This window comes from Cinclus cinclus, chromosome 2 (genome assembly GCF_963662255.1).
Source record: "Cinclus cinclus chromosome 2, bCinCin1.1, whole genome shotgun sequence".
Taxonomy (NCBI): domain Eukaryota; kingdom Metazoa; phylum Chordata; class Aves; order Passeriformes; family Cinclidae; genus Cinclus; species Cinclus cinclus.
The window spans coordinates 77891504-78035682 of NC_085047.1; the positions used below are offsets into that span (position 1 = coordinate 77891504).

Consider the following 144179-nt stretch of genomic DNA (forward strand, 5'->3'; position numbering starts at 1 on the left):
AGACTGCCCTTTCCAGGTCTTTGTCCGGGCAGCAAAACAAAACCTGTACATGAAAACAAGGAAAACAAGGTTAATAATATGTGATGCAATTATTTGATCTTTATACGTTTTTAATGAGAGAACACACAGCTAGCAGAATAATTTAATGAGCAGGCTGGCTTTTAGAGCAATGATTTCACTGTGCTAAGGCACATCAACTTTCTTCCAGAGGAGGAGCCTCAGGAAGGAATGGAGAACACTTATGTTAAATGCTCTAGAGAGAAGGAAGAGATATTTAGGCAGAAGTCTGTACAATTCTGGAAGAATATTGTAGTTTTTAGTTGTTATTATTATTTATTAGATAGGAAGCAAACTTTAGCATCATGTTTCAGGAATGCTCTGGGAACATTTCCCATCCTATGATATGCTGAAACCTCTTCAACTTTCTCAGACTGCCATATGCACTGATGGTGCTCAGTACCTCTCAGGATGTCACCCAGTTAGTGATCTAAATTAACATATTGACTTCTGTTGTATTACAGCAGCATCATTTATATGTACAGTATGTAATATAGTTGGGTTTTAAATGTTTTCCCCCTAAGATTACCCACTGGTGAGGCAAAAAGAAAACGTTGTCTTCGTATTTATCCTGTAATAGCCATGTACATTGCATCTAGATACTTATATTCAGCTACGATGTTGATAGAAAAAATAAGTACGTGTACTGAGGAAGACCAAAGATCAGTTTCTTAAAGAGAAATCACACAGGAGGACCTTTTGCTGCCTAAAAAAGAAACTTTCAGTGATGTAATTTTAGTGGGAAAGTTTCAAGATTTCCTTTATTCTAGGAATGAGTTACGTGAGTTTTAACAGTATTGTGGCAAATAGGCCCCTCTAGACCAACTGTCCATAGACCAACTGTCCATTGCCCCTCCCAGTTTTCAAGGAGAAGTACAGGACGTACACTCAGAACTCCTGATGTCACCTCCCAACTCCTCACAGCTGACTCTGCTCAGAGAACGTTGATACGACTTCCCTGCTCCGTGGCCAAGTATTTTCTGGGGACCTGTGGCTGGGTTGTTGACACGCAATTCATGAACCAGTTATTTTTGAATGCTATGGTCTTCTAAGTAAAAACAACCTTGTGTCTTCTGAGAATTTCAAGATCTGCTAACACTTGAGACACATGTCAGGATGTAGAACATTATTATTACAAATCCATAGGGTATGGATATGTATGTTTGACTCTCTAGTGCTGTTGATGCTTAAATGTGTTGTTTGTGTGCAGATTGTGTTAAGCATGTGAAGCAGAGACTGATAATTAGAAGCAAGTAAAATAATCTTATTCAAGCTATAAAATATGAGACAAATATTTAGGTTTTGCAAGTAAAACTGTTTCCATGCACAGCTTTCAGAGAAAACTTTTCAGTTTTCTGTTTTGAGGCAATCTCTTACTTTCAGATAATTTCCGTGTCTGGTTTCCACACCCTGTAGATCACAAAATCTAGAGTTGTCTTGTTATGCCTGACTACCAGAGTGAAAATTTGCATTCGTCACTTAGTCAAACAGTTTGTGTCAAACTACTGACAGACAATCAAATGACAAAAGGATTAAAAAATATATTCCCTGGTCAAGGTGCATGCATACTGCTACTTTATATGGTTAGGTAAATGAACGTTTGGCTTAGAGAGTAGAAATGGTACTAAATATTCTGTATTTGCATTTATTTGGTATATAAAAGTATTTCAGACAGATTCTGGTGCCTCCTTTAATTTAGTAATATCTTTTCTGCTTAATTGCTCTGTGTATTTCATCAGAGCCTTTAGTGTGGTCACCTACTGATGTGCAGTGTGTCTGTTTTCAAGGAATAATTACTTTGTTTAGAATTACTCTATTTTCCTAAGATAGTATTTTCTAATGAGTTAGAGGTCCTGAAGGATAGTGCTTGACATTAGAGTGTTTATAAAGGCAAATCAACTTCTTAATTTGTAAGTGTACATTTTACAGAGGTGTGAGATAATTATGTTCTACCATTTTTCTTTCTTTATTTTTTTTTCTGAGCAAGAAAAATGGCTCTTAATGTTGCGTGCAATTTCTGGCACTTCGGTATCACCTCAGCTGTAAATGAATCTTCTTCTCTGTTGCTCAGAAATATGTCAGAAATAATCTGTACTGTGTTTATTTGTAAAAACTCTGTAAATTGTTCCATTTTTATAATACTGAGAGACAAAAAAGTAGTGTTTAATTTGAATTACGTATTAATTATTTTGCATACAATTTTAACACATTGCTAATAGTTAAATTTCACGTGATAGCTATTACTGATATCATGCTTCCTAATGTTACTAGAAATTTCTGTCTTTGAGGATTGTTTTTTCTCTTCCAGGGAAGAAACACTTTTTTAAAAGTCAAATTATTTTTCCCTTTTTTTACAAATATAGCTGTTGCAAAATTTTAGCAAAAGAGAACTAAATCACTTGTTTTAAAATTTGTTAGTATGTATTTTCTTTTTAAAATGTTTGATTGTGAAGCTAATTTGATATTTTTAATACAATGTTTTATGGTTAACTAATGTGCACCATGGCTATGTAACTGGTCTGTAAACAGGCTGAAATTACAGCCTGAGGAAAATAAAACTCATTTCAAGAGAGTGTCAGTGCTGAAAACTAGTTCAAATAATAGCAGTATTAATGATTTGACTAATTAAACTAATCTCCTTATAAATTACTAGCAAATGCAGTGACAGTTGTTGGTTATTGATATACAGAGTCTTCTTTTTAAGAAATCTTTTAAAACCAAACTTTTTGGCTGTATTTGGAGTAGAGGGTGCATGAGAAGAAAGAAGTTATGCAGCCCCTTTCTAGAATCTGCCAACTTCTTAATCGCCACAATTTTTTATTATTCTTCTGTAACTGGGCCATTAAAACACGGAGCTCTCTCTCCGATAATGCTAGCGATGTCAAGTTCTTAGTTCAGTATTTCAGGCATGCTAAAAAAGGAAAAGTCTGGGGCTGTGAAGATTGAAGAGCACGCCTAACAGGGGATTATATGAAAAATCCTTATAATAACACAAAGAAATACTAATTATGTAGGGGACTCTTTGTGCTACTGATGATTACTAAAGCTGTTGAGAGCTGCCAGTGTGCAGTTTTGATGCTTCTGAGGAAGACTTGTAGAATTCCTGGAGTTTGTAAGTCTGGCAAAAGACCTGGTGGGCTTGTGATACCTGAAACTTTGCCAGTTAGAAGAGCTCAGCTGTAAACAAATTGATAAGCACAGAGGTTCATGTTCTGTCTGTGATTAATTTTTTTCCTTTTTTTTCTCCCCCTCCCTTTTCATACCTAGATGCATGTCCACAAATACATGCACACATAATATACACACACCCATAAAAATTAAATTTTTCATCTTTGTGATTTTTGTACTAAAAAAACAATAGCTAATAAAGACAGTGGGAGGGATTAAGTGATACAGTCATTGCATAAAGAAGTGGATCAAGAAGTAGGAACAGATGGTTCATATCAGAGTCTATTAATTTTTTCTGGTATAGATCAATGTGTTTTTTTCATTGGTTTCTGAGTGGATGATAAACATTTTGGGAAGCTTTTTGGGAAGAACTGGGCACCTGTTTATGAGTTCAGATTGCTGAACTCATAAATAGAGACAAGGTCTGTCTGGAGGTTCATGAGCTGTTAAATCTGTCCTGCAGGGAATACAGCACCTCTGACAGTAGGCAGAATTAGAGAGTACAAGTAAGGCAAAATGCAGAAATGTTTTCCTGTGGTAGTTTTATGGAAGAAGAGAAGAAAGCTAGGATGTGGTTAGAAAAGCCTTTTGTCTTTTTTTCTTCTCCTTTTTTTTTTTAAATGGGAATTCTGAAGGCAACTTTTCAGTATTTTTTTGTGTGTATGAAGTGTATGATCGTTTTTAAAAGGTCTGGCAAATATTTTTTTTTTTGACCCTCTAGTGTTCACTCCTATCCAGACTGCATACATTTTAACTTGAGCTTCTGAGGAATTTTATGTTGTTGATTTTTTCCCCTGCTGCTCTGTTATATATGCTCAAGGTATGTTGAATGACTCAGTCCCCCAGCCCCTAGTTTTCTGAATCTTTCATGATTTATGTACTTTATAGGTGTCATGGGCAGTGTTTTGAACATAGTCAAAAACTAACCTACAATTTCCAAGTGGCAACTTTTCCATTATTTTCCATTGTTTGGAAGGATGAAGTTTCAATGCTGGGTTTTCGCATGTCAGGCTTGTGCCTTCGCAGTTTCTTTTGGCAGCTCTCTATGGGAGGTGGGTAAAGTGGCTGCCTCGTAGGACAGCAAACCCTGTTTTAGTCCATTAAAATATTTTTCGGGTGTTTCCTTCCAGTTTTCAGACTATCTGCAGTGCTGTTATCAGTAGCTATATGCATATTTCAAGCCTAGAGCTGCCTTAGCTTGTCAGCAAACCCCTCTGGCTGTGCCCCTGGCAGGACAGGCAGGCTCACTGCTGGCAGGAGCATACTTCTGAACCCAGTTAATGATTCAGGACTTCAGCGCTGCCTCACTTATTTACTTAAAAGGCTGTGATAACACGTATGGCGTTTCTCTGATGGCTGTGTTCACCTGTGGCACAGCATCCCCTGCTACAGCCTCTCTCTGCTGTGACAAGACCAATGTCAGCTTCCCCACCTTCATCTCCTCACCCTGTAGCCAAAAAGTGGTGTGGGCTGGGGCAGCTCCTCCAGCTGGCATAAGGCTTTTGCAGAGGAGGACGCCGGTGCGTGGGCTGCTGGTGCTGGGGATTGCGGTGCTGCAGTCCTTATTGGCATGCTGAACATGCTCTGGCAGCACGGCGCGCTGCTGTCCTGGAGTCTAGTGCTTGTCTTTAAAAACTTTTTTTTGCTTCGTGTGTATTTTTTTTTTTTTTTTTTTACAATTCCCTTGTGTATTTTAGTTCCCCTTTACTAATGCTGGGAAACACTTTGAGGGTGGATTACTTTATTGCCATAATTTTAAAGGAGTTGAGGTAGTGGCTAAAAACCTCTAAGATTTTCTGTCACATTGGAGATGGCATGAAAGGCTTTGAAAGTGGCCCCACTGATGTGTTTATAAAGCCAGTGCACTTTCCACTTCCCCCCCACCCCCCCTCCTTTTTTTAAAGACCTCATTTAATGCTCAGGACTGTGCAGAGGCTGCTTTCAAAAGCTTTAGTATCCACAGTAGCAGCTCTTTGAAGTGGAAACGCCAGCGGGGAACAGGCCTTCAGCTTAATCCTTGGTGTAAAAGGTCCTAAGTGGTAAAAAGCCGCATCATCCCTCTCCATGGGAGGAGCTGGAGAGCGATACCTGCAACTGAATCTGTATCCTGGACCTGGACATCATCCATGGAGCCAGAACTGGTTGGACACTTCTGTAGGGCAGGAGGGATGCCATCCCTCTCATCTCTCTGGTTTTTCTCTCTGGTTCTGTCCCAGGTTCTTTCCCCAGTTTCTTGAGGAGGAAGACACAACTGAAAGGCGAGAGAGTAAGGACTGAGAGCAAACGTTTTAGTGCTTGGGTTTGTTTGCTCTCTCAAGTTGGTAAATCTTTCTTCTGAAGAGCAGAGCCAGTGGCACAATCAGTCTAATAGTCCTTTGTGGGCATGTCTGTCCAGTTACGTTGGTGGCTTCATAGTGGCCCCGGGTGCTTGTCTTCCCTTTGGCACAAGGGGGGGTGTAGGAGATAGTGCTTTTTGGTCACCAATGACTCATTTAAGTGTTCAGAGCCAGGTGGGATAAATCTGTCCTCTCTGAAATAGATTTGTTTGAAATAGGAGATGAAAGTGTTGAGTTTCTTGTGGTGGGGCTTGCGTGTGTCCCTATGGATTTGTAGCCAGTCTTGGCTGCAGAGCTGCGCTGCTTGTAAGGAGCTGCCTTCCAGAAATGAAGAAGGCAGAGGACAGCAATGCCTTGACTGGCACATGGCTTGAGCTACCTGGGGTGAGAAGACTTTTGGGGAGGGCTTTGCTTCTAAGACACAGCAGCCATTGTCAATTCTGATGACTATTTAAATAATCTGATTTTTAATTGAAAAGTTATTTTTTAACTTGTTGGTATTTTTGACCTTCAACACATCGCCTTCCATTTAATTTCACCCTTGTGCTGTTTGCTGTGTGCAAAACCAGCTGTCTTTACTATGGCTTCCCCACTGGTAAATGACTGAACACTCCCTGCCTCCTAGTCAAAATCTGGCAGTCCTCATCATCAGTCTATGTGAATTTCATATTCTTTCTGTTGTCAAAAACCTTGCTGTTGCCTCTTTGTACATGTAAGCCTTTCCACAGTGCTGATGGTGCTGTTACTGTTCTCTCACTCTTTTATCATTCCAGAGTTACATGCTCCATGACTATACACACTAGTGTAATTCTTTTTTGTTTTCGTTTGATAGTGCCAAATGTTCTGCTTATTTTGTACTCCATCAGCTGCTGAATATTTTGCAGGAGTCCTCATCGAATTGCTCTAATGTCTACACGATCTTTCCTCTGTAACAGTGTCTTGTTGGAAACCTAGTGCTGTGTGTTTGCTATTCATTATTTGTCTGTTTTTCCCTCATCTACCTTATTGCACCTATCTTTATGTTAAAACCAATGTAATTTGTCACCCAGTGAACTCATTATGATGAGATCCTTTTGTAACTCTTCACAATTGGCTTCAGGTACGACTTCGCAAAAATTTTATGTTAACTGCAAACTGTCTTATTGGTTATGGCTATTGTTGCAAAACAGAGAAGGAAACTCTCTTGGAAAACCTAATTATGAATATTGCAGTATATTATTAGAAGTAAAACAATATTTAATCGTGTGAGTTTGTTGTGAACTTCTGCTCTGACTTGAGTCTTCATACTGTCTGCAAATGCTTGGCACTTTTAGATGCTCTTTTAAATTAAATTAATTTAACTTCCATAAGGCCTATGTCATCACAATTACTGGGATCCACAAAAATCATCAGGTTACAAAGATGAGATTGTTAATTTGCTTTCATTTTGCTGAATTTTGAGCTTTTAGGGTTTGTATTTCCTAGCCCTTCCCTACCGTTGTCAGAATTGCACTCCTTAATGAAAACTGCCAGTTGCTTGTAAACATACTTGTAGGTGATAAGGTTTTATGAAATGCATTTGGTGTTTTCAGATTTCCAGTGAAATGGGCAAGAGATAGCTGTGCTACAGTAGGGTTCTCTTCTTAAACTTGAAGATTCTTGTAATAGGAATCAATATGAAGTGGCAGTGATTTAGGTTTTTTTGTTTGTTTGTTTGTTTTGTTTTTTTTGTGTTAAAGAGAAATGAAATTAAAACAGACTTAGTCGCAATATTCTGCTTTGGTGAAAATAACCACCTGTATCTCACCCGTCTGTGCCTCCAATCACTAAAACATCAGCATACTTTTCACTTAGGGGAAAGGTACATGTGATGATTATAATCTTTGAAGTGCTTCACTGGAAGGTAAAAATTATTTTCCTGAAATAGGACTTTAAAATTTGTGGACAGGTTTCTACTTTTCTGATTTCAAAATTATTTTTTTTAATTTGGGTCGGTATTTTGACTTCTGTTTTGCAGTTAGGAAGTTTAGGGTACACAATGTGCAGGATTATTCATTAATTGTTTTCCTGATGGACTTTGTTCATCTGGTAAAAAGTTATGGGACCTTAAATTGTGGGTTTCCATTCAGCTTTACAGAACCATAATAATTAAATTGACTACTCCCCCAGTATGTAAACTGAGTAAACTTTTTTTCTAAGAAGGCATAGAGCTAGAATACCACTGCATCTTTATTGTCTCTCTCTTTTCTCTCTTTTCAGAGTATAATTTTTGGGATGTTGGGGGTTTTTTGGTGGGTTCGTGGGGGGATTTGTTTTGATATGGGTGTTTTGGGAGGTTTCTTTGTTTTTGTTTCTTTGTTTTGTTGGGGATTTTTGTTTATGGGTTTTGTCTTGTGGTTTGCTTTTTTAGGGGTGGGGGTTTTTGGGTTTTTTGTTTGGTTAATTGTTTTGGGATTTTTGTTGTTGGGATTTTTTTTTTTTTTTTGTGCTGTTGTTTTGTAGTGGACAGTCCTGTCCAGTTACTATAAAGTGGTACCATGGTTTCTGTTCTTTCAGCTGATGGGCACAAGGATAAATGTGGAGAAGAGCCATTGAAGTAGGTTTTCAGGATTTCTAGAACCTATGCATTGTTATAAAGTGGTTATCTCTGTGAAAGCCAAATACTGTAGTGCAAACTTTGCAGCCAATAGTCACAGAGGATTACAAGAGGGCATAACTTTGACAGAGAGGGAGGTGGTTTATTTATTTGTTTGTTTTAGTTTGGTTTGGGGTTTATTTTCTGATCTGGTTGGATTTTATGTCTCACCTGTTTTATACTGAAAATGTTGTGTGAAATGGAAGGAGTTCCAGTTCCTACCAGGTGTCAAGAGACCAGAGCATATATAGGCTGAAGGTTAGAAGTTATAAAATCTCTTATTTAAAAGCTAAGCAAATATTGCACTAAAATGAGGTACATTCAAAACATGTGTTTAAGTCATTTTTGAAAACTTGTTTTTGGAATATCTCTGAGTGGTGTTGATGATGTTACTTACTTGACCAAATCAAATTGATTTTTTTCTTTTTTGCTATTTATTCACTTTGTAAAACAGAAATTTTGACATTGTCTTTCAAAACTAGTGCTGTGTATTGAGTTGATATTTATGCATAGTTAAAGGGAGCTCTTAAATTATGGTTTAACACAGAAGTTATGTAAGGCAATATATATTGTAAAGTGCAAAACAAAGTGTGTCTTTAAATATCCTTCTGCCACTAAGCTTGAACTACAACAAATTAATTAAGCTTCTGAAAAGGAGAAAAATGTTGAGACTTACTTTAACCAGTCCAAATTTTCCACTGCAATGTGAGCAGAAAGCTGTCACTTGCCAAAAGCCAGTTGCTTGTGCTCAGTTGTCAGAAGCATCTCCATTGCTTTGGAAGTGCTGGCAAATGCCAGGCTGTGCTTACCTGTTGTGCCATCCCCAGCAGGGTGGAGAAATCTCTGCAGTTACATGTAAGCAGAGATAGTAGAAAAAGGTCTGGAAGAGGGCTCTGTCAAACCATTTATAGGAAATGTGTTCAGTTTTCACTGCAAAACATTGCAATTCATTGTGCCAAAGCATGAAGGCACTTGATTTTTCAACGTTTTAAAGACATTTTTTTTTTCTACTGCTTTCTTTACAATAAATAGATGAGTTAAAGTAGAGGCTGTAATTTTAATATTGAGAAAATTTTTGATTTAAGGTGGGGACATGCCTGACTCTGAAACATAGACTTAACACTGCCTAACCTGTCAGCATGACTGCCTAAATCTATTCCCTTTTCAACTTCTAAGCTAAGAGAAATTAAAACAAAGACTCCATATATTGAAGTTGCTTTTCAAGTATACTGGCTGGAGTTTTTTGTTGCGGTTTAGGGATTTTTTCCCTTACAGAAACATGAATGTAGTTTATGTCCTCTTACTGTTACAGACAAATGAACTATATGTATGTTAGAAAAATGAGTATGAACTCATCCAGTGTCCTTACTGTAGGCCAATAAACTTTCTGAGCTTATTTCTGTGTAGCCTTTCTGTGTTTAACTACTTTATCTCCTGTTAGTTGTAAATTAAAAAAAAATAAATAAAAAGGTTATTCTCTAAAATGAAACTGAGTTGAAAAGTAACTTTCTACAAGTGGCAACGGGTGGTGAGCTTTTTGGACTGAGGGAGACATGTTACACTAATCAAAACAACAGATCAATATGACCCATTTTTATTGGGTCAGTGCTTCTTAATTGGTGCTCAAGCAAAAAGAAAGGTCAGTAGTAATACTGCACACCAAACCCAAAATTCGTCATCCTGGAGCTCAGGAAAAAAAGAATGTTTACTTGGTAGGCAATGTCTGCAGATGGTTATTGTGCACTCCTTACAGTTGTAACTCCATTATTTGCCTCAGGATTAAATAAAAGTATTCAAGATTTCCAGGAAAACAGACATTCAGCAGTAGTTGCAAGTCATATGAGAAAAGCTCTTATTTTCTTTTCTGCTACCAGTTGGAAAAACAGTTTAAGGGGAAAAGCATTCTCTTTCTGAACTAGTGATAGCTATTTGACAACCAAATAATGGTTCACTAAATGCAAATTTATTTTATTCCAGAAAGAATGAGCTTGCATTATGTATTGTCAGATACAACACAGGTAGCCTTTGAAGTTTTTAATGTTGGTTTTGTTTAGGGTTTTTGTTGTTTGTTTTTTCTTGTGGACAAGTGCATGAATTTTGAAAATAAAGTTTCTTACTGTCATCTTGATATGGAACATGATTAAATATCGTCTTTATTTACTTTGGAGGACCAAAGATAGGCAGGAAGCCATCTCTGTTTATAGCACAAAAAGGCAACCTACCTTCAGAAGAGACTAATAGAGGCCAACCTGTTAAATATACCTTTTTTTCTTCAAAGCCATGCTGAACCCCACATTTCTGTTTTTTTCTTAACTGGGAAGGGTCTTTGAAAAAATGGCTTTTAGTGGGTCGGAACTACTGTCCGAGTGTTAGTATAAAAACACTATTTAAAAAATATAAAAAGAAATCATCTTTGAAGGTACGTGTTGACCAAGTTAGGTCAACAGTAAAGTTAAAGTTAGGTTGCTGCTGCATCTTTTTAACTGCTGTAAGATATGAAGTATTCTGGCATAGGCACCTAATCAGGCTTTGCAGTATGTCCTGTGAGATATTGAAGCAGTAAAGCACTTGCATATGTTCTGCTTCATGAAGGTTTCTTTAGTTTTGGAAGTTAATAAAGCTGGTGTTGTGTGTTATGCACATGCTGCTAATGGAGTGAAAGGGGAATTGAATCCTTGTGATAAAATGGACTCTGGTGAAGGCTTGCTTGGGCAACAAAAACATGTTTGAGATGCTTGTGAAGTGCTTTGGGTCTGGTAGAACACAAGAGTGCCTTGCTTAGGCTCCTTTAGGCAGGCTCTCAGGTATTCTTCCTTCTCCCTTGGGTTGCTAAGAAAGATCCCTGCTTCTGGGAGTGTTCGTAGGTGATGCAGCTTGGGGTGCAGAGGACGGAGTCTTGGTGTGTCTTCCTCTTGTGGTAGGTTTAAAAAGTCTTTTTTTCCAGGCTCCACTTTTGCTGGAGCTTTTAGTTGAAGACATTCAGGAGTAGTGGTAAAACAACACAGATTCTCTTGGAGGTTTTTATAATCAATCATCTTACTCCCCAGCTCCAAATGTGGTTTTCAAGTATTTGTGAATCTCCAAAGAAGTCTTGAAGTGTTTCCTTACATATCCATATTCCTCTCCTGAGACTCTATGCTTTTGTCAACAGCTGTGAGAGCCAGTCAGGCTTCCTCTTGGTATCCTACTTTTCATGCACATCATAAAGGACATTTCTGACAGAGCAGCATTTGAAAAAGGGATTGAGGAAATCCATGGAAGAAAAATGCAGCGAGACCTATTAGATACAAAGACATCAGTTACAGGTTGTTGGGAGGAAATTCATGGAAATTAGCACACTCTACCTGCCCTGGTTCTTCACTCTCCTGAAGACATTTAGTATGAGCCATATTTTCAGGCTGCTTTTTGGGTGAGATAGACTCTTTTTCTCATCTGCTAAGGTCATCCTTGTGTGTGTTTTTATCCTGTACTCAGGTACAGGTGGGGAAAATGGCACAGGAATGCAGGTATTTTATCTCAGGACAGTGATGCTGCTTGAATTTAGTATAGGGAATCTGTTCAGCAGAATGGGTTTAGCACTTGAGAGGCAGTCGAAGGTAATAGCATTAGGTAGTGCTCTTGCTGCTCTTGCCTCAGGAGCTTGGTTTGGATGTGCCATGCAACTTCCTAGAGCTGGGTAGTTTGCTGGAGTATATTAATAATAATGCTGTTGGCAGTCTTAAAACATGTGCAGCTTGTGAATTCAATGTGTCATTAGTTTACATACAGTCCTTGCTTTATTCAGACTTATCCTTGTCTTTCAGTGCAAAGGGGTGCTGTTTGTCACATAAACAAATACGTCTGCAAGAGTTCTGCCTTCTTGGCTTAGAGCAAAACTGGACTAGAGAAAATAGAAAATTGACAACAGCCTGAGCTCTTTTAGATTGTGCTTCTGGGTAACAGCATGTTATCGGTCTTTTGGCAGGTGAGAACAGTCATTTGATCACACGTTCCCTCCATGCCAGTCTATAAAAATTTCACACTACATAAGCACACTTTTCTATAAATATTTTACTGTCCTAAAAAAACATAAATACAATGCATGTCTGCAGCTGGGTGTGAGTGGAAGCTCCTAATGCACTGGGGTACCCTTTCCTGGGGAATTGGGTTTGATTAATAGCTATTACGTGCTGCACTCTGCCAAAAGCAAAACATTTGTGCCCACAAGAGGCCAAGTGGTAACGTCATTGCTGCCGGGGATGATTAACTCTGCTTGCCGAGGCACAGAAACAGAAATTGCTTTTGCCCTCTTGTCAAGGTGGGAACAGAGTTTGTGTATGAAATTCATACACCTAGAGGATAAAATCAGGTTAGTTTGGACTTAGAAAGTGTTTAAGTCAAAAACTGTGAGAAGGTACAAACCAAGAGAGGAGGAGTAGAATAAAAACAAAAGTAGTTTGCTAGAAGAAGAAAACTCTCTTCTGCAATTGCACTTTAACTGAAGCATAATAAGCATTGGTTTTTCCAGCATGACTTTGAAGCACTTTGGTATTAGAAAATACTCTTGTGGGCTGTAGTCATCCACTGGCCTAAAGTTCAGCAGAAATATTTCACGGTCCATTAGCAAAGTAGTACAGTGGGTTGCTGAAAAGGTCCCAGGCTGTGTCAGTGGTTTCACAGCCGGTGGTACACCTTCCTGCTCACCTAGTTCCCTGGGGACAAAGGACATTAGTGTTATTATATTGTAAAGCCAGCTTCAAAGGGAAGCGGCAGGTTTTTACAAGAAGCTCATTGCCATACTGTAAATAGGGGGGGACATACTAAAAAGCCTGAACCTGGCACATTAGTGATCGTGACAAGGAAACCATGGCTCATTTAGCAAAACTGATTTGAAGGTCATGCTCAGTTTAAATAAAGCAGACTGGTGTTTTCTAGTCTGTCCCTGGACTTCAGTCAGCTTAACTAAAATAGTAGGATCGTCTCTGTAAAGTGTTCATCTGAATTACAGTACACAAGTGTTCATCGCTGGCTGCATAACAGGCAAAAAGGTGTGGCAATAGTTGATCTCCAAGTCAAGCAAATAAAATAAAGAATGCTTTTTTTATAAGTCCTGACACTTCAGACTTCAGCTGATTCATGTTGAATTAATACAAGAACCAGGATTAGAATTTTAGTGTTTTTGGCTACCAGCCACCTGATCAAACAAGTAGGCTACTTCCCTGATATGACAGTTCTGACTTCTTCCTCATTTGTGCAATACTGGTTTCCTCAATGTCACATGGGAGCTGCTTAACATCTTAAAGTGGAAAAAAATCCCCTGAAAAATATTAAAGAAATATTCATAAGTTTTGTTTGAAATTTATAGGAAAAAAATGCATTCATCATGCTCTACTGTAATTGAATGGCTCTTCTTAAAATTGTTATGGGGACAGAAAGATTTCCCATTCATATTTGCCATCAAAGAGTGGATGATGTTTCATGGAAACCTGTCTTATTTTCTTTTGTTTCTTGAATTTAGGGATTATTATTTTTTGTGACTCTACAATAGTGCAGAGGAGAAACAAAAGCTTGATTCTGGTTTTAATGCTGTCATTTTACGTAACTGTGCAGACACACTCTACTGTGCATTGTCCAGTCTTACTAGATATCTAGTGTAAGGGTGAATATAAAAAAGATGAATATTAGAAATTGGTTTAAAGAGAAGAGCACAAAGCTGACATAGTACTCACTGATGGATGATACCTCTGAACTGTTATATCTCTTCTGGTCCTGTTTTCCCTAGTTTGGAAAGCTGTTGGGATGAGAAAAACCTATCCACCACAGGAGAATCTCCTGCATGTTCTTTCTTTAAGATGCAGTTTATTCAAATGTGATTAAGAGGCATGCTGTCACATTATTTGTCTGTAAAATTGCTTTATTTTTTCTTTAATTCCTGTTGGCATCTTTTGATGTAGGATCCCCTTGTATGGGCTAGTGGGGGATGTTGCACAATGAGGCTTAAATTAGTGTGTGGTGCCTGAGAGCCAGTCTTGCTTTCCAGGGACAGGGAGCATGTCCTGTGGGACACAGCACTGTAGCTAGAGGAGCCAGACCTGCTGCAGGTGGGGTGCCCTGTCCTGCCTGCTCTTCTCCCTGCTCCATCAGGAGTGGGACGTGAGCAGGTGGCCATGTCTCTGTTCAGTTGGCTGGCACGTCTGAGGCAGGGTGCATTATGCTGCTGTGTTATTCTGCACCTGATGAGGCAGATCAGAACGGATCCAGCTGTAGCCTGGGATTAAGCTGCAGTCTTGCTTTCCTCAGCAGGGAGTTTGGGGGAGCTCAAGAGAGACCTTCACAGGGGAGTTAAGGAAATGGCAAGTAGCTGGAATTGAAAGCAGCAGCAGTGAGCTTGTAGGGTTGTGGCTGTCCTCTAGTGGGCATCTTCTCTTCTGTTTGGAATCCTTGAATGCTATTTAAAGCAAAAACAATGAGGGGAAAAGGACATTTAAGAGTGCAAGAATGAGGTCTAGTTGAAAAATGGAAGCAAAGTTCCACCGTCTTCTTGAGTAAAACACCTGCCAGTGTCTCCTAAACATATGTCTGTGTCCTGAATGATTTGAAAGTGGAGTCCACTATGCATCTGCAAACAAGAGGTGACATGGTGGGATTTGAATGCCTTTTCCTGGAATAAGGATAAGGGTTCAGTAGCTGTCAGTCTTTGAATATCTGCATTTCCATTGTGAATGTTCAGGATACGTAACTTGATCTGGTTACAGAAGCGTTCCTATAAGTGTTAAACTTACACAGGGAATCTTTCCACTGGGTTTTGTCTATAAACATAGTGAAATGCAAAGCAAGTTTCCTTTGCAAATAGGTCAACTGCTGAAGAAGCAGCAGCTTTTTGAAGGAACACAATTCTTCTTGTCACTAGTCTGAAGATGCATCTGTGGAGTGAGGCACATTGGTTAATGTGTTTTCAGATGTCCTGAGGCTTCTGGAGATGGTTGTGTTTCGTCCCACATCATCTGACCCAGGTGAAATCACTGATTCAAAACTAGTAAATCCAGATTGAAAGAAGTGGCTAAACTATTTATTTCTTAGAGATCAGTTTACTTCCTGAAAAAAATGAACATCTTGAGAATCTGAGTTAAAGTAGTATATGGTCAAGACATTGCTGGTTCATGAACTTGTGCTGTGGAGTGTGAAGCTAAGTGATGCTTATGGTTAACCCTGTCTAAGGGTAGACAGCCTGTTCTCTGCTGTTTGTGGCTTCCAGCCAGACCTTAAAATTTTAACATGAAGTTCTTTGGGCCTGGTGTCTCCTGCAGGGTCATTGTTATTGTGTCTTTGTTTAAAAGTTTCTGAAATTTAAGACTATGAACATGATTTTCTGGGTGAAAGCAACATGAGTTTTTGTTTATGTGTAAATGGATAAAAGTTGTAACAGCAACCTGCTTTGGGCCAAGGACGTAAAATTGTACAGTATTGTTTCCCTGGGGTTAGAGTTGACCTTGGTCTTCCTGAAAAAGATCTCACATTTGGCTAAGAAAACAATTTGTCTCCGAAGAATGACAGTAAATGCATTCTGGGTTTGAAAACTAAGTTCTCAGTACATTGTCTTGGCATTGGAGTATCCAGAAGGTCAGTTCTGGTGGCTGTAGATAGGTCCTGAAGGTGAGTTTTTTTCTGACCTGAGTTCATGTGTTTAATTGAATTTGGGCAGCAGTCTGTAAGTCAACTTGTTTCTCCCTGCTAGTGACCTAGAGAAGGCTCACCTTGCTTTCAAAGCATAGTGAGTCTTGGGCTTTGTGGGTGTTTTGGTTTTTTGTTTCCTTGTTTTTGAAACGGAGCATTGTTTACAAATCATAAAATTTGTAAGACTAATTATATATTTAGTACATCTCTTCTATCTGGGGAAGAAGAGATTATATACTTAAAACTGCACAGTCCCTTTTAAGTACAACTGAGGGTTATCTAACTTTTAAATTTGTGAGCTTCTTGTATATTTATAGGAGCAATATGTGGATCATGTTGATAAATTTTGACAGGAGGAGCAACAAATTGACCCCCAGTGTTGACATCTCTTACTCAAGATTTTAATGTAATGAATAATACAGAGTGTTTAAACCTCAAAAAGTGTAAAACTGTTTTAACACCTTTTGAGTGGACTTAGTGGTTCCTCTATAGAGATCTGTGGTGAGACGGTGTTGAAGACTGTGCTCCTTTACTGAAGATGAGGTCTTTGCTCATTACTACATGTTATCTATTGAAGCGTGAATACATCATGTCCAGGAAGTCTCAGCTTCACCTTTAGACAGATACTGCATAATCCATTGCCACATAATCTGGCTGATAAGTAAAACTACTGTACCAAAGTACCTCATATTTTGTAGATAGCAGGAGCTCCTATTTTCCAGCTGAAAGATCCAACTCGTTTGTAATAGGGCAGGGCTTTGTATTCACTTGCAATTCCCAAAGATGAGGCCGTCTGCCCCATATTTGTCTGAGAACTTTTTCTGTGGGCTTCTAGTGTCTGTGTGCTTTGTCATGTTTAATAGTTAAAAGGATTTTTTTTCATTAACCATGGCAAAGGCCTTCTACTTCTATGCCTCGCTAGCTTTCTGCAAAAGGGAAGTGATGCTTATCCTAAAAAGGATCAAAAGCTAAATACCTTTTACAAATACATGTCCATGAATTTCATTTCACTTAACCTACAGAAAACTGCATTTGTAAGTGTGCATTCTTGATCAATTCCATCGATTCAACTGTGTGAGACACTGAAAATAAATAATAATAGTTGTAAAAGGACAAAAAGAATTTGTTCTTATGTTGAGTACCTCCTTCATCTTCAGTAAAATGTTTTTCAGCTCAGTTGTTTGTAAGTTTTGATAGTTTGTTTAGCTCCAGTGGTGAGTGTTGTCTTGAGTTGGGATCTTTAATGATAGTAACAACAAAACAACTAAACAAAACCATCAAGCAAACAAAACCTTCTGCCAGGATAAGGGACACTTGGTGCTGAGAGCTGTGTGCAGGTGAGGTACCATTGGTTTCGGCAGGACTTCTAACTTTGGTTGATACATTGGGACACAATTAGAAATAGTGGGAAGAAGAGCAGAGTTTGCATTTTCGGCAGCCACTGGTTTTCTCCAGAGTAGTGGATTTTGCAACACACAAGGTCAGGGTAAGCTATGATGTTAATAATGGTGTGTGACCTGGCAGGCATTTTATTGAGGATTATTATAGTTGTTGTTATATTTTCTTATGTAAATTCTATTATTTTCCCTAATTTATTTCCCTGTTTACTCAAACTGCTGGATTTTTCCCTGTATCTACAGTATCTTCTGCTTTCCTTCTAAAATTTCCTCTTGTCCCTCTCTCTTCCAGCGTTCACAACCTTTCTCCATCTTTCTTCCATTTCCTGTGAAGTCTCTCCCTTCCTTTGCTTCACAATAAGCCATTTCTTTTTCCTACCTTCCTCTCCCATTTTTTCTTTCTCTTGTGAACTTTCCTCATATGTTGAATTCTACTTTTCTTGACTTCTCCCATAATTTTATTCCCTGCTTTGTCTTTTCTCTCTCTTCTCCTTGTTTTGCATCCCCCATGTTCAGGTTTTCAAGGTGACATCTCTTCCTTCATCCTCCTGGTGCAGGCGATGGGCAGAGGAAGTATGACAGCTGACTAGCATGTGGTTGTGAACACATAGGTCATGTAAGTGGTAGGGATGAAGCACTCCAAGTTACTCTATCCTCACCATGTTTGCACTTGCCTTCCCTGAAGGCATCACCTCCTTCAGAAAGGACTCAATTCTGTCTCCTGAGTCTTCACCAGTAGAAACTCCTGAGGCACACCTGACTTGAGAAATCAGGAGGCATTATGTTTGACCAGATGTGGATTTTTGAGACGAACTTTACATGCTTCCCTTTCTTTAGAACATCTTCATGTAACATGAGGGTAAGGAATAGGATGATACTCTGTTTCACTCCTCTATCCTTCAATCTCAGATGCTTTTTGGTATGAATTCTTGCTGTAGTCTCACAAATCTTGTATGTGATTCTGCTGTGCACTTCTGTTTTTAAAAACCATGGCTACTACCATTTCTATACTCTGTGCTGTTTGCTTTGCTGCTATGTGTTGTGTCTGGTTTTTTTCAGTCTTAACACCTACTACTTGAGAACCAGCTTTGTCAATTTTATGGTGTGGAGCCCTGCAGAGTATTACTACTTGTGACTTTCAGCAGTGTGCAGTATAACATTTACCCTTTTCCCAAAATTTCTGTCTGTCTCCTACATCTATTACTGGAAACCGTTACTGACATTTCTGAGTTGGAATCTGTGGCCCTAGGGAGAGTATTTCCTTTTCTACATTTAGCCAGCTAAATCATCAGCCCAACAAGCTATCAACTCAACAAGCCCTTGTGGAGAGGCTCTTCTTGTCTTTGCTGCTCTCTTTCCTTTTCATCAGTTATGAGTATTTTCTCACCTCTTTGTATGCTTTCAGCTTAATCTCATTCTTCATTGATGCTGTCAGACAACATTGATGGAATATTTAATTTGAGGAGCTTGTAATTTATGTACTGTACTATAATTGCATGGAATTACTTCAAAATGTATACTGATTCTCTTGCGCCTTGTTGTTCTTTATGACAACTAAAGCTAAGTGTCATCCAGACCCATCTTATTGCACATTGGACTTGAAACTGAATTTCTGAGCAATTAGCATTGCATTGCCTTTATTCATGCTAGCAGTAGGAACTTTCGGTGTAAGTATTACTCACTTAGTAAATCCCCTTCCAGTAGCATTGCTAAGTAGTAGAAAAGCCTTTTGATGTGAAGACCTAGAAGTCAGAACTGAGATCTGATCCTGCAAATGGGTGTGAGTAATTCTTACCTCATTAACTAGCAATACTGACTTCAGTTAAGACCAGAGAATCCAAGTGCAGAATGGTAATTGCTCTGACATGGAAAAGCTGACAGTGTTTTTAGAACTATTTTTATTGATGTATTTTAAAAATCTCACTTATTCCGGTTCTTCCCCTTTTGTTTTTCTTGCATGAAAATAATCAATCAACTGTTTCTGGCTGGTATTTGCAAAGTAGAAGTTGTGTTCCTCTGAAGCTGAATAGAAGGAAACATCATGTTCATGGTTTCACTGTCTATGTATAAAATATAGTTAGTGGTTACAATTTTTTGTAGTATCTAACCCTTTGATTTTCAGATCTGTTTTTCTGCAAAATATCCTAGGTATTTTATAGTCCCCAAGAAGTTTAAGTGCCATATTGGAATCTGAGGTTTTGATGCTGAAGGATGTATTTTCTGATGTACACAAAGGCTAAATAAATCAAAAGAATATTTAGATAAAGACTGCTTCATATTAGAAAGCACTCATTGGAGCATGTTGACTTGGTGGTTGAGCTCTTTCATAAAGCCTTTATAGAACGACTCTAGGTTAACGGGAAACTAACTGTTGCCTGCATGTGGAAGGTTTTATTTCCTATAATTTTGGAATGACATTTTTTGCTGTTTTTTTCCTTGAGAAATAGAGACACAAAAAATCTGAGCAGAATACTGCTGTCCTCATTTCTAAGGAAGAACAAATAATGAGTAACAACTTCTAATGCAGTAACACAATCTTAAGGGCCAAATGATAAATTAATGGAAACAGGTTCTTGTATATGGTTTTGGAGACCAAGCACATTTGATTGAATTGTTTCACAACTAGCATGCCTAATTATTGTGTCTGCCACATTCATTTATTTAAATCATTCCCAACTTTTGGATTGCTGCCTGGAATATTACTGCAGTACATGTTTCAACTGGTTATTCCCTTGTCACGTGTAGCTTCACAAAGGAGGATGTTTGTTTTTTGTTTGTTTTTTTTTTAAAGTGTGAACTTTGGCTGTATGTTTATAATATATGATAAAAAGGGGCTATAGGTTTCATAATGTTGATTTGAATGAGTTGCACGTGAACTGATGCTGTATTTATTTTGTCAGGTCAGTGACTAAAAAAGTGCCTTTGCCAAGTCACTTTTACGAGCGAGGACTGCTACGCCTGTGTTCTCAAAATCCCATCTTTGCCAGCCAGACATTGCCTTCACCTTACACCTGGCAGAAGATACCTCAGCTGTCTCCATTTGCCAATTAGTTGATGGGAAACTGAAAGCAGAAAAAGGATTATTGTTATTATTCCTGGGACATGAACAAATGACTACATTGCTTTTCTCATGTAATCAGTATCGGCAAGCAACCGTCAGAGGACTGCTATTCTGTCAAGGAGTGCCATTGCATTGATGGACCTTGGCTTAAAACCAGTGCATCCGTGATTACAATCAACAAACCCACGTGTTTTACAGACAGAAATGCGACTGAGCATGTGTTTTCCCAGCCAAAAGTCTACAAGTGGGACTTAATGATTGATGAGTGACTGCTTGCTGATAAACTTTCTCTGCTTGTTCTGCTTTGTGTGTGTTGGACGCTGTTAATCGTCCCCCACTGTTTGTTTTTTTTAACTTTCTTTTCAATTAGAATTGAAGTTGTTTTTGTTTTTGGTTTTTTTTCCTGATCCCCCCCCCCACCTCCTTTGTGATTAGTTTTGGAAATTTTTTCAGCATAATTCACCTGACAGCAACTTACAAGTTCAAAATCAGCTTCTCATCATGGCTTTGAATGTTGCTCCCGTAAGAGACACAAAATGGCTGACATTAGAAGTGTGCAGGCAGTTTCAGAGGGGAACTTGTTCACGCTCTGATGAAGAATGCAAATTTGCACACCCCCCTAAAAGTTGCCAGGTTGAAAATGGAAGAGTTATTGCCTGCTTTGATTCCTTAAAGGTAAGAAAAAGAAACTGCATGTATAGTGAAAATGCTGCTACATCGTAGTGAAAGTAAAATAGGAATTGATGAGTGATTTGTTCTTGGTAACATGCATATTGAAACAAATGTTGTTTATCATAATGTTTGTTTACTGAAGCTTTTAAGATTTCTTTCTAAGTTTTTTTTTTTTTTTCAAATGTCACTATGTTGTTTACAAAAATTGCGTGTGACTGTGGGATACAGAATTGGTTGCAGCTGGTAGGACAATTGTATTTTCCCAAGTACATTTTATGAATTATAATTGTTTCATGGTAAATGAAAATACACAGTGGCATAATACTATGCCGTTCCCAGAGTCCTAAAGAAATAAATCATAGGGAAAGAGTGCAGATTTTTTCATTTAGATCAACAGAAGTGAGAAAAGGCTATCCACTACTTCAGATTTGACACAAAAAGTTGTTTAGTCTTGGTATTGGAGACTCAGGTAAAATAATAGCATTGGAAATTACATGTATGAATACTGCAGATATGAGCATAAGTTTACGAAGAGCAAAGGGATTCTCTTATTTGGAGAATATTTTGCAATTATGTTGTTCAGGCATCAGCTTCTTCTGACTTACTAATGACATCAGACATCCTGTAGAAAACTATTTTAAAAAGTTCAGTGAAAATAGTTTATGTATTGCATAAAAGAAGATTAATGACCCCCTGGGATTTGAGAAGTACACTGTGTTTTCCATGATGATATATTTGTGTTGTTGTATCAACAGAAGGAGAAAGTTTATTTCATATAAATAATTAAAGGATAGAATTGAGAATTTCAGATTTTATTTTGAAAGTTTTACCTACAGCTTTATCTTCTGGGCATGGGAGAATATCTTGGCTTGCTATTTTAGCTTTGAGGATCAAAATTTCAGTTACCAGCAACTCTTTTACTGTGAAAACATCAATCTGAAAGAAAAGAAAACTCAGGGTGGTTTATTTACATTGTAACTTATATATATATATATATATATATATATATATATATATATATTGCAAGACATTGTGCTAGGCAACTACCTTCTGGTTTTTTTCTAATTTCTTCTTTTGTTTTGAAGATTTAGAAGACAGTATCTCAGGGGAAATGTTTATGAGAGGGTTATGTTCTGTATATCCTATAAGCCAGAAGAGCACCTTTGGAGTCATGGCAGTATGTCATCGAGGGCTACTAATGACCTTAATCCATGGATTACTGCACAATAAACTCTAACAGCTTCTTTGTAGATGTTCTTATGTTTTGGTTGTCTGCCAATGGGATAATTTTTTTTTTAAACAAGCAGACTAGTGTCTGCAGCAAGTGGGCAATACTCTGATTTTACAGAAAATAGACAGGTCAGTAGAAGGGGGTTTTTATGTACTATTTTTATGTGTTATAAAGTCTCGGGTCTGTGTCTGGGTGTCTGCAGATAAGCAGCAGGACTCAGTCACCCCTGGGCTGGCAGGACAGTGGCTCTGCAGTGAAAGAGGTGCTGCTGCTGCATCATCCTGGCCAAAACAGTGATGCACATGTCCTCGATGCCTGAGGACAGCATCCCTCTCCCTGCTAGTACTGGGCACTCATAGTGAAATTGCCAGCTAATCAAGCTGGAGACTTCTGCTCAGGAAGGGTTATTGTCTGCAAATAAAAACTGGAGTCACAGACTAAGCTAATAATACCATGAAGAGAAATCCTGAGGGATCACAGTGGATAACTTACTGACAACCAGCATCATTGCTCAGTGGAGAGAAGTCCAAAACCCTGTAAAAAGAAATGTAGTTAAAGCAAGCAGCCGTGTTTTGACCTAGTGTGGGAGGACATGTCCTGAAGGGCCAGCCTACTCGAGTGCAGCTCTGGTGGCTGAAGTGGTACTGCTCTGTCCCACTGCCTATCATCACCTTCTCTCATGTAGAGGAGAGCATGACCCATGCCTTCCATCTTGCATCTTCTTGTTGATTCTAATGGGTTAAATTGCTGGGAAAGATGGGATTATAGCAAGAATTCAGATTGTGCCCTGAAGCAGCAGAGGTGGAGGCACAGGTTTCTTTACACCAACTCTGCTGCAGATTGAGGGAAATCCAATAGTGGGATGACAGTGCCTACAACTGCAGCAACGTGGCTGTGAACATGAGTTGGAGTTGTGCATTCCATGTGTTACCTGATTCTGCTGTGCACAGAAAACTGTTTGGGATCACTGTGAGTGCACAGCTCTGGGCTGGGCTGACTGGTGTCCTCACAGTCATTATCTCAGTTATTCAGAAGAGTGTTTGTAAATTGACATCCACAGCAAGAATGTGTGTGCCTAGTTAGCTCAGTTTGCTGATATTGCTGGCTGAGGGACTTTAGGTTAGTCACATAAAGTTATTTGATATGTAGCTTTTGGAAATACTGCTGTTAATCATACAGTTTCAGAATAAGGCTTTGGCATTCAACATGTGGGATGATGTTTCATGTAAATGAACAATCAGAACAGTCTAGAATTATAGATAAAATCAGAATTTAATTAAAAAAAAAACGAGAGCTATTTTCCTTGCTGAACACTGAACCACAATTTAATGCAGGCAATTATTTAGCATTTATTTACATAGCATCTAAAGTTCTGGAGACTTAGCCTTTTAACTATCTTGGTTTGGTGTACCTGCTGTAAAAACAAATTATGCTGAGTCTCTGCATAAACATCTTTCTACCCAGAAAAGACAGAATTTTTTTTAGTCTATGATGGAGTTATGTTATATTTAGGTGATGCCTGGTAGTTACAGCTGCTCCCTTAGAAGTCAGTCAAACACAAGGACTCTGAGACAAGCTCTCCTTTACACACTGATTGATCAAAAGAGCCCCTGTTCTGCATATGCTCCCCTGTCTGCCATCTTCTTTCCAGGTTTCCAGGGCAGACAAAGGAGCATGCTATCAATATCTGCCAGCTGGATCAGGCTACCAGAGCACCAGTATGAAGCTGCAGGAGAGAGTCCAGTGAAAGGTCACAAAAATGATGAAGAGGCTGAAGCACCCCTCTCATAAGGAAAGTCTCAGAGAGCTGGCACTGTTCAGCCCGGAGAAGGCTCAAGAGATTCCCATCAGTGAATGTAAATACCTGCAGGGAGGGTGCAGAGGGGACAGAGCCAGGCTGTGCTCAGTGATGCCCAGTGACAGGGCTGGAGGTAACAGGCACAACCTGAACCACAGGAAGATCCCTCTGAACATCAGGGAACACTTTTCACCGTGAGGGTGACCAAACACTGGCACAGGCTGCCCAGAGAGGTTGTGGAATCTCCGTGCTTGGAGATCCTCTAAAACTGTCTAAGATGTAGTCTTTGGGCAGTTGTGTCTAGGTGACCCTGCTTGAGCAGGAGGTTAGACCAGATGACATCCAGGGGACCTTTTCATCTTCAGCTGTTCTGTGACTGTGTGACAAGTGGCACCTTCACACAGATTTTCACATAGTTTTAGAATTTTTCTAAGCTAGCAAAAGCTGGCTTTGGTACCAAAGGATGTAATCCCAGCCAGGGACACTTGCCTCTATGTCATGCCATGCCCTCCTTTGTGTTCCCACTGCTGTCTTTGTGATTGTGCAGTGTACCAGATTGGAAACATAAGTTTTTGCTGTGGTTGCTGCAGAAGAGAGAAGGGCTATGTGGCACCAGCAGAGCACTGAATCACTTCTGCCAGTGACAGTGCTGTGGCCTTAGGCTGGCCTTCCAGGGATACATAATTGCATCATAATCCAAATTTTTCTGTATTAAAGAAGTATATTTGTAGTTCCGGTAGTACCAAGTAAAAGGTCAACAGAATTTAATGGACCCTGTTTACTTTTAACTGAGAAGGCGTTTTTGGCTCCCTGTACCTGTCCTTGCAATACTTGATTTTAAACCCAGCAAAAGTTGCAACAGCAACCCATTGGACTGATTACAGCTTTGAGGAGCCAAAATGCTCACTGAGGAAGACTGTCTGGGCTCTGAATATCCTTCATCTGTGAGATGCTGCAGGCTAGACAGAAATAGCTAAAGACTAATGAGCTTGGGTCAGATTCAGGCCAGAAACCTGCTGGTTTCAAGCCAGGTTCTGCTGCATGGCCTTCTGAGAGGCAGCTCAGTGTTTGTTTCTCCCTCTTTGGTGAAGGACAGAGTCTGCTCTGTTCTGAGCAGGGTGTTTGTGGGGTTTTATGAGAATGCAGGCGGATCATCCCTGCTCACCCTGTGGATGGTGGATGTAGCAGTTGCACAGATGTATGCCCCTTAGCTGCCCACAACATTGCTGCCAGCAGTGAGGCTCCCACATGGCTGAGTCACCATGGCCATGGTCATGGGTCACCACTGGCCATGCAAACACACCCAAAACTGTACTGGGCAAGTGACCTTGGTGAGCCTAATGTGAGGATGAAAGTGCCTACAGGCTAACTCAGTTCACTGTGCTTGAGGTGAATAAAGGTGACCTTTCCTGGCAGGGTCCCAAGCCCTGGTGGTGGGTGGGAAGATAAAGGGATCTGAGGAAGCACTGCCAGAGCCTTTTATGCCACTGTAACCATCCTGAAACCTTTCTGGAGCCCTTACAGGCTCCCCTTTGGATGCCTTTGGAAGGGTCTGTGAAATGACCTGTCTAACACTAAAGTTTGAATTTCAGAAACTGCTTCATTTGTTTTATACTTCTGTTTGGGCTGAAGTAGTTTAATTTATAACTGAATAACGTGGATGTATAACACTTAATATATCACATTTAGATTCCTCCAAGCTGGACAATATAAGCAAGTCTGTTTTCAAGGCTTTCTTGTCCTATTAGTAGTAAAGAACAAAATCCTTTCAAAGGAATACTAATATATAATATAATATGTGAGGACAAGAACATGGCACACTTTGCTGTATTTGAACTGGAATAATTTAAAAAAAACACACATTAAAATGAATGGTGACGTTCAGGAGGGTGAAAAGGGGAAAGTTTGGCAGATAAGAAAACCCAGTCATGTACATTTTGGTTAGAGTTAACTTTTACGTCTGCAGGCAAGTCTGAATTTTCAGTCCTGATGTCATTTCTTGACTCAAATTTATACCCTTTCTGCAGGTCAGCTACTAGAAGGATATATTGTCTAAGTTAATAAGTGGTATCTTGAAGATACTGTTGCAAGTTTTATGGTGGTAACAAAGGAGCTAAAGCTTCTTTAGTGGTCCAGATAACTTTTTTTTTGGTTTTTCATTAGTGTTCAAACACTTTGAACTCTTCTATTTATTGAGCCAGCAGACTACTGTGAATTGGTCATCTGCATTTTCATGAAAGCCTTTTAAGAATATGTCTATCTGATCTCATTTGGCACCATAGAATAAAAAAGTAGCTGAAAGCTGAGCACAAACTTGCTTACTAAGTTAAAAGGTTACTGGGGGGGAAAGAAACTTTAGGAAAATCCACTATGTTGAAAGATCTGGAACTGAAAATAATCTTCTTAAGATGGCCTCACCTTTATTTAGGAAAAGGGGCAAAAAGGCTTTGTAAAGTGAGCAGGGTGTTTGTATGAGAATGAGCTCAGAGTTGGGAGGCAGTAGGTAGTAATTTGTCTTCCTGTAATTCTTTTGTGGGTCTCTGAATGTTTTACAAATGTCAGGTACTCAGGATCATTTCACAATTTGAAATAAGTAATACCTGCTCACATTTGGTAGGTGAAGCATTTTGAACAGACTGTAGATGAGCATGGAAAGGTGATTAGCTAGTTTTGTCTGTACTAGAAAGCATTTAAATGAGTGTTTATAGTGTCCTAGCTGGCTGAATTTCTGTTCGTCACTTGGTTATGTGGTGTGACACTGTTCAAAGACAAGGTGAGTTCAAGGACTGTGCCCTTAGCTGGTGGGAAAGAATGACTGAAATGGGCAAAGTAATTTCTCTTGGGTGACAGAGTGGCTCATACCTCCTGGGCCCATGAATTTTGCCTGCTTTGCTTCACAGTGACCCAGTTCCAGCAGGATGTTGGGGAATAGGCTGCCCTTTTCAGTAGTTGTGGGCTCTGGGGATGTGGAACTTGCAGGGTATAACTTTTCAGATGGAGGATACAGAGTCCAGGTCTCACTCTTCCTGCAGAGCAACTTTGGTTGTTGGTTTGGTGAAAACCTCTGTTGTTTTTTTTTTTTCTTGTAAAGCCCCCAGTAATCTCTAGGTAGTCTGAGAGCACTACCTGGAAGAAGCTTTCATGTGTCTGAGTTGCTGCAAAGTGTGGGCTTGAAGAGAAAGTGCCAATCAAGGCCAGTTTTAAATAACTCTATTAACTCTGTGGAATTAATTCTGACTGAATTAACTCTGTGGGCTCCCTCTGTGTTCAGAATATCAATGGCTGCTGTGGGGCCAACCAAAGCCCCATTTAGCCCAGTAACCCAGTAATGGCCAATAGTGGATGTCTTGGGGGTGGTGTGTGAACCTGCAGTGGCTTCCTGGAGTGCTCTGCTGACTCCTAGGGATGTGCTGCCCAGGGGCATTGAGAGCCAGACATGGTATGCTTGTACCTAATAGTTCCCATTCACCATCTTTCCACTGTATTTGTCCTGCTCTTTAACCATGCTCCCATTCAGCAAGCACAGCAACCACCTCCACAACTTGATTACGTACAGCATGGAAAACAACTTTTGTTATTCTTCTCAAACCTCCCCATCTCATGGATGCCCCCACTTGTTGTACTGGAAAACAGATGAGATTCTCCTCTGAATGGTCCCAAGGATGAAACTAGGTGGGTTTTTTTCCACTGACTTCACTCTGGAAAGGGCATGTTTCTCCCTAGTGAGTTCAAAGGAAGCCTTATGAGAGAAGATTTTAAATCTGCATTGTGAAAATTATGTTCTCAGGACAGGTATGATTCCCAAAGGCCCTGCTTTTTCAGGTTGTGGCAATTTTTGCACTCAGAATAAAGTGCTGCATGGAATCATGCCATTCTATTTCTTGACTTACGCACAATGCATGCAACTGTGAGCAGCTGCTAAAAAGAGGTGGTTACATGCAGACCTATCACAGGTAGCTCCCCACTTTTATCTCTGTTCAGGTGGTCATGCAGCCATGCAGCTTGAGTTGATCCAAAGGAAAGAGAAGACCTGCATTAAATAAAAGTTGAAACTACAAATTTAGGCAGCACCATCTTGCATAAAGTGAGATAAAAGGGGTTTAAGAATGGATAATCTATTTTTGAGGACCCCTCCTTTTTCTCTGAGTTAAGGGACTCTTAGTATTCTTGTTTGTTTAATCACCTGTTCTTGTTTGTTTTCTGATAAAAACTCTCTATGTTCCCCTGTAGTCCTCAGCAGGCACAAGTTCCTTTAATACTTCATTTATCCTGTTTGTCTCCCTCATATCTATTCATGCAGCTATCTCCATGCCAGCTCTTCTGGCTTGGAAGGGTTAAAAGGAAGGTAAAATTAAAAACCAAGTAGCTGAACTGCTGGGCTGACACACTTAAAAATTCATGAGCTTGACTTAAATTGGTAAGGAGAGAAACTGCAGTAAGCCTTTAGCGGTTGTATTACATGATGTTCAGCTTTTTATTTTTTTAATTTAAATTTTAGTTTTAAAAAAGGCTGTTGATAACTGCAGAGGGCACCATGTTCCTTGCTAGGGTTTGTCTCTCTGCTGAGAGGAACATTTCTGATTTATCTCAGAACAAAGTCTAGAGGCACAGCTCATCCCAGCCACCTGTGGTGCTTGACCTGTAGGAGCCCTGGTGAACTGCCAGGGCTAAGTCAAGGGCTGGCCTCTGTGGCAGTGGGTCACTAGCCATCAAGTCAGCTCACAGGAGCAAGTCTTAGCCTGCTGCCCATGTCTCTGCCTTCAGTCCAAGGCTGTGAAGAGCAGAGAAGTTGAACCAGTTGAAGTTCATTACACAGCCTGCTACAAAAGCTATGTGTCTCCTTCAAGGCCCTTTTTTTGTTTCCTCATTTGTCTTTCCCAGCAGCAGCACCCAGAGCACGAAGCTGTCCTGGCTGTCGCTGCTATCACCTGTCACCACCTGACCTGCCAGATTTTACACTGCACATCTTGTTACAACTGGGGTTCCACTTTCAAAGGAGAATGCAGCTGGATACTGAGTTACCCGGGCCTTCCTGCCCTCTGAAGTCATGGGAAACCCCTCTTCCCAGTGGTGTGGTTCAGTGGCAAAGCCTCTCAGTGGTCAGAGCAGACACTTTTCACAAGCAGATGTGTGACAGCAGCCTGTTGTCCTCTGGCCTGTTAGGGCCACCTGAGGAGAGCCACCTGAGGGTATGTTACCAGTGAAGTTTCCAGATGTGAATGAGTGGGTATTACCAGTGCAGTTTCCACTGCTGTTTTCAGTGTGTTAGAGCTGGCTGAGCAGGTCACCTGGCCTGGGAAGGAGGATGAGCACGAGGAGCAGAAATGGTTGAAAAGCAAAAGCAAAAGCAATTAAAGAACAGTCACTGAAAGAGGTAATATTGTCTTCTGTTCACTGAACTGTGTTGTCCTGAAGGGCCAAAGGAGTATGTAGTAGTTCCTGGGCAGTGGTCTTGCTAGGTTAACTCTTGGAGCTTCCTGCTTCCAGAAGAGACTTGCAAAGAACATTTCCAGGTTCCATACCCCTTCACATCAGATGCAGCTGCCACTCAGTTATCAGTCTAAATCTTATTACACGAAGAAGAGCAGCTAGGGAGATTAGTTATGGCCACAGGAAACCTTGTATGAAAGAGCATGGTGTTTGCCAGATGTTCTTCAGATTTTCCAGCACTCCAGGGTGCTTCATATACCCATCAATTCACTGTGTAGTTTCTGTTGCTGCACCGATCCATGCTCCCCTAAGCCTTATAATAACTACACTTTGTGGGTGTAGTGAAGGCAAAATTCAATCAGAGTCTCTGACTCATCCCATCACTAGGATTTTGAACACAAGAGCAATTGCTCACTGCCCACTCCTCCCCCACGCTCCCTATTAACTCGGGTCACTCACTGTTCCCACAGGCTTGCTCTCTCCAGGTCTCCCCACCTACTCCTTTATTTTTCTGGCAGGTGGTTCCTCTTTCATTCCAGGTGCTTTTTTTCCCCTTAGCCTTTTGTACATAGCTTTCGCTTAGCTTGGGCGTCAGCTGTTCTTCCCAAGCTGTTATACTTTGACTGCATCATAAAATACAAAAGACGAGGTTGTTCTTGTCTGATGGAAAAGCCTAGCAAAGACAAGACCTGTATTCCTGTTGGTCCAATTCATCCCCAGCATTGGAAAGATATTTTAAATCTAAAAATCAACACAACAAGAATTGGGGAGTTTATTTGCAAGTCTGTTTGACAGCTGTGCCCTCTCCCAACTCATTATCTCTTCATATGAGGACTGGCACCTTTTTTTTGAGGAGATGGATTTCATTGGAAACCTATTGCAATAAAAGGAAAACTGTTGTGGGTTTAGATATCTTGGAACATTATTGAAAGCCTGCTGTGAGGTATAAGTCCCACAACTGAAATGCAAAAGGCAATTGGAAATATCCCTTTTCTTTGACTTTGATGTTTGTCTTGTGGCTGTGGGCATGGTGTGCCACTCAGTATTAGATTCCTGCAAGGTCTTGACCACAATAAAGAAGAAATTAATAATGGTGAAAATAAACTGTCTTCTCATCTGCTTTGTTAATGAGTTGCGTGACAAGGTGATGTGAGCAATGTCTCAAGAGTCAGAGAGCCCTAATGCTTGGAAAGATCAAATCATCAAGCAGTAAAAACAAAGAAGCAGAGAATCAGTGGAATACTGCATATGAAAAACATATGAGGAGTGTAGCAGCTGTGCTGCAAACCGTGGTGTTTACTTGCTGGCTCAGGGGCCCAAGGGAGGTGTCCTGCTCCCTGTGGGCTGCTGTCACCCTGTGGGCTCACACACACTGCTCCACAGCACGGCACTGATGCCATGCTCCTGACTGACAGGTGACCTGGTACAGTCACTGCGCTGTAGATCTTCCCTTTCTCATGAGCTATTACAAGTTCTCAGCCCTTGCTTCCTCATGGGACTTCTTGGCTTGAGTGAGAGATCTACAGTGTGCAGTGTCATGGAAGCTGCAGGGATGGCCTGGCCTTGCAGCCCACCAGGTGTGCTACTGCCACCTCACCTGCATGTCCAATAGGCCAGGCAACTTTTAAACTTTGTAAAAACCTGGTTTATTTACTCTAATTTGGAATTCAGATTGGGGACTGAACATCCCACAGTGAAGCTGTGCCTCTGACTGGATGGATTTGTTCACCATCGCACATGGTGTCAGGAGAGGAGCTTACCCAGTGCAGGCTGGTGGCACCTGTTCAGATACACAGTGCCATAAGAACTGCCCAGGTGTGATTCAAGGCTAACTGAGCTGCTGGGACCTTCTCTGTTGGTTCACAGTAAGCCAAAAAATAAAATCCAGCATGTCAGACATTGGACCAAACCCCACTGGCTGTTAGCAAACAGGCCCCTAGCCACTGCAGCCCCAATTGAGTAAAACACACAGCAAAAGCCAGTGTTTTAAGCTAGATATAAATGTGGAGGTCTGGAGATGTATCATGATTGGGGTTTATTTCAAAGATCATTTTCTAGATTAGGCCATCACTTTAAAATTAATATGTATTTATTTTCTGGAGATAGGATGTGAGTCTTTGGGCTTCATTCAGTTGCCCAGTCAGAGGCATCTGATTCTGAGATGCCCTGGATACTCTTGATGGCTTTTCAATGGTTTGTCAGAGGAATATGTCATCTTTGCTGGTACCATGCAACATTTCAGGATAGCCAAGGGTGCTCCAAGTGGTCCTGCTGAGTTCTCTGTGGCAACAGAGCAAAGCCCTTCTTGAGAGGCAGTGTTAGCTCTTTTACTAACTGGAAACTCTGGTATGAACTGCTTTGAGTGAAAAAGTGGACAGTGCATTTGCCATAGTGATGACCTGGCTAAGAAAAAAGATGGGGTATAGGCCAGACTGAGAAAAAACTGTCTTCTGTAACAGAAGAATGCCCTTGGAGACCAGCAGGGGGATGAACCAAGTAACATGAACAGCTAATGTAAATTCATTAGTTTGAAAGAGTTTGTGACCCATGTAACTGGGCTCAGTTTTTGCTACCTATGAAAAGAAAGGTAAATCAATGAAAAAGAAAATCTCTCTAGGCACAGGAGAATTATGGCAGTGAACTCAGCCTGTTAAAAATAAGAAGATGGAAAGTCTTTTGCAAATTTAAATTAAATTAACCAGAATATGCATTTGAAAAAACATGTAAGTTACAACATGGAAGTCTTGTTCCTCTGAAGTATAATTCTGCCTTACTTCATTTGCAGATGTGAACATATGAACATCTGTCAAGTGCTATCAAATATGCATGCAGTTTGCTAATTTCAGATACAAAAGAGATAAGAATATTTGCTTTTCCAACAGTATCTTAATGTTAATTTTCCTAAACTAGTGGGTAATAATGAATGTCATGAAAATGCAGGCTATTCCCCACATGCATTTTGCCTCACATTGTGCTTCAAAGCACTGTCATACCATTATGTGTCAGCATTACTGAAAATGCAGGCATGGGATTTGTATGTGCAGAGTTGGAGATGTGTGGATATTACTGTGAAGATACTGTGAGCATCTTATCTTGTGAGTAAATTAGTGTTAGTATGAAGGAATATGAGGGTGACTGTGTGCTTCATGCTGAACATGTTGATGCTGCTGAAATTCCAGCCTGCCACTGTTCTTGGTTTAAATCAATATAAATATTAATTTGCTGCAAAATTCTCGTTCCTTCAGTGAGAGCTGTGTTAACTGATTAGTATGCATGAACCAGTTTGTGTTTGAAGTGCTGCAAATGTCTATGAGTCTCCTTCTTTAATTGAACCTTCTGGCTATAATTGTTTTTAGCCTGGATTCTTGAGGAAATGAGGCTTACACAGTCAGTCTGCTTCTTTTTCCCTCCTCCCCTGAAAACTTGTAAACCCACTGACCAGTTTCAGCCAAATTTGACAGAGATCATAGTCTCAAGTGTAATAATGTTCATAGAAGTTTTTAAAAAACTGGTAGCCTAATCCTACAGTGAAGTGAGAGAGAGAGTGAGCCATAAGCCATCCCACATGGAAGAGGTTCTTAGAGCACGCAGGCAAGAGATCCTTAAAACTCGGTTAACCACAAAGAAGCCAGAGTTTGGGATTTGCAATCAAGCGTGTAAAGCCTTGCCTTCTTTTGAGCCAGTGTTTGCAGCACTACCCATTTAATGAGACTAATGGTCTTGCTGTTGGGCAGACATGTGGCAAAGAACTGCCTACAGCCATTCCCCCTTACCTTTAGCCTCTGCTTGCTTCTTGAGCCTAGTTTTCATGATATTTTCCATATTCAATCTTTTCAAATAGCAAATTTATCTTACTGAGTCATTACTTACCATGACTTATTTTTCTTCAGGGAAAAGGAAATTTCCACTAGGAATGCAGATTCAGGTCTAATGGGTGTGCAAGGCAGTGAAGGGCTGCTGAATGATAGGTGAGGAAGGTGATACCCCTCACTGAAGCTGGCTGTTGTATGGAAAGCACCACAGAAATTCTGCAGGCAGTAAGAGAGAGCAAGAGAAGAAGTAATACTTTAGAATCTGTGGTGAGTGCTCATCTGGAAGGAGGAGGTTTGCAGTTACCATCCCTGCTGCTAGGTTTCTTGAGGCATTTTTTTCTTTAGACAGCCACTTGAAGGAAAAGAAAAGAATACTGTCCTGGAAATAAAGGTGACTGTGTTTTATGTAAGAACCATATGCCGTTTTGTCTTAAGCTCATAGCATCTCATTTAGTTTTTGGGGCAGCAGCCCTCTAGGGTTGTTCCTTTATCCTGCAGTAGGCTGGTCTTCTGCATCACTCAGGGCTGGCCTAAGAAATGGTTACTCTTACTTTCTCCATACAACCTTGACACTGTTGCAGTATAGTTAAGTCTGTACTGTTGAACCTGTAGATAGTATTTTAAATGAGTACTACTATAAAAAAAAAAATCCCATTTATCCAGCTTTCCCTAAAGTACTAACAGTAATATAAACAGGCTTTCCTTTATCAGATTCTTCAGTATGCCAGCTGTTACTATATATGTAATGTGTTTAACAAGCAAGGGAGTTTATTATTAGGTAATTAAATAAGGCTGTTCTTTCTAATTAGTTATTTGCCTTTCAGTCCTGGATGTTGCAAAAAGATCCACTGTGATCTGTGTCAGCTGTATCTTGGTGTGCTTTGATTTGCTATAAAGCAGCTGTGTATCTCAGAAATGCACGTGAGAATCAGGGGTGTGAAGGTAGCCAGCAAGTTTTTAATGTGAAATGAGAAATGTTATCACTGGCTAATTAAGTAGCAAGTGAAGGTTAATTAATTCATAATTTATCTGTATACATGGCCAAATTCTATTTAGTGGGTCAGCTTATTAATACAGATGTGGAAATATCAAATGAAAAAGTAGTGCAATAAGTTAATAAATGTGTAGCATCTTTAGATGCCATAAAGAAATGGTAGCAAATTGATTTTTGGTTCAGTTCAACAGAAGTTAATTAACTGCTGTACGTTACAGGTGCTCTTGTTTCTGGCATCCTTGGGATGTCAAACAGATTTATGGCTTGAAACAGCAGCCCAAAGGAAGAGAGGTTGATGCTGGTGAGGTAGCAGGGGTCTCTGGTGCTCTGCATCTCTGTGCATGCCAGCAGAAGGCCACAGAGAGGACAGCACAGTTTGGAAAAACTGTGTTGGTTTTTCTGTGAAATTCCACAGAACGCAGCAGGCACATAGAAAGGGGAAAGCTGTGGACAAATGTGCTGCTGTTGCGTGTGACATGAAGCAACCTTCTCTCTAAACTCATGATAAAAAAACCCAGCAGGTACAGAAAGCATGAGAGTACCAAGGTTGTTGTGAGGATGTTTAGATGGTAATGCATGTTCTCAGGTTTGGCTGCTTCATTCAGACTGGCTTGGAGATCAGCGTTATCATATGGAAAAAAATTACTGTGCAACTACAGAGAAAAAAAAAAGAAGAAAAAGCCCTCAAGTAATCTGAATGGAAGGCTGAAACTTTCTGATATGGTATCTGCAGGATCATTATTAAAATTTAGTTTGATTTTTTTTTATTTTGATTTTGCATTTCTTATGTGCTCACCATGTCTAATTAAACCATGGTTTAAATAGATAACCATAATTTATCCATATTAATACAGCAACTTTAGCATGCTTTCCCTTCCCTGAAGACTGCGGAGAGGATGTGCTCAAATTTTATGTAATTACCGTTTCCTAAAGGTGATACTTTTTTCTGTTCTCTCTGTAAGGCTCCATTTGTCTGATGACGCAGCGTAAATCTCTTAAAAATTTCTGTAACATTTACAGTATTTGTGAATTTTAGTTACATTTGGCAGTGACTCTCATTTCTCTCATATTAACCTTAATATTCGTGAGTAGTAAATGAGAAGATATCCATCTTACGTTTCAACGCATCTCTCTTGCAAAACACTTGAATCTGCCTGTTTTGAGCTGAAATAGTCAGTCTTCAGTCTGCAAGTCACAATAAGCACTTGCGTCATAGATAACCTTGGATATTGGAAGATTTTTTTTAAATGGTAGTTTTTCACATGATGTTCTCTGTTATTTGAAGCAAATTGTTTAGCAACCTTCACTTTTGTTTTCCCCTTTGTGAAAGGGATGCAACTGGGTGGGGGTTTTTTTGTTTTGTTTTTTATTGCTTACCTCTCTTTTTCTTTCAGAAGTAGGAGAAATTACTAAGCCATTCAAGGTTAGTAAGGAGAGGCAATACTTTCTATTAAACTTGCTAACATAGCTGGGAAAAAAACAGACCAACTTTTGTATTGACAAGCCTTTCTTTGGGTAATATTTATAGATCATCTTGGAAACACATAGCGTGCCTGTCAGTACTCACATGTTAAAAAAATGAGAGTATTTTAAAATAGCTGGACAAAACAGCGTCTCTAACAAAACTTATTGTACACCTAGGAGTCCATGAATACATAGCTCACATACATACATACATACATACAGATGAAATGTTTGGTACATGCCTCTCCTCAGCCTTCATTTTACTCAGTCAAAAAACTCCACCACACTCTGGTTTTTTGTTTGTAAGACAGGCTTTCCTTTCCTTGAGTCACCTTGGCAGCCCTTGCCTATGCTTGCTTCTTGTCTAGCCCAGCTGATTTGGACATTGGTGACCAGAGGCATGTGTGGCACTGCAAGTAGAGTCACTAGAGGAGAGGAAGAAGGCTTGCTGCCTTTCCCTAACAGTCTTTGTTTGATACATCCCCGGGGCTGTGATTGTCTTTTCCTGCCAAGCCTGTGTCTCCACCGTCAGTCAGTAGTTGATTAAAGCGTCCATGATGTTCTCTTCTGCCATGGCCAGCTCCCTCTCCAGGTTACAGCTGCACACCTTCCAGTCTGTGTCTGCACTTATGGGTGGGGCTCATGTCACATCCTAGAAATGCTCTGTTCTTTCATGCTGGTTCTTGCTCTCTGAATATCAAGTTCATCATCTTCTGTCATACCCTGATGCTTCTGTCTTCCCATTCCCAAATAAGCAAGTCATCAGCACATGTCATTAGCTTAGCTGGAGCTTCTGAAAAACAAAGATCTAAGAACTTTGGATCTGGTGTCCTGGAGATATGAAGCTTAACAGTGGAATCAAAGTAGTTGGTTTCTGCATCTGTAACTTCATAGCCCCTCCCGCCTGTGTCTTCACCATGGGTAACTTCTGCAAGTGATCCCATATTCAGCTAAGCCAACTGATCACCTCCAGTTCATTTCTTGGGGCACTTCACTGTCCCCACGCTTCATGTACTTTTTAAAGTGCAGCCTGGATTGCCTGTTTCCAGTTCAGTGTCTCAATGGTTCTTGTCTGACCCAGGGAACTAAGTGGAGCAGGCTTTCCCTCTGACTGAGATATATACTTTTTGAAACTGTATTTATAAATCCATTAATTTTAATTTTTTGGGAGCTCTCATCTGGGATTTCATGATGTGAATTCCTACCAGTAGGTTTCCATGAGGGCCCTTCCACAAGAGAAAAGCCATTGACGCTGATAGTCAAGGGTTCTTCAAAATTAGCTGGCCAATGATGTGCATCAGTATGTACTTATGCTGTTTCTTTGAATAGAAAGTAAGTTGCTGTTTTTTCTCTTGTTCCTGAGGACTTCTTTAAAAAACAAAAAGAATAAAGAAGGAAATCTGTAAGATTTATCTTCCTCTCAATTCTCTTTTTATTTTGAAAGGAGTGTTTCATGCTTTTGCTACGGGTGTGTGTGTTGGACTCTTTGTTTTCTTTTGCTTTTTTCCCCCTCTTCTGTCAAAATTCCGTTTCTGTTTTCCATCAAGGATATGTGAAAAATATTTTCAATATATATCATTAAATAGTTTCCTTGTTCTTATACTACTCCCTAGGCATCTGTTGCTGACTGCTTTTGGAAACAGGATACTGGGCTAGGTGGACCTTGGTCTAACACAGTACAGCTGTTTCATTTTCTTAAACGCTGAATCATTTGTCTAAAAAAAAAAAAGATTTCTATTTATTTACTTGTATGCAGCTGCAGTGGCTCTTGAGAAGCATAGTCTGCAGTTTGCTCTTGAGAATATGAAGACAAATTCAGAGGTGTACAACAGCTCATCTAATTAATTACAGAAGTGTTCATAATTGTAACCTTCTGTGGAGTGCAGAGGCAAAGAGTGTGTTTTGTAACAAAGTGACTGGCAAAAAATCTGGGTGTTTGAGAAGAGCTGGAGACCATGACAGCAGAGAAAGAGGGCAGCTAACCTAACTTGCGCTCTAGAGGGAAATACAGGGTTCCAGAGAGGAACAAAATCTACCCCAGTCTTGGCAGCTGTAGCAGCCACTGCTCAGGAAAGAGAGTAGGACAAAACTAGGGAAAGGAGGTGTCCAAATTCCACAATACTATATTGAAAGTGTAGGTGGCAAATATTTTATTAAATAATCAGTTTAGCAGAATTATAAGGGCCCACAACTAGAACCTTTCACACTTCTTTTTGAAGCTTCTGTTTTAACATTAATTTTGGTCCTTAAATGTATCAAGAAGTTAGTGGTTATGTTGCTGTTACTGTTTGGTTGTTTTATTTTTCTTTAAGAAGCAGACAGAAATGTGAACTCAATTGCCTTATGATGTTCTTGTTTTTTTAATTTATGTACAACTGAACTCATCAACACATTTGTGGTATGCTGCAGTGAACCCAAATGTGACTGTTGTAATGACACTGGACTAAGGAAAATGGTATTACAATGAGAGCTTGAGACACAAATCTGAAAGGATTCCTGGGCATTAATTTTGCCTGCTTATTTGGCCATATGTAAATATGAAAGTTTTATTAGGATTTGCGTTCCCAGAATTTTCAACCAATTTCTACATTTAGACACAAAGTAAGACTTCTACTTTACTTTCACTGTACTTCTACCCATTTTATCATCATTAACTGATTTTGTAATGAAGTACATTATTATCTGATTTAATTATTTTCAAGAAGATTAGTGTTTTTTACTTAACTGAATTGTTACTGCATGATGCATTCACCTTCTACCTTCATGTTCTTTTTATTTTTTTAAAAGGAGACAAATATTTTGCAAACCTTCACCCTTTCTTGATGTTATAAATTGTCAGAGCATTTACAGATACTGGGATTTGATGACTTGTTGCTCAGGAGTTAGTTAAAGTTGGCTGAATAGCTGTCCTAAATACTTCGTGGCTGTAGTACTTGGAATAGCAGTTTTCACTTCTCTGGTGATGGTGCAGTAGCCAACAGGCAATATATTTTTATCTGACTCCACTGTCCTTGAAGCACTTTCATTTTAAGGAACGCCTACGTGTCTTTTTATTTTAGGTCTAAACAAAGAAAAAAATTAAACTTCCGGGTTATGAATTTATTTTTTTCCTAACTATAAGGCAGCTAAAGAGATGTTGGAATATCAATGTTAGTCCCTGATCTGTTCATGAACATGATCAAAAGGAGAAGACTGGATGCAGGTTTTTTTTTTTTTTGTTTGTTTTTTTTTTTGTATACAAATTAGCTTTCCAAATGTAAGACGATGTTTATCTGAAGTCCATTAAGTAGGTGCTTATGTAGCTAATTATTTGAACACTCAAGTCCAGGCTGGCTTACCCCATATTTTGTGGGAACTGCCAGTGCTAAGGTAAGGGAGGTTGGGTTGGGTTGGATAGGGTTGCTGGCTTTTCTGCTGGTTCCTCAGAGATGGGCACTGGTTTATAGTCAGCACCAGCAATCCCACATCTCTCAGTGCAGCTACTCAGGGCCATCCTGGGTAATCCTGCTGTCTTGTGGGAGGAGGCAGTGGGAGCTGGGGACGTTGAGTACGTGTGGTGTCAAACAGCTGAGGGACTTTCCCAGCTTACTGCTTGGATCCATGAGCCATGGTGCCACTCAGGGCAGTGCACAGGCATGGAGAAATGTCACAAAGTGAGTCTCCCCTTTCCAGACTGGCAAATCTCAATTACCTGTACTCTTTTATAGGGGTCGGGGGGTTTTAAGGGTGTTGGAGAGGAGTGGCAACCACCAGGTTTCCATCATAGCAGGGTTGTCGTTATCCTCTTAGCTGCAGTCAGAGATCTGAAAAATACTTCATTATACATCTAGGGTGTATGGGTGACTTCTTTTTTTTTAACAACACTCATAAGAGGTAGATTTAAAGTGTTAGAATCATGGTTTTGAGATCTTTACAGGTTATTATCTCTTTGTGTGTCTGTAAGAAGTACATGATAAATTGGTCGACAGATGTTTGATGATAGATAAATTGTTGTCTGGTACTCTAATAGCTTAACATTTTCCTACTATGATCAGATGTGTCTGAAATGGTTCAGCTTTATTCCAAGAGAGCTGCAGTTCTTCATTAATTCTAATACTCCATGAGTAGTTAACCAAGTCTGTGTAAGGCTTTGCATTCCCAAAGAGCCATGTTTAATTGCCTAGAAATTGGCCTTTATGTTGGTGTTTTTATTAAATACTGAGAAAAGTTCTTTGTATCAGACTTGCTGGTGTTTTTGCATTGTTTCCCTGTAGTCTCCAAACTGGTAATTCCACTTGTTAAACTTGGTTGGCTTTTGCAATCTCCTTTGTTATGGGATTCTCCCTTGCTTCCCTCAGTACATTCCAGAAATTATTTGCTTGCAGACAACTCTATTTATAAGCTTGTTTCATTTCTGTTTGATGTTTGAAAAGGTTTTTCATAGCTCTTACCTTTTCTTTGGTTTCTATGGTATGCTAATCAAATGTTCTTAAACTAGTTAAAGCTGAACACTTTATTTGTTAAATATAGCCAGCCAAGAGAGCCCTTCAGGCATGCATCTCCATTCTTTACTGTCTTGCATTGTTCTCAAGATTATAGCATGGGAAAATGAATAGAGCATGGTCTACAGTATGGTGGGTGGCTGTGGTATGATGAACCTTCTACTGAGGCCTTCACACCTTTACAATTCACCATGTTTCTTCTTAAAGCACAGTTGACTTTTAAGGCTAATTTGGTATTTTCTATTCGCTAAAACTTTAAGATTGAAACTACCATTGATGAGAAGAATTCAGATAAATACTCACTGATGAAACACTGGCTTTTTAGTGTGGGATGCTGGAGTAAAATAAATTAAAATCCTGTTGATATCTACTGAAAGAGGCAATTTCCTTAAAAAATGCTAACAGCACTTCTATAATCTTAGTGTTGATTTTAAATTAATTAAAATACTTTTCCCCCATTGGCAGTTTATTCCTTTGTAGGGAAGTTGTCAGGGAAGACTGAGATTATTTACTATACTCCACAACATCTTTAGTAGGAAGGCAAGATACTTGTAATCAGTCTGCTTTAAGGGTATCTAAAAATCTAAAACCAAATGAAACTTCATAATTATAAAGGTAATAATGATGTGCTTGGGGTGCCTTCACATTCAAGTCATTTCCAAAGCAATGTCTGTGTCAGAAGACATATTTTTAGAGAGACAGAGGTACTCTTACAGAGCTGTTTGTATGTGATGTAATTGGTCTGTTCTCAGTAGTGTTTGACTTGCCTACCAGTGAGGGGAAATGAGTGCAGTCCTTCCAACCTCCTCCACCCTTACCTGTGTGCATGCCATCGATTCATTGCAAGCAGTGCCTTGGGTCAGAGCTTTGCCCTCATAGGAAGATGCTCCATCTGTCTCACAGGTCATCTGGAGTATCCCTAATGAGTTTTACCTTCCCATACTGGTTTTTTTTGATGCCTTGTTACTTCCCCTACAGAACATCTTATGTGCCCCCAAGACTGGCCTGAAGATGTGAAAACACATTTGAAAGTAGTTCTTCCTTTGGCTTTTATTGTTTTATTTACTAAATAGTATAGCATTTAATAGCCTGAAGAGCAATATTTTGTAAGCTGCCCTGTGAATGAGTGGTAGGATTTTAGATTTTAGGAGTATGATTTTAGATAGCACTTGTCAAAGAAGATCTAACTCGAGTCTTTGTCTCACTAACATGCTAAAATAGATTTTATTGCTACATACACCAACATTTGTGCAGTCACTTGATTGAGATAGTCCCTCTCTCTGCTATGCTGGAAATAGGCTACTACAGCCTGGTTTAAATGGTTATAATGTTTTTAAAAAAATTAAATATGTTGCTGTTAAATTGCAGAATCCTCTAAACTCCCTCCCACCCTCACTCCATCCAGACACTGAATCCCCAGTGATTAAACAAGGGAGTTGACTAAACCCTGTCTAGTTGCTGGTTAGTGATCTCATTTCTCCTGGTGAACAGTACCCATCCATCACAATTTTTCTTTGCTGAAAAGCAGCAGGATGGGAAAAAACACTGAATTGGCCATTTAAATACTTCTTTTCCAGACTGTCTGCAATTACAAAGGCTTTTAGAAAAATCTAAGTCAAGATGGTTTCAATTATGAGTAACATTTCTAACCATACTACATTCTAACCTGTATGTCCTTTAGGTTGAATCTGACATGCCACAATTACTGTAATCACTTTATGATGTGCACTATCAGACAAATAGAAAATAGAAGCAAATACTGAATGGTTTCTGGCTGTGAAAGAGCCACTCTTTTGGAAAGCATGAGATCATTATGAATTTTTTTCTTCCATTAAACTTTGCTTTGAGTTTTAGTTTAATGTATTCTTCAGCCTTATGACATTTATAAAGAATATTTAAACCAAAGTCCTTTAAAGTATCTGTGATGAATGAGTCTCCTGGGAGTAATGAAAACATGGTTCAGCCACTCATTCCAGGCCAGGTGATGAGCCAAGTACCTTCTCAAAGTCTGCATGCAATTTTGAGGTATTGGTGGTTGGGGTCTTTTCCTTCCTGCTCCAGAGAGGAAAGTTCTCAGCACTTCTGGTCTCTCTGTTCCTGCTTGGGAGCAGAGAGGGAGAAGGTGGTATAATCCTCACTTAGAGTTTCTCTCTTGGTTGTTGTTGTCACTTTGGCATAAAAAGCAGTGACAGAAGCCTTGGCTGTGTGGTTGGCTCCTGACCACATCCTGCCTCTTCCCTCCCAGCACCCAAACAAAAGGAAACATTCGACAAAAAGATGTTTGATGGGATTCTGTGTCTTGTGACCCCTGCTCAGATAAGGTGCAGGCAGTGAAAACACTTTACCCACAAGGGGAAGTCATAAATTATGTCATACTTTGGTTCCTGTTTGCAGAACAGTATTTCAGACCATGAGTTAGTTTCTCCTGAGAAACAGATGAGCATGGTGCCAAACCTGTGAAGGCTTCCAGGAGATAGAACACTGGAAGTTGTCAGTTTGTCACTGTTGCCTGCTTGTCTCCCATAGAAACTTTAGGGGGAAGGAAGAACAAGTAAACAAATGGGGTTCCTTTCTCCAAGTGAGTTTGCACATGTCATACTAGATGTTGTGATAGGCTGTTAACACTTGATGAACTTATTTTCTCTGCTAAGAGTTAAAGGTGGGAAGGTATCATCTTCAAAACGCTGAAGAAAAATTAAAGTAGTCCTTGTTCAAGTCAAATGGGTCAATTCAAGTAATGACCTTTTTCTTTCTGTATAAATCACTGGGGCTTTGCTGTGACACTGGAAAATCTTGGTACACATGATCATTTCCAGTGCAATTTGAAGTAAAACAAAGTGTTTGCTTTGAAATGACGTTGATGTGCCTATAGCATTATATTCTCCAAAATGCTGTTTCGTAACACTTTGTTCTGTCAGCGGAGTGCATCAGCTTTGAACATATAACAACTACTTGTATTAAAGTATTTCTGGGTGAGTGGTCCATGAGATTTCATTTTTTAACATGAATATTTTGCTTACTCCCATTGTGTTTAAATATTTTTATTGCTCCATAAATGCCTGGGGTTGCTGTGATCATTATCCTTTGGTCGGGCATGTTGATGAGGCACACATGAGTGTTTTATTACCAACAAACAATCATCATCACCTGGATTTAATCTTCCCCACCACCTTCCAAATAATATCCAATTTTTCTGTGGTTTCTAAGTCTCTCAAAATGCAATTATCTGTGCTGAAACATTTCAATTACTGACTCAGAGTGTTTATTTAAAATTTTGGTGAAACACTTCAACCATCTTTGGAAAACAGTTGAGCTGTAAATACCTTGGTTTTCCTTCCACTTTTTTTAAACTGTCTCAATAATAAACTTGATTTCTCGTTGTTTATAGCTGAACCTTGAGATCCAGCGCCATAACAGTTGCTCTGGTATCAGTAATTTGCCTTCTGCTAGTTTTGTGAAATTTCACTCAAATTAGGTTATTTTGTAAGTGTGAAAACTCACCATCCATGCACGCCTAGCAGAGGCTGTGTGTAGGCAGGCAGGTTCCACAGACGCTCAGCTGTTTTCAGACCAGTGACACTGCTCTGTCTGGTGTCAGGTGCTGGTGCCAGGAGCAGGAAGAGGTAAGGCTGAAGGTGAGGAAACGGAGAGGAGGAGAGCTGGGGCAAGGTGGAAGTTTGGCCAGGTGAACTGGGTAGAAACCAAGAGTTGAGGGAAATGTATTGGAGATGTGCTGTCCAGGCAACATATAGTGCCTGCTCTCTTCCAGCCCTGTGTTGCCCTGTGCCTCTGTATGGGGTGACATGTGGAGGGGTCAGGTCTCTGCCTAAAGGGTGCTGGTGCAGCAAGAGAGGCAGGAAGTGGCAGAGATAGCAGGAGATGGGCTCTTGGTCAGGTGTTCACCTCTTCCTCTGGAAATCAGTGAGTGGGTCCCTGAAACTGGCATCTTAGTTGCTAGCCATGATGTGGGTGGACTTCCACATCCCAAGTGAGGCATTTGCATGTGCCATATGGATGCAACAGCAAAGTGAAAGGAGGACAGATACCTGAAGCCAAAAACTACAGGCACTTCTCGAGTCTTTAACCATATTTGATCTCAGTTTATTCTGCGTAGAGTGGGAGTAATGCTGGCTAGTATCACAAGGAGACCGAGAAATCCATTAATGATTTTAACTGAGGCATTCCTAATGTGATCCTGTAGATCCAGCCCCATGCATAGGCCCAAAAGGGAGTGAGTAGCTTGCATTCAGGCCAGAAGGTAAGTAAACACATGTTGGAGTATTGATAACTGACTGTAAGGGTTAAAAGAAATACCATTTGACTGCCTATTCGCCGTGTGGGAAAGGCTGTGCAAAATAGTAGATGTGGTCATGTAATTGAGGTTGGTATCACTGATTTTACTGATGAAGACTGGTACCATGGAGATTGTCAGGGTATTCCAATGTCATGGCCATATAATAAATGGTAGGGAGTCTAGTGTGTGTGTTGCTCCCAAAGTCATGGATATATGCCTTGGAAAACCTAGAGGCATAATTTTAATTTGAAATTGACCTAGAATTTTATTTAGTCAGTGCAGAATCTGTCTTAAGGAAGAGAATAATTATCTGCTCCTTCAACACAGTATTGAGAAAGTATAAGCACTCTTGAGACCACAATCTCATATTCTAGTACTGGAATGAATATAGTATTCAGGGAGAGTAATAAGACATCCTAATGTGTCTTATCTTTTCTCATAACCATGATTTAGCTGCCTAATTCTGTAAGCTACCATTACAGATAAATGTAACTGCATTATATTTCTTGATACTTTTGCTAGATCTTCTGGAAGCTTCCTAATACCTGGTGGAAGATGATAGATAGCCCTTCAGCAAAAAGAAAAGGGGTTGTTTTTTTAGCTTACTGAAGTGCCAGGGCTTCATTCTTTCCTCCTGCTTGTATTTTTTACCAGTGTTCTTTCTCCCCCTTTTTTGAAAAGCTGATTCAGTTTGTTGATTCTCTGGGTGTTTCTCACTGCTAACTCTTACATTCTGCTTCTTCAGAGCAGGGATCTCACTGCCCCTCTTGCTAGTAGTGTAGTTTTCCCCTTTCCCTGAGGAGGGAAATTCAAGGTGTGTCAGACTGCAAGAAAGAATGGAAGCTAAAATGTTTTACTGATGTTAAGAAACTACTTCCCAGAAGAGGAAGAGCATGAACTAGGTGTAGAAAAGGCAAGGAAAGGTGCCTTATTTCCCCTTGGCTTTTCAGGTCAGGCATACTTGATTGCTCTCTGTATGCAGTCCCGTAGTGAAATGGTGTCTTTTAATCTCAGTAATTTGTTTGCTGCTTCTCAGCAGCTATAAAAATTAAGGAGGATTTTATGAGTGATTCTTCCTTGAAAATGCATATATATTCATTTTTAGGTGTTCGTTTCTTTAATTTCTGTTTGGTTTCAGGAACTTTCCAATCAGCTGAGAGCTGGTGTCAGACTCCAGCCCTTGCTGGCTGGTCCTAGGAGCAAAGCGGATGATTTATTAATAACGCAGCAGCGGTGCCAGCAGTGCCACTGAGAGTGGGTAAACACTCCTCCTCTGCAGAGGGACAAGACTCTGTACTTTTCACCTCTGCAGTTATGTAAGGTGTCCTTGGCCATCTGTGTATTTAACTTGACCCTTGCTTTTTCCATTTGTTTACAAAATGATTGGCCATGAAAGTGTGAAATCCCCAACAAGGAAGAGTCCCAGGAAGCCCCAGCTGGACTGGGAACCCAGCAAGTAAGATGGGTGCAGGGTGGCCTGGCCAGAGTGATAGCATATTCCCGAGGAGTAGCACTGGGACTCGTCAATGACATATCAGGTCACCTGGTAGCAGTTCAGGGCTGCTGGGCATCCTGCCTGAGAGCTGGGGACCATGGCATGCTGGTGTCCAAGGCAGTCACTTGCTTCTGGTGTGTGTTAGGTCTGTCCTTCTCTGTAGTACACCAGTGGATCCCTTAGTGTGTCGGGGACTTGCTACATCATACTGATGACCTTTTCCATACGGTGAGACTGTACCAAATACTGCGCCTTTTCCAAGTCACATGTAATTCACTGCAACTCTCAAATGAAGCACCTCTTCAAGGCTCCCTTGGTCAGGTGAATTGCTCTAAGAAGCCAGTGTAGTCAGTTTCATAGTACTCTACTCCCATTTTATTTCTGATCTAGTCAACCAGGCTCCTCACTGCCAAGTCATATCTTCTGCTCCTTTTTGATGCCACACAACTGATTTTATGGCTTTTGCTGAGCTGTGTTAAGATTCCCAGTGTGTTGCTGAGGGAACCATTGCCAGCACACCAGCCCATTGCCTGATCTCTGCTGGGCTGTTCAGCCTTTGGGCTTATGGGCATCTCATTGGCAAAGACCTCTCCCGACTACTCACTATTTCTTTTCTAACCTGGATATGGTGGAGGATGTGTGCTATGGACATTGGAGGGTGAAGTCTGTGCGCTGAGCCACAGTGCCTTCCCTTTACAGGCCACTGAGAGAGAAATAAGGTGTCTCAGGGCTTGACTGTCAGTTCTGCAGTTACCTTTGCCTACCTTATTGCTGCAAAGTGATGTTTCCCAAACAAGGGAATTTAATCTCCGTCCTGTTCCTATGAGCAAGCTTGCGTTAAAGTCAGCATGTGTCTGCTCTAAGGAATTTTTTATGGGAATTGGAGAGGAGGTGGGGAAAGGGGTATGTCAGGAAGTGTGCTGTGCCATACCCATCTTCTTGTTTGATGCTCTGCTGTTCTGCTACACCACTGTTGCCTTTTCTCTTGCCAGCTGCCTTGCAACCAAACAACTTACCTCTCCTTGCTGGGATGAATTCTGGAATGGCTACTTTTGTCTGCTCTTGAGATATGGAGAAAATGTGAAGAAAATTGCCTCTTATCAAGCTCTTACCTTCTTTTATGGTTCAGTCAAGTTAAATTCAATGGCGGAGTATGTTGTTTACCAGCAAAAATCTGTGTCACCTTGACTTACTGTGTGGTCCAGCCCACAATTTACGCGTCTCTCCTCTGTCTTCCACAAAATCAGTCAATCTTTGAGATAAGCAGGTGTGTTAAAGCTGCCCAGCCATTGGTTAACTATGTTTAATGCTCTATTCTGAGATTCTATAAAGGTTTTAGACATTTTTTTCTATAATGCAGGAATCAGTGAATGTGTTGACTTCTCTGGCTGTGCAGAGCTGGAGGGCTTAAGTTACAGCTCTGCTTTTGAAGCCCATCTTGAGTCCCATGGCAGGCTGCATCCAGTCCTCCCACGGCGGAACTGTGTGTGTTGGAGCCCTGCACAATGCAGCTTCACCCCACATGAAGACTCTCATCACCCATGTAATAGAAATCAGACATCTGAGGAATTTTATCTAAATAAGGTTATGCTTTCCTCTGCTTTCTTTATGTTCATTCTGTTGGGTTTTTCCCTTATACTACCTGTTGGCTGCCTCTCATTCCATGGAAGTTGTCTGTGTGCATGAAAGATTTATTTCAAGGATTGCCCGCAGTTACTCGTGAAGTACTACTGATCAATGCTGGTAGTCAAACTTGTAGCTAAGATACAAATAATCTGGTTGATGTTGAGTGGCAGTGGAGGGGGGGGAGAACTGGAAAATAAAAACAAAAGGAGCTGCATAATTGGGGAAGAAATAATCTCTGTTGCCCTATTATTCTCAAATTATTTTCAAGGCAGTAAACACAGAAATAAAATAAATTGATATTAGACTGTTGTTTCTTTGTCTGAGTTTTCTTCTTATTAGTTAGAATAATCTCAAAGATCTTTGTCAAACAGCTTAGAATTTCATATTTTTTTTTGGGTTCTGCAGTATCTGCCCAATTTCTTTGTCTTCTGAGCAATTTAATATTGAGTACACTTCCCTTGATATTGCAAGGCAAATTCTTAAACCATTCTCTATAGCTATGCTTAACATTTGTTTGAAAGAGCATCTTGAGAGACTCAGAGCTCTTTGTGCATTGAAAATGTGCTCTTCAGTAGAACATTTTGTCTTTTTCCATTTAAGTAAATATCTCCTATTAAGTCTTTAGTGGTAAGACTCTTACATCATTTAGACTTTCCATCTTTTTGTAAGGCTTCCATTTTTGTACAATATTTTTCTATTTTTTCTGTCAGTTACAGGCAGTTCGTGTTCTCTACTTTTATGAATAAAATGATCATTTTTATTTTACCAGCTTTTAGTTTTTTACAAAAAATTGAAGCCATTAAAAGAGTAGCTAATGGATTTTCTTAGCTCGTTGGAAACTGCATCAGACCGAAGTCACCTGAGAATTTTTTTCCTTCTTTCTTTTTCTACCTGAAAGTAGGAAAGTGAATTTGTCTTCTACTTTTTCTTGAAACGGAAGTGTGTAGGTGCATATAAATATGTATGCACACTCACTAACTTTGGTGGGTGGACTTGCAAGGTGGCTTTATAAATACAGAACTAAGTTTTCAGCAATGTTTTAAAGTTGTTTTTAAGTTGTTTTTGTTAGTAGCTTTTGTCTGTTGTTTTTTTGTTTTTTTTTTTTTCCCCAGGAAAGCAGAACTAAGAGCTCTACCATTTCAAGTGTAATATAAGAGATGCTTGTGTTGTTTTGAAGTATATTTTTTCCTTTAGGTCTTTGTGTTTGTAAGATATATGGCAAATAGTAAAGTCTGAGGTATTTGAACTCACCATCAAAAGATTAATGTTTCTATTAGTAGTACAGTTTGGTCCTTTTGAATTATTTTTCAATTTCACAAATAGTTCGAGTGTGCCCCATTTTCAAGGTAAGGGATCTTATTCTGCTCTATTTCTTTCTATAAAATTATATAAAATTCTGCTTAGGCTAAAGAAATTGCATTTTCCTAAGCATACATGTTTGCAAGGCAATGTACTCTTGATGCGAAATTATGCAAAATGAAAAAAAAAAATTTGAAATATTTTTGTATGCCTTAAGGAAGAAATAAAATGCTGTGTTACATTTTTAAAAATCTATGATTAGTCATTCTTAAGGGTTAACTAAATCCCTTAAGTCCTTGGACATATGCATAACTCTATGAGTGTGTGTAGTCCTACAGCTTGTGTGAGGTGGTGCATATTCACAGCAAGTGCAGAGGGAATACTTTAATGGTGCTGTGGTGTCTATTTTTTTCTTCTGAAGTGAAGTTAGGAAGCAGATTGACCTGCATAGGAAAATTGAATTCATGGATTGTGATGTTAGATGGAAACGCTTTCTAGTTCAGTCCAAACAAGTCTGAGGATTTTCCACAAGTGTTGAAAGTGCTGTTGGTGATTGAACTCTTGTGCACTAAAATATGTAGGGAAATGCATGCATTCAAATCCTGTAGAACAAGAGGAATCATACCTCTCTGTTTTCTTTAGTGTTTTGGGCTTTATTTCTTTCATATTGATATTTCTGCATTTGAAAAAATAATTTTTGAACTGGATGTTTTGGGCTAGTAGAATTAGCGTGGCTGTCTGTGCATAGGAGCAGAAGCTTAAGTATCTCAAAATACCTGCCCTCCTATTGACTGGGTCTGTTTTTAGCCTTAGGGAGCACAGGATTATCACAATTGAAAAGTTTCTGGTTTATGCAATACTGAATTTTTTTAATTGATTGGGTGAGGTCACACATGTTCCCAACCAGAATTTGCTGAGAGGCTGCTGAGGAGGAATCCCAAAGGAGAAAAAACTGGTTTTGCTCTTGACAGAAACTCTTCCAAATAAGTAGGTACCACCAAATAAGTAGGTGCCTTAGGTACCACCCCTGCTGCTGACACTGCTGTCTTTTGTGGCTGTTCTTGCCATGTGCTGCCACCAGCCTGGACAGTGACCTGTACCACCTCCTACTCTGCTGGGGTTTGAAGAGTGTGTAATATCTTCAGTAGGTAATGTTTAGCTAAGCAGCATGCCCACAACTGCAAAGGCATTACTGTTTCAAAATGTGTTCTGATCTTTACAGGCATGTGCAATGCATGCAGAAAATTGCAAAAGTTTTATTCGAGTGGGAGGAGTAGTTGTGACATCAGGTGGTTATTACTTTTTTAAAATTTTTGTGCATCTTTTCTGACTTCAGCAAACGTTTAGATCTCATAGTGTCTATCTGGAAACCAGAAAAGTGGTTTGTTTTTTTTTCCCTTGTAGAAGGGAAGACAGTTGCTGAGATGCCTTCTAAAATCATTTATGTCTTGGAAGTTGTATACTTTTCTTCTTTTCCCATTAGACTGCATATTCAATCTTGAGAGTTCATAAAATTTCATCTGCATTTTAGGTTTAGCTTGTTTTCTTAAGGAGACAGGTTTTGCAGAAATGTACTGTCCATATTTTTGCCTGAGTTGTCCTCTCACCCTAATAACTTCTGAACAGTGTAGCCAGTTTCAAGCAAAGTTGCTAGGAGCAGACATCTCAAAGACATATCTCAAAGTTCTTAGTGGTTATGCAAAAACCAGTGTCTGGGTAGCAGAGAGATCCAAAGCTTTACCCTATTAAGGAAAAGGCAGGAGCGGGCACTAAGCCGCTCCCGAGTGTGATATGCCAGCAGCGTGCTCGTCTTGGCCAGCTCCTCAGGACATGCACGGCTCCAGAGAGTTATAATTATCCTGTGAGTTGCTCCCTGGGCTATAGTTAGGAGAGGTGGGAGGGTGTTCTGGGGGAGAAGCAAGGAGGGAGGTGGATACAGTAGGAATCTGGGAGTTTACATAGAACAGAGTTGAGTAGGGGGAGCTGGAAGCACCCTGGGGAACGAGGTTTGGAGCAAGGGACAGCAAGGCAGCAGGGTTCCTGTTCTCTGTTTCTCACTGGATAACCTGTTTTTTAAAGGTGTGTCAGATGTTGGGCTGTGCTGTGAGTTGAGGGAGTCGTGCTCTATTGTTTCCCACTAGTAGCATCAATAAATTGCCTGAATTTCCATACCTGAGCAAAATAATTCTGAAAGTGGTTGATTGTTGCCTTAAGAGGTAGAAGAAACATTGTTTTGCCTTTTTTTTTCCTGTTCAAACATCTTACTTTTATGGAATATAATTTTAATAAGTAAAAGCTAACTCATTATTATACATAAGCAGTTCCCAAGCTTGAATTAATTATTGTTATTGTTACTATTAGAGCAAGAGTAAAATACTGAAAGAAGTTGTGAATTTATGAAATATTCAAAGACAGGAAATGGATCCTTAGTGTGTTAACATGAAAAGTTATGCAGTGTTACTTCTACATTTGCCTCATTTTGCTTATTTTAACTTTAAAATTCTAAGCACATATCTAGCTTTTAATATACTGTAGTCTATGGGCTGACTTGTGGCATTGATGTTAGACAAACTACCTATTGTTCTTAATAAGAAAATCTATTGATTTTAAAAAGAAGCTGGTGGTGTGACATGACTTGTTAAGGGATGTGTTTTTGAAATTATGCCAGTCAGGTAGCAGCTCCCAAGACCATTGCCCCTGCAGAAGTAGAGCCTCTCTTTGCTGTGCCCTGGTGTTGGCCACTGTTCTTGGAGTTCCCAGCTCTTTGATGCACCCTTTCCCTCTCCCACTGCTTTACTAGAATGAAACCTGTGGGACAGCCTGACATAAGCCAAAACATGTTCTAGTCCAGATAATTAGCAGTAGAAAAGTAGTTTTTCTATTAAAACTTTCCATTACCTGCCTGAAATGTGGTGCTGGGCAGTAGGCTGGACAGCTGTAGAGGACAAAGGCAAAGAAATAAAAGGTCAGAACTAGGTACCATCCTTCCAGGATGAGGGGAGTAACAGACTGCTGGGAATGTAATCTGATGTCTGTTCATTGTTCCTGTCCATTTCAGATAGGGAGAAAGCTCATTGAAAGTGATTTTTTATGCATGAACTCCCATGGGAAGTGCACAACTGCTTGTGTTTTTGTTGATAACCTTCACTTCATGGGTGACAGGAGTTTCTAGGGACCCAGTTTCAAACCAATCTCTGTGCCCTCAGTTTCAGCACTCTGACTCATATCTGGGAACAGGTTAAAAGTTGTAAGAAGCAATTATTTTTCCCTGCTGCTGCCTTATCCTGCTGAGTTTGTGCTGTCCTGTGCCAGAGGGACTAAGTGTCTGCAGAACAGCTCCTGAAATGCTGTGGTTTTAAAATGAAGCAAGCTTTGCTCCAGAGGCTTGATACTGATGCGCCTGAAAGTTTAAAGCACCTGATTTTGTCTTTGCATTTGTGATGATGTGGCCTTCTAGCATAGTAGTTTTTTTTAAAAAGTGGACTCATTGATGATGACCCAGGTAACACACTGCATGTGCCTACATGTTGTGTACAGTTGCCTGTTCTGCTTTTTGTTTGATATGTTCTGTCATGTCAATTGGACTTCATATTTGACTTTTTAATAAACAAAAAATTTCAGGGTCAATTTAATTTCATTTGACTGAAATGGTACTACAAGTTTGAATTTTTGTTTGTGCACTGATTAGTAGTTGGGAAATGGTGCATTTGGGAAAAAAATTAATGAAAAATTCCTCATAGGTGTTTTCCTGCTACCACTGTAGGTCCAAAAAGTAAAAAAGCTGGTCTCAGAATTTCAGTAGCGAGGGCGGATTAATTTACTCATTACTCTCAGTGCTCATTCCACTGCAGTTTATTTTGGGTCATTTAATTTCAACAAGGCTTGATCTGTTTAGAGGGCTTTCTATAGCAGCGTGGCAAGACCATACAGCTCTTTATAATACATACGTTCATTGCTAACCAGGAGCTCAGAAAACTAGTAAACGATGCACAGACATGATTAACTTCAGAGAGGACAGTACATTTTTGTATGGTTGGATTATTTTGAAAGTTTTCAGAAATAACCAATCTTTTGTGCTGTATGGGTTGCTTTGCAGACCTTGAAGTGATGGGGTACAGTAGTTGTGTGCTTTCAGAGGTAAGGCTGGAGGTCTGGCTGAAGGCACTCTTCAGGCTTAAGGTACTTCAGAACCCACTGTGCATAAGAGTTGCTCTCAGGCCTTATTTAAGGAACATGTTTGATTCAGTATGTCGATATTTCCAGTGCATTCAGTAGTTTGATCTGATTTTGCTGTTTTAATTTTTACATTTGCCGTAGGAGCTGTTCATACACAAAATAGGCTAAGGTAAAGTAGATGTCAGTTGGAAACATCTAAATCAGTTGGCTTCATCAGCCAGCAAAAAAGCATGTGCTCACTGTCTGTGTTGAATCTGCTCCAGTTCAGCATCATGATGGTAAAGGCCACATTCCCCCCAAATGAAAGAGCCAGCTTTCTTTTGTCCATCAAATCATGACTATTTCTGGTTCTGCTCATGTCAGCTGACAAAGTAAATGTTCCTTTTGTGTGATTCATTAAATCAGGGAGCATTAATGATTCTCTCAACAGAAGGAAGGCATGGTGTCGTGAAAGTGCCTGCATCTGTACTAGGAGGTTAAAACAGCACTGACACCATTGTTCCTGAGTGTTGAGACCATTAACTTTCTTAACTTTTTAGCTTTCTCACATTTTCTGGCTTCTACTATTTAGCATACTCCTAGCAGCAGTCAAGAGCAGTTCAGGATAGGGATGTTCTCAATAGTTTAATAGTGTGAAAATAGCTGTTTGCATTCCCATCAGACTCGACACAGGAGAAGCTTTCTCAACATGTTTAACTCACTCCTGAACAGCTAGTTATGACATCCTTGTAGCAAATTAGAGACTGAATCTGCACTGTTTTGGTGTCTAAGTCAAAAGTATAGCCATAACACTAATTATGGGACATTTGAAGCCTGCTGAAAGTTTTGTACCAGTGTGTGTGTGTATGTGTGTGAACATATATGTATTCAGTGTACATCTGTACTGTGTGATATCCCTGTATAGGGATCTGGATGCATTCTTGACTATAGAAGGATATTCCTGCTTGTCTACAAGTAGTAAAGCCCTAAAACCAGTGAATGGGAAATTTAAAAAGCACTTCTTAAAAACATCTCAATTTGGAAGCAACTTATACAAGTTGAGTGCATCCAATGTGGTTTGACCGATGCTTTAGGCCCTCTAGTCTCAGCTCTTTAAATTCTGTGGTTGTTGTTTGTGAGCCATGTCATCAAGGAGCTTCTGATCTTAGCAGGTCCTGCCCTGCAGCTGCACAGCCTCCTGGTGCACCCTACAATTTCCCTTCCTGGGGGAAAATATACCAGTGTGTCTTCTGCCACTCTACCTATGTTTGGGGTCAGCTTGTACATCCATCTTCTCTAACCCAAGCCACCTGAAAATGACAGCCCACCTATATTTTTATTGTCTCTAATTATCTCATAACTGTCTAAAAACTCCTCCTTTCATGTTAATTGGAGCTGTCCTTTTGCTGTGTACCTTCAGATTTAGATCCATGCACTGCTTGTAAATTTAGGCTGTAAAAGTACCACCTTTACTTCTGCTCTTTTATACTTGAATGGAAGTAGTTCAACATTGTGCTGATGTAATAAAACAGGAGGCTGGAAGGCAGTGAACTGGAATAAGGTGAATGTATGAGAGAATACAAGCAGAGTGGCAAATTTAGATCCTCACTGCTATGATCACACAATTATTTTTAATATGATGTACTTAAAAGCTGCATTTCTCTTAAAGGAGGTTTAAATTTGTTATTCGTCATGTGAATGTCATATAATAAAAAACTTTTATGTTAAAGTAACACCAGATACTCTAGCCAGGATGTCATGAGAGACAGTTCATACAGTCTGGACAGTTCTGAGTTTATTAACTGTATGTCATTGATCTGTACTTAACAATGAAAATGCTGATTCACAGCCTCTTTTTTTTCCCTGGCAAATAGCCTTAATGATCAATCAGAGGTGGTAGGCTGAGGCAGAGCTCAAGGCCATCAGCTCCTCCCAGCCCTCTACATAGTTCCCAGGAAACACTCTGTGTTTCATTAGTTCTTGCTTAGTTTATGATGTAATACTTTACTTGAAGGCATTAAACAATCATGAAAAGCAGCTGGCTGATTAGTGTGACTTCTTTTTCCAGGGTCGTTGTACAAGAGAGAACTGCAAGTACCTTCATCCACCAACACATTTAAAAACTCAACTGGAAATCAATGGCAGGAACAACTTAATCCAACAAAAAACAGCAGCAGCAATGCTCGCCCAGCAAATGCAGTTCATGTTTCCAGGGACACCGCTACAGCCAGTGGTAAGTATATTTCTCTGATGGTCTTAATGGTAAGTAAAGTTGAAGACTCTATCAACCAGCAAAAGTTCTCTAAATAGTATCAATAAAAATAGTCCCTCTCTGTTTACTCAAGGAATGGTCAAGATGCTAGAGATATGCTCATTTATATTTGCATTTCAAGATGCAATGGAGTGTTGCTGTAGACTTGATTTATTTTTCTTTTATCCCATAATAATATGCATTTTTTTCATCCTCCTCCCCCCCCCCCCCCCCCAATGCATTTCACTTCATGTTTTCAAGGTTTTTACCTATAGTCTATTCTGGAGGTGAAAATTTGTATAATAACGATAATTTACTAGTACGTAATTTGAGTAGGAACACAAAGTTTCTCAGGAGTCTATGGCTTTGAATGGCTTTAAATATTATTCAATCCCAGTACCGGGAACAAAGGTTAATGGGTAGCATTTTCTTACTCTGTTGAAGTGTCTGAGGATAAGACAGAGAATTGGTGGTGCATGCACTTCACAAACTCAGTGTTTTGTCTCAAGGTGGTTCATACAGTGCCTGAGACACTTCATATCCAGGAGGTGATATAGAGCTAGAGTCTGGAATTCATGAACAGCGTCTTTAGATATGCACTGAAGTGATCAGTTGCCCTGGGCAGCCCTTGCAGCTGGGCTCCTCAGTGTAGCAGACTTCCAAAGCATGGTTTGGCAAGTAGTCTGAATTAAACTTTTCACACATGGCTGCTATTGAATTTTTTCAATCTAAATTTCTAGTGTAAGGCATCCCACTGGAGTGGGATTTTTTTTCTCTAACTTGAGGCATCTGGAGTGCTGGCATCAACTTTTGCAGTGTGTTTCCAAGGTCCATTTGTAGTTTGTCAAAAGACATAGGCACTCCTAATTACTATTTGCTTGGCTTGTTCTAGACATCAGCATTCAGATAGATGATTCAGTTTTCAAAGTGCCTTTGTCTTTCCATGGGATACCACAGAAGTCAGGTGTAGGTATCTCAGAAGAAGACATCTGCATTTTGTCACAGGAAGCTCACCCCAGGTGCCTTTTTCAATAATGCGTTTTTATACTTGAAACATCTACTGTTAGGTGGGATTGGGAATTGAGTGTCAGGACTCCCTGAATTTCTGGTACATGTTCATCAAATTGTATCTGGTGATGTTGGCCTTCTAATGTGTCTTGATATTTCCTCGGGATTTACTGCTTGATTTTCCACCAGAAAAAGTTTTGATGATGTGATAGATTCCGCTGTTTAATATTATGAGAAAAATTGAAGTGGCAAAATTATACTTTTTTCTTCTCATCCATTTCATCATTTGAACTTTATGATTTCATTGACGTAATGTCTTCTGTACTGATTGCTGTGATAAAAATGCCAGGCCTGTCTCACATAAATTGCCGGATTAAGATGACTCAGCCTTGACCAAATGGATAAAAAGTGAAAGAAAATTTCATAGAAGTCATTTGACGAATGGATTTATTCTTAAAATCATATCTGACACAAAGCTGTTATTTATATTTCACATAATACGGATTGTCTTCTACATAGTCAAACCATTGTTTCATATAAATGTTCTTTATTATGCTCTTCAGAATTTAGCTCATGATTGACATATAATCTGAGTTGCTTGATATCAAGCAGATTTGATCACTGATTGAAACATCGTATAACACACTTTTAACTCTTAAGGGCAGTTAGATGTCATTTCTGTATTGTTGGTTTTCCTGGTTAATCTGTATGCTCAGAACACTTATTGGTACAAAGTCACATCCATTTATAATTTAGTAATTGGTTCCAAAGACAAAAGAATCCAAAGTAAACTAAATGTAAACAAAAAAGAAAAAAACTGCTTTCTAGCTTCTGTGTTTTCTCTTGTGTATTTTCTACATACTGTATGTCATGCAGGCCACCTTAATGAGAAAGACGCTTCCCTTTGTTAAAGTGTTCTGAAGTCTTAAGTGTTGTGCTGTTGTATTTCCAGTTGCTGGCTTATTTGGGTTCCTCATTTATGACAAAGCTAATCGGAGATGTGTCCTGTAGTTTTTCCTCATTTATAATTATAGCTTCACTCTCTGGGGTACTCAGTTGTGCAGAACTAAAGCACGTTACAGGTCTGAGAATGGGCTGACAATGGTGATGTTCTGCCTCCACCCCGTGAAGCTAGTGGTAACAAACCCACTATTCTGCCTCATCACGGCTGTTTTAGCATCACACAAATGCTCTTTCTTCTGGTCATGGCTTCACTGACTCACTGTAGGAAGATTTTTAGACCCGTATCATTCCCTCCAATCAAAGTTTTTCATATGATGAACTGATCTAAGCCTGAATAATCCCTTTCTAAATATTGTGTCCAGCTGAGATTATAATATTTATTTTGCTTGCCACTGGTGACAGCTGAGCACACAAACATTTGCGAAGGTGAGTTTTTTCAGTGCATGAGACACAGTAACATATAATTGCAGGAGGTGGCAAAGTACAGTACACAAACATACTGGAAGTTACATGCCAAAAGAGCTCATTATATGCACTCTTATTAGAAATATGGCTTTAATATAGTTAATAACGCTTCAGCTATGAAATCTGAATACTTTGAAAAACAGCCTGTTTTCCCAAGGAAAACAGGTATTGAGAAAAGGCAATAAAGTCTATGTTATTTCTACATTTAGATGTATAAATAAGCCTGCAATGTAAGCTGGACCTCCACATAGATTCAGGTCCAAAGTAGGACTTCCTTTGCATCAGCAGACTCTTTTCCAATAATAGAGTTACAAAGGTGGTGCTTCATGTGCTGCTGGAGTGTGTTACATGATTAAAAGAGGAGAGGATACTGTGTGTTTTTCCAGCTGTTTGAAGTTTTTTCATTAAGAAAATGAATTGGTGCCGGAAAGAACAGCAAGCAGGAGACAACTAGTACGCTGTGGATTAAGGGGCCTTTTTTTTTCATCTTGGTGTGTGTTTTCCTTTTTCAGCCCACATTTCCAGTGGGTCCCACAATAGGAACGAACACGGCTATTAGCTTTGCTCCTTACCTAACGCCAGTAACACCAGGAGTTGGCTTAGTCCCGACTGAGATCCTACCCACGCCACCTGTCATTGTTCCTGGAAGTCCACCGGTTTCAGTCCCCAGTTCAACTGCTACCCAGAAACTCCTCAGGACTGATAAACTGGAGGTACTGTGGACACCATTGTGACTAGAAGTACATTCTCTCTTAGGCTCTGTGAGAGGTTATGACTTGTTTTAGAAGCAAAGCTTCATTTTTGTTTCTACATATAAAAGAACTTGTATCCAGGCACAATTTCTGCACTTGCAGCCAGTTGTAATTAAATACTGTTATTTTTAAGGTAGTGTTTTTGTTTATATTTAATACACAGACATCAGTATGAATTTTTGTTTTTTGTAAAGTTCATTATCTCAAAAAACCTCATCTATACGTCCCTGTAAAGGCATGCATGATGAAATATCTAACAAGCACATTTTTTACTTCAGAAATACTTGTGTTGGTTTTTTTGCACTGATAATAAGGGAATTTTATAGCTTCATGGATCAGTATTAGGGGAATGGTATAGCCCTTCAGCCTTGAGCTGCCATTGGAGATGTGGAATATTACCAACCCTGCAGCAGGCTGAAGGGACAAGCCCCCAGCTATGTGCAAAGCCTCCTAGCTGTTGCTGGATCACTGTGCGGCTGGACTCAGTAAAATCTGTGATCTGAGTACACAAGGAGGCCAAGTGGCTCTTGCAGAAATGAATGTTCTTTACCAAAAGCCTAAGCACCAGTGTCTAGAGCAAATTTCTTCTTAGGAAAAACAGTGTCTTCATTCTGCCCATTTTTGAAAATTATTTTTAAGTAGGCTCTCAATTATGTTTGTAGACTCCATAAAAAATACAGTGAATCTGATGTGTATTTTCCCTGGGTTTCAGCAAGAGGAACTCCTTCCCTACCAGTCAACCTGCAAGAATACAAAGTGTAGTCAGAAAGAGACAAAATATTTTGTGATTCCCAGCTAGTTTTGCAGGAGCAGTTACGTGAGTAAGTATCCTTCCCAGCTGCTTTCTAAACAGAAAAAAGGAAAGGCATTTGGGAATGCTTCTGTTGCATGTTAAGTTTATTTAGCCGCAGTACCAGAGAGCTACCTGAGGAGCCAAGAACATAAGGTTAAAACAGGGGCACTGCCCTCACCCACCAAAAGAAGGGTTTATTAAATTGAAGTCACTGTAAAACTTGAACTGACAGGGGAAGGGGGCAGGTCAGTCTTTTGGGGGCGTGGGACATTCCTTGCCTTTTCACGTTGCCCCGAGCTGTGCCCCTGCAACGTATGTTGTTTTGCACGTAGGTGTGCAGGGAGTTCCAGCGGGGGAACTGTGCGCGTGGAGAGACTGATTGCCGCTTTGCGCATCCGGCAGACAGCACAATGATTGACACAAACGACAACACCGTAACCGTGTGTATGGATTACATAAAAGGTCGTTGCATGAGGGAGAAATGCAAGTATTTTCACCCTCCTGCACATTTGCAGGCCAAAATCAAAGCGGCGCAACACCAAGCCAACCAGGCTGCAGTGGCAGCCCAGGCAGCTGCGGCAGCTGCGACTGTGATGGTAAGTGCTGGCATGTATGGCTGCCTTTTTTTTGATGCCTATTTTGCTTCAATTTAATGCTGTTTGCTTATATTTTCTTTTCTCTTTTGCGTCCTTTTTTAAAAATTTTCTTTTTTTTAAATTTTGGTGCAAGATAAAAATTTATAAAATTATTACTGTTGCTTGATGGGAGGAAGCACTTTCTTTTCTTTATGCCCTTGTTTTAATGCTGTATTTCTATTCAAGACAGTGAAGCAAATTACATTCTATACCACTTCTGTTCTCTGCCTTAATTATATGCAAATTTGCCCCTAGTATTTCCAAACAGAAACAAAACTGATAAGCTTCAGTGTTCCCAGGAAAACAGAGCCACGTATGCTGTTTTAGCTCTTTGATGGTAGATATACATGTGGAAATTTGGAAGAAAAGCAAAGAGAGAGCATTTGCTCCAGAGATCAGTAGTAGAACAGAAACCTGCATTGAGATTCAGCACAGTCCACTTTAGAAATGAGACAAACAGCCAGCCACCTTGGTCTCACTGTACTGGTAGTATAGAAAAACCAGGACACTCACCTGATCTACCCTTAGTTCCTGCCTAAGGATGAGAAGGAACCGCCCTCTGTAGATCTACAACTATCCCAAATGACTGAAAAGTGCTACTTGTATTTTTTTTTTCTTTTTGAACTTTGGTTAGATGCATGTCATGCCTAGAGACTTTTTGCCTCTCCTGCTAATATGGGCTAGTTCCTTGAATCATGCGGTTTTAAGGTGCTAAACTGTAATGGGAATCATTATGAAAGAAACATTGTGGCTACAGTCAGAGGAAAAGAGACTTTTATTTTCAGATATTTTAACCTCTTACTTAAAACTGTTCAGACAAGACAGCCCACCCCTTCACCAGGACTGGATTCCTCTTACAGTTGCTGTCAGGAAAGTTGATGAATTTGTCAGTGGTATCGATAAAGTTAAACAAATTGAACATGCAGAATCTGACTTAAGAGGCAAAACTGCTGGCAGCAAATCAAAGAATCATTGTCCTCATTGCTGGTAGTGGACGAATAATTAAGCAGATGTGGTTTGTGGACTTGTGGGCAGTGCATACAATAGTTATAAACAATACAGTTATTCTGTGGTTAAAAAGCCTACCAGAAACACAGTACAGTACAGTACATAACTACCCCAAGCTATTGTATTTAACAAATTAGAAAAAAACATACTTTTTTAAAGGACAAAGGGTAAGTTATGCAAGAAAGTAAACCACCAAACAGAAGAATATTTCTTAAGTGTTAATGTTCTTTCTCTAATAGTATCCACAGCCTTTGTTTCAAATTGGATGATTTGTAGTTAAAGTTTCCTGTGCTTGCAGAAATTGAATACCATCTGGAAATTAAAGCAGAGGAGATTAGTTTTCATTCTGATTAGCTTCTGTTGTGCAATATTTATTGTACATTTAGAGAACATAATATTTCTATGCACTATACTAAATAAGAAAGGAGAGAGAGATGAGGGGATTAATTTTTTTTGCACTTCAGTAATGGTTGCAGATATATATCCTGTGGTTTTAAATAAGGCTTAATTAGAATTGCATTAGCCTCAAAGCAAGATGAAGCATCTTTGGAAACACAGAATTGAAATGTTAGCAGTCTAGTGTCACAGGAGAAGGCAACAGGGACCCGTAATTCAGGGTAACATTTTGCAGAGAAACATGTACAAAATATTCCAGTCCGTTTCCCTTGCTTAAGCAGAGGAGCTAGAGGAGATTGCCCAGGATGTGCCTGTTTGGTTTACTAAAGTCTCTAAGGATGGAAGCTCCATAACTTGAAAATGTGCTTCATACTCTCAGTAACAAGAAATGCCTTTTTTTAAAAAAAATCTTACATTTAAGTTGAATTTCTTTTATATAAATTTGTTTCCATTGCCTCTTCTCCTGTACCTGGGCATGACTGGCTCCATCTTTACCCTGAAATCAGGTGTTTCTATACACTGATGAGATTCTCCTGTATCTTCTCCAGGCTGAATCCAGTCCCTTGATCATCCTTCAGGTCCTTTATTGGAGTGTTTTCTAGTACACCTGTATCTTTCTTGTACTGGGGTGCCCAGACCTGGACAGAGGTCCATATGTGGCCTCACCAGGGCTGAGTAGAGGAGAAGAATCACCTCCCTCCACCTGTTGGTGATACTCTTCCCAATGCAGCCCAGTATACCATCAGCTGCCTTTGCTTATGAGAATGCATTGCTGGCTTGTCCACCAGGATCTTGAGGATATTTTCTGCCAAGCCTTTGTAGCCCCCAGCATGTACTGGTGCCTCGTGATGTTGCTCCTCAGGTGCAGGTCTTGATACTTCTCTTTGTTGGACTTCATGAAGTTTCTCTGTGCCCATTTCTCCAGATTTTCTAGCCCCTCTGAGCAGTGGCATATCTATCTTGTGTATCAACCACTCCTCCAAGTTTCACACCACTAGTGACTGGCCTCCAGCTAGGCTTTGTGTTGCTGGTCGCATCCATTTGAGCCTGGCATGTGAGACAATTGTCAGTCCACTTCCCTGTTTCCTATTTAGCCCGTGATAAATAAATTTGTCTGTGAGGATGAAATGGTGTTGAAATCCTTTCTGAAATCAAGAGAAACAACATCCATTGCTCTCCCTTTGCCACCCATCCAGTCTCATCATGGAAGGATGTCAGGCCGGTTAAGCACAATTTCCCGTCTACGCTGACTACTTCCCATCATTGTCTTGGCTTTCATGTGTTTGCAGATGGTTTTCAGGAGGATTTGCTCAATTGCTTTCCCAAGGACTGAAGTGAGGCTGACCAATCTGTCAGTTCTCAGACCTCGCTTCCTGCCCTTTTTGAAGATAGGAGTGTAATTTTCTTTCTTAGAGTCTTTGGGAATTTCTCCCAGTCACGGGGATCTTTCCAAGATAATTAAGAGTAACCTTGCAGTGACATTGGCCAGCTCCCTCTGCACCCAGGGTGCATTCTGTTAGTTCCTATTGTGTACATACAGTTTGTTTAAACATTCCCTAGCCTGATCATCCTCCTCCAAGGGAAAATCTTCTTCACTTCAGACTTTCCCACTGGTCTCCCACTGGCCTGAAGGCCGGTCTTGCCAGTAAAGACTGCGATGGAAAGGATTTTCAGAACCTCAGCCTTCTCCATGTCCTATGTCACCAGGAACAGTGGAAACCCCATTCAGCAGAGGAAACACATTTTCTCTAGTCTTCCTTTTGTTGCTGAGAAGCCCTTCTGGATGTCTTTCACATCCCTTTCCAGATTCAACTCCAGGTGATTTTTGACTCTCCTAACATATCCCTGCATGTTCAGACTGTGTCCCTGTTCCTCCTGAGCCATCTGGCCCTGCTCCCACCTCTTGTGGGCTTTCTTTCTTTTAAGTTTAGTCAGAAGCTCCTTGCACACTCATGGAGGCCACTTCTGTGTGGATCTTGTTTGTATTCCAGGAGACATTATAGCATACCAATGTGCCGTATAGCAGGTAAATACTATGCCTTGAATGTTTGATAATTTTTAATTTCACCTTTATTTCCTTTTTGCATTCTCCTCCTCTCCAGCCTGTAGCTATAGATTTGTTGGTTGTTGGTTATGTAGATCAAATGTTGAGAATGAGATAATCTGTTGGAACAGAGAGAGGCAAAGGAGGTTTTACTATCAGGATGAAATAAAAAAATATATTATTGTAGGAGAGCAAAAAAGCCTGAAAAGAATGGGAGACTACATGGGAGCAAGGTGGATGAGTATGTTTAGGAACAGACCAAGCCTTTGGGTTGGAAAGACTGAGACTGAACTTGCTGAGGAATATGAGGGGAAAACCAGAAGAAAGCTTCAAAGCAGGGAGGTGATATTAAAAAAAATTGCAGAAAGGCAAAAATAAACAGAGATAATAAGCTAACAGAGAAATTAGATAAGATCTGTGTTTGGATAATAAAGGTAATTAACGGAAACACTTTACTCTTAGCGATGTTGATTTGAACTTGTGGACTTCATCATTGCATCATGCTGAATTCAGTTGTACTGTGTCACCTCTGTGTACACCTCTCTCTTGTGGTGGAGGCAGAGTGGCTCTGAGGCTGTGCCCCAGGCAGTGGAGTGATGTCCTCTGCAGTGGCACCTGCACAGTGCCCTGCTTAGGCAGAAGTCTGTCCAGATGCCCACTTCAGACTGGGTGTTTCTTGTTGTGTCTGGGTCTTGGGCCCAGAGAGATGAGCAGATCCTGTAGATCAGGGTATGTAATCCAGGAAAGTGCTAAAGAAGAGATGAGGATGGTGTTGAGAAGACTCATGCAATAGATGCAGGAACAAGGAAAAGGTAAAATGAGGACAGTCCTGCAGACTGCCCTGTTGGCACCTGATAAACATGGCCACAGAATGTTTGCAGGCATTTTGTGCCTTGTCCTGTTCGCCCATCTCAGCTTTTGTTCCCTATTTCCACATACAGATTTCAAGGTAGACATAATCTGCATATTCTAAGAAAAGCTAAATTTCAGCCTGTGTTTAAAAAACAAAAGTAAAAATCTCAATTTTTAAGTAAATTTTTCTTTCCTTTCTAAAGGTTTGTAAGAATTATTTACACTACTAAACTTGAAAGTAATGTTTTATATGAGAATTTTTTTACAGAATTCTGTCATATCAGCCCTAAGTTTGAAAGAATACATAAATGTGTATGCCTATATACTATTGCCTAAATACTTCTTTTTGAAAAATTAATAATGCTAGACTAGTATCGTAACTCCTATGTTAATGTTGGCTTATGAACTGGGAGCCCAATTTTATTCCCTGCTCCTGAAGCTAGTAATGAAAGTTATAGCAAAATTTAGAAAGTAGGTTTTAAATTCTGAAAGACCTTTTTCCCTCTCAATGTAACGTGGTAAGTTACAAGATTAAAAAACAATCTACAAAAATGACCCAGCTGTAAGAGAAAAGAAAAGGAATTAATGATAAGTTAGTGTAACTGGACATACTATATACTCTGTTTTGTATTGGCAAAGGAGAACCTCTCTCATTTTGACCATTGAATGATTCACTTCTCTAAATTAAAAGACGTTCACCTTGTAAGCACTGACATTAATAGCATTGTTAATGCATTACAGCTTTCACTAGTGTTTTGTATTTGAAAACGTAGCCTCCCAAATCAATTTTCCCACTTCAAAATGTGACCAAACTAACTTATCAGGAATTCCAATAGGTGTATCCTTAGAACTTTCTGCATCTCTGTGAAGTGTTTATATGATGCTTAATAGTGTCTGCAAGCTGCTGTTTTACTCAACTTTCCTGAATTTCAAACATCTATATTTTACTCTCTTATATGCTTTTAACTAAGGTATAGTAGATGCATTTTTGCTTCGGTACTAATTCAAAATGTAATATTCATTTCTTTAGAAGACATTTTTGTTGTTGTGCATGCCTAGTGTTTTGTATGTTGTATATTGCATTCAGAATATTTTTTTCCTTCTCACCTATCCACAAATGCAATGCCGTTCCCATGACGCACCTCTGCTTGCTGTTTACCTGTATGTTAATTCGCTTGACTCCCATTGGCCCACTGCCATCATGTGCTCGCTGCCTGTTATTAAAAGACTCAGTCGACTGCCAAAGCAATGAAGCGACCTCTCGAAGCAACTGTAGACCTGGTACTTTGACCTTTCACCTTTTGCTTTGCATGTAGCTTTTTTTTTTTTCTTTTTTTGGTTTATTATAATTTTAATTTTTTTCCTTCAGAGGAGCAACTAATGAAATTTGTATCGCTTTACTTTTCAAACATCAACCAGAAATGATTTCACATACTCGTTAATTTACCAGAAGCTCTATTTATCCATCTCATTCTCATACGTAATAGACCGCAGACGATTTAGTTTGGTTCCTAACACAGTTTCATCTTTTTTAAATCTCTCATGAAAAGTCAAATTGAGATAAAACTGCTTTTGTAATTGAAAATGCGTAACGTAATCCATTAATCTGTATAATAATAGGCAATTGTATTTAAATTTAAAAATAAAATAAAATACTTGGCAATGAAACACAAGTGGTTTTTTCTCCCTGTAATATTTGAAAACCTACTTAAAGGCAATGCCATTTTCGTTGCTTTAAAGCAAACGTTTCTTTTCAGTAGTTGTGCTGCTACAGTTCTAGGTTAATAGTACCATGCTTTTGCTACCAATAACAAAATTTCACTCATTTTACATTGCTGTGCTTTGAGTTAATATGCATGGCGAGGCATCTTTAGCCGCTTTAAAAAACACTAAGTTTTTGTATTGATGTATATGTTACAGACAATGTCTTAAAAATGGCGCCATTTTAACTAACTTTCTTATTTACAGGCCTTTCCTCCTGGTGTTCTTCACCCATTACCAAAGAGACAAGCACTTGAAAAAAGCAATGGTGCCAGTGCCGTTTTCAATCCCAGTGTCTTGCACTATCAACAGGCTCTTGCCAATGCTCAGTTGCAGCAACATGCAGCGTTTATCCCAACAGGTATGTTGTATCCACACTGAACTGGTTTTCTGTCCCTGAGGTAGCCTCTGTGTCAGGCAGTTGCACTTAACCGAAGGTTTTATTGTGCTCCCTGCCCCACGTGAGCTGAAGTCTGCACAGATGATTGCACATTATTTTAATTCCTCTTGCAAAGGACAAGAATTCAAGCAGAAATTTCAACATGCTGTTAATTCATAGCCTTCTTGCTCATCATTCTCCAGAGTTTGCCCCTTTTTGCCTACCATAAATTGGATGGATTTTGATTCGTATCTGTTTCCATTAACAAAAATGCTGGGAAAAGCATCATGCTTCAGAGGTGCCACAGCATCCTCCTGCTCCCTCAGCTGCTGTCTTGCAGCTGTGGGGATTTCCCCAGCCCCACATGAGCACCCTGAGAAGGGGAACACTAGCCATAAACTTCCAGTCCATACCTGCATGGAAGCACTGGCAAAACACATTGCTCCCCACAGCTGCACTAAAGGGCTTTTAGGAATCAGATGCATTTTCGTGGTTTTGGAGCACCACCAGAACTTTTGCTAGCATTTGTGGCTCATAGCTGGGTTATAATTCTTCATAGGGATGATCTGAAGATGAGTGAATATAATTTACATTTCAGTGCTCGGGGCTCCGTGAAAATCAGAGTGTTCAAAGATGGCTTGACCTGCACCCTGGCTGGTAGCAGGGCTTCTCTTTAACACTGCGAGAAAAGGGATGTGCTGGGTGCTCGTGTAAGCAGTAACAACACAACCCTCTAAATTGTGTCAGTCACCCCTACTCCAGCTTCCCAAAGCAGAACATCCCTCCTAAGGAATTCTGCAACTTCGTTCGTAATTAACAAATTACGTATTTTAGTGTCAGGGTGTTCTCAAGTGCGAACTTCAGAATAGTTTAAAACTACGTGTTTGCAAATGTGCTTGACATTTCAGCAATGTTATTTTAGTTTATAGAAATAATGTCGGTTAAACAAGGAATGAAAGGCAACACATGATGCTTTCCCAATCTATCAGCATTCCCATATGTTTTTAAAGATAAAAAACAAACACAGATGGCTTTGACTTCATGGAATTTTTCTATAAGGCCTCAGTAACAACCTTGGAGCCTGCCCCCATATTTGTAATAGTAAGTAATAGCATAGCCTTATTTTTAGCACATTGGTGCACCAGAATATGTGTGGCAGAAAACAAACTGACATTTATGGGAGTGTTTGAAAAAAAATAAATAAATGGTGAGACTGCCTATTTGGACATGAGTGGAAGACTGCCCTGTGCTTACAGAACACACAGAAATTTCCACCAATTTATTTTACATTGAAACTATGAGAATATGTAGCATGATAGGTATTTTTCCTTTTTAGGCACTCCCTTTCAGGGCTTACGGTTCTTATTTGCAATTAACAAGGACTTCAGATTAACTATGGAAATACAGTAGTTTAAACCTTTTTCAGTGAAAAGGCATTTGGATATTTCCTAGTCTTTTTGGAATGTTCATCCTTCCTTAAGTTTATGCTCACTTTTTGTACTTTTTATTGTCCATCCTTGTTTCCAACTAATTGTTGTAATTCTAGTTTTACCTGAAAAATTTCAGGTGGTAGGAAGGGTGGATCTTGGAATCAAATGTTAAGGGCCAGGTTGTTTTCAAGCCCCAAAACAAGTGCATGAAAAGAAAAAGAAGAAACAGAGGTATAACCTTGCAGATGGAACCCAAGACCCAGAGTAGAAAACCTTCCTTAAAGTGATCAACCTCCTGCTCTTTTCAAACACCATCAGCTCCAAGGAAGGATATTAAAGAGAGGACTGGGGTATGGGAGGAGTTTGGGAAAGGAGAACACCCTCTACAAGAATGGGTGTCATGAGCTTTCCATTAAAGATTATATATCTGATATTCCCACGTTTCCTGGGAAGGTTGGATGTGGTGGGTGTAAGGACTGTCATGCAACCCACGTCCGAGGAGCAATGCATGACTTTATCTGTTGGATTTTAAATGATTGTGTCGTATTTTCTAAACTGGTATAATTTTCAAATGTGTTCCCTGTGTGTGTGTGTGTGCGTGTGTGTTAAATTTTAAGACAAGTTTTGCTGCTGGAATATATATAAAACTTAATTGTTTTATATAACTTCTCTGCTTTATTAACCACTGGCTCCCCTAATAAAAAGTGTGGGGCTTGACTTAGCATGGCTTACCTCTGAAGTTCTGCACTTTGTTTGTTTTTCATCAGTTTGATTGCTTTGTCACCTTCTCCTTATTGTTTGATGAACAATCTTAAAAACAGCAGATCTTTTCTCTCTTCCCATTGCTGTTTGTTAGTGTTTCTGTAGCCTCTGGAGGAGGAACTTTGTGTATTCTCTGGGGACTGTTCTTGGGTAAGGTCATTCATAGTCAAGCTAGTCCTGTGACGGTCCGATGCGGGGCTGCGGTAGTCATTCAGCAGGAATACAGGAAGCATATTCCACTCTGTGTCAAATATGCACGAACCTGGCACTAGTCTCCTTACCTGCTTGTCTTCACCAGCTTGCTGTATGCACTGTACTGGAAATAGGCTGATCTCTTTCTTTCATTTGGCCTTTCCAGAAAGGTTAAAGGTGAGCTAAGCACCAAAGCTAAACAGCATGGCAGGTAAGCAGTCATCCCACGGCATCTTTGAGGTGCACTGGGAGCCTTCTGCTGGAATGTTACACACTTCGAGGTGTTTAGCTTGGGACTTGTCAAAGTACTGTTTTCTTTGTGTTAAGGATGGGTACATTAACATCGAACATAAATTTGGCAAAGCCCCTGCAGCAGAATAATGTCTTAATTCCACTGTCTTTTCCTGCCACGTTGCCAAAAACTTTGGTGAATGTTGATCTGCACAACACTGTGCTGTCTGAATTATACAATGAGTTCTAAAAGTCCCAAATACTGTGATCTTTAACCAAAGATGGTTTTATAAACAAAAACCTGTTGCTGCAAATGCACTAAGTAAAAGGGTAACATTAATAAATAAAAAAGTTCATGAAGTATCTTGAATATGTACAGAAACATGCCAAAACCCACATAGTATATACAGTAGTCTAGTAAGAACACAATCACCTTTTTGTTTTAAAGCAAAACTGTGAATGACCTTACAGTTTCATTTAACTAACTTACTTCTCTGTGGTTATGCTTGAATCTCACTTTGAATGTTAACTCTAAACAGCTAACCTGTTTCTTCCCTTTATCCACTTTTTTCACCTATCATTGCATGACACGCAGGGTCAGTTTTGTGCATGACACCCGCTACCAGTATTGGTAGGTTCCAAATTTCTTTATTGATCTCTCTTTTTATACTGTATATGATGTATATTCACTTGTTTCAAAAATCCTAGTCGAGATTTAGTCACTGACTAGAATTAAAGGTTCGCTTGTCCTTCTGGTTGACTTTGCAGAGTGTTTAGATTTGTAGCTGAAAGCTGCAGTTTAGACATGGTATCACCTGCTATAACAACTACACTGCAAAAGCATAATACCATGAATTCCAGTCTGCTTTTCAGTTTTCAAAGTTTTATTTCTCTTTATATTTTATATTGTCTAGTACTATAAAATCATAAAATACTGGAAAAAGCCAGCAAATTTCATCAGTGTTTTAAAGTTTCATGGTGGTGTGCCTATTTCTCCTTTGCTGTGTGTTAGAAAGTTTTATCAGCGTTTCCCAGAAATGCCCACTTTGATCCACAGAGATTCTGTTGAAACTCATGATCTGAATCTCACTCCTTCTTTAAATATATTTGCAGCTTGAAATTAACATTTTGGGCATGCAAAGTGAAGTACGATGCAACAGCCTCTGAGAAAGAAAAGTAATCTTTCTTCTGTTGCTCTATCCCAGTGATTTTATTTTTGGGTTTTGGGCCTACTCACATAAATGGTTAACATGTCAAGCTTTTAAAACATCAAATTAATAATTCCCCCATGAAGATGCTGATTAAAATTCATTCTTAAAATGAGCAAAAGCAGTGTCTTTCACAAAATTGATCGTGCTTTTTTAGATCAAACAAAGTAGTATATATATCAGGATAATTATTATCATCCCTCTCCTGATTTTTTGCCTCAAGCAGATGGTAATTTAACTCTGATAAAGTCAAACAGTTATGCATATAAAAATGCATAAATTGGATTATAAAGGAAGACAGCGAGTATATAGCATACTTCAAAATGAAGATATATTAAAATAATTTATTTTTAATTGCATTTAAAAATTAAGATGAACACTTTTTTCCCAGTGCAAACCACTGGAGGTTTTATTAGTAGGATTTTATTTTGAAGTGCTTAAGAGCTGTACTGGGGCAAAACAAATTACGCATGTAACAATCCGCAGGTAGAGGGCTATTTTGGTAAAGGCCTCGCTTGCGCAAGTAATCTTCTTCTTGGAGACAACACTGGCATTTTCAGTGGTCCTTGCTCTTTTTTTTTTCTGGGAATCGCCGATTGTGTTGACAACCTTCCTTTAATTGTACTTGTAATAAGCTATTTTCCCTTTTTTTTTTATTTCTCCGCCACGCTTTCTCGCTTTGCACTGTGATTGCATGCCATCTGCCGGTTTAACCCATGACGATGGCTTGCCGCTCTTGATATTCACCATGCCAAAAATACCACTTCTCTTACCATAATGCTGCACCCTCCTGTTCATTGCTTCCATGGTTCCCCTCCTGAAAGTACCCATGATGCACAACGCTACGGCCGCCACTGTCTCTGCAGCAACAACTCCTGCAACAAGTGTTCCCTTCGCCGCAACAGCCACAGCAAATCAGGTTTGCTCCTTTTAAAGCTTTCTTTCACAAGATCCTGAACTCTAAATGAGTGCTGAGATTTTTATTTTAATTTTTTTTTAACAAAAAAATTCTCACAGAGAATTTTTTTTTATTTCTGTGTTTACCCCATCAAATTTTACTTTTATTTTTAAGTCGTTTATAGCAAGTGTTTGTGGGACAGGTTGCACTTATTTAGAGTTAACATTTGTTGCAAATAATGATGTAGCTGTGTTTTGTGTTGCGATGTTTGTACCTAATTATTGTGTAATTAACCCAGCTGGAGTTAGAATCACCGTAGTACTGGACTACTTACAAAAGTCTATTATTAACTCCTAAGTTCAAAAGGAAGATCATCACAGATTTCAAGCATTCAGGTGTGTTAATGTAGCCTTCTCCATGAGGTATGGAAGTGACTAATTTGTAAGCATGGAAGCTGTCAGAAAATCAGAAACAGGACAAGGCAGCTGGAAAAAAAATGAATGCTTTCTGTAAATACTAGTGATCAAAACAGCAATCAAGATATTAATCTATGCCTGCTTTATATTTGAAAGTCTATCCTTAACTTAGGAATTATATTTCCCTAAGGAAGAACGTTGACAGAAAAAATCCCAAGGGTTATTGTCTGAGGCGGGCTAGGAAAGATGATACTTTCTCCTCTTCTTCTGCAGTTTATATTAATGGCAGTTGTCATTTTGGTTGGGTTTTCCCTCCTCCTGTAGGACCTAATTTCCAGGGAAGACATATCTATTGCAGCCCAGAGTGTGTAGCTTTGATTCCTCTGCTGAGGTGATTCCCACCCTGATGTGCCAGGAGAGGAGTTTGCACAGAAGTTGGGTCACTCTGGCTTTTCTGTTGCTCTGGGACAATGCCAATGCTCAGGCACTTCCACCTGAGATGTGTTTCCCCTCAGGTTCTGAGAGGTCAGATGGAAAAGGAAACAAGCAGATTTGCTCACTAAAGGAAAGCAAAGGGTTGTGTCCCCATCATCTTTCCTTGTGTTTCTCCTGGACAGACTGACAAGCTGTTGCAGATCCAGTAGAAATACTGTTCTGTTGGTTCCTTCCCCTCCACTTGCCAAGCACTTGGAAAGAAATCAGTGAAAATGTTTTGCTTAATAATGTTATAATAACAGGTTTATTTTTTTTTACTTGCATTTCCAAAACTATAGAAGTATCCCATGGAAAAATAGAAGTTGCTGCAAGAGTTTATTTTTAATAATTTAGGAAAAATATACTACCTCTGAAATACATCCTACCTTCTTAAAGAAACACAAACCAGTCAATTTTCTTTGGTTTTTTTAAGCTTTGTTTGCCAACATTGTGATGTTTTTGCTTTAGCATTTTCATCAAAAGAGGGTTGTTGTTTTGTGCTTACTTTTCTGAAAGCTAGCTTGTAAAAAATGCTTGGGATAAGGATAAAAGTGCAGCAGGCAAATGGTGCATTACACAGTCCTTCCCAGAACAGTGTCTACAGCAGAAAATTGTTTGGTGGTATTCAGTGTAGTTTTGTGATCTCAAAGTGGTGACAGAGGGACTTGAATATGCTGAGGGTCTAAGAGAAAATGGGATGGTTTGGGGAGAGCCAGGGATCCTCTCCAGCACAGGAATGCAGCTGGGGCAGCTCCACCACCAGCACTCCTGAGTGCCAGAGGGGGCTGACTGTGGCTGAAGGTAGAATAAATACATGGATGCCTACAAAAGTAAGCAATGTTTGTTTTTTTGTAAATTAATGGGAACACTTTCATGCAATTAACTAGTGCCACTGAGAAGACAAAGGTGTGCCTTAATGATCTTCCTCATCTATCAGGATGGCAGGCAGAGCCCCTTCTTTCCCAGGGCAGATTTTTTTTTGCATTGGAGGATTCTATCATTTTAGATTTAACAGGAGTTGTAGAAAGTGTCTGTATTTATCTAGTTGCATATATTTGTGTGTGACTGTGTGTGTGTATACATACACACATGCTGAAATTAATGGATGATTCAACAGGAAGGTGAGTTTTCACTTGTTTAGCTTCATCCATTTGTAAGCTTGCATTTAGATCATCTGCTTTTCTGGAAGTCTGTGTTCGGGCAGGGTAAATTGCCCTGGAGGGCCTTGCCTCTGTCCCTTGCCTGTGGAATGAGTGTAGGTGTGTTACCAAAGCTCTGCACCACTGCACGTGGAGGAGGTGAGTCCCACCTCAGGAGCTCATTGGCTTCTGTTGCAAGTGCCATCACAGTCTTCTTTCTTCTCACTCCTGTCTTTGTCTTAGTCATTGTAAGTCTTTAAAGCTATTGTAAAAAACCCAGGTATTTCAAATTAGGGAAAGCAGTAGTACTTCCTTCTTCTTTATAAGGGATAAAACTCCAAGTTTTCTGTTTATTTACAACATCCTAAGATTGGAGACAAAGCTACAGTGCTGGGAAAGCTCTACGGTAACTCTGTGGCTCAAATTCTCAGTATTTCTTTAGCCCAAGAAACATAGCAGGAGCAGGTTATTAACTTGGTAATTAACATGACTTTGTTCATGGTCATAGCATTCTTTGTGTCCTCTTGTATGGGTTTAAACTCTCGTGAGAATTTCAGAAAAGGACTTTTTTTATTCCCAACCAGATAAAATTTCCTTTTCTAGTCTGTGCCACACTGCTTTACATATTTGTGAGGTACAGTTTCCTCTTTCCAGTGTCTCTACCATACTTTTTTTTTTGCAATCTGCAGCCTTCAGCTTGTCCCACAGCTTCACTTCACAATTCTGGGCGTGAAAAGAAAGTTGTAGCAGGGCTTATCATTTATCTTAATATAATTTGATTTTGTATTCTGACCTGGGGAAAAATTGCTGGTCTTCCTGGGATTGAATGTGATGATCCCAGTGTCTTTGAAGCACAAGTAGAAGGGAAAAGTCAACATCCCAAAAGTTATGGAGTCTCATCTGATGGCTAATAAAACATCATAACTCAGTTGGGTCCAGCAAATTATTTTGTGTGTGCTGTGTGAAAAAAAAAAAAAAACACTGTGTCTCAAGTCTTCTGTATATCCTTTCTTTCAGAAAATAGCCTGAGTAAGAGCTCAAAATACACTTGCATTGGCACACACTCTCAGTCATTCTTGGCCAGCAGCTCTGGGCATTGTGTGTTCCATGTACGGCATGAAGCACATGAGATTTTGTAAAGTTAAAGGCTGAACTGTGTACATCTGTGCAGGGTGTCACCAGTTAAGAATATATGGAAAACTGGGCATCTCTTGCTTTTCCTGACTTGCAAAGGTTAGGTTTTAAAAATAATTGTCTTGCAGTGTACGTCAGAGGGGAAGAGAATTGCTTTGGCTTTAATGCAATGTAAACAGGATGCAGCAAAAGTGCTTTAGCAGACCCCATTTTACAAACTCAGATTAAAATCTTACTCTGATGATTCAAGAGCTGGTGGTGTTGCTGTTAACTCAAGGCAGTACCCCGCTTACTGTAGCTGCCAGGCTGTGGTGAGAGAGAATGGAGGGGAGAGGACTTCAGTTTTACAGTGGAAGGCAGCTGGAAAGGTACATGTCCAGGAGCATCACTGGTCAGAGGCAAAAGGACCTTCCCCTTTTCCTTCTTCTGCCCTTCACAATTGCTCCAGCCATTCCTTCCAGGATGGGGCTTGATGCCTCAGCTGCTTAACCCCACTTCAGCATCAGATGCTTGATAAACTTTCAGTTCAGTTGTTTGGGGATGCTGACAGTGTTTTCTTGGAGCAAAGTTTCAAACAGAGTGAAATGATGGTGAGAAGCAGCATTAGGACATGAATACAGAGGGTTTGGTCCTAGCTCCCTCTAGTGTATGCATGTGGACAGAGGTACATAAAATGTCCTGCTTAAAATATTAATACAGTATTTTTGTGTAAATATATACTTCAGAGATCTTTAAAAAGCTTTTGCTACTCCTTCAACTACTAGACTAGCAATACTCAAGCAAGCAAGGAAACTATTACCTGCTGAGCTTCACTCACAGATAGAGTCACAGAATCATTTAGGTTGGAAAAAACCTCTAAGATCATCAAGTCAACTCTGAACCCAGCATTACCATGTTCACCACTAAACCGTGCCCCTAAGTGCAGCAGCTACACATGTTTTAAATACCTCCAGGGATGGTGACTGTTCCAGTGCTTCACAGCCCTTTCAATGAAGAAAAGTTTCTTAATATCCCATCTAAACCTCCCCGGTACAACTTGAGGTGATTTTCTCTCATCCTGTCACGTGTTACTTGGGAGGAGAGACCAATCCCCACCTTTCTGTTCTTGTTTTGCTGTTTGCTTAGTGAGAAAATACAGGATTAGAAACTTGGGGAAAGATTAGATAGAACCTACTTGGAGGTGAGGATGTTCATGTCAGTGGAAATTCAGAAAAATGTTATTTCCTCCACCCTGCACACCAAGGATAGTTGAACAGAGAATGGTGTATCCTGACAGTATTTGAGAGAGATGTTATTCCGACTTTTGGGGCTGAAGTCCAATTTTAAATAATAGCAAACACCTCCTTGTGGGGGCTTTAAATTTCTAAATTTGAAAGCCTCACTACTCTTCCATTTATATACATATATCTTCGTGAGTTCTAGAGACTAGAAGGTTAGAACTCAGCCCAAAATTAAGACACTTAGGTATTGGTGTCTAAATTTGGATGTCTACATGCAAGACACAAGTTTAAGTACCCACTGTAGACTGTGAAGTTTATCAGCCCAGTCAGATGAAATCTGGAGAGTAGCCTTGTCCTTCAAAAGTCTCAGGGCTTGGTTCAGTTGCCTAAACATGTGTCTGGTGACGTTTGAGATTGTCCTAAGATAACCTTGGATGTCTAGGTTACCCAAGACATTTTCACAAGCTTGGCAGATGCAACACAGGACCTACAGACAGATTTTCACACCTACTTCTGAACTGGCAGCTGGATGACAGAGACAAGCCCTTAGCAAGAGACATTAGCCCTTAGCCCAAGTGGTACTAAAACCCCGGTGAGCACATGACCCAAGCCTGCAGCTGGTAATCACATGAAGGAATCTCCAGGCTTTGTTGCTTACTTGGGTTGTGTCACCTTGGTGAGTGTGGTGAGGGGTTAAGACCCCAGCATTTCTGTGTCCTAATCTGTCTAATCTGTGTCCTCAGGTTCAGTGAGTGTTTCCATAGTTCCTGGTTATTAGAGGACATTTACCAAATTCCAAACAATTCCAAGCAATGTAAATCTTGCTCATGTCACATCAGCTCAGAACAGTACATGGCTTTATTTTTTGTACCAATGAAAATAGGCAGAGACAGTATAAAAATAGCATAACAGAGAATGCTGCTTAAAGATGTTATTTAATGACATTATTTTACTGGTTATATGACCTTTTATCAAGAATAGTAAAGAACAAATAGTAGAACAAATAGTAAAGAACAAATCCAAAAGAAAAATTAAATACATAGAGCCTGTGTCTAAAAAGAAATACAAGATCAACAGGCTGGCTCATGCTAAGGCTTGTGATTATCTGGCACAGCTGCTTTAAATTATGCATCAGTGTTTGCACTGAATTAGGTGGCAATTATGCAGATATTAATTATGAAATCAGTCAGTAGCCTTCAGTTCTGTCAAAATCTGTTAGAATACAATGAAGCAAAAATAAAAATAGTTATGTTCAAGTGTCGCAAACAAAAGGGCAATTAAAATATTTGCCCCAGAATTCAAAAACTAGTTAACATAGTGTAAAATACAAACATACCAAACTTTTGGGATTTGGGACACCACGTGTGGTGGCTTTGTCAGGAGGGAGCAGAGCCAGGATGTGCAGCAACAGAGCACTTCTCCTTGCCAAGGTGCCCACAAAGGCAGCACCACTCCCAAGGGAGGCAGATTCTTCTCAGACCAGAACATCATGGAGCACTGACTAGAGGTGATCTCCCTTTCTGCACAAAGCAGAAGTTCTACTTGCTCCATCGTTCCTTGGTTTCCTTTCCAAGCAAAATATTCTTTGTTGTTCCCCAACAGGGCTTCCTCTGCATTCCTCTGTAACCCCAGGAGGCCACCTGGCAGGGCAGAGAGTTGCCCACAGCACTGCTGACAAGGCTTTTACTGTCTCACATTCCCTTTCTTCCTCATGGAAACCTGCTGCACTTGTAAACAGGGAGAAAAGTAGCAATATGCTGAGAAAATGAATTGAAAAATCTGGTAAATAGTAGGAAATTGACTTTTTTTGTTGTTTAAAAGTAAGCTTTTGAGAAGGAGGGTGGAAATGGAAACAAATGTTATTTGCATCCTTAGTGCCAGCATACCAAGAACATTACAAATAAGAGCCTATGCAAAATTCATCCTAGTGATTTGAAAACCTTTAATTGCAGTTTCTTGAGGGAATGAGGTTACAGGTAGGAAAGCACTTCTGGGAATAATGAGTATCTAAACAATTTTAGTTTTGGTTGTGGTTTGTTTTGTTTTGGTTTTTTTTGGGTTTTTTGTGACTAAAAGTTTTGGTCCAAAAATTCCACAAAGTTCCAAGCTCCTATAGAAAATTCTGTTCTAGCAACAGAAAGAGTGATTTGAATCTGACTTGGAAAAGTCCAGAAAAGGAGACAGAGGAACAGGTTCCATCCTCAGACACATTATCAGAGTGAATACTTGCAGGGAACCAGATTGAAGCAGAAGAGTGTTGGGCATCTAGCAAGCTCACCTAAGGACTGACCATCTTGCTTTGTACCTGCACCAGGCTGGAAAAACAAACCTAAGTGACCCTTGATCATGAAGAATCATTTCTCTAGAGAATGTATTTAAATAGCAATAGCTTGTAACATTAGGGAAGTCAAACTTAACCTGCTTGGTGCTTCTTTCATGCTGGACACAAGAGAATCACAAGCCTTACCTCACTCAAATTATCTTGTCTGCCAGCAAGTTACATGTAAGTCGCTGTGACTCTCAGACTCAAGAAGTTTCCAATATTAAAGCCCACAGCAAATCTTGAAGAGTGTAAAGAAAACACCCTTTGAATTGCCTTGAAACAGCTGACATTACAAAATAAGTGGCAAAACTATTTTCTAAGGCACCAGAGAAGAAAAACCAAAAGATTACCCTGGAAAATAGAATGGAATTCTGTTTTAGTCTCATGCAAACTTTAACCAAGTTTTTGTTTTAATAATACTTTTTGGCCTCTTAACATAGCATGTTGTTTCTTTGTAGTGAATAAAAAGTTCCAGCAGGCTTGTATACAAAACTTTAGATTGCATGTTCATATACAGGTAGCCACTGGGGAAGAAATGGAAAAATCTCTGCTCTGTTTTGGGGTTTTCTTAGAAATTCTCCCATCATACCCCTCTCCCCTGTATAGGACTAAAACCTGACTTCCTCTGCTATCCTGCTAGATGGCAGTGTCACACAACATCAGCAGTAAGCAAAGGCTTCATTCTTTTATATAACAAAAATCAAAACAAATTTCCCTTCCCTGTTATAGAAATTTATAGTGTTGATATGATAACTTCTTTTTGTGTTGTTGCTTTCAATTATTCAACAACCGATACTTTGACTAGTGGAGTAAAAGTCTTTTGGGGCATATATTTATTATTTAAACATAGGAAAATATTTCTGGGGTCCACTAATTTTGTAAGCATTTGCAGGAATAGGAGTTTGTTTCATGGTTTATACACACGGCTCCATGTGAGTATGGATTTTTCCATCATAAAATTTTCAGAACACAGAGCAATATGGAGCTTCAGATGTACTTGTCTAGGATTCTGTCCTTTAAAATAATTGCATCTGGACATCTCTAGGTGCTCCAAGTACTTTCCCTTGAATTAAAAAAAAGATGATATTTTTATCTTGGTGTATGATTTATTGCCTACTGGAAATGCCAGTCTTTGGCTTTAAGGGTGCAGGAGGCTGCATGGGAAACATCTATATATTTGTTTCTGTTGATTGTATCTGTTGTGACTTTCAGCTGGATGCAGAAATTTGCTAACTTGCCTGACTTCATTTTTGGTGCAGTATTACCTGCCATGGCACACACTAGTATGTGTGTCTGTTTATGAGAGAGTAATCAGAGAAGAAGAAAATTAAGGAAGTGATAAGTAGTCAAAAGTCAGAAAGGTTAAGATTTCCTCAGAGAAGTTGTAAGTATAGTGAGTTTTATGAAACTGACACAAGGTCTTATGAGTAACCTTTATGAACATAAATTTGGTACTTGTCTGTGTTAAAGTTCAGTTCTGGATGTTGTCTCTTGCTTTGAAGGGAGTCTGAACCGAAGTGCCAGGTTTTGGGAGAGGAGGGGTTTCAGAGTGGTGATAACTGCTGAGGAGCCTGAAGATGTGCCAGGTGTGCTCTGTGTGCAGTGGTGCCTTCACCTAAAAAGGATGCTGTATGTGTTGTGGCAGCCTCATCTTGCATGATGTGGGCATGCTTGGTGTCTAAAAGGAAAATTCAAAGCAGGTTTTGGTAAAAAAAAAGGCTAAGGGAAGATGGTAGGGGTGGAGAAGTAACACCCCTGCAAGAGGAATATGGGCACTTCCACGGATAATGCACGACTTGTGCTTGGCTTTAACTCATTTGTGCTCTCAGTTTCTCTGTGCAAGCCTATTCTGGCAGTTTCTAGAATTCAAGAAGGGGAGGAAAATGACCTAAAAGTAGGAAGTGAAAAACAGGGATTACTGCAGTAGCTCAGACCTGCTGGAAGGTAAAACTGAGTGGCTATCCAAAACAGTCACTGTATGGGTGCTCCTAAAATACTGCAGTAGTGGTTTTCTCACTTCTATATAGTCTGTCTGCTGCCTCTGCAATGAGTTAAAAATAGATTTTAGTAGAATATATTAGAGTATGTTATGATCAATTTTTAGCACTGCATTATTTATTACTTTAAGGAAGAATAAATAAAGCCAGATTGCTTTCATTTCCAAACCAACTACTCTGTTTCTCCAGAGTGAGTAAATACTTATTAAGTTGAACTTAAATATTGTACATAATAATTTGAGTAAATACCTATTGAAGCTTATAAGCAAGCTAAGGAGTTGGCAGCACAAGTGGCTTTGGTCTCTTCTTTCAGGACTTTGTGACAATTAAATGAGAAAAATGATCCTGCTGAACCCTTAAATGCACTGGGATCCCATAATTGCCTTGAACTTTTTTTTATATCATCATGAAGAGCTGGATTCAGACAAGGTCTTTGTCAGCTTTATGACACCCTGATGGCCAACAGCTTGTGACTGATGGAATGAAAATGTGCAAGCAAATGTGTCCACTTCAGAGTGGGCATCTGAACCTCATCCATTTCCAGGGGCATATTGTCAACATATCAGACAGGAAAAAGTGGGCACACTGAGGGAAGGAAAGAGAGGATGGAGCAGGGCACCAGAATTACCACGTGAGGGAATGGGCTATGACAAAGCCAAGGAAATATGACTTCCAGTCCTCAGAAAACACCTGATACCCCCGTATTAGACCCTGTATGAGCAGGCAGCTATCTGTGGCCCAGACATCTCACTCGCCATTTTCAAATCAGAGATCACCTTATTGATGAGCAAAGTAGACAAATATATTGGGGCTGTACTGGATTAATGGAAAAGCAGTAAGATAAAATCCTCCTTCAGCCCAGGATTGAGGAGAAGACCTTGGTTAGTGAATAAAACAAAGCATGTATCCTTGTAATATGCTGGAAATGAGAATGAGGTTTCAGGGGAGGAGTAGCAAAGGAAAAAGTTCAGGCTGAATTTAATGCAAGCAAGAGTTGGAGCTGGCTCAGCTGTGAGCAGTCAAGACAGGGGAAAAACCTATCCCATGGGACAATTTGGTGAGAGGCTGGTGTGGGCAAGTGGTATGTTTGGGATGGTGTTCCATGGGGGTGCTGCTGCAGAATCTGTGGGGAAAAGGAGGTGAAAAGGTCCATCTATATGGCTATATAAAAATTAAATAAGACCAGGCATAACTGATACAACAGAGATTACTTTCAGTAAGTGTCTGAACATGTACTTATCTTTTTCCACTACTAATTTAAAAAAAAAAAGTTGTTTATTTTGAAGAAAAGGAATAAGGCACATACCACAAGAGAACATTCTAAGAGAAAATGAAAAATAAAGACATGGAGGCATTTCCCAAAGGCATGGGGAAATATAAATAGTCTTGGGTTCCTTGTCACAAGGAAGAAATACTTGGTGTTACTTTTATTTTTAGAAAGAGGGAGAAGTTATGAGACAGCCTGATATGAGCTGGCTGTCTGAAAATATCTGTCATTTTTAATGTATACCCCAGATATATCTGACCAGTCTGCTACTTGTGTGAAAAACATGAAAACAGAAATGTCACTGTGGAAGGGTTCATCTTTCCTGACGCAGGTGTCTGAAAGTTAAAGACCTTGCTGCAAACTGCTCACCACAGACTCTTTAATTTGGTGGAGAGCAAAAAAGCATCATGAGTTGATAATCTGTCTCATGCTAAAATAAGTTGCCTGAGGTAGCCTAGGAAGATGTAAAATGGGTGACTAGCTGAGGCATTCATGTCTGAAATGCTCTGAGATAAATCTTGCTCACAAGAAACTCATATTACTACATTGCTTTCAAAATGGAAGGCTGAGCAGACCAGAATGTTTGCTATGTATGAGTTAATTTTTGGAGGGGTAAGTGCTTTGCAATGTAGAGATCAAATGCAATCTTAGCATCTTCTTAAAATATATTAGGGCTTGTAAAGCACACTGTATTTTGGAGTAATAATTTCAAAACTTCTGAAAAAGAAACATGTCAGTGGTAGATGCAAAGTCATGTTTTCTAGCTGATCCACTCTGACAGGTCTTTAGTTGAACAAGAGTCCATGTACACTGAATTCATGCAGAATGGTAAATTTTCTGCATTCATCATTGTGTAATAAATCTGGAAAATTAATTTAAGTCAGAGACTATAAAGAAGCTTCATGAATTGTAGCTTCAAAACAGAAAATCTCAAGCCAAACAGTGTTCTTGTAATTCCTAGAACCTAGTCATGATGATCTGTATTTTGATCAATTCCATTAACTGTATCAAGTAAAGCAGTAACCTGGGTGTCAAAAGAGAATTCACAAAAATGAAATTTCTACATTTCTACTTGAATTTAAAAGACTTTCAGTTTGACTTTTGTTAAGTCTTGAGACAATGACTGTTCACAGCCACCTTTGCTGGGTCTGAGGAAATCCCAAATCGATTTATCTGCACTAGTGGTAAGAAGCTGAAACCAGTCAGTAACATCTCTCTTCGTTGTCATTCCTCTGGATGACACTGCAGAACTGTATCACCCTTAAGAGCAAACCCTGAATTTTGGGATGTTCTGTGTTGCACAAGGGGCTTAATGATCACTATGATCACTCAGAGGTCCTGAAGGTAAAGGTCTAAAAGAGCCATGCTCTGGTAGGAAAGAAAGTCTTGACATTTAGGAGCTGAAAATACTACCTCTAAAGAGCTGGAAAATTTTGAGGAGCGAATTTAGAAAGTAGTTTGCAGAAATCTACGTTCACTCACTGTGTTACTAGTTTCAATGAGGTCTGCTATCATTGGCACAGTGTGAATGATTTTAATCTAAAGGGTAGATGGCCTCCTGCCACTTCAAATGGGTACCAAGCAAGAAGATGATGGATGGGGTACCTTTATCTGATTACCTCCAAAAAATACCTTTTTCTGTTATTAAATCTTCTGTGAGGTACTACTCGAGACTCTAAGTGCCAGGCCATTCTGCTAATGCTAGAAATAGTCTTCTTATTAGATCTTTCACTGTAGCAGCAGAAAGTGTGTTTTCTGGCATGTCCATATCCACACCTGTGGATCTTACCCATACAGAGCATGAGAAAATGTTTTCCCATGCTTGACCTGTAGACCTTTGTACATGGGACAATGCACAGTCATTGTAGTCTTGTTTTTCAGGGTTTTTTCTTATAGATACTATGGTAAATGTGTCATGACATTACATCCTGTTGCTATGAAGTATAATGTTATAAGAGTATCAGAGCAAACAAGACAAGTCATATGTATGTGCATTTGAGATGTAATTCTTCAAAGAGTAGTGAACATGAAGGTGGCTGGACCTATTTACAAGTAACAAGGGAGTGCAGACTCTCTAGAAAGTGTTTGCAGGGATGTTCCTTCTCCAGTACAGCTTCTCCATGTTCAGCATGGAAGTGATGGAGCAATTAGCAGTGATGCAGATTTAGATAACCTCCGCCTTCCATCACAGTTTATTACTTCATTTGTAGATTAAACAGAAGAGGTTCACAGTGTGTTTTCCATGTAAAGTAGTTTAGCATTTTTTTGTTTCTCTGTCAGACACAGTGAAAAAAAACAGTGGCAGAAGCTGATGCCTGTGTATGTAGCTGTGGCAGAGTTGTGATATCTTTGAGAAATAGGGTGTGAACATGTAATTAAAGACTACGGGAGACGTTTTACACTTTGTGGCTAAGGTTACAAAAGAAATGGAGCTTCTCATTTCTGCGACTCTGCAGTGGAGAAGCTTGTTCTGAAGGAGACACTTGAGGGTTTTTTCCTAGGAGGACTCCTACGTGTACTGGAAATAGCTGGGTGCAACATGCCCTAGTTACAGCCCTTGTACGAGGGGCGGCACATCGAGGACGATGTGGTGGGAGCAAGCCAGCTCCACAGCCACTGGCAGCAGGAGAGGCATGGCAGCGAGAGCTCCAGCTGCTCCTCTGGCACCTGCAACCCATAAACAGGATGTGCTTGCATAGAAAAGGAAAGTGTTTACATTGTCTTCACTGTTTTCCTGAGTTTTGACAGGAGAGAAAAGGTGGGAATAGGGACACGGCAGTGAAGTTCTTACCTTGGGCTTTGCCACCAGGGCAGGGAAGAGGACATTCACATTGCCCAGGACCCCTCTGTCCTGCCTGGCACACAGCAGGATGAGTGGCACTCATTGGGTTAATCACAATGCCAGGAGTAGTCCTACCATTTTCCCAAGAAACAGCCTGAGATTAGGCCCTCTGGTTTCTCTGTTACAAATTTTGGGGAATGGTCTTCTAGGACTGTTTGACCAAAGTAATCTAGGTACACAGGGCAGTTACCTGTCTCCCTGTACTGTGAGGGAAAAAAGCTATAGGAAAATGCAAGTTTTTCCCCTCAAAAGGTGGTAGGTGATGTAGTCAGCTACAATGTCTGAAATGCTGGGATTTTACTCAGTAAAAAAACTTGCTGAGTAAGTTTCAGGTTATGTCCCATTACATGAGACCTCAGGATCCTTTAAATACACTTGTGTGATTACGGCTAACCCAGTATAGCTAAAGCTGCTTTGTTAATTACATTGACATGTTGGGCTGTAACATGCTAAAAATACCAGTGCTGAAAATCTTGGTCGTTTCTTATTTTCAGCACAGCTGTGCTCTTTATACATATCGTCAAATCACTGTGCTGGAGCTGGACCAGGGTTATTGCAGATAGGGCTTTACTATTTGAGCAAAGGTATTTCTTTGTTATTTCAAAAGGAAACAGAAGATAGGCGATAAGCTAACAAACTCACAATGGGTGGAAGTTCATTAAAAATATATGTCCTTGTTGTGTGCATGATGTATTTAGATGTTAAGTCCTTTGGAGCAGCAGGTGTTTGTACAGTGTCATTACAATGGGGCCTCACGTGTCACCAGATTTCCAGAGCTGATGACAATCAAAGATGGCTTTTTGGCTTGCTGGCAAGGTCGTTGGGGTCAGGGAGGTGGTGCTTGTGTACAGAGAGCGAGGCAGTGCAGCTGTGAGGGGCAGTGGGGGACTGGGACGAGTGCCTGCCACGAAGAGCTGAGCATGTTTCTTTTTGGTGGTGTGTATGTCAGAGGTAGTATGTTGCTCAAGTTATTTTCCAAACACCTTCGCCCCACCCCCCTTTTTTTAAAAAGTAAATATTGCATTAAGCAGTTCTGTAGCTTCATAATACACAAGTAGGTCCAAGTGCTGTCTTGACTGCCTTGCATATCACCTGCAAATACAGCTTAAAAATGTGCCAAGTGCCAAATGAAACAGGAAGAGCGGGCAATACACTCTTAATTCCTTGACTCCTGCTTAAGTCTGGACAATGGCATGATAAAGTATCACACCCCTGCCTTTTGATATCACTTTCGCTGATAGCCATTTGAGGCAGGTGATGGAAATCTGAACCATTTTCCAAAACTGCGTGCAGGTGGAGTTGGTTGCTGAGCACATTGTGCATTTAACTTTTGCAATACTGGAAGCACGAGTAAAATGAACCTGCAAAATGATTACTTCACCCCATTTGAAACACCAAGAAGGTAAAGCAGCAAGGTTAATGACTAGTTAGGTGCACAGAGGTACCACTATGGTAATTCCCCTAGAATCCTTGCCATAAGGAAGCATGAGAAAACCTCTCAAGTTCACTGATCTGCAGTTATTTTTTTTCGGGAATTAGCAGCTGCTCAAAGTGCATTGAAAAGACACTTTTGCTTCGTGAAAACACCCAGCCCAGTACATTTTTTGCTTGTTAGTGGCAAGGAGCCCTGCCTCCACTGTTTCCCCTGGTCGTTCCTGGGAGCACAGTGGGAGCTGGAGAATGGCCCCAGGCATGGATGCACTTTGAGCTCCTCCAGGAGGTGCAGGGCTTCCACCTCCACTGATAGGCTGGGTGCTGAGGATTCATCACTGGATTCAGCACTGCCCTTCAGTATTTTCACACATACAGTACCCCCTCTGCACTCACGAAGATCTTTGTGCAGGGGAAGACAACTAGGTGTGTGAGACACAAATGCCTCCAGGCAGCCTGAGGACACAGGATGCTGTCCCACACAAGATATTGTCCCACATGGGCACTGTCCCTCATGGGATGCTGTCCCACATGGGCACTGTCCCTCATGGGATGCTGTCCCACACGGGATGCTGTCCCACACGGGATGCTGTCCTGTGTGAGCTCCGTAAAGCCAGCGCTGGCTGTCTGGGCGCACTGCTCTCCCCGCGTCACCTAAAAGCGCGATCACGTTTTCCCTTTCTCTCGACAGATAATCCTGAAATAGCCGGCAGGAGCGGAACGGAGTGTCACGAAGCCTCCCTGCGGACGGCCAAGCACGGCTACTGTACATACTACCCCGTCTCCTCCTCTCTAGAGTTGCCACAAACTGCATGCTAAGTCAAGAATTTGTTCTTACGGACAAATCAAAAACTCAAAAAAGCTAGTGCTGCTATGTCATATATGAATATTAAATATGGTATGCTTACTATACTCCAACCTAAAATAGTTAACTACCTGATACCAGCTGTGATGTTTCAAGACATAAAGGATAACATTTAGTTTTAAAGATTTTCTAAGCATAGTTTAATTATTGCAAATACTGTCGTTTCTCCATAACTACACCTAAAGAAAATGGTCCAGACCAGTTAGTTTCGTGAGATTCCATGTTTATGAATCTTTCGAGCTCAGCAATAATTGAGTTGCATTGGCTAAAAACTTCCCCCAGTTGCAGGTTTAATTTTCACCCAAACTATGATTCGGGGTTTTCTTCTCAATTAAAAAAAAAAATCTTGGTTTTGCTCCCTTGGTGAGTTGACTCCAAGACAGAGGAAGTGAAACACAGCCCGGTGTCCTGCACATCAGCCTGCCAATCTGATATTTTTAGCCAGAAGTCCAAAGTAAAGCACAAAGTCTTTAGATGCACATGGTTGGTGTTTGACTTGTATGGAGAAGTTGCATTTGAATCATAGCAGAATAGCAGAAGAAAATTTTTAAAATTTTGCACAGTATGAACTTCATACCCCTTTCGATCCCCAAAAGAACAAAGTCTTGAGAATATTATTTTATGAGTATATTTATAATGTTTTTAAAATAGACTTTGCAGAAGTGCCTAAATTTTGTCACATCAGACTTGATGAAAGTCAGCCTGATGCCAACAGTCAAATCTCACCGGACGCGAATAATCTTTGAAACTCATAGTCAGGTTACCAAAATGATCCAAGCTGTTAAGAAGTAATTTCTAGAAGTGTAAAATCGAACAAAACAAGACCAAACTAACGAAAGAAAAAGCGAAAAAGAAGGCTGTAGATGAAGAGATTGTATGATACTCTTAATTTAATTAAAATTCAGTTGAGTCACTGAAACTTCATAGGTGACTTTAATCTAGGCTATTAACTGAACACTAAGAATGTAGAATGAGATTCTGTTTAATAAATCATTACTGTATTTGCATTTTTTGAAATTGGATTATAAGATTGTATTATTGGATTGTAACCAGATTAGAGTGGAGAAAAAATAGTTCTTTTAATTGTTTTCCTTTACAAACATATTTTATGTCACAAAAGTATGAAGATATCTTTAATACAATTATATACATGTTATATATACATACATACATATATATGGATGAAGCAGATTTTAATGTTGTTTACTTTTTTAAATACTTTGTTGATTTACAAGGTAATTATATATGTATAATTAAAATTTCATTTGTTTGATTTGAGATTTGTTTCAAGCACTATTGTACCAAATATTTCATATTTCACATTTTATATGTTGCACATATATCACATAAATGACATAGTTTTTAAATTATTGTTTAAAAAAACAAGACAGCTGTTATAAGTGGATATTATGTATAATTGTTTGCAGCATAAGTTTTCTATGTGGACATTATTAGTGATTGCAGTATTTTAACTTAACCTCTTCAGATTGATTGTAAACTATTTTAAACTTTGGCAGCACTGCCTGTTCTGAACGACTGAAGGCACTAACCATATTATTATTATTTGTCTAGGAAATTATTTTCCAGGCTAAATCTTGTTTGTCCAATGTCTAATTACTATCTATTTATATATAAAGCTGGAGATTTGATCATCCGAAAGAAAAAAAAATAATTACAATTCGGTTGTAAAATTAACATAGTGCTTGTAACGTTGCATTAGTTTAATTTGTGAAAAAATAATGTATCTTAACTTGTTACTTTAGCAGTTAAGGTATCACTATTATATACTATTAAAACACTAATATTTGTAGACTTTCTCAGTCATTATAACTAGGTAGTTGACACTGCAACTTGCCTATATCTGTCAAAGTTGTTTTTATTTTTTTATAATAGTTAATTTAGGCATTTGGGTAGCTTATTGTATAATACTAAATGGTAAATTATCCATGTTTAAATATTTTATGTAGATAACTCTTTAAGACATCGTTTTGTGTGAACTTTTTATGTTTCAAAATTACTGTTATTCTATGTTTTTTACAATTAATCCAATATTACTATTTTTTGCCCATGGATGACGAAGCTTCAGATACATCAGGTCTTTCATCCAGATAAACTGACAGACAAAAAGAGAAAATGTATTTTTAATAAGAGATCCACTTTCCGACTTTATGACTTTGTAATATTCCTGAAAACTGTACAAGTACAAACCTATGCTAACAGTAAGGAGGCAATTACAGAGATGTGCAAATACGTGTACAACAGATTCTGCATTTTATTTATTTATAAAGTAATTTTATAGACTATTTCAAAATTTGGGAAGATCTAAAACTATTTTTCTGTATAAATATTATTTGCCAAAACTTTGTTTATATTTTAAAAAAAGTCTAATGAAAATGATTAAATTTTAAATGCTTTGTTTAATTAAAATAAAAATACAACACGAAATATAACCCCCTAAAAGATCCATGAGATGGGCCAACACGGAGACAGTGAATACTGTAGCTGGGACGTGGTTTCAAGCGACTTGAGATGTCTCAGAGCTTATTTTCTTCAAAGGATACAGCACCTCACCAAAATACCTTTTTGTTTGCCTCTCTCATCCAGCATAATTGACGACACGTACAATGAATATTTCGGTAACAGTTAAACTAAACCCCTCCATTCACTCTTCTCCAACATATATAATTATTAGTGGTCTGTTAAATAGCCATTCAATTTCTGTTGTGACGTTAAATTCATTCACCCAATGTACAACCACTGAAATAAAAAGAAGCATTTTAAAATGAGAGTGGAGTCGGGGAGATCCTTTCTTGTGGTGCACTCTGGGAAGGAGGGGCCTGGGGTAACAAAAAAATAGCCTGAAGAAAGTGGTGGAATCTTTTTAAAAGCATGGGGGTTTTTTTGTTTGGTTTGGTTTTCTTTTCCTTGATTGCTTCTTCTTAAGGTAGCAAGTCCTTAAGTGCAAACCTCAGGTGCAAGACATGCAGATGCTGTGTGAGGAAGCTCATGCCCTTCTCCTGCTGAGGATGCTGCACCACATGGCTCCAGCCTTCAGCAGCCATCCCGAGCCCTTCCCACCCACCCATGCATGCTAGGCTGCAGGCAGGCACTGGTTATCCCAGGGGTGTGGCTCACAATTGCCTGACGTTGCAGGAATTTTTGGTGGCACATCCTTTTCATCTTCTTTTCTTTCCTACATCTTGAAGAATGTTACACCAACAAATAATCCCTGTTATCTGCTAGTTCCTCAGGAAAGAACTGTATCACAGAGGAGTTGTGTGCCCACGGGCAGAGATTGCATGGCAAGCTAGTGACAGAGGAAGGATTAAAACCTCTGGCTGGCAGCTCCATGGTTTCTTCACACTGCCTTCTCTGATTTATGTTTTAAAATGCTTTTAAAGAAAGGAAATGTAAGTCCTGCAGAATTAATAAAAGTTTGTGTCATAAAGTTGTCTACACTCCATCAGCACAGGGCTGGTTAGAAAGGAGCACAAAGTCACAAGTGATGTGGAAAACCACCAGGTCAACCAGTCTATTTGGACGTATCACGGATGTACTGAGCCAGAAGCCTGCTAAGAACGAGTATATGAGATGGAGAGGAGAAACAAGATGACTTGCAGGGACAGAGAAGGACTGGAGCATTAGAGGGCTGGAAGGGCATTGTAGAGCAGAAGCAGCAAATGATTAAAATTCAACTCCTAATGACTCAGGAGCAGGAAGCCTTTCTGTTGACACTTTCTTATGTTAAACCCCACCCTGGACAGTTGTCAGCTGCCAAGAAGGGTCAGGACATCGCCACTTTTCTTGTCAAGAAGCTGCTTTGTTTCTTGTCAACTTTGACACTTTCTTGGCATTGGAGAAGTGCTCATGGAAACCGTGAGTTTTCAGGGGCCACAGCAAATGCAGTATCTGTACATGTCCACATGCAGAGCGTACCCCCTTCAGATAACATCAGTGTTTCCAAAATGAAGCAAGTTACTCCTAGAGGAGAGCCTTTAGAAACCTTTGTTTTTTCCCCCTGCCATGCACATCCTCGTGGACAGTCTGTGGCCACTGCTGTGGCTCTCACGTCAGGCCAAGGACTCCAGCAGTGTGCTGGTGCTCAACATCAGCCATCAGCAGACTGCCCAGTGCACACACACAACGCTTGGCCATGCACCTCCCCTGGCCCCATGTGGGGTAGCCATGGCCATAAGACTTATTCTCTGTTTTGCTTGGTTGTCGGTTCAAAAGCCTCAATCTGAGCACTGGGGTGTTTTTGCAGTCCACTGGAATTAAAAGCATGTAACAAAAGGGGGTGTGACACTTGAGGGATCAGAGCCTGCTGGGATAGTTTTGCATGTTTGTATACAGCAAAGGAAGCCAAAACTGGTTGAACCTTGTTCATGCTGCACTTTGAGACTGACTCTTGAGCGAGTTACTAAAACAGCAACTGGGTTTTCTTTTCAGAAAGAGCTGCTTCACTCCAGAAGAGAGCCCAGGAACAACCCAGCATTTCTGTACTGTGGGTGACAACAGATAAAAGGACTTGTGAGCAAGACTGCTCAACAGTGCAGGCATTGAATCTCCTGCTGTTGACATTTACTGCCTTAATTCCTGGGACCAAAAAAATTACCTTGCCTGGAACTGCTGAACGCCTTCCTTGGTATCTGATTGTACAGTCATGTGAGCACACCACGCTCTTTATGCCTGCAATCAGCTCTCTGGCCAAGTCTTTTGTGCAGTAGCCTGCCTTTTTAATGTCATATAATTGACAGTTCTGGAGGCTTTTTTACATGGGTCAAGATGATTTTTATTGCTGGAATGGATGTGTGTGAGAGCAAAATCATCCCAGCTGTTGCTTTATTGCTGGTATGTAATATATTCAAGCATATAGGTATGGAATAGGTAGTTTGATTATCTGTGAATGGATAAATTATGGAAATGCATTCTAAATTGTTATTCTTCTAATTCTGTAATTATAGAAACCATAGAAATTGTAGAAAATAAATTACATGTTTAGTTACATGAAAATACCTTCTGCTGTATCAGGGGAAAAAAATGCAACACTGTGAAAGGAAGGTATTGATGTGAGCTGCTTATTCAATGCTGGGTTGCAGTTGCATTATTTCCACCAAGGGTTCTTGCAATGTGAGGAAGACACTTAGCTTTATGATTTAGGAAAATCACTACAGGAAAGACGCCCTGCTCCTCTCATCTTCAAAGGGCTGGATTTGGATACCGCTGTTAAGGAAAACAAATTCTGGTGTCTTCCTTAGTCTTGTCACAAACAGTCAAGGTGTGGCCTGTGTGGTTCCTCAGAGGACCACCAGACCAAAGAGATGCCAGGATGTGGAGGTGGCGAGGGTGGCCACAGTGGTGTGAGGTTCACCTTGTAGAACAGCCCCCAGGGATGGTCATGCAGGTGCTGCCTGTGCTAAACCTAAGCTGTGTTTGCATTTGCCATGACTGCCTCTCCTTTTCAGGCAGGGCTGGAAGGAGGAAGTGCCTCTGCTTCCTTGTTTTATGGTTGTAGCCACTGCACTGAATGCCAGTGGAGCACATCCAGAGATGCTAAAGTTGGTAACTAACAGCACAGCTCAGGACTGTGAGTGGACAAGTTTTTCACACTTGGAAAACTGCTAGAGTGGGATCCAGCTTTCTCTCTGTAGCTGTGGAGTCTCAAATGAGACACTGCAGAGTACCCACTTGGCCTAAAGCTGCTGCCATAGAGGAGCACATGTCTGGGTGAATATAAGTCTGCCAGCCCCATTTAGGTGTCTCAGATACTCTACACCTTAGATTGGTTTAGTCAATGAATTCCACCTGTTTTCACAAAGGACAATGGTTTTGATGGCTTTTAAAACACCCATCATGCATCAGAAATCACAAAATCATCAGACAGACTGAAATGGTCTGATAGTTTAAAATCCTGATCTTTTCTGTAGGTGTTTGGAGGATATTCAACTTGTGTATTTAAGCTTTTTCTCTCCTACTCCTAGAATTTTTTTTTTCATGTCACCTAGCGTGTTCCTGTGCTCACAGATGTAAAGCTGAAGAGCAGTTCATAAAATTCTTGAGAAACTCGTGAAAATTTACAACAGGAATTCTTGCAGTTCTTATGTTTTACCATGTTGTAGGGAGGAGTGACAAAATATGGTAACTGTTTAGGATGTGATATTATTTCTTCAGGCTTAACTTCATACATGGACTTTATTCAATTATGCCAACGCAGGTGTGATGTTGTCAGTACAATTTAAGCTAAGTTCATTTGCAATGGGATGGACTGTCCCTGTAAGCAAATAAATTGTTCTGTTTAACATGTGAAATGATCGTACCCTACTCTATCCAAATTAGTTATATTGCTTTGATTTCTCTAAGTCTTGATAATAAGCTGTCCTTGGACAGGTGTTGGTAAAGCCTACTGGTTAATTTCCAGGTTTAAGATAAATTATGATGAAAGGCAAGAGTCCTGTTTTGTGTCCTTCCTTAGGCCAAGATGGTCTCGAAAGAAAAGCTACATAAGCAAGTACAAGGGAAAGAGAACTCACATGGAAAACAGTGGTCAGCCTTAAGCAGATTTCAGTGGACTTTCTAACTACAGAACGGGATAGAAAGTGTTCTCATTTTCTATTGATCTTAAAAGTGGCTACTTTATACCTATTCCAGAGGAAATAAAGAGGCCTAGTGTGACCATCTTCATCAAGCTGGGGCACAAAGCAGGGTGCTGTGCATTCCCAATCCTGCCTCCAGCTCCTTCTTGCTCTGGCTTTCACCCGAGCATCTCTTCTAAACATATATGCACCATGGGAGCCCCATGCTACCTGCTGGCTTCCGTGCCTTTATTTTTGTCTGAGGGTGGGTGTTTATCCAAAGCATCTTGTTTCCCTTTTCTTCCTTTTGACTCTAGAGATGATGCAGGCTTTTACAGCAACATGTGGTTGGGGAGCATGCTCTGGTCCTTGCACTACTGCAGGACTGTAATGGGTGCAATGAATTGATTTATCTTCACCCCACAGATTGAGCACACTGCCTGAAAGATGAGATTATATAAGTGATCTGTTCCACAGTAATCAAACACCTTTCCCCACCACTAGACATGGACATTAATGTGAATCCTTTACTGGATTCACAATTAACAATAATTCAAATAATCCTTTAGAGAAACTTCAGGGGGGAAATGTGCTTTTGCTACTTCAGGAGAAGCATTACCTAATCCTGTCTTAACTCATGCACATATGCTTTTATCTTCATCCACTTGATTCTGCTGGCCTTCCTTAAGAGACCCTTGGATCCAAATTAAGCGCTATGCTTTTCTGGACAATATAGAGAACTTCCTTGCAAGGTTATGGAAGCCTTTGTGAGTCAGTTCCTGTGGAACTGACCAAATGAACTTCATTTTCATAACTAAAGCAGGAGACCACAACAGTCTGAGCATTTAAAGCTTCATTTAGTAACAGATTTGTTTTGCATGGAAGGTAAAGTGGTATAAGCCTTCCTAGACAGGATCTGACTTCCATGTAGGCAACGTCTCATCTGCTCTGTCCAACATTTTATGGTCAGGAAGAAAACAAATGGAGCAGGCTGACTGCAAACCAGTCTCCACCTCAGCAGCAGAAACAGCTCTTTGCATATTATTATTTGGCCAGAGAAGTCTTCCAGTCTTTCCCAGTGAATGCTGTCCACAGGAAAGGTTTTGATGAGAGCTCCTTGGGTATAGTGGAAACTGCATGGAAAGCAGAAGGTGCAGAGCAGTGAAGGGGACATCATGTGGTGAGAAGCCAGTTGGTGGAAACCAAGTGCAGCATAATTATTCTCTTATTTGTGTTTCACCTCCATCTACATCAGATGTTCACTCTAAAAGGCATTCCACCTTCCATCTTGGTGGAAAGGACTTCCTTTTAGACCTGGCATTTTGGAGTTTTACATCCTTTTTTGTTTCCTCTCCCTTTGTTTTAATTTTAACCATAATGCCGATGATTCGATGCGATATGAGATCAGCCTTTGGGCTTTGGTGAATGCAGCAGATAATTACTCCTGAAGAGGAATGTATCAGAGGAACTGCTTTCAAATCCAAGTTTCCTGTGTAGCATAATTATTCCTATTTAAATAAAGGACTCCAGCACTTCTACTCAGCAGCACCTCTGTATACAAAGTGAGGGTTGTTCCCTCCTGACACAGCTTTCTCTGCTCTTCTCAGAAAATTACTCCATTAAAGCCAAACATTAGTCCATCAAAGTGCCTAAAATCAATGATTATTTTATATTCAATGGAATCCTTACTTTCTAAAAAAATACACAATGAAACTGCTCTATTTTCCTTCCCCTTATTGTTACTATTATTACCTCATGAATGCTCCAGAGAGAAACAGCTGCATCTCCTTTAGTTTTCAGCTTCTAAGATTTAGCTGGATGTGGCTTCATGCTCTAGGAGTCTATAGACTCAAGCCAATTTGCAATAAAGTTAATAAAGAAAAAGGCCCTGATAAGATGTGGCATTTGCACAACTTTGGCTTAGCTTGCTCAGCAATATAAACATGTTCCAAGGTCAGTTTTATCTAGAAATGCATGCTGCAGCATCATGATGTCAGAAGCTCCCATTCACAGGGGCTGATACCCAGTGAAACATCCAGAGTTTGTGGTGGGGTCCCTCAGAAGCAAGACCTGCAGCAGCTGGGCTTCATTGGGATTGAACACTTATTGCTGGAGCTGGATGCACAGCTGAAAGGAATGGATTCAGAGTGGCTTACTTGAGCAGAGCATTAGGAGAAGCTAGCATGTGGATTTACAGACTGCCTGTGCTCTGCAGGAGCTGTGGGTAGCTGCTCAGCAGTAAAAAGTCTCACAGAAATAGAAGTACCTCATCTTTTCAAATAATGTTTTTCTTTCAGGATCCCGAAGTGTGTGTCTGCCTGTGGCAATCACCACAGGGATAATTAAATTGGCTGTCAACAAGGCATAGAAGGTATTCTCAGGTGCGTTATCCAGCAGATTACTAGATTTACCACAGGAGCATCTTACAGCCTTCTGGTAGAGCTGAGGTAATGAGAAAGCCCAAAGGAGAGGATTCAGAGGCACAGCCTGGGGAATACTTCTTCATTCCTTCAACACATCCTGTGGCAGAACCCAAACAGCCTCACCAGCTATCTTGTTCCTGCACATAAAAAATTGTATCACTGTAAATACATGAAACCCAAAGACCCCTAACCTATAGCTTCACAAGTAGCAGGACCTCTCTGAGAAGTCAGTAAGTATGAAGAAGGAAAGTCTATGGCCTCTACAGTAAGTCCTGTTGGTTTCTCCTTGTTGGGATTTCTTCTGCCAAATCTCTGCTGTATGCCACCACTGGCCTGCAGCCATCCCCTTGTGCCATGTTTTCTTCTATCAAAACATAGAGGAATTGGAGCACATGCAAAGACAGACGTGTAAAAATGTCCTTTTCTACAACACTTGAAAAACATCCCTGTGGAGGACCTGAGGGAGCAGGTGAGTTTTACAGGGCCCGTTCAGCCAGCTGGGTTACAAGGGAGCCTCCTCAGTGACAGTCCTTTAAGGAGCCTGAGGCTATTTTTAAGTCAGTAAAATAAAGAAGTCTGGGGGTTTGAGAGGCTGATTAGCTCCACAGGGCACCTACAGATCTCAGAGGCAGCTGAGGTGAGACAAAGCTTGCCTGCAACACACCTGCCTGTTTCTGCCCTTGAGCATCCCTTGGCCATCGATGGTCCCTATTGAGCCACCATCCCTGGCAGCCAAGGGGCTGCCAAAGCTCCTTCTCCTTCTGAAGAGAGACCTGACTGGATGTGTGTGGCTTAGGCCCTTGACCCTGCAGCCACCCCATTAATTTAATGCTGGTGACATGGGCTCACATCCAGCTGTTCTCTCAGCTTCAACCCAGCCTCCCAGTAACTGCTCCTTGACCTCTCCTGGTGTCTCTCCACACACCTTTACCCACACAGGCACAGGACACAGGGCTTGGCTCACTGCATCTTTTCCATGATAGAAAAAGCCCAAGACTGTTTTCGAGCATTTTGTATCTGTTTAGAGGCAAAGTTTCCATTTGTTTTGATAAAATGAAAACTTTATCAAATGAAAATGAAAGCTGGAGGTTTGTGGTGATAGCAGCCTGCAGCTATGCCTGCTAGTACAGCAAACCTGCTGCAGGGAAGAATGACTCTACCCTCTGCTACTCCTGCCAGGAGCATCCCTGGCACCTCCCAGACTGCTGCATTTTTCCTCTGGATAAAGCCTGGATTAGCACCTTGTGCCAATCCTCAACTCCCAGCGTTTTTCATCATTGCCTTTTCTATCTCAGGGGAAAAAGAAAACAATCTTAAAATTCTGTTCTTCAGGCATTTCCATTCATAACAATTTAGCCTGCCCCTCTCCATCCCTGAGTGTCCACCTACCCACCCCTGCAGAGTGGGCACATTGCACACGTAGAGCCTGTGGGGACCATTTAATTTGTTTTGTCCTGACACAAAGGAAGCAGCTGTTTGAGCTCAAGGGCAGAGCTGCAGCCCTGCAAGAGCATTTCTTCACCTCCTGTGTCACTCCACAGGCTACTGAAGGGCTTGGAGAAACAAAATCTTCTTGTCATGTCAGACATTCCTCAGAAGGGTTTGCCCCTTACTTAGTACTGGAAAGCTCTGCCACTGCCTCTTTTGTCCACCAAAAAGAAAGTGCATTTTTTAGCGTTGCAGTAAGGAGACAGGTTCTCTCTTCATCAGTTTCCATCTGCAAGATGAAAATGGCAACAGGCTGGTAGGGGTTTGGCTGGGGAAAGGTGCAGAGCTGCTGAAGGCTCCCTTATCCCTGCTCTGCTTCACACAACGTTGCGTAAGTCAAGGAGTAAAATGTAAGCATGGAGCAGGTCTGTACCAAAGGCATTATTTATTTTGACCCTGGCAGGTAGAAGGCTCTGGTATTTACACAGTGGTGCCAGAAATTCCAGATGTCATCTCCTTGGGTCACATAAACTAACGGAGCTTTTAAGATATTGGAGTTTTTGGCAATTTATAGTAGCTGAGATAGTGGCTGAAAGTTTTCAAGTCTATGGAAAACACTGCAGCAAAGACTTCTTGTGCTTTAATCTCCTTTATGTCTTCTTAACTACACACACACAGATACTTAGACAACATATGCAAATCGAATTATCACTTTCTAAAATAGTACACCAATTTTTTCCAGCATGCTCTTAGTGATTTTAAAACTTTGCTTGTAAGAGTATTTCATGAAAAGCTAGTCCCTAGCTAGATAGGTGGTGGCTGATTTGTATGGTTTGAGTGAACATTACAGGGCCACAAGCGACCACTAATTCTGCTGTTCCTATCTCCCTCTGCATAAAAAAAACCCCATAATATTATCTAACAGAAGTATATTTTCTCTAAAATCAGCATGATGCATGCCAGCACACATATTTTCACCTAAATCATGATTTTTTTTCCAGTGGAGCCATGACCAGACACTCACCACCCTGAGAAGATTGTCATGGAATAGTTCTAGCATTTTCAATTTCATTAGTTATCTAATATGCCCAGTACATTCAACCCAAAACTACAAAGAAATCTTTTTGGCATCTGTCCCAGAAAAGCTATCCTGATAAAGTTCATCTCTGTGCAGTGGGACCAGCTCTACGTGAACATCCCAAAATAATTCTGGAAAAATCTAATATTATGGATTAGTTTGGTGTGCTGTGGGCTGCTCCCAAATTATTTTGCAAGCATCTACCTACAGTCATATCTTCAGCTCTTACTGAAGACCCAAGATGAAATGCCAAGAGGGGCTGGAGCTAATTCTTTGTATTATTTTCCTCAAGCAAATGAGCTGTGGTTTTAAAAGTAGGATAAGTAGATCTCCTGCTTGCATATGCCTCCCACTATAAGATACCTCAACACTAAAGAAGACTTAAAGAAGAGTATGAAAGCTTTGTATACCTTACAAACTCAGCTCCTTTTAGTTTTTCCTTGCGTGAATCTTTTCTTCAGCCTCAGAATGATTTTATCATAAATTTATGATATTGGGCTGTCTTAAAGCATCAACTACAAGGATCAAAAACATGAGATTCCTAGTTTCTGTTTAAAAAAATCCAAACAATCTATCATGAAGCAGCAAATATAAGCAGCAACAACTAAGGACCAAATGACAAACCCAACAGTCAGTGTTGGGAGGCAATTATTTTCAGCCCTTTAATGTTTATCTCTGAAGGCCAGCAGTTAGTAACTCCTGTGTTGATAAAGATCATATATAAACCACATGATTCTGAAGCATTTAGTTAAAACTTCCTGTTCTACTAATTAGAGGTGGGGGTCCACAAGCTCCTACAAGTAGAAACTCCAGACCTTCATGCAGAAAGAGACAAGTTAGTGTACAGGTGAGAGCTGCCTCCCCACTCCCTGTATCCCCCCGAATTAGCTCCCATCTGTGCATCCACTGAGGGATAGAGGGAAGGGCCCATGCCTGAGCTGGGCACACTTGTCCACCTCTTTGTGTACTGAGACAGGGGCAGCACTTGCTGGCAAACTGGCAGCTGGCAGGGTCTTTTCCAGGGGCTGTCACATCCCCCAGGCAGTGACCAGCCCCCTTCAAAGCAACCTCTCCCTGCCTGCCTTTAAACCTGCCTCTCCTCAGGGACCCTTCCAGCGCCTTTCCCACTGAAAATGGGATGCTTGGCAGAGGAATCAACTCCACCAGAAGAGATGATGTAAACCCAAACATTCAGAACAAACCCATTCTTTCAAATATGCACCAAAATGACCTACTCTGCTTTAGTAAATTGAACTTGGATAAATTATGATTGGATTATGTGAAATCAAGATTAAAAGCTTCCCGTTTTCTGTGAAAAGCATATTGGAAATCTCATTTTAATTTACAGCATAACTCAGAGCAATTAAGGCATTTTACAGTTTCAGTTGTGAATATCTTGCTACAAAGAACCACATAAAAAAGCAGTATTGTAACTGTAATATTTGTTGATGCTTACAAATCTAATGCTTATGAAATGTATATCCCTGATGTTTATATGCTGATTATTATACAAAAATATTATTAAGTCTGACTCAGAAAAAAAGGCTGACTTGTGACAGAGTGCAAAAATTTCGTATCTTAATAAAAACAGGTTATCATTGTCTTAACTTTCTCTTAAGTCTGGTGATTGAATTGATTTATTTTTAAACATCATAAGGAGAAAGAATGAAAGAGTCAAATAGAATTATAAATTACCTGTTTTTAGTTTGTTTTACTGTGTTTTTTATATCTTGAAACTGACTTCCCCTCTTTTGAACCTACATCTGAACAACAGCTATTTAACTTAACTTTATTAGTAATGAGTATTTCTTACAAAACTTAAATATGCAGTGGAAGTTTTAATTAAAATTAATAGTGTCATCAAGGTTTCTCATTTGCTTTATGGGAAGCAAGGAAAATTTTGTTGTGAAATGTCATAATACATCAGCAAAAGTCCATCAAAACCACTGAAAACAGTAAAATTCAAGTCACAAGATAATTCATACTATTTTCACTTTGGTTTCCTGGCACTTTGGGGAATGGTTTGATCAAAATTTTCACTATTAATAAAAAGAGGGGCCAGAAGCAATTACTATTTTTTAATTTAACCACCATCTTCAATTAATCACGATGACCTTAATACATGACAGGGATAGCCATCTGAATGCATAAAATAGTTTTAAAAATCATCATTCCTACCCCTCAACAAGTGAACCCCTTCCTTTAACAGTTAACCTGCAATGTTAGGAAAGATCAGTAATAAGAAAGCTGTGGGGATCTGCAGACCTATCAAATTTTGAAATAAACCCATGGGACTGAAGCCACCTTAATGCTCCTTTCTGGTTAGAAAATTAAATTATGACCAAGAGAAGACTTTGGTACATCTACTCCTATTGTCTCCACCTCTTTCAAACTGTAAAAAAGCAGAAGACCCCAAACCCTGGGGACTGGATCACACAATTGAAAGTGGCAGGTACAGCAATTTAATGAGTATCTATTGGTGGAGCCACAGTAATTGTGTTCACACTGGTTGTCCTCTCTAGTTGTAAGGTAGAACACATTAATTGAATCTCTTTCTGATGGAATGTAATCTCATTTGTTTTCCCTCACAACAGAAAACAGACTCTTGGGAATCAATGGTGGGGGGGGGGGGGGGGGGGGAGGGTTAAACCATTTTAAGTTGAGGATGGTGTTAACTCTCTTCCTCTTTCATGGCTGAACCCCTGGCATCTAGGAATTATAAAATGAGTTGTATTTATAATTCTGGGTTCACTTCTTATACTACTGGGTTCACAAATTCAGCAAGCTGAAATGGCCCAGAACAGGTGTCAGAGGGAGAAAGGCAGTGTGGGGTTGGGCAGAGCTGGGGAGCTAACAGAGCCAGTTTCCAGGGTCTGTTTTCACCCCCATGGATCACAGGATGTACCAGAGTCCACTTCAGATTTTGGCTCTTTGACTCTAAATGTGCCTAAGTGGAGGCTATAAGTAATTAAAACTGAGCAGAAAAGAGTTGCCCAAAGAACATTTCCGATCATCTAGTTTAAAATCTCCCCACTCAGCATTCTTGGCTGCTGAGAATCCTAATGCTAAACTCTCAGTTTTGCCAAGAATTTCCTAGAGCTTACCTTAGCTTTGTGAACTGTCCTCCCAAAACCAAGTACCAGAACTAAAGCATAGCAATACTGATGAACATCACACTTGCTACACTGAACAGATTAGCCTAATTTACCATCTTAGGGTGCTGAGCCCAGGATGGAACATGGGACTGAATCCCTGCACATAGGGAACTGTTAGCCCCAGCCAATGCAGACATGTAATGATGACTGTAATTCATCACTGCAGATTCTGACTCTGCCTTACAGTGAAGTCTGTGGAGAGCTGCTATCTCATCTTGGCACAGAGCACCCCTGACTTTAGGGATGCTAGACACAGACACAAAAGGCAACTCACTCAGAGTTCACACAGGGCTTCACCACTACAAAACTAAAGCAAGCTCACCACACCTTCCAAAACGAGGGCTTAGATTCGCTCAAGAACAAAACAAAAAACCCCAGCAAACCCAAACTGGCCTGCAAGCAGAGAAGTTAATGAAACCTTGCTTCTGTAACATGCTCTTCCAGTGTGGTAAATTAAATCCCAAATGCTAGTCCTTCCAGCAGGCTGGAGATGGTGCTGGCTGTCACTGATGTGCTCTTGGGCAATCCGAGCTGCCACCCGACTGCTGCCAGACATGATGGAGGAGATCCAGCCTCCTTTGCTTTTACAGGTACATTCAGATAGCTCCTGCTCTTACCTAGAAAGCACGAAGAAAGGTGACAAACATTTAGAATTTTGCACTTGGTAAAAGAATGGGACAACTTTACTGCTGGTATGAAAGGGAAATTACCAGTGTGATCACCTGAAAATGCTAAGGATAGGGTAAGCCAAGTCAGCCACCTTTCACTACACCTAGTTTCATCCTCAATTTGATAATAATTTTAATTGACAGTACTACCAAGATAATTGATCTAGCAAGAAATATTAAAGACTAAGCAAAATCTCAATCCTTAACACTTCCTAAATACTGCAATGACACACAGGAGAAATCCATGTGATGATGGAACCGCATTGACAGCCTGAATGTAAAGACATGATGGTAAACAAGGGCAGGAAATCATGTTCTTCTACTAATATACACTTAAAAGAACACCTGACCATGGAAAACAAATGTACACCACAACAGTTTGTAGCACAGACAGCTTTATCTCACACATTTCCTTGTGCCTCAGGGTCTGAAGACCATAATCAGCTCTCAGAGGGAGGTAACTAGGGATTCCCCCATCTTTCATACTACTACACTTTACACCTTGAGACTGATACTGTTAGTAGTGAAGAATTGACAAACCCTGGCTTTGGAATGGAAATAGATACTAGAGGCCATTTTCCTCTTTTAAATACATACCCTAATGCACAGTCAGAGGCTACAATAGCTAGCAAAAAAATTGCAAACCAGTGTGTTGGTTGTTGCACAAGATAAAAATTCAGTATTTACTGAGAAACTGCAGGCTACCATAAAACAGTGCAGTAAGTCGCAGGCCACTGAAGCTTGAAATAAGACAGCTAGATACAAGACATAAAAAGATTTGAGAAGTGAGCAATAAAACTGAAGTTTCTAAATCCTAGGAAGCAGGCAAAAGCCCAGCTGTACAGCACAGGGGGACTAGATGACTCTCGAGTCTCCTGTGAGAAGCTACAAAGGAAGTCACGCTGGGAAAGCATGCTGTGGGCTGAGATATTTGCCTGGCAAGCCTTGTCCAATTCAATCTTTTATGGCAGGAAGCTTCTCTTTCCCTGCAATTTACTACCTTATGTTTTTTCTCCCATCCTTCAGCAAAGAATAACAGAAAGTATAAGCAACGTGCATTAAAAAAAAAAAAAAAGACTGGCAGCACTTAAGTGACTCCATGTTCTCCACCTCACTAGAAATAACTCCACATAACTGATATTGTATTTGTTTTTAGGGCTGAGCCTCCAGCACTTATTAGGTGAAATTTCAATGTTGTTGTTCTTGTCAGATGAATTACAACCGAAAATGAAGTTCAGAAAAACAGGGCAATGACAAGTTCAGCCTCACAACAGCAATGGTGAGATCCTTGGGAACAGACATCCATTCACCGCATCCAGTACCTCCTCCAGTTGAGCACCTCCTCCATCCTACTTTTTTCTTTTTACATCCCCCATACTCTATATACACCATTCCTCTGTATTTCCAGTTTCTACATTTCTTAAGTCCCTGCATACACTATTAAGTAAAATAACATTCTGCTGCCCATCAAATCTAAGAGACTGAACGTCTGGAGTAAACCTCCTTAGTGGGAGCACTCCTATTTCTGAACTGCTGCCTTCCCATCCTCCTCATCATGGACCAGCAATTGACAGCTTTTTTTCTGAGAACAGTTTTTTGTTTTTTTTTTTTGCTGAACATCAGGAGGTTGCTCTGGTCTCAGGATGAGTCAGGGAGGCCCAAATCTCCTCCGTCCAACATTGATCACTTAAATCTGTGTTGTATAATTACATATAATCTTATTACTCAAATGCACAACACATTTTAAAGCCTGTTAGATCTAAGTCCATTTTCACTGTTCTTCATGGAAGACAAAACCCTCAGTGCACTGAGACAGGGCTTAGTTTTCTATCTAGGTTGTAATCAGTTTAGATTCGTGCTCTTCCATCAGTGTTGTTCATTAAATAAAATAACTCACTTGAGCTTGACTCCACCCTGCCTTAAGGGTTACTCATAACCTTCCCCTGCATTTGCTTTTCCTAGGCTAATCAAACAAATATTCCCAGTGTACTCTTGTAGATAAGCTTTGTTCATCTCTGGTAACTCTCCTGGAAGTACTTCTGTGCAAACTCCTTTCCTGGACAAGACTTACGAGAACTGGGTTCAGTAATGTCTCACCAGTCACCCAGAAGCTTGGCTGTGTGCACACCACTGTCACACTGTTTTTTCACAACCACATTTAATTGGCAGCTTCCTACAGTTGTTGACTAATAAATCCAGGTATTTTCCCATTACTCTGCTGGAGGGTTCCTGGATTACCACTACAAATAGTTATTAATCTGTACATGCAGTATCTTGCATTTTGTGATATAACACATTCTTATAGGTTCATTTCTAATACTTGAAGGTCTCAAGTCACTAATAGAAATTAGGCCATTTGTTGAAACTACTACTCAGTCCTGACCAGGCTCTGCAATATTTGCAAATTATTTCCAACAGCCCTGTAAAAAATGGTCTGCCTCTTTGGTACTGATGTATTTAAATCACTCAAATATGTATGGTTCCTGGTTTGCTTCGGCAGCTTTGGACATGGGAACTGCAAGAAGATGGCAAATAATCTCCTCTTTCCTCAATGCACGAAAGGGTTTTCTTCTTTTACTAAGAAAAATTTGTTTTGGAGCTTTGCAATTAAAAATAAAAAAAATCATAAACACACAGAAGAAAAGCCAAGCAGAATGCCCAAGCAAAACACTGGAAAGCTTAAAATACTGCACTTGGCAAGCATTTAACTGAAAGACTTGGACAGGGACAAATGTGCTCCAAAAAAGCCCTCAATACATTTGCAACTGTTAGGTTTGGAAACATGCAAACAAGCCAAAAAGGAAGCAGAACCGGACTTGCATGGAAAGCAGGCAACACCTTGGGTCTTACTTCAGACGAAGACATGACAAAGCAGCAGGAAGAATAGCACAAGAAACGCAGCACCAGAATTGGGCTCATTTCCAACAGCTTTCAGAAAGCACCTGAACAGCCGACTCAGGGCTCGGGCTGACCTTTAACCCTCTAAAGGAAATATATTTACTCCCTGTATCAAATAATTCCAACCAATTATGTTTGCGAAAAAAAGAAAAATAAGAGAAGTGTTAAGGAGTCTGTCTCATGGCAGAAAGACAAGCATACAAATGTGAGCATCCTTCCGGAGTGACACCAGCTCCTGGGAGGAACTGTGAATTCCATCTATCAACCATATTCATTTTCCATCCTGTTTTGATGGAGCACTTTTCCCAAGCCGTGCCAGCACCTTTTCTGGCCCTCTCTCTCTATCAGAAGGGGACGCGAAGGCAACACCCACGGGCCGCCCCCTTGCAGGCGCGGCCCGGACCGCAGTGCGTCCAAAGAGGTCCAAGGCGCGCCGGATCACTGCCATGGATCTGACGAATCCCACTGACTTTTACAGCCAGCAGCGGGATTCACACGGCCGGAAAGCCGCCGCGTTTGAAGCGGCCCGCACTTACCGCGCCGGAGCCGCCTCCCCGCAGCCCGGGAAGCGGAACCGCGGGAGCCCGGCGCGCGCTCCCATTGGCTCGTCCCGCCCACGCGCGTGACCGCGCCTGGCCCTTCCCGCTCGGGGCCGGCCCGGCCAGCGGGGCCGGGGCACGCTGTGCCTACAGGGCGGGCGCCGGCACGGCAGGGGACGCGGGCGACAGCGGTGACAGCGGTGCCGCCGCCCGCCGGCATCACGTGCGGCCACCCCGCCCGGGGGCAGGAAGAGGGGGTGCGCCACGTGACGGGGCGGTACCCGCCCTCTTCCTCCTCCTCCCGCTCTTTCTTCCCCCGTCCCGCCCCGTTGGCTGTTGCCGTGGCGACACGGGAAGGAGGAGGCGGGGCCGCCGCCCCACCCCGGCCGCGCCGCAGCCCGTGAGCGCGGCCCCGCCGCCGGCAGCGCCGCCCAGAAGCCGCCGCGGCGGCCCGGAGCATCCGCCGGGCGGGGAGCGGAGCGGAGGCGGCTGCGGCGGCGGGCACAGGGCGGGGCGGCCGATGGCGGGGGGGTGAGGAGGGGCCGTCGGCAGGTGCGGGTCGGGCGGGCGGTCCGCGCTGGCGGGAGGATGCGCGAGTACAAGGTGGTGGTGCTGGGCTCGGGCGGGGTGGGGAAGTCGGCGCTCACGGTGCAGTTCGTGACCGGCACCTTCATCGAGAAGTACGACCCCACCATCGAGGACTTCTACCGCAAGGAGATCGAGGTGGACGCCTCTCCCTCCGTCCTGGAGATCCTGGACACGGCGGGTACTGAGCAGTTCGCCTCCATGCGGGACCTCTACATCAAGAACGGGCAGGGCTTCATCCTCGTCTACAGCCTGGTCAACCAGCAGAGCTTCCAGGACATCCGACCCATGCGCGACCAGATCATCCGCGTCAAGAGGTGACTTGCCCGGCGGCCGCTCCTCCGGCGGCCGCGCCCGACGCCCACCTGCGGCCCGGCCCGCCCTGCCGGGGCCTGCGGGCCTCCCGCCCCCTCTCCGTGCCCTCCTCCCCCGCCCCGGAGCCCGGATCTCCGGCCCGGGGGCTGCCCACGCCCGCTCAGGTGCCTGCCCCGCGGCTCCCTTCCCTGGCCCGCCCGCCTCCGCCCTCCCCCGGGCGGCAGGGCATTCCCCCCATCCCGCCGCCCCCTCGGGAGCCGCGCCCGCAGCCCCGGGCTCCCCGTGGGCGGGCGCCGGCCGGGGGCGGTGGAGCGGGGACAGGGGCCGGGGGCTCCGGTGGTTTCCGCCGCTCGCCCTCCCCCCAGTCGCGTGTGAGGGGGGGGAGTTCGGGGTGCTCCCGTATGGAATACGGTGGGGAGTCCGGGCAGGGGCTGGAACCGTGGAGAAGCGGTTCCCCCAGTGGTGTATCGGGTCAGGCAGCCCTCGAATGCACTTTCTTGGTGGACGCGCTGTGGCCGATGTGCAGGGGAAGCACCTGGATGCTTTCGTGCGGCAGACGAGATCTGCCTGTTCAGATACCTGCATAGGTATTTCCGTGAACTTCCCACTCTTAAAAGTGCAGGACGCCAGCCTGTTTCTCGGTGGGAGTGACGGCTGTGAGTGTTAGGCCTCATGTGTGCTGGTGTTTCTCTTAAATTTCCCACGGTCTCGTTGCCAGCTGCTCTGTTAGGAGCGAGCCCACGGTGGTGAAACACCGGTGCCTACTGCCAGTTTGTTTTTATAATCGCTGCGTTGTTTAGATGTGCATCAATCAGTCCGATGTCGGCGGTTGAAATGCAGCCAGTCGCGCTAAAATAAGGGTAGATGCACCATTTGAAATCATAGCAACCGCTTGAAGCAGAGCGTAGATGAGAAAATGCCGCTGGCCAGATCATCACAGACAGAGGTCTGTTACTGCCCGTGCAGAGAGGCTGTAATTATATCGCAGAACTGGTTGTAGCTTTGGCTTGGGCGCCTGAAAGGGAAACCATTGTGAATAACTTAGTTGGACCACATCTGTTGGGTTTGTGTCTTAATGTAGAGAGCAGCATAGAAGGTGATGATGATAATAATAATGGCTAATCATATGGTCGGGTATGGTCTGTTCACAGAAACTGCCATTCCAGACCAAGGCCTGGGGAAGATGTATTTTGATTGGGGAGGAGGGTGAGTAGGGGAAAGGGGAGGGAGGAGGCAAAGCGCTGCTATTTTTCAAGACTTGCAACTTTTTCATAGTGAGTGTTTCTTAATGTATGTCCTGACTTTTTTCAATGGAGATTTATAAAGTACAATATAATGGAGTTATTTTGAATTTATTATGAAGAATGCGTTTTCAGTATCCTTCCATCTTTATCCTTCACACGTAACTTACAGAAGAATGTTTATTCTTTAAGTAGTTCGGGTAGACTTTCTTCATTAATAAAAGCTTTTGGTTTTCTTGTATTTAATCATCACTATAAATTCATTTAGCTTTTGGACTTATGTCTGTGGCTTTTGCAGCTTGCTTTGTACCTTGTGCTGAAGCATCTGCATTCAGACCCCAGCTGATGAGCTCTAGATAGGTGAAGCAGAATAGAAAGCAACTTGTACTTCCACAGTTACATTGACTCAGCACTGCTGGGAGTGGGTCTAAGTGCTGCTCTCATTTTTCATCTGCCAGCTCTTACACTGCAAGTATAAGTCAGTCTTTTACTGCAAGACTTCAGCTTTTGGATTTTGGTTAGATATTTTGTGAGATACGCAAGCAACATTGTAATCCTGAAATTCATTTATGCAAAGTAATCTAAATGCAGCTGAAATCCTGAAAATTTTAGCAAGCCCAGATAATTTTAATTGAGTTGTAGTCAAAAGGAATATGATGCATTTAAAGGATGTAGCTTCAGCAAGGGTACCAGATTTTTACTTGTTAACTTGCCTGATTTACATTTGTGGGTTGTGGTGGGGGTGTTATGTTTTGGAACTTAGGTTCGAAGGCAGTGTAAGACCTAATGTGCTGTAGACTTCAGTTTGCATCTTTCTTACCAGTTGAACCTGAAAAATGCATATTTACAGGTACAATATGCATCTGTACAAGAACTTCTAAATTATAATTTACAGTTGCCGAAAGGCATTTAATCCATTTGTTGAGAAACAAATAATTGTAGTACTATTTTCTTGGGGGTTTTGGATGACAGCTATATGCTTATATTGATGCAAAACCATGTTCTGAAAATCTCTGAATTTTAGTTGTACCTGAAAACCAATTGGCCAAGTCTCTAACTGTTAGGTGTCTGTGGATTTTGCATATTGTCCTTGCTATTCTGTTTTATTTTTGGATGAAAGAATCCCTGTGTTATACCATAATTAGGGAGTAATTTTAATTATTTTCCCAAGAAGTAGAAAAGCCAGTTGAAATTCCCTCTTTGGGTTAAGAGATGCACACTTGTGTTCTGCTTCCCTGGTCTAACCACCACATACCAGGCCAGCTAAGCTAAGCAAGTCCTTTGCACCACCTGATGAAGCTGAGCAACCTTAGAGAAATGAATGACATGTTCATGAATGAAAGAGAGGAAACAAGTAGACATTCACTTAACTCTGAGGCTTAGTGGTTAGAAGAGATTGAGATCACTCTTGCCCCTCTAGTTTCTGTTCTCTTTAAATGGCTCTTTAATATTAGCACATAAATAGGCTTAGTCTGAAATCCAGCTCTGCCAGCTTGCAGAGAACTCCCCTAATGACAAAGCTATGAAGTTGAGCTTCCTTGTGTAGTTTGTATATGCCTTGAATCCCTTTCAGTCATAGTGCACAGCTTTATCAAGAGTGGAGGATGCTTCCATGGCTTTTAAACAGGTAATTAAAATTCTTTCCTGGGAAATATTTAAAATGTAAACAGTGTTCATCTTTTCAAAGTAAAAATAACAAATTGTTTAGATCTTTCTAAGAGGAAGTCTAGGTGCTTTACTTTCAGAAGGGAGCCCTGCCAGTTCTAAGTGGATAGGTGCACCCCCATCAGCTCTGCCTAGACAGAGGATGAGGAGGAGGAAGAGGTTTCAGAAGTGTTTGCTGTACTCTGGGCCAGAGTTTCCTGCATCACAGAGTGCTGCCGGTGTTGGATGAACGATCACAGTGGTAGCGGAATCACAGCTGCCATTCTTCTTCCTCCAGATGCTTCATCTGAAGTGCCTTGATGCAATCCCACTTTGGGCACCTAGTACTGGTTTCTGGATCCTACTTGTGCCAAATAGGTCCATTAAGCCTCATTTCTTGATTCTTGCATATGCTGAAGGTTCGTACTGCTGGGAAGATGGAGTGTACATAAGGTAGCTTCGAAGACTACTTACTTACTTTCTGTATTCAAGAAGGATAAAGAGAATCAACTGCTGCTTTACTGCCTCCTGGTGAGGTAATACACAAAGTATGCTACCTGTGCATTGGTAGGTGCTGCAGCTCTGGGACCTTTTGGATTTACAGGCTTGGCAGCAAAGAATTTACTTGTTTGTGCTGCAGACAGAGCTTGCCATAGTTTCCAGAATGAGCTGTTTTCTGGAGAAACCTTCTATTTCTGAGAGCAGGGCTAAATTGGATGCGTGGGCCCATGCCAACGAAGGTCTGCAGTGAAGGAAGAACAGAAGCTGTCAGAAGAACAGACTGGAAGTGGTACACCCCAGATAGATGTTTAAAAGTTAGAGGTTTAGAAGTAATTAGTGAATAGGAAGATGAGGTAGTATAAATTTTATTTTTATTTTTGTGGGAAAAAAAAGAGTTGGCTATCTTCTAGCACTGTTGTATTTGTCTGTTGTGTGATTAGAAAGCTCTCTGAAGAGAATCTGCTGGTATTGCCCAAATACCGAATTTTAATTTTTAATAGGACTGCCAATGGTTTTCTATTATGAAGGTATGTTTAAAACTCACTGGGTATCAATTCTAGGTGCTTTCTTAGCCTTCAACAGTGTAATTTCTCAATCTGTTCTACAGGCATTTTTATATTTTTTTTTTCAGTTGAACCCCATAAAATAGAAAACTATTATTATTTCTATTCAAGTAGAAAACAAGAGCCTAGCATTAAAAATTAGCTCATAGTTAATCCAGAATTCTTCTCTTGCAGTAATTTCTCTAGATGTCTGACCTGTGCTTTAAGTACAGGACTATTGTATTCATATTTTAGAGACTAACAGAACATACTTCAAGTATTTCGGAAAAGTGCCATTTTATTCCAAGTAGTGGGAAAAAAACCTCCTTTTCATTAGTCTAATGCTTTCTTTTTCCTCTGGAAAAAGACCAGAAAATTAATTTTGATTGGCTGAAAATGCAAACTAAATTATATACATATATTGCTTTGAAATATCACAGAAATGTGTCTTTGACTTGACAGTGTTCTTTGTAGCTGTTGTTTATGATCAGGATGAAAATCTGCCTCCCAGTGTAGGGATTCTGTGTAGTATTTTAAAACATAGAAGAGATATAATTATTAAAATTTATTAATTATGAAATCAGTGTCTTTAGTCAATGATAATTGATGTATTTAGTGACTTAATGGTGATTAAGTCTGGAAAACTATATTTGAAATTACAAATTGCTCAAAAGTCTAGTTGAAAGTATTGCTTTCCAAGTATTATGAAATCGAAGTATGATATTTATTCAAAGAACATAAGACCTCTTTAAACAAGGTTGAATTTTTCAGTTTTCTGAAATTCTATGTATGTTGCATCCTTATTTTCAGAAAGTATTTTTTCTTCTTTTGAGAAGCAATTAAAAAATTCTTCATAAGCACTTTTATAACACCTTCAACCACAAACATGGCTTCAACTTTTCAGGAAGAAACACTGAAATGTTTGGTAGGAGCAAAATAAGGAAAATCCTGTTTCTTCTGAAGTGATCTGTGTGCAAAGCTTGACAAATGTATAGGGATTTTCATAGGTGCTAGCTGTGTAGAGATGGCAGAAATAAGCACACACTGAAATCCTGAACTCTTTTAGGTGGAGTTCTTTTTCTTGCAATATTAATGTAATGGATTGTTTTGAGTACTGATCTTTAGGTATAAAAAGTCGGGGTGGGTAAAAAGCATGGCCCCCACTCTCCCCTTGGCCAAGTTGCCAGCCACTCTTGTGCCCCCCATCAGATGAAATTTAGGACTTTGTTGGAAGAGCAGATTCTAAATCTCAACCAACATTTATACATATTTACGTACAATAGAAGAACTCTACTGTCCTTTTCCTTTTTTATTTTTTCTTATTTAAGGGACACCTACAGATAGCTGCTTATCAGGTGGGAACCTCATTGATTTATAAGAACAAAATGTAAATACTTTAGGTAACTGTAGATATATAGAGATATAACGGAGTGGTAGACAGTAGTTAGTCATACCTAATTGACTCTGTATATAATATGAGAACCTTCAGCTGTCTTTCTGTAATAGAAAGAATGCAACTCAGATTTGTGCTCTCATGTTTTTAAAGTAACTGTAGAGACCAAAAGAAGCGTTATATAGAGTTTAGATTTTTTTTTTTTTTTTTTGGTATGTGAATCTACCTTTGTTTTAATTTGAAATTAATGAACTAATTCTGTCAGATAAAATTGTAGGTTCCTACAAGTCATATACAGATAATCCTCTAAAAATGTCTCTGACAATGTGCAATTTTAAGCTATAGAAGATTATTTTAAAGTTGTTTGGCTTAGTCTTAAACTGAGATATTTCAAGGTGCTCATGCCTCTTCAGAATATATAACCTTTAATGTTTTTCTGTAGTAAGTTTTGAATTTAATTACATATTTGCAGAGTTCTCTTGACTGTCCCACTCTCCTATTCTTGATAATCTGAAATGTTTATATTACTTTGAATTTCTTAGGGTGGCAAACATGAAAATTGGACACAATGCTTATAACCAGTGTTCTAAAGTGTTGGGTTTTTTTGGCTGTTTCCCTGCTCCCTACCACCCCCATGGCCTAGTCCAGATAATTTTATAGATATTCCTTCCCAAGTTTTACTTATTTTTCTCTGTAAGGTAAAGTGACGTGATAGTTTTCATATATGAACACTGAATATAAATATTTTTTATCCCCTCCTGCTTTTTAGGTGTTCTTTGGACTTTTATTGAAAAAGCCAGGTAGGCAAGCTCCTTTTGTATGCGTGTTTAGTTTAGATTGTGCTAATTTAGAGTATAGAGCTTTTTTTTATTATTTTTTAAATGATGCCTGTGTTACTTAGCATCATCTTCTAGGTTTGGGTCTTAATTGCTGCTGTAGCTTATGCTGTTGTAGAGTGGTGTGGATAATTTTTGATAGCTACAATTATTGAACAGTAGAACAGTATGTGGCAAGACTTCCAAAATTTGTTTTTGGTTGTGCAATATTGCTTGATTGTGTCTGTGCTGTAAAAATGTCATTTAATGTGTTGAAGACTAAATATAACCATGACTTTAATTGTTTTCATAACTCAATTCAGTAATATAGTGTTAATGCTTGGGGTTAAGTTTTTTTTATCTTGCTCTTCATTAGGCTGTTTTGACACAGATTTTTGAATATTTGGAAAAATTTATTTTGGAAAACCAATGCTCATTAGAATTTCTAGTTTTGCCTTTGAATTTCTGTTTTGCTGAGAGGACAGTAATTCTTTAAATACTGGTGTTTTTTTATAACCAGCACAGTTGGCAATAAGCTTAATGTTTTCTTTCAAAATAATTCTTCAGTTGGATAGTGTGTGGATAGAAGTAAGTTTCATTCTTTGGTCAAACATGAAGCATTCTGGGTAACATTATGTTTAGTTAAAGCTCTTATGTTATCAGGCATTCTTTTTAGACCAAAATTTTAAAAATAGACATTCTTTGGCTGTTGGAAGTTTTTAAATGAACATGTGAAATGTCTGAGTGGGTGGATCTCCCAGAAAAAAAATAAAAAAACCATTAAATCCTTCCATTAAATTTCATTTCTAGTTTTCTTCTTAATAATTGAATGTCAGATTTTTATTTCTTGTGCCTAAGAAAAAACCTGGGGTTATTGGTTATTTAATTTCTGGAACATTACAAGTGTTGCTCAAACAATTTTCTTTTTCCTCCTTGTAAGTTGTGTGGGTGGTATGTGATGATAACGTTTTGAGGGAGAATAGGGAAGCAATTGGGACTGCAGTGCTAAATTATCCGGGCACATAGTGGCTTGTATAAAGGCTTATGTGCAAAGATTTTAAGGTAACAAGAACTGTGGCTATCTGCTTCTATGGGATCTCTTATTCATTAGCTTGTTTCTGCTCTTTTTTGGGGGGTTTGGGTTTGTTTTGTTCTGTTCTATGCTTGTTTTCCAGAGGTTTCCAACACAGGACTAGTATTCAGTTTTTGCTGCACTAATACAAACGCTGTAGTCTAGGTACAATTTACAATGATGAGTGCAATTTGAACACTTTCTTTGTCAATGGGTCGGATGCATTTTGGCAGCTGTGTTATCTTAAATCCTAGTCTAGACAAGAGAATTAAAGGTGTGTTATGAGCACGTTATCCTTTCTCAACATTAATGTCATGGGACTTGCTCAGTTATTTGGGTTCTGTATTCAGAAATGCTATGGTGACAATATTTTAATTCTTGTCTTGGTTTAGCCCTAGACTGGGTGAAAGATCAGGTGAAGGACAAAAAAGGGAGTGTTTTTAGAGTTGATTAGTTCATTTGGAAATATCGCTTGTGTCTTGTAGATAGAGCTTTAACAATTTTAAAAATATTATCATCTGCAAAAGTCATGGTAATGAGCACAACATTAAAGCATTTTTTTGAATATTAGGATGTAATAGTGTAGCATAGTGGTCTGTGATAAAATACAGTTCTTACTTTGTAGAATGGTTTGGGGACTCCCATTATTGTTCTGGTTAACAGGTATCCACCTTAACTAAAGATTAATAGTGTTTGAGATTCCCACGTGAGTTTCATCTCAACTAAATTTAATTTGAACTGGAAATGAGTTGGATAAGGCGCTGAACTTAAGTCCTCTGAATGTTGTAAAGAAGAGCTTTGATCCTGGATTTCTGATTAATTGCAAGAAAGGATGCTTTCAAGAAATAGCCAAATAGGTCACCACTAGCCTACACACATCTGCTGAATTAAGAGCAAGTTTTCATAGGAGAACATTTGAATTCTTTGCCCTCTTACTCCTAATATATTTTATAGTAAAGAGTATAATCCAGGACTGATCAACCTACTTTATCTGATTAGATCTGGTTGCAGTTTCCAGCATTGCTTTAACATCTTTTAAACTGCTGTACAAAATCTTACTTGAAATGTTTTATAAAATAATTGGAATGCTTCTGCATTTTCAAAAAGCTGTGAACTTTATAAGACCAATATAGAAATGCATAAATTCTCCCCTCAAGAATTCATTTTCTTTTGGAATGTCCTTACTATGATTTTAATTTATAAATTTTAGAAACTCCTTGGTTTTGTTAGAACTAAATAATGAATACAAAATGTGTGGGGTTCATACAATTTTCTTCAGAGTTTGCAAATGAGTAGGGAAAAAGCTAGTGGTTTTTTTTTTCACACCCACCTCTGTATTTAATAATGCAGAATGCTGAACAAGTGTATTTTTTTAACTGTAACATCAGTCCTAATTTGTATGCTGCTACTTGTAAATACATTATTTTAGGAAGGTGTGTTTTCAGTCTGTGGATTGATTTCTACTGCCAAAAGAACTTGATGTATTAATAGGTTTTCCTAGTAGTAGTCTTCTCTCTCCACATTCAGAATTTGCCCATCTTCTGCTGAAATAATTCTGCTGAAGACCTTTCACACAGTGGTGTTTTTGTGGTTTAGTTCTGGGGGATTTTTTTATCTTCAGAAATTCAGGTTGGGTTTTTTTAATAATTTGGAGGGAAGAAGATGAACATGTTGAACTATTCCTTTTGGGGGATTTTATCAGATGCCTTTCATACCCCTCTAACCCCACAAAGCAAAAAATATAAACTGGTTTGAGTGTTTTTCAGTTTCCAGTTAAATCCAGGCTCTCCATCTCGATGCTTAAAGAAGACATCTGCTAGTCTCAGATGCAGTTAGATTCTTGGTAGCTGTCGTGCAGGCCACTCCCTACAATGCCTGGAAGAGAGAAGAATGAGTCACCTTCTGCTGGGTTAAGGCTGCTGCAGTCCTCTGTCAAAGTCCAAGTGATAATGTGGAGTGAATTCTCTCATTTCTTTTTTCCATTTCGGTGTTGTGTTAGGTTTGGAGGGAGGATAGTAGGGTTGTCAGTGTGGTAACACTTAAATCTGTGTGATCTGCTTGGATTCTTTAACATATGAGCTCCTCAGGATGCATGGAGGCTTTGGAGGTAGGAGAGGCTGGTTTCATTATTGTACCAAATGTGCAGGATGCAAGCAGGCACTCCTGGCATCGATCTTCTGAACATGCAGTGCTCTGGAACAGATGCCTTTTTTAATATATTTTTTCCAGTGCCAACCTTCTCTTCTTATGCATTTCATTTAGAAATAAATGAGACCCAGGCCTTACAGGGAAAAAAACCACTTAAGCTATTTTGGGTCATTTCCTTAGAAATCTGCTTTGCTCTAAGGTGTATAATACCATTGCAGCAAAACACTCAAACTACCAAGCCATGTATGCAGAATCTTTTCTCTTGAGAAACAGGCTTGGCCACAGGTCAAACACTTAAAAAGGATGGGAGAGAAATGGAAGTCAATATGACATCGTGAAGCAACAGCTGACCTTTCCTGAAATATTATGGTCACCTGGACTAGGGGAGTCTTCTGGTGATCATTGACTATATGGGATATCAATTTTGCATTTTTGCAGTGGCTTCCTAATCTAAAGAGAATAAGCAGTCCTGAGAAATCACTGTGTACCAGTCCTGGTACCTTTCTTTACCCTGTACATACAATCTTTTTGTTGTTCCCTTAGTATTTGTGAATTTGCCTTCATGTGTTTGTATTTACCTTCATAGTAGTACGTCTTCAACAGAAAGATGAAAGAGTATTTTCTAAGCTTCTCTTGCAGTTTAGTGTTGAGAACAGTCTTCTGGGAAAAGCAGATGTGAAACTCCTATGACAAAAGGAGGTATGTAGTCTGGCACCTCATTGATCAGGGTTGTACTGTGTATACATCTGTACTATGTTAAATCTGAGAAACAGCATTGACACCACTTGCTTTTATTCCCAGGGCTTTCTGTGGAAGTGATATCTATTGTGGATTTGTTGAATATCTTACTGTTGTTTTGTCAGTAGACTCCATAAGCAGTGTTTGGTGCATTAGGGCTTTTGAGGGACTTGGCTGCTTGCGTAAGTCTGCAGAGACCTTAGGTGAGTGACCCTCTTTTGGTTCAGTATGTGGTTCAGCTGGGCTTGCACAGCTCTAGGCCTTCAGACAGATAACCTTTTTTGACAAAAGCTTTGGGTGGGTGCAGCTTTTCAAGAAATATAGTGGGAAGGGAGAAATTCTGTGGTCATGGGCCTCTAATTGCTTCTGGAGTCCCAATGTATTTATCTACCTCAGTTTTGCTTTCAGACCCAGAAATATTTGCCATCAGAATGAGTTAATTTATGTACCTCCTTTTTCACATCAGTTTCATTCTGGATGTTTTGAGCAGAGAGTTTCTGAATGCCTTTGTATGATTTTTTTTTTTTTATAGAATATGGAGTAGGCCACAGACTTGATGATCAAATCTTCCACAGCATAGGCCTAACAAGTCTTGTACTTCTGATGCCTTCCTTCTCCAGGAGTTCTATGCACAGCTTATATTATATTGCTGATTATAAAATTTTATTTGGAGTAGAATCTGCTTAGATCTCTATCCTTACACAAATAGTTGTCTGAGGGATGGTAGACTCTTTCCTGGAAAGAAGCTGAAGATGATATCATGATAGCCTGTCAAGAGTCCGTAGAGTTTTAATGTTAAATATCAAACAGGAAGAAGCTTAAATAGTTTGCCTTCCTTAGGTATCTCTTCTGTCTGTCTCTTAGTTTGTCTGCAGCCTCACTTCACATTAGAAGCTGCACATGCTCAGCAGTCTCTCTTCATGCCATCTGTTTCTCCAGTAGTAGGTATAGGTTGGCCATGTGAAAAATCAATAGCCTTGTGCACTGTGGTCCTTGATGTTCTGGAAAATTTAGGCACAATGGCACATTCTAGAATTTCACTCAATCCAAATATTCCCAAAATTCATTAAAACTGGGAGAAGCCAGGCTGCCTGCTGGTGTGGTGCATGTGCAGCTATGTTTGATGGTAATGGGACTGAAGAGTCCTCTGCTGCCTTTAAAGATGACATAATGGATCAGCTGATAATTTTGCCTGGACTGCCTGAATGGATATCTAATAGTCTCACCTCTAGTCTGGCACCATACACCATGTAGCTGTTCCATCTGGGATTTTGTTACATCTTAACAAAGTATCACTGTCTTATTGTGCTGTCCTCAGTCTCTTTTACTATCTAGCAGTTTTTAGTCAAACTTCTTGTAACTATTTTGTTTCTAACGCTCTCTTGTAACCAGATTTTGTAGCAACCAAAGTCAGATAATTGCTACCCATCAGGCAAGTCTGTTAACAGCTGTTGGCACGGGATGCTGTTCCTATTACCCCTCTGAGTTCCAGTTTTTACATTGTGGGAATGATCCTGCTGCCACTAGGTCTTTTACCCCAGATTCTGCCCTGAGCATGTAATTGGAAGACTTGCTCCTCATCTGTGTGAAGGTGGTCTTCAGGAACCGTGATGAGCAAATGCAGTCCTTGGACAGCCTCCTTACGGACTGGAGCTGCTGTTCCTTTCATCTTTTTGATTTACGCTGTTGGCTACACCTGTAATTGCCAAGAGCTCAGCTACTGGGCTGCAGTGGTGGTCTGTAGGCAGGACATGTGAATGTTTAACAAGAAGCAGGGCCCTTTCTCAAGGGAAGGAAGTGACGGGCACTTGCAGATGCTGTGAGCCCTACATCACAAGACTAAATTGTAGCAGGCATCTTCAAAAGCCCCTTATCTCTAAAAATTGTATCACAAGAAGCTGAAGGTAAACATCATGGTGGGTTGATGGTGGAAAGGTTCTTTTCTCCAGACTGCTTTGTCTTAGGTACTTCAGCAACTCTTTGAATAAATCCATGCAATTCAGGTTGTACCTACCAAAGTTTACAATGTAACTCTGTTAGGAAAAGGAAAACAAAATACACAGAAAGCTATCATCAGGGTACTTGAACTTAAAAAAACCCAATTGCTCTGGAACATAAGAAAGAGGGAACAAAGGTAATATGAATTGCAGGGCTTACTAATGTGTCCCCTAGGCTTGATAGGGACACATTGGAGAAAAAGAAAAAACCCTATGTTTACAAAGTTTTCACATCTGGAAAGAATTGCTGCATTGCAGGCTTTACAGAGGAAAGAAGTATGATTTGTGAAAAAATATTTTCTTTCCGTGGCTTCTCAAGAACTTGGTCATTCAATATAATTGCTGCAATTTGTTGCAGGATATTGCCTTTTCTAGTTTTTTTCTCACAAACTATATTTGGTAAAAAATACACACACTAAAAAAGAGAGAAAAGTATTATTTTTTAAATTAGTATATTCAAGAAAGAAAACTAATAACCCAGAGGTGTGAGGTTGCATAACCTGGTGAATGTTGAATTCTCCTCTAGATGGTTTTTAGTCAGAAGTAGTGACTGCCATTCTGGTGGCTTCATCTGCCAGAGAGGGACAATGGTAAGCTCAGCCTTGGATGAAAGCTGAGAAGGCACACCTTGAAAGTCCATCATTACTCTAAAATTAAGCAACTGTATTGCCTTCCTAGCTGGGATAATTAGACTGGTAATTGAAGTTTACATTCTTCTCCAAGAGATGATCAAAATGCTTGCTTTGAAAGACTTTCTGTCTGTCAGCAAGAAATGTGGTTAGATTAAAAGGACTGGGAACAGTCTGGGCTTCACACCTCTGCACACACCTTCAGATTAATTGGAATGGCCTTTCTGAATAGGACAACTTAATGTGGAAAAAATAATTAGTGAACTATTTTCAGGAAATTCTAGTTACTAATTAGTGATTCAATGAAGAAGGTGTAATGGACACTGGGGTGTGTGTACAGTACCTTTAAACATAATCTCTTTCTTAAAGCCTTATTTTTCAAATATTTCAATATTTTTCAAATATTTTCTTTTGTTACTTTCGAGGGTTAAGTATACAAACTGCCATCCTTTCTGCACCTAAAATATGACAAATAGACAGGTAAACATTGGGGTAATGTTTTTTTTCTTAGAGTAAAATAAAGTACATGAGGGTATATAAAAATTAAGTTTGCTCAGAAAGAGAGACAGTTAAAAGTGTATGTAAAACACACACAAATATATGCATATATGTAAACAAGAGGTTTTCAGTCTTCTAGCCATTTGGGGTCAGGACTCAAGATAAAAGGAAAAAATAATATATGCATTCTATCAGGTTCTGCAGTTATCTTCTGTTTAAAATAATTTAAAATAGGCTTTGTCTAACATGTGAAAAATCTTGCACCAAATTACTTCTGAACAAGTTTGTTTAAAGCAGTGTAAAGCTACATTGTTTGTCTCATAACTAATTTGAGCAAAATTAAAATTAATATCCATGCGGGAATTTGCCGCATTTTAAAGGAGTTTCTTAGGTTGGCCTGGCTTGTTTGTATTTTCCCCCTCTGAAAAGAAAATTATGTCAGTAAGAGATGTAGGCACCGATTTAATTCTGTTCCCCTCTCACACACTTGTGCATGGGTTGCTTTTTTTCCATCCTCCCCATCTTGCTGGGAATGGCCGGCACACGGCCACTGGCAGAACGCCAGTGCGGAGCCGCTCCAGTGCCCAAGGGATGCTCACAGCCAGAACCTTGGGCTCTGACCCGGGCACTGCTGACACAGCTTTGGCATGGCCAAGGTGCCCCCATCCCCTGAGATGCAGCAGCGTGGTGGTGAAGTCCCAGGGGCCAGCCTTGCTGGTAGGGTAAACAGGTACAAGATAAAACAGTCTGCAGGGTTGACTGTCTGCCACAGAGTGTCTTCATGGACAATAAAATGGCTGTCAGACAGGTTAGTAAAACTCTTCTGGGAAAATGGAGCTTTTTATAACCTAGACTAAACCCAAGGAAATTAACATTTATGCAGTAGTTAAAATATGAATAGCTCGATGTCTGAGACGATGAGTATATCTGAGTTCCTCATTCTAGCTGGCTTTATTTGGGTAGTTAATCAAATATTAGATCTGAGATATACATACACACATCTATGTATGTGAAAAAAGTAAAATGTTTAGATTTCACTGTTGTACTAGATTCCCTGTATTTAATGTCATCTTATAAACAAGTTCTTACTAAGAAATTTCTGGATGTTTGAATGGATTATATTCACAACACTGATTCAGAATGAAGTAGTCTGTTGTTTTTCTTTAACTAGTACCTGTCTTATCGTATGTAGAAAGAATGAAAAAATCTAAGAAAATTATTTCTGAAGTTTATGCTTAAGCTAGAAGGGAGGTTATCGGGAAATTGTTCTCTATATTTATCTTTATTCAACTTAGAGGTAGTATGTTGGGAGGCAATATTTTGTATTTGAAGATCAATCAAAATTTATTTTAATAAGAACTAACAAGTAACAATCAAAAACCCCTGACAATTCTGAAGCTCTAATTTTGGTCTGTTCATCTTTAGATATGGAAGCAGTTTCAGTTAACAAGATGATATACACTTTTTGAATAAAATTTCTGGAGTTAGCAAGTTGAGGTGTTGAAGATGGAGGTGTCTTCTTAAACCTATGGAGAGTAAAACCTTCTTGGTGTTGTGTGTATTCTAACATTCCAATTATTTACAGCAGGCATATGGTAATTAGATAAATTGTTCTGTAAGATAAGGGCTGCCAGCTTTCTGAAGTCATGGCACAATGGTTTTGCTTACCAAGTTGCAAATAAAATGTTCTGGTAGAAACTTGGCAGGAGTGAAGAGGCTTTCGGAGCATTTGCTCATGATACTAGTCAGGGGCTTGGATTTTTTTCTTTGTTGGTAGAGAAGGGTTTGACTATGGTCAAAAGGCCATGAAATCAGAATACTATTTCTGCAGTAAAAGAGAAAATGGTTGCATTTTTACTGTTTTGTCCTAAATTGATTCAATGTATCAGTACGGTCACTTGCTTACAGTTTCTGTAAAATAGTCCATCTTCTGAAAAATATCCAGAGTTGTACCCTAATTGTACCATTGTGAGGAAGATCTGTCTCAACAGAGCATTTTTTGCAAAGTTTTTTCTATGTACATTGTAGGATGTTTTTATTAGCTTGAAGGGCATTAAGCTGTATTCTTCTTTAGTTTCTAGGGCAACGAAAGTCTCTGCTTTGAACTAGACACACAAATTCTTTTCAGGCTATGCAGTATCATAAAAGCTCTGGTATCTACCTGCCTTAGGTTCTACCTGGGGACTGATGAGAAAGCAGAAGTTCAGGCCAGATTATCTGCCAATTAGCTGTGTTGTTTTTGTTTTTCTTAAGTTTTAGTGGCCTGCAGCTAGGTTCATTGTGAACAGTCAAATTCTTTAAAAAACAAATAAATGAAAGTCTCTGTGGAACTGCAGTTTTTATCAGTATGTAATGCTCAATTCTGCAGACTAGATCATGGCAGTGAAATTATCAGAGGTGGATTTCGTGACCTAAGACTGCATTTCAGGATCCAGATCTGGATAGTGCCAAAAGTCAGGAGCACAGACTTTTTGGAATAAAAGGTTCTTACTGCAAGATGGAAGAGAAACTTTCTTTCGCTATGTTTGTGACTGGACAGGACAACATAGTCGTTCCTGAACTCTAATCCTTTGGAAGCAGGTGATGCTACTAAGAAGGTTTTGAATTAATTGTTAGGCCTATTATTGAAGACTGTAAAAGTGTGATTTTGATGACCTAGAGAAAATTGTATTAGAATAGTTTAAACAAGTTTTGCAGTGGAATTTTTATCACTGATTATAAATTGGTTAAAGTATTACAAGAGTGTGTTGGTTTTGAAGAGTGAACTAATACTTTAGAGTACTATAGTCCTCTGGTCCTTTTAAATTGCATATGCATTTCACTATTTTTTGCTATTTTTACTTTATGTATCCTCTGAAAAGTTTCACTTTTATAGTTTAAATGAACAAGGATAAGGAGTTTGAAGTTGTCATTAACTTATGCTTGAGCTTTAGTTAATTCTGCAAAAGCTGGTTAGTTCCTTTTGCTTTCAAAATTCTAAGATATATGTCTATCTTGAGCCTTGTAACTATGATTATCACTTCCTCTACATAAATGAAAGGCCATAAATATTTATGTGACTTTGTCATTTGTTTCTCAGCCCATATTCTATGTAAACAAGCATTATGCAACTCAGTTGTCTGCTTGTCTCATCTTCCTCCATTACCTGCCAGTGAGTTTTGGGTTCTGCAGCGCAGTTAAGCTAAATTAAACATTAGGACAAATTCCCAAAGAGATCATGGAAGGCCTGTCCTTGGAAGTTTTCAAGACTGAACTGTGCATGGCCCTCTGGAAGTTGGTTGAGATTTCCTGGCTGACCTTGCTCTGAGCAGGGGGTTGGACTAGAGTCTTCCCAAGGTCCCTTCCTGCCCAGATCAACATCTGGAACAAATTAGAAATCTAAATAATGATTAAGTTCTGTCAGAATTGTTGGTGGGAAAGACACACTGTCACTGCTGTAGTTATGGAAGAAACTGGCACATGCTTAATCCCAATTATGGACTGGGGAATGGTGAGGGGAAAAGTTGCAGGCAGAAGGAAAAACTAGAGCTTTAGATAGCAGCATTGATAGACTGTGTGAGAAACTAGACCTACCATTGTAGTCATAAATTACTTTACAGACTCTGTGCTTTGTACAAAGTCTGGATGCAGTTTCAGCTTTTCCAAAAAGATTATTAACAGTATTTTATTGCAAGGATATTTTTTCTTTTTTTCTTTTTTTTTTTCTTTTTTTCCCAAGCTACAGGCATAAACTTTGATATATTGGAATTGGTACAAATCTCTTCAGTCACTTTCTTTCTCCTCCCTCACCTTTGTCAGTGCTTGCTCGTACAGGAAGTTTACAGCGTATTTTATCTAAGCATTTGCACATCAAGATACACTTCTGAAAGAAATGTCTTGTGACAAAGCATGTATTGATAAATAAATAGTAATGCATTTTAGGGTCACTGTTGTTTGAATGCAGCAGTGTAATAACTTTAAACTATAAAACAATTGAAATCCATAGATTTGTATGATGTGCAAGAGGTTAGCAATGCTTTTGATAGGTATCTGCATTTTTCATTGCCTTTGTAAAGGGACCTATTCAGTCCCGCATCACCAGAATAGGCAGGTTTTATGACCTTGTAGAGTTTTGTGTGGAGGAGCAAGGAAGAAGTGAAATCCCTCAATGTCAGCATATGTTTCAAGGTATTGTGAGCCTTTGCAGTTTCTACTCAGGCTGGTGGTGTTGAAGTGAGGTAACGACCTTGACTTTGTCCCCAAAGCTGGCGTTCTTGCTTCAAGGCACACCTAATCCACCAGCTTTATTCTTTCTGCTGACAAGAATCTGCCCTAATGTTCTAAATACTTGTAAAGAAATCCCAAAATTTTGCAGTGTTACGTAGCTTACTGCTGAGAATAGCTGGGATGCATGGTGCTTTTTCACTTGAAGAGCAAGCAAAACTGCTACTGCATCCTTCAAGATGTTCAGATTGCCTCCATCACTAAGGATGGAAGACCTCAGAAGTGTTTATGTGCCATAGGCAATAAAGGTTAAAGCTGACAACTTTTCCTCAGATGAAGAGCAGAGGTACAGAGTTCAAGGGACTTGCTAGAAATTGCAGAGGAGATCTGTAACAGGGTGTGAAACTGAACCCACATCTTGCATCTCATGTCAGCATTCCTCTTGCTTGATGCTTAATGTTTTCTCTCTAAGACATTGGGGGATAAAATTTAATTATAAGTGGTGATGTCTGAAAAAAAGTGGTCATTTAAAAGAAAGGGGTTTTTTTTGAGACTTCAGAATATAAATAAAAGATAGGTGGCAGTTACTTTATTTTTAGAATCTTCTACATGTTGCACATTTGGTAGGTACTGAAAGCCTTGACATATCCAGTTATACTCATTGTATTGGAATAAACATCAGTGTATTAGCATGGATATGGCTTAAAAATATTCAAGGTAGGAAAACTAATGTGGTCATTAAGAATAATTTTTAATCACGGATGCAAAGCTTAAATATTGAAATGTGAGGCCTAATTTTCAGGATGTTGAGCTACTCCTACATCTATTAGCAGTAATTTCAAAAAATCTTAGGTGCTCAGTTTTAATGTCTGGAAATTTTTTGAGCAGTAGCTTTTTTTGTATTTAAGCAACTATAACATTCCTCATAATCTGTTAGTAGTTTTCTTGACAAGTAGATTTCATTCAGTATGAACTGAGTAGAGAGACTAGATGAAATTGGTGCAGCTGTGAGAATCTCAGATTTGTAGGACATTCTGATTTTCTTGTTGCTTTTAGAAATGAAACAATTGAAAAAGTCAGGTAAAACATTTGCCTAATATTTACTTGTGGTAATTGCTTCTTAAGCTAAACCAAGGAACAGAAAATACCCATTTGAAAATTCTAGTGTTTCTGAGTTGCTGAATGTGCCAAGCATTTCAGGATTTCAGCAAAATGATGTTGATGCTTAGTTGTGTAAGATGAGGATTTTGATTGGCATAGAGAGGGAACTCAAGGATTAAAATCTTGTTTGGATATGCTCCCAGCAAACCTGCTGCTAAGAAGGTAGATTTTATATATCCCTTGGAGTCTTTTCAGTCTTGATAATAGACTTCAGTGTTAGCTATGAATTTTAATGATGAATACTAGGGAGACGTGTCTGTTTTAAGGTGAAAAATAACCTCTTGTTTGTGAAGGCTTTTGAGCATCTGAAGCTACTTGTGTCATTGGCTCCTTCAGCACTCAGAAAGCTGTTTTCCTTCACCTGTGCCAGAGCCTTACTTCGGGGGGAACAGACAGTGTCATGGGACGTAGTTTAAACATTCATGGAGTTCTGCAAGCTTAATGAGAAAATGTCTCCCTTACATCTTAATGATCAGGGAATTTTTTTTTAGGACTTTAATGACTAGCGAGCCCTTAAGACACATTAATAAACCTTTGAATTTTCAGATGTTCTTGACATTTTACCTTAAAAAGCTGGAGGAAGAGCCAAAGGTAGGCTCAATCTGTAGTGACTTGCAGAAGCAGGCTGAAAACATGGAAGGAGTTCATTGTTATTCTAGCTCTCCTATGAAATCTTAGACATGGAAAATCCTCTGTAGATAAGAATTTTTATCCAAAGTAAATGGAAATGACCTGTAAAGATCTTTGGTGTCTTTTATACAGAGGTGATGTGCATCATCCTGTTACCTCTGTTGCAGCATGGGAATGTAGGTTTACTGCATGGCCTTTGAGTATGTGTGTTGGGTTGTACAATCCATGGTTCTTGTCCCTTGGAAGGTCTCAGCTGTAAGCTGCCTAGGAATAATGTGCACAAGTGCTTTGGTTTGCTTGGAAAGGAAATATTTCCTCTAATTTCTTACAAGCGCAGCAACAATGGTGAGCCAAACTGGCAAGTGATGCCGGCTCTAACACCCACAGAGCTGAATTAGCTTTAAAGTATTTTATTTAAGATGAGGGGATTATTTCCAGAAAGTTTCGTGTATAAGAACAAAGTTTCTGAAGCCTCCTCAAAAGTGATATGGTGTGGTATTATTTATTATTCTAATATTATCCTCCCAAGTTGTTTTGCAATTATTATTTAATTTGCTGTCCTATGAGTAAGTACAATTATCATGACTTTATATACCTCAATCTGTCCATCTGGAGAGTTTGTTTTCCCAAAGGCTATGTAAGGAGTTCATGTCAAAGCCTAGAATAAAATGTTAGATCCCAGTCCTGCAATTAGGCCATATGCTGTTCTTTATAGCAAACTGACTCATGACTCAGCCACCTAATTGCAGTGGGACTTCCAATAAACTCTTTAACATCTACTCATTTATAAAAATAATTTTAAGACTATTTTTTTAGTTGGGAGTTGTTGCTCAAGAAATTAAATCATTACACAATATAACTTACAAAACTGAATATTAAATGCAATTAATTAGTAAACCGGACTGACTTGTTTGCACCAGGATCGTGGGAGTTTTACAGCTGTTCTGTATGGTTTTGCCTGAGAAGCTGTAATAATTTCCATTAGAGGGAAAAGTGCTCAAACTTTGCAAAAACCTACCTTTGTTTAGATTTGATTATCTATTTCTCTGACACATTTATACATTTATACAGGTATTGACACATCTTCATCAGTGTCTATCTGCAGGAGTCCACAGAAACGTAATTCTGCACAATGACTCCTTAATGGCTGAAGTTTTTAAAGATACCAAAACACAAAGAATAAGAGTTTGGAAAAAGTGAGATATCTTCCTTGTCTGAGTGTCTTAAGGTAGTAATAGCTTCAGAAGTGTTTGTGTGTATATATATATGTGTATTTCCTGCTGCTTTGGTTCAAGAATTAGTAGCTTCAACAAAGGGTTAAGATGGTTTTCTCCTTGAAAATTCTGTGGTATTTCTTCCTTTCATCCTGGTGTTTGAGAGGCTCAGAATCAGGCTGGGGAACACTCTGTGCCTCTTCTTATCCTCCATAGCTGATATGAGTTTTAACTATCGAGGATTCTGCATTAAATATCTAAGTAATTACGTGAAAGGGATTAGAAAAGTTCTTGATAGTTACAGTTGGAATATGTTCTTGTTCTAGATGAGGAAACTGCTTTTTTAAGTTATGACAGATTTTACTGCAGGCAATCAAAGTTTGCAAGCTACGTTACAAAAGGATAGTTCATTATATTTAATGTGAATTTGTAAATAGCCTAATAGATTTAACTGTAATTTCTGGTACTTTATTTCATATTACCCATAATTCTTTTGCTGTGTATTTTGGCAGGATTCATACCACAATTTTTTTGTAAGGCTAAAATTAAGAATAATTGTTTTTTACTGACTTTTGATATTATTTGCATCATTTTCAACACTAATATCATTATCCCTTGAATTAATTTCCTTTTTGAAATACTATCAAAAGTGACAGAAATGCATTTAAAAAAAGAGAAAAATACCCTGTGTGTAGAAGGTAATAAAGGTGACTTAGTACTGGAGACTCCTTTTGATTATTGGTAATAGTTATCCCCTATAGATACCTTTTGTATTTCAGTGGTCTCAGTTTTTATCATACAAAGCTGTAATCATGCATCTTTCCAAGAACTTCAACAGGACTTAAACTGGTTATAAAAAATAGTCTTTAAGATTCCTTGATATTATCTTGGTTTGTTTTTATTACACAGAATGATTTGGTTGAAAATGTTTGGGTCTGATATGAAGCACAGGAAAAAATCCTAGAAAAGAGACACCACTTTCAGAATGGGAAATTAGAAAAGAGGAACCTGTTTGTACTTTTTTCTCTACTGACTAGTGCAACTCACACACACACAGAGTGTAGGGGTACTGAGCAATCTGTACCACTGTTTAAGGGAATCAGATCAGTTTACTAGCCTTGGTGTATATTTGGGGTTTTTTGGGCTTTTTTAATTCTTGTTGTTTCATTCTTCATTTTTATTATATTTTCACTGCACATCATCTTTGTTTTTATCTTCAGCTGACAACAGTTCTAACCAGAAGTCTGAGAAGTACCTTGTAAAAGAAGTCAGGTACTGCCCATGTTTTCTGGGTATGATTGGAGGTGGAAAAGCTATGAGGAAAAAGTCTCTGAAGATCATTCTCATACCATTCACCTTGAAGCTTTCTAAATGTTTTAAACTGTTATTCAAAGTGTGCATAGTAATGTAAATTCACAGAAATGTGGATGATGTGTGTGCTGTGTGAAGTAAGATAAAATATAAAAATATTTATTGCTGTGTGATATATCAAGCCCTGTGGTGAGTGGTGCATAACTGGGCCACATAAAACATTTGAAGTTTGTGTATTTATTGATTTCAAGTGGCTGTGGTGTCCATTCTCAGAAAAAATGAGAGATTTACTGTGGGCTATTGGTCCCAGGTGTTCATTAAAGATGGGTTACATGGTGGGTTTTAGCATTATCTAGAATTTATCTAGAACTGGGAAATACACTCAGATGGTCTCTTATGGGACAATAACTGTACCTTGCCAGTAGTGGAAACCCTAGATATGATGGCATTTGACTCTTCACTGGTGTCTTTCACTGGGCTTTAAATGACTGCAGCCCTGTTATCTCTTCAAGAGTCACCTCTGCTCAGTACCTGTCATACTGGAGCTAAAGATAGTGAGAGCATTTAAACAGGGTGAGGTGCCTTGTTCTTTAATCGTGTTCTGCAAACACGTGTAATTGGTCTTGCAAAAATTTGTTCCTGAAGAGGTCTTAAAAAGTCAAGCCTTCCCTGCTACATTTCAGAGTGTTTCTTACAGGCTGTGCTATATTTGCCTTAGAATACATACTGTGCTGCTTTGATACTGACAAAAGTGGTAGTGATTCTTATTTTCAGGTGGCCCTCGTGCTTCTCATTAGGAATGATCAATGCTGCTCAAAGTTTTTCAGCTATACTGAGAAAATTGTATTCTCCTGCTCCAGAAATGAACAGAACTGTGCCACTTTTCCATTGCTAAGGGGACAGACAGGGGCAGGTGGGCTGCAGCAAAGGGCAGAACAGCAAAGGGCAGCTCCCACTGTGGGCTGAGCTGCTGTCTCACAGACCTGTGATGGGAGCAGCAGCCTGGGTTCAGGACTTTGATATAGGTGATGGGGTTTTAGCCTCTTTTGCTCTGCTAAAAGTATTTGTGAGTAAGTTAGATTCTACTAGAGGAATGATTTGTGAATTTCTAAGTTTGATTTTTGTGGATGTATGGAAGGGTTCTGTGTTGCTGCTTGACCACTTCAAGGTGGCTCTCTTTTTTTTCATTAATTTGTTTTCAGATTTCATTAGAATCATACAATTCCCCCACATCTGAGAAAATGCCCTTCCCCTGGTGGGCCTGTGCTGCTGCTCACCATCTGAGTGGTGGGTGTCCAACATCTGGCTGGTCAAAGCTCTGAGTATCAAGTGGAGTCTCCAGATGGAGGCAGAAGTTGCCTCCAGTGAGATCAGCAGCTGTACTAAGGAGAGTACTGAGCCAGGAATTTCCCCTGTACTTATCTGGAAAAAAATTGCCCGGGATACTAAATGAGGCAGGAAACTGTGGTAGTGTTGAGAGGTAAAGGGTGCAGAGCTAGCTTGAACTTCAGAGCTTGTAGAGTTTGTAAAGTTAACTACTCAAAATCTAGGTAGTACAGGGATGTATTCTGCAAGAACAACTTTATTTTTGGTAAGAAGATATAATGAGAGCTTTGCAGAGACACTTTCTTACACATTTCAGTATTGTAAAGTTATTGGTTATTGGGTGAATGTGATTTATAAGGTGAATAAGGCTATTGACTGTAGTATCTCATTTTAGGTGGTGATGGTAGGTAGTGAATTGGGTAAATGCAACAGGAAAAGCAATACAGAAAATTGCTTCTATCTGTTCCACCTAGTAGTTCCTAGATGGTCCTGTGCAAATAAATTAAATTAGGCTTTTCACATATTTTTTGGCAGCTCATCAGTTCTTTCTGTTCTTCAGCATGAAACATCAGGGTTTCCATTGCTCCATTTCTCAGGTGCTGAGTACTCATAGCAGACTCTCAGATATCTATTTGCCCAGCTTTTCTAGGGTTCCTAAACCTTTTACGCACTTGAATTTTTCAGTGGAACTGACTAGAAGTCTGCAACAAGTGTGTATGTGTATCCTTATATGTTCCTCAACAAATTTGAGTGATCTCACAAAACTCAGAGAGATTTTAATTCTGTGTTTTAATTCTGGCTGATCTATTTCTTCACTGGGCACTTCTCAAGCACCTGCTTTGAATTTCTCAGTTCTACCAGAGTGCAAGCCAGTGGAGAGTGAGAGGAAGTTCAGTGCCCTCAGAAATCAAGAAATGCAGTGAAGGGGTACCTGATTTCATTTCCACTGAAGGATGTTTTTAATGCTGTATAGCAAATACAATAGGACACACACATCTGAACAATAAAGATAAGACAGCAATTCAATATTTCTTTTTATCTGTCAAATGCCAAATGTCAAATCCGTCTTATGTAATTAAAGACTATGCTATCTTGTGTTTAAACACAGGAGGACAGATTTCAAGATGCTTGTGTGTATTTTGGTACTTAATTTATGGCAGCTTAGCTCTTGCAAGTGTTCCATAGATATTGTGCTAAACACTGCGTATCCACGGAGTAAGAAATGGATTATGTCTCTTCAGATGGTAAATGAAGGCAGGATAAATGGTAAAAGTGAGGGGAATTCTCTGCAATTATTAATGACAGCCCTGGACTATGGATTAAATTACATTCCCTTAGTAAGCAAAGAAGCATAACAAAGTTTAGAGTTTCAGATACATCTTATGACATAGTTGGACAAATTTTTTACACTAGTCTGATGATGTAAGAGTTGCTGATGTGGTTTGAGATGTTACTGGTCTTTTATCCTTTCAGACTCTGGGGGAGCCTGCCATCCCTGCAGCAGAGGCAGCAGGAACACACATTACCTGTTGTAGCGAAGAGTGGTGACAGACAGGGAAATAGGCTGTTCCCCTCAACCAGATGAGGCAGATACACCAGCACTGCTCTGCTGCCTTGCCTGGCAGGCAGGGGGGAGGAACTGATGGGAGGGATGAAGGAAGTGTAATAGGTGGCTTAAAGACAGTGCCATTTTCAGATGCTTCAGCTGTCAGCTGTGTCTTTTGTCTGTCCACAGTTCAGTCTTATTCCACTGGTTTGACCCAAAGCAGTACTACTAAGATAATATGGAGGAGAAAATCAGGTTTAAGTTAAGAAGGTACCATCTTGCTTCTCTTAGGTCTGGTTTGAGAGCTAAAAAGTCATAATTGTTTTTCTCTCAGTCCTAGTTGCTTTTGTGAGAAAACCTGTGTAAGACTATTTTGGAAATAGGCCCAGTGTTTTCTTCTATCTGTTCTTTTCTATGGCAAATATGTAAATTTAAAACCTGATGGAACACTTTGTTTTGTGTCTGAAGAAAAGTTTATGTATGTGAAGATGGAAAAAAATGAAAAAGGCAGACATTTCAGTTTTGTAAAAAAATTCGGCAAGGATCTCTTCATAAGGAAGTGGAAAGTAACAAACTCCTTCATAGCTGTATGATCTGTTGTGCTGTCCAAGTTGATTATGAAGTAGAACTGTGATAGTATTTCCTGGAGCTTAATTGTGATTGTTTACATAATTTCACATAATTTTTACATCCTTTCGCATCATTTTTGGCATAATGATGTGAATCTGCAAGGGAGAGAGATATATTCTGTATTATTTAATATGTGTTTATTTGTACTTGAAGTGGACTACATTTCCTGAAATTTGGAATTTATTTACTGGCCCTTTGGTTTTGTCTCATTTATTGCTATCCAGAGAGTTCTGTGTATGTTGACCAGAAGGACTCTCTTGAAAGGGAGAGTGTGGCATCATTATCCCAAGATGGAGATACCAAATACCTGTTCAGAGAGAAGGAGGATGTAATGTTGAAGGGAGGGTTTGATGTCCATCCTGTTCCTACACATGGAGATTGCAAACAAAGAAAATAGTATTATAGTCCTCATTTTTGTAGTGTGAAAGTATTCCTGGCATATTTCCAAGGGGGGAAGGAAAATTCAGGGGGGGAAGATTTTTTTAGAACTCTGAAAGCTCTGAGGGGAACAAGATGTGCAACAAATTGCTAGAATGTGAAATACGCATTTTTTCAAATGTAAAATTTTAAGAATCATCCAAATGTATATTTCCTATTGGGTCTGTACACTTTGCAAATACATTTTCTTTTTTTTTTTTTTTTTTTTAACCTTAAGAATGTTACCATTTTTAAAAATATAATTGTTGTTGTTGTTTTTGTTTTTAAACTGTAGGTATGAGAAGGTGCCAGTAATTCTGGTTGGTAATAAAGTGGACCTGGAAAGTGAGAGAGAAGTATCATTGAGTGAAGGCAGAGCCTTAGCTGAAGAATGGGGCTGCCCCTTTATGGAGACCTCTGCTAAAAGTAAAACAATGGTGGATGAGCTCTTTGCGGAAATTGTTAGACAAATGAACTATGCAGCACAGCCAGACAAAGATGATCCATGCTGTTCTGCATGTAATATACAATAGCATTAAAAATTGCCTAACCTGGACTTAATTTGCAGAAATTTTGTAAGGTGGTAAAACTGTCTACTTCACTTCCTGGTTTGTGGGTCACTTGAAATACATCTGTAGTGAAGTAGCAACATTAACTCAGAGCTGAGCATTGAAAGTCAATCACTGACTCTGAATATAATTGGGTTAAATTACCACATCTCACCCGTTTTTTCCCTTTGAGCACCTGCAATTTTATGGCACAGTCAGTTGATCTACAGGGTTGTTCCAGTCGAAAGTGCATGTGTTGTCATGTCAGACAGCAACAACAGCAATTATTTCTGAAGAGGACAGAATCCTTTTGGAAACGGGAGATGAAGGCAGTGGAGAGGATATCTCTGAAGACCTTTCACGAGAAGCATAAGCATGAAAAGGAGAGCCAAGTCTTTTGGTGTCTGATTGCCATACTTCAGAATGGGCGCTATCACATGTGGCTGAGTTTGTTCAGTCAGTTATGTTGATTTCACCAGAACTTCTGACAGTGTTGGAGGAAAAGGCTACCAGAGATCCATATAGTTTGGATTCTTTTCAAAATCAATGCTATTATTTCTACACTTTATCCCACACCTTGAAATAGAAAACATTGAATCAGTGTGTGAAATGAGAGGCAAGATCTGGAAACAAGTGACGGGTGAAGAAACAGTCTGGCATTGGAATGTTTTAAATCTTTCATTTTGCTGCTCAAAAATGGAGGATCACTTCAGGTTTTGGTCTACAAAAAGCCAAACAAACCCTCTGTTTACAAAGCAGGAAGCATCTTTATTTTCACTTTACTGAACCAGGAGGAAGCAACTGTGATGAAAAAAAAATTGCTGAGCCTTACTAACAAGGAACACTTTAATAGATTAACTAGTACCATCTTGTAAGGAAAATTAAGCCATGTTTCATCCATATGTTCCCTTCTGCAGAAACCTCGTGGGACAGTATGAACATCCTGCATTTTTAAGTTTGTTAAAGACAACAGTTTTTCTTGCCTTTAAGGGCTACATTCTCTGGTGTGATCCCAAACTAACCTTTGAAAATCCAGTTTGCTATTTGATAGCTTTAATGTTGAAAACTTAAATTGAATAACCATGTGAAATCATTTGGTTCAGAGGTGAAATAGTTATGGTTGTAATTCCTTAGGTGAGTGTGGAAATGGCTCTTTAATTGCCTGACACACTGTTCAAAGGTTGCCCCAATTATTGGAGTGTTTAATGGTGGGAGCAAATATTTTATTTGGAAAGGATGCTCGAGCTCTGACTTGCTAGTTTCATAGCAGTGAAGTATTTATCATTTGCATGACTAATGGCACAGAAATACCTATTTCAAAGTCTTACAATCAAAGTATAGAAAAGTTTTCAATCGCAATGTTTAGATTTTAAATGCTGGAGAGATTGTCTTGAGCTGGATCTTTTATAGGTAAAATTGGCCATAAAAATACAGTCACCGAGCCTGTGGTCTAAATAACACCATGCGTTTATTAGTTTTTAAATCTTGTGCAGTAACAGTGTAGTTCCTTGTGTTTAAATGAGTGAAAATAGGGGTGCTGGGCTGTGTGTGTGTGTGTGTTGAGTGTGTATGTGTGTGTGTATATGGCCCTTAGAAGTGCTGTAATTGGAGTTAGGTTCGAGAGTTTTGCCTCCATCTGCAGAACTTCCTTGAAAGCGCTCTCATCTGCCACAAAGGACACTGGAGTAGAAAACACTTTGCCAATTTCCATGCATAAATGTCCTTAACATTTTGAATTGTAGTTCACTGGATGATAACTGAAGGAAATTATATTCACAGTAGAGAACTGGCCAACTCTGCCCTTAATCTTTCAAGACCTTGCCACAACCAGTGTGACAAAGGGCATTAGATGTCACAGAACATTAAGCCTTACTAAAACGTAAATGTAGCCCATTTCCCATCTACTTTGCAGAGCTTTTGTTACTGTACTTTGTTCTCTTAGGGAGATAGGCACACCGTTTATTTCTGGCATCTGAATGCCCATTTTGGGTGCTCTGAATCGCCCTCCTAGAGGCACCTACCTCTTTCCATTGACTGTATAGCAAACTTAGGCTAACTTTAGTCCTCCAGGTCACACAGCTCACATGCCTAAACTAGATGGTATGAATGTTCTCTTACCACCCCCTGCCTGCCCATTGTGTCAGCTGCCATGCTTAAACAAGATGTGAGAGGTTGGATTAATGATATTTCAGGGTTTCAAATATCTAGATTGCGAAGCAGTTAATCAAGCAGCACAATCCATCCGTAAAACAGCTTGTCAACGTGAGATCCACTGCATAAGCACTCAAAAAAGAAAAACCACAAACAACAAATCCCAGAAAACAAACCAAAGCCAAATTTCAGACTAAGTTGGAAGCGCATGTTGTGCGAGGTTATTTACGGAGTTGTTAAAAATCTTACCTCACAGATTGTTCATCACCCAAGAAAATGGCATGAAATAGAGTATGAACAGCCTAACATGAAGTTCATAATATAAAGCAGATGGGCTTTAAATATAGGAAAAATTGCACAGTAAATTTTTTAACAGAAAATATTAAAGAAAATATCTCCCAATTTTGTTTCTTCATTACACTCTTACCTTTTCAAAAGCATAGGCCATATGTAAGCTACCATGCAACTTGGCTGGGGGGGCAAGGTGTGTTGTTTTTCATTGTATAGTTCTGAGGAAGTAGTTATGCACTATTTGTGTTTCCACTAATGTGAAGATAGTGGAGCTTGAATCAATGACAGTTGCACTCGACAGATTTTTCAAATTATAGGGGTAGCAGAAAGGGAGGTAGGTGATCTACACAGTGGCTGCATGGTTGCCCTGCAGGAATCACTGGTCTTGGGTCACTGTTTCATTTGTACCCTGATAGGATTACCAATTATAGTATTTGAAAGTTTCTTATAACATGCCTTAAAATATTATGATTTGTTCCAAAGACCCACTTTTCCTTTGGCTGTTCTTGTAGAGCTTTGTACTTTTCTACAGAGACAGCATTTTTCCAGTTTTTTTGGTATTTTTTTTAAAGTTGCAACTTTTATTCTTTTAAGCTATGATAGTGAGAGCAACTGTTTCCTCTTTCCCTTAAAAATACACACAAAAACGATTCAAAGCAAAGAAACCAGAATCAGATCAAAAGTATTAAATAGAACTTGCATTGGGTTTTGTTTGGTTTTTTTTCTGTTGTGCCCATCCCCCTGCCCACCCCTTCAGAGCATAAAAAAAAATTTGGTGACATTTTGTGTTCTGATTCTAGCCTCTCCCTAACCCCAGTGCTACAGTTGCCATTACTTTTCTGTGGGAAAACTACTGGTATTTGCTTTCCTGTATAGAATGTTACCTAAAGATGTCAGCCATTTGGTTGGGGGGGTTTGTGCATGTTTGTTTTTAATTTTTATTTTTTTCTTTTTTACCAGTGTGCCATCAAGCACTGGTTAGGCTTTAATTGTGAAACTCCACAACAAAAGCAAATGTTTGACAACTGCAGGAGGCTTTTATCTGCATTGTTGTGCATCTGTTAATTCTTGATCAGGGTTTGAAGAAAGACTGAAGTGGGTTCTGGAGTCAGACTTAACACTGTTGATTTGGAGTTTCCTAGGGGTGAATTAATGTATTTCACAGTTAATTGTTGAGCTCTAATACAACTGGCAACTTAAAATGGGGCAACAGTTTGTTTTGTAACAATGTCAGTTGTTTAAACCTTGATGTTTCAAATAAAACAAGAATTGTACATAGAACTCAATGCAAACTCAGCAGTTGTATTTGGAGTTAAATTATTTTAACAAATAAATTTATTTAATGAAATCTTCCTTGCATTTTCTGTATTGTCCATTTTGATTTCATCAAAAACTTCATCCAGAGCTGATGAGGGTGCCCAGTAATTTGAAACAACACTGTCAAGTATATTCAGTTGAGCTAAGTATTTTCTGTCAAAATGCTCTTCTTGTACAAATTAAATAGCAATAAGTAAAAATCAAATATCATTTATTTTGGATAGATGGATGTTGTGATCTAAGTTATAAGCTTGATAAAGAACAATAGCAATGGAGGGGGATTTTCTGTTCACTTCTCTTAGTGGGATACACACTGACAACAATCAGTAATAATCAGTATTTGTTAAGATACAGCTCTTGCTATGGCAAGAGAATAGTAGTATATTGTTATTGCTACAATATAATATTTATTATTTACAATATGTATTATATTGTAAATATATAATAAAATGTTCGATATGTAAAAAAAATACTGAATAAAAACTGGTTCAATATGTGATATAGTTAATATGCAGAACTACTTTTATAGCACTGAGACTGCAAAGGGTTAAAGAAAGATTGTTTGTTATTTTAGCTGTTCAATTGATGAGTGTTTTGAAGGCTTTGAGCACCACACAAAAGGAGTTAGTGTTAAAAGAACTTCAAATACAATTAGTGTAGCAGAGATTTATAAATTAACAGTTGAGCTAATGCTAACAGGATTATTCTAACTAATTGACACTGATCAGCAGTTACATTTTCATCATGCCAGTATCACTAAAATACCCTATTTTCAGTAATGATGGCTGCTTGGTAGTCTCTTGTTTTCACGTCATGCATGCTGTAAGGAGCAAGAAGCCTGAGGCTGGCACATCTTAAAAGCTTTTAGTTCTATGGATCATATAGAAGGCTGACATATGCTGCTAATTGCATATTTTTGATTTGCCCATTCATACTGTAAATCAGTTCCAAGGGAACTTTTGCTGATGGGTTCTTCCAGTCCCATTAGCTTAGCAATATCCTTTTGTTTTGCCCAAGAAGATACCTATAGAGAGACAACAGGAATTCATTGGGCTGTTCTGACCAGTTTAAAAAATGCCAAAGTGTGACATGCTCTTTTCAAATAACTAAACAGCTAGAAAACTGGAATTTTTCACTCCTACCACAAGCTTTCTCTGTCTCTCTGCACCCTTCCTCCTTCCTTTTTATTTCTTTCTAGCTACTGCAGGAAGTTTTTTACTCTGTAAAATATTTTGGTTGGACATAATATCTTGTTATCAGTCTTCCACAGGTATCAGTCTAACTAGACCACCAACCTTTGGTCAATATTTTTGTTGCTTGACCAGGGAATCACTGGACTATTTCTTCTATCCCAAGTTACCTCCAGTGGTATTGTGTCCTTGCTGTTTATCTTGCGCTTTATTCTCCATCAAACAACATCTACTTTTCTGAGCTCAGGAATTATTCTGAAATTGCTGGAAATTGTTTATTGTGTCTGGCCCATAGCAGTGTAGTCATCTCTTCCTTTGGCAGTCACCATATTGGTCATTCTCATTTAAGAAAGAAATTTCCAGCTTCCAATGACTGTTTAAATGCACTAGTATCCTACTCAGTTGTCTTAAACGTAGTTCCTGTTTTGCCATAAAACCTGGAAAAAGAACTTTTCTTGTGTTTTTTTGCTGATTGCAGTCAGACACTTGGAACTGCAAGTTTCTTTTTTTTTTTTCATAGGCAGGTCAGTTAATACATCTGGATTTTGACTCCAGTTGTTTAGGGCTTCATTTGTCTCATGGTCAACACATTTTTCTTCTCACGTTGGAAGTAAAAAGTACTGAGTTGGAAGAGTCATAGGCTCATAGAATGGTTCAGATGGAAAGGGATGTTTAAAGTTCATCTAGTTCCAATCTTCACGCCACGGGCAGGGATACCTCCCACTAGACCAGATTGCTCAAAGCCTGGCCTTGAACACTTCCAGGGATGGGGCATCCAAAGCTCCTCTGTGCAGCCCATTCCAGTGCCTCACCACCCTCACAGTGAAACAATTTCTTCCTTAGAATCTAAACCTGTCTTCTTTCAGTTTGAAGCCATTCCCCCTTGTCCTCTCACTACATGCTCTTGTTAAAAGTCCCTCTCCAGCTCTCTTGCAAGCCCCTTTTAGGTACTGGAGAACTGCCAGAAGGCTTGCTGGAGCCTTCTCTTCTCCAGACTATAGGTTGCATTTACAGGCTGGATTGCAAGTGGGTGGAAGAAAAAGCCATGTTGATGTGAGCCAGGCACTGTGTGATACTGGAACTGCTAACGGCACATCTTCATTCCACGCTGCTGGAACAGCTTTTCTGTGTACTTTCAAGCACATATTTTGTTGTCTGACTGGAATTTGAAATAGTCTGTGGGGCGCTGAAAATTTATTTCAAGTTCTTCACGGTGCAGTGACCACGTACTTAGACAACCAAGTAACAGACCTGGCTGCTCTTCTTAGTGTTTGCAAGGCCAGACAGCCACATAGGAGTCTCTCTGAAGAATGGCACAGTGACGTGGCTAGCTGGCAGAAGTGGAGGAGACTGGGGGTGGATCTAGGTTAAAGAGGTGAATTTCTAAACCTGAAAGACTGCTGAAGAAAAATATGTAGGTAGACTGAATGTTATGTTGAACAGTATAAATAAGAGTATTAAGATTAGGAGTATTCTTGCACAAAAGTGCTTATTAGGTAGATCAGAGAACAGAATCTGAAGTGTAGCCTTCTACCAGAAATTTCATTGAAATAAGTATAAAGCTGCTTCTTAAGATGTTGTATGGAAAGATTACAAATTTTGTCTTGCTTTAGAATCCTTGTATAGTTTAATAGCCAAAAGACATTAACTTCAAATGTCATCCCCAAATACTTGAGACATGGCACCTTAGCTTTCTAGTTGTGCAACACAGTTTAGGAAAACAAAACATGCTTTCATCCTGTAGTGAAGAATATACTCTAGATCACAACTCCTTTGGTGATTTCATAGGCTTCTTTTTGCTATTCACTCTTTGTTATTACTGATGGAATAATCAAACTGAATAGCGGTTGCCTGGCACTTTCCAGTATGAGAAAAGGTGGTCTTTTTTCTTTCCTGCTTTCCAAACTAATTAGTAGAGCTCCAGTTTTTTTCAGGATGATCTCTCTCTCCCAGATTTGGGGGGTGGTTGTTTGTTCTCTATTTTTAATGGTTCAGTTGTTTCTAAAGATAAAACAATGGAAGATGCACCCTTCTGCATGTGCTAAATTCTTGAAAATATTCTGTCAAAACCTGGCACTATTCTGGCTTGAACCAGTGGGAAATGGCCCAAAACCCCACAGTATTGGTACATGGATCTATACTTGGCCTAATTATAAGTCTCTGAAGAAAATGGTTTGCCCACTATAAGGAGGGATAAAAGTCTGCATCCAGACTGTTCAACTGGATTGGATATGCCTTCTGCTCTTTGTATTTCATATATAGGAACTGCTGGGTGAAAGGCACACTCTTGTCTGTACACACTGGCTGAGAGCTGAGAAATAGAGTGGGAAAGAGTAGGATGAGACTTCTGCAGGGAGAATTTCCAATTGTAGATCTTAATGTTCCTTGTTTAAGGAATAGAAATCAGCTTTGATGGCAATGGAGTCATCTAGGAGCAGTTTCAGAGGCAGATTTCATTAACACCAGTAGTGAAGGACTGGTGAGCAGAAGGACTGTTATGAGCAGAATCTCATAACCTGCCTGATGGCATGTCACCAGTGCAGGGACACAAGAAAAACTCTCCAAATGTGCTAGTGTGATTTTGCCTAGATGTCCTTGCCTAAGAAAGACAATAGTAAGTTAACCTTTATAATATTTTCTGCGTGTGATTTTAAATATGGGAACACAAATAACTGATTCATAAAATGAAGATAAGATTCTGCAAAGCAAAATAAATTATACATAAGTGTCCTATTGATAGAGAGTAAATGGATGAGGACACTCAATGCTTTGTGAATTAAGGTGCTTCTCAGATTCTCTATGAAACCTCAAGACATGTAACAGATGCTTCTCTAACAGTACAGGATTCCTTCTAGGCCCTTGTAATTCTCTAACAGGCTTTTAGGTAAAGTTTATTTTTTTCCTTTGTGGTTCTATTGAAATTTTTTTGGGGGGGAAGACAACACTTAAATACAGTATTAATGCAACATTTAGCTTTGTGTTTTAAGATAGAGGGAGAACACCAAAGACTTCTGGTTCTGCCTAATTTTTCATGAAAAGACACACTGTGAAGATTTGAAAAGTATTCATAAGAGTTGGCACCTCTTTATTAGGGGAATTCAATCAACCTTTCTTGATGAAGGTGCTATTTGTGGTTATTTCTGGGAACATGCTTATTCAAGCAGTCAGAGATCATGAGGAGTGGGTGGGCATTTTACAGCGTGTTGTCTTATTTGTTCCCCTTTTCAACCAGGAAATGTTGTGCATGACATACATGATAGTTTACTGAGATAATTCTTAATCTCTGCATTTAAAGTTAACCCATTGGGGGTTATCCTTAATCCAGCAAGACAACATCCACCTGCAAACAAGCTCTTTGTGATGGCTGTGGGGAGGGGACTCATTTCTTCATCAGATCTAAAGCAAAATGTTCATTTTCCTTGGCATTTTTTATGGCTAGAGGAAATCTGAAGAGCAACAAACATTGCTTTCTTCCCATTAGGCGAGGTATCCCCAGTTTTAGAGCTCTTTGATTTGTCCAGAAGCATACTCTGGTAAAAAAACTTCCTATTTGTCAGTATGGAGGAAGAATAGTGACAGGGAAGATATGTTCAAAAAGGTACATGGTTCTTCACTCCAGGCAAGTCACCTCTGCTGTTGGCTGAACATCATGTTCTCAAGTTCATATTCTTTCTATGTGGAAAACAATTTATTTCATGTAGGTCAAGAGAGATTCTTCCTCCTTTATTCCCTTTTTTTGTCTGTTTGGTTTTTTGGGTTTTTTTCAAATCTTGTATAGGTTTTCCACAAAGCAACCACTGTATGCTCTTGAATCAATAGTTCATGGCAGAAGCTGCGTCTCCCCTGCTCTCAGGAGACATTCTGACTCAGAAATGTACACAGCCTATGCATCACTGAAGCTATACACCTAGTTTGCTTGTTTATAAGTGGTAGAGCTTTCTGATAAGTTATGAAAACCACACATTCAAAAAGTTCACAATGCTGGTCCTTATTAACTTTTTCATTTGTTCCAGATTTTGTCATCTTTGTCAGAAGTTTTAAAACACACCACTGTACAAAAAACCCAAACAGTAAAAACCAAGCAAACAAGATAAAAAACAGTGCAAACCAAATTCAAGTTTCCTCATCTTGCTATCTCCAACAGAAAAAAAAATAAATAAAAAAGTTTCAGCTACTATTTGTCACCTTTTTGCATCCAGAAACCTATAAATGCAAATTAAAAGGAGGGGAAAGGGAAGACTTGGGAAGGGGAAGAATTCTTAGAGCTGACCAAGTGTAAAAAGGAGATAGTGGAAGCAGGTGGTCACTTGGGACTCGATGGCAGCAATGATAAGAAACGCTCTAGAAAAAAGAGTTCCCTGTTCTCCACCCATACAAGTCTCCCTGTAAGGAAGTGCTTGAATGAACAGTGTCTGCCACGCTGTGCGTGTGCTGGGTGAGGAGCAGCCTGCTCCTGCAATGGTGCTCTCAGTGCCGAGAAAGCTGGATTAGCGTCACAGCAGCTGCTACATTCACCTTTAGCAAAGCTTCCCTGCAGACCACAGCTGGGACTTAGTATGTCTAGAGATATGCAGCTTCTTTTACGGATCATGTAATTGCTCCTAAACCTGTGTTTTTCCTTGAAAAACCACCTTCAGGTTCTGTCCATCACAGAGGGAGGGTAGGGGGGGGTCATCTTCCTCTTCCATGTGTTAGTCAGGAGCTGCAGGACCAGATCATGCTTGTTCTGCCTTGAGGAGCCACCACAGAGGATGTTTCAGATAAGCTGGGCTAATCAGGCCATCGTGATTCCAGAGGCTGCTGCTGTGCCACCCTGTGAGAGGGCAATGGCCTGTGCCTCCCCTGACCAGATGTGTGTCACTGCGGCCCCAGCTGCCTCTGCTACTGGATTTCGGGACCAAAAGTCTTCACCAGTTTTCTGTCACATCACCCAATACGGGCAGTAATTGACTGATCCGAAGATCATTTGGTAGCTCTTTCTGCTCTGTGTGAGAAATAATCTTTGAGATCAGCCCTCTTAGATTAATTAAGCTGAGATCCCCTCTAATCCCCTTAGAGCAGGCCTCCCATTGCCTTGGCTTGGTGTGGACAGACTCCAGAAAAGCTCTGGCTGCTGCCTGATTGCTGAGACAAACACGGGCTGTCTGAGACAGACATTCTGCCAAAGGTGTACTGGGGGGGCAATTCAGCATCCTTGCTGTCAGCAATGTTGGGATGTGTTGGGATGCATAAATCTCTCTAAGTGGCACCAAGAGCAAAGCAGCTCAGTGCCCCGGGTGCTTGTGTGGGTTTCCAGCACTGTGACACGCCCGCTGTGCTGCTCTGTGGGTTGGTGCATTGCTACCCCAGCTTCTCCAGGACCTGCCTCCTGCACATCCCCCGACAACATCCTTAACAAAACCACTGTGCTGCTGCTCGTGTTGAGCTGCAGACACACCACGCACAGGGTGGCTGTGCCTGCCCTGCCTCCGAGCCAGAGCTGAAGTGCTTGGAGCTGCAAATGTTGTGTCACAGCCCCAGGGACCTCATCCAGAGGGACTCATCAAGTGAGATGCAGAATTCAGTTCTCTACTCAGAGATTTTCAGGGTGTGCAGAGAGGATCTGGCCACCTGCAAGTCACTGAAGGTACAGGAGGTGATAGGACACCTTGTCTCAGGGCACATAGGATGTTTTCCCTTTCACACCCACACACAGGCTCTTCAAAGGATGGGTATATTCCTTACCTGTCCACTTCTCAGTAAGCACAACTTACTGTCACTGGCAAAACATGAAGTAGTGGCCCTTCATATTAATACTGACCAAACCAACAACCTGAGAACACAGGAGTTTTCCTGTATTTAACTAAATAGTCATGGAAAGTGGAAAGTTGGAGGCTCCTGCAGAAAAGCTAAATTAAAATCAAATTGAACTTGGCAAGGCTTCTCATGTAGGGCTTACAGTACAATAGCATTTGAAACATTCTGCCAGAACTAGTCCAAAACTGGTGGTAAAGCTGACTTTTGAAGGCCTATCTTAAAAGTCAGTAAAAACTAAAAAACCCTGGTAATGACTTGAATTCTTTGGAGGAGATAACCATTGATATTCAGTTAAAGGAAACTTTCCAGCTAAGACTTACTTTTCCATCTTCTGTTTTCTGCACAACTATTTAAAAATACTTTGGAAAAGATGAGCAGTCACATTTTCCTCAGCTGAGTGGCTCAAGGATGAGTTAGACTCAGGAACCTAGAGTCAGAGGATCTCAAATAACCTTCCCAGCTTTTTCCTATTAAAACAAGGAGACACCTTTGCACATTTGCCATGTTAAAGTCTGGGAGTAAGGAATCCTTTCCTCTGTTGATACTTAACAGACCCTTTAGAGTAATTTATCCAAATGTGCACGTAAGCTTTATCAGCAGACTTTTGTTTTAATGGTCTAACAATCTCTTTCAGTGAAATAACAGATTTTTCTTGCCTGCCTTATGTGGAGTTTATAGTCTATATTTATACTGTGCTCTCAGGCAATGAGCTTTAAACTCTTGAGTGAAATATATGCATTATATCCTCATTTCATGCTTGCAGAAAGAAAGTTGTAGAGACAGATATTCATCCAAAGGAGTGTTCTATGGCACAACAGATTCCCAACCTCCCTTCACTGAGAGTTATTCTGTTAGTAAAAATAACTGACAAGGAGATTAAACTCTGAAACTAAATAAACTCAAAAGACCACTGGTTTTGAAACCACCCTGCTTCTAAGTGCATCAGCATATATGAAATTTAAAGCAACAAGGGAGGAAATGAAGTTGGCACTATTTCTGTTTGTTAAAAAAACTTGAAGCTTCAATATTTCTTCTTCCTGTGTTTAAAAATCTTGATGAAGTAAGAAGTGTCTCTGTAGATCCTGATGTACTTATAAAAGTAATCTGGGTAAACATAAACTCTACCCTAGTTTTTTAGTGCTGTATGTGGCCAAAGAGACAAAAAGCATTTCAAGTGCTCGAATGGGGAATCTCCTGGAAAGGGACAGCCTGAATAGAGCTGGCCTTTGTGATGTCAGGGAAACATGAGGTCAGGCTTAGTAAATTGGCAGGAATTATTTAAAAGAGCTGTTACAAATGGAGAAGGGTACACTTTTGTGTATTAGCGTGTTTCTGCTCACAATTTTAATGATCAGAGGGAATAAAAGATGCTTTTTGGGGGGTATCTGTGCATTCT

General features: G+C 39.9%; 2 protein-coding genes across 34 annotated transcripts; both read left to right on the forward strand.

Annotated features, from left to right (window-relative positions):
• Positions 1–19533: 19533 nt before the first annotated feature.
• Positions 19534–86154, forward strand: MBNL2 (muscleblind like splicing regulator 2). 30 transcript variants are annotated; one of them, XM_062514823.1, is made up of 8 exons: positions 19534–20961; positions 55106–55270; positions 58237–58437; positions 59602–59865; positions 65432–65485; positions 66173–66326; positions 69555–69590; positions 86000–86154. In XM_062514823.1, exons 1-8 carry the CDS (start codon positions 20788–20790, stop codon positions 86125–86127), a joined length of 1176 nt encoding a protein of 391 aa, XP_062370807.1. In that variant the 5' UTR covers positions 19534–20787; the 3' UTR covers positions 86128–86154. The 30 variants fall into 30 exon arrangements, with proteins under 30 accessions (XP_062370807.1, XP_062370808.1, XP_062370825.1 ...); XM_062514824.1 differs by lacking the exon at positions 69555–69590 and adding an exon at positions 70992–71086 and having other exon boundaries at positions 66173–66264; XM_062514841.1 differs by lacking the exon at positions 69555–69590 and having other exon boundaries at positions 59602–59709; positions 59785–59865.
• Positions 86155–105522: 19368 nt separating this feature from the next.
• RAP2A (RAP2A, member of RAS oncogene family) lies at positions 105523–133003 on the forward strand. Of its 4 annotated transcripts, none has more exons than XM_062514855.1 (3): positions 105523–105836; positions 131786–131942; positions 132901–133003. In XM_062514855.1, the coding sequence occupies exons 1-3, from the start codon at positions 105523–105525 to the stop codon at positions 132991–132993; spliced, it is 564 nt and encodes a 187-aa protein (XP_062370839.1). In that variant the 3' UTR covers positions 132994–133003. The 4 variants fall into 4 exon arrangements, with proteins under 4 accessions (XP_062370839.1, XP_062370841.1, XP_062370843.1 ...); XM_062514857.1 differs by lacking the exon at positions 132901–133003 and having other exon boundaries at positions 105523–105657; positions 105709–105836; positions 131786–132115; XM_062514859.1 differs by lacking the exon at positions 132901–133003 and having other exon boundaries at positions 105523–105582; positions 105709–105836; positions 131786–132115.
• The last annotated feature ends 11176 nt before the right edge of the window (positions 133004–144179 follow it).

What these genes read in the sequence shown, in the direction of transcription:
- MBNL2 (XM_062514823.1), top strand. Translation starts at nt 20,788, where the DNA reads ATGGCTTTGAATGTTGCTCCCGTAAGAGACACAAAATGGCTGACATTA. An exon ending in TCAGGACTGATAAACTGGAG is followed by an intron (nt 58,438 to 59,601) that starts GTACTGTGGACA and finishes TTTTGCACGTAG; the next exon opens with GTGTGCAGGGAGTTCCAGCG. An exon ending in GACACCCGCTACCAGTATTG is followed by an intron (nt 69,591 to 85,999) that starts GTAGGTTCCAAA and finishes TTCTCTCGACAG; the next exon opens with ATAATCCTGAAATAGCCGGC.
- RAP2A (XM_062514855.1), top strand. Translation starts at nt 105,523, where the DNA reads ATGCGCGAGTACAAGGTGGTGGTGCTGGGCTCGGGCGGGGTGGGGAAG. An exon ending in CAGATCATCCGCGTCAAGAG is followed by an intron (nt 105,837 to 131,785) that starts GTGACTTGCCCG and finishes TTTAAACTGTAG; the next exon opens with GTATGAGAAGGTGCCAGTAA. An exon ending in CAATGGTGGATGAGCTCTTT is followed by an intron (nt 131,943 to 132,900) that starts GCGGAAATTGTT and finishes TAGATTAACTAG; the next exon opens with TACCATCTTGTAAGGAAAAT.